Here is a 128,678-nt window from a genome sequence, read left to right on the forward strand (position 1 = left end):
TGAGCAAAAATAAAGCTTAAGAAAGAAAATAAGCTAGATGTGGTGGTACACAGCTGTAGTCCCAGCTACTCAGGAGGCTAAAGCAAGAGGATGACAAGCTCAAGCCCAGTGTAAGCAACTTAGTGAGATCCTTTCTCAAAATGAAATGAAAAGGGCTCAGGGTTCAATCCCTGGTACCCCTATCCCAAAAAAGGAAAACTTGAATGGGATCTATTTAGGTCCCTGACGTTTTTATTTGAGGAATTCACCCTTCCTTATCTACAGTCTTGGCATTGAATTAATACTGATATTTGCTTTTGGGTGCTAATATCATCCAATATTCTGTTAACTGTTATATTGTTAAATGTATACAGTGGTTTGGATGGAAAGAAATGAATTACTTTTAGTTCCATTTTCTTAGAATCATCTTAGAAAATATTATTTTTTTTTTAGTTTTAAAAACAACTATAATCACATTAAAGACTATTTTCTTTAGTTTTAAAAACAACTATAATTAAAGGAGACAACGTGTGGGGGAAGATTATTGTAGAAGCAGTAAAAGTTCATTTAGGGGTGTTTTAGCATATCTTGGTTAATCATCATACATCTTCCATGAGAAAAGGATGCAAGGCACGTTGCAGGTGGTGGAGAGGGATATCCCTTCCAGGAAGTACAAGATGGAGACAGGCACTTTCACTTGAAAAACCATAGACTTCATTTTACCAATTCACATTTCTAACACACCATATAACAGATCCCTCAGGGCGACAAGGATCTTACTTGTTTTACCATGTGTATTAGTAGATTATTTGAATTGCCACAGTAAACATGTATTGGTGATGAAAATTTTTTCCTACCAGGTAATTCTCTAAGACAGTTTATAAGACAAGACCATTTTATCAGTGTACCTTCAAGTACCTTAGAGATAAGTAATTCAACATCTGGATCAAACTGAGCTGAGGACTAGAAGACAAATCCAGTGGCTTATATGAAGTTGCAATTGGGAGCATGAATAGATATTTTAATGGATTGCTGGACTGTCTTTGACAGAGTTACTAACTTTTGGAATTTATGCTTATCAAGGTATATTATATTCATTGACCCAGTTTCTCTAAAAATCAGGATAAGCTGCTACCCTCCAAAGCAGCTGTGTTACATGGTTTGCCATAAGGGGTGGCCAAAAAGGGATGGGTGTTGTAGGACACTTGTCCTCAAATTCTGACCATCCATGCTTCCTTTTCTGAGTACTTACTATATTTAAAGTAGAAGGTTTCTATCAACAGCTCAAATTAAGACATAAGGACACGTATTTTCCTTCACAGGCTCAGCAGGCAAAGACTTGTCCTTTTTAAAGTTTACTATGCTAAAAACGTATAGGATACACTTGAATAGTAGTGTCCTAGACTCTAACTTCATATGATCCCACTGTGCTAAATGCTATAGTAAATGACTAGCAAGAGGATTACAAGTTCAAAAACAAAGTATCTCAGAAACAGACCAGGTCCAGGAATGTACGTGGGTGGGTGGAGATAACATATACACACATTCTGGACCAACTGGCCACTGCATCTGTATTTATGGGTACACAAAAGACTTCTCTTACTCAAGGGATGAGTATCTGACTGAAGGGATAAGTAATAGTCATGATGGTGCCAACATCTGGAAGTCTGGGAGAATTTCAGCCACCTTCCTGCGGAGCTGCTCTCGCCTTTCTTCTTTCCCCCTTTCGTCTTTCATAAATCTTACAGATGTCTTCCATGTCTGAACTGCTTGGCTGAGAATCCTCCTTTAAAAATAAAGTTGGGAGGAAGGGTAAAATATTAAGGAAAAGTTGACTTTCCAACTGATGTACATTTAAACACTATTAAAATAATTATGTGGGGGCTGGGGTTGTGGCTCAGAGGTAGAGCGCTGGCCTAGCATGCCCGAGGTACTGGGTTCGATCCTCAGCACATTAAAAAATTAAAGATATTGTGTCCACCTATTAAAAAATAATTATGTGAATAAAAGGTTACATAAAATGTGTGGAAATCACAACTGGGATTCAGTAAAAGGGGATGAGAGTGGAGAGGGAGATTATTTATTTTGGTAAGATTGCAGGGAAAGCCTTTCTAAGGAGATGACATTTGAGCAGAGGACCCAGTTGGCCTCTGATAATGCAGGGTATAAGACATGTTTCTCAGGTGATCTGATCACTACCTGTTATTTTGTGCCCAAGTCAGGATCAAGAGATTCCAGCAAGGGCACTGACAGCAACAGCACTTAGGGCAAAGATTTTGGAAAACTACATTCAGAATGTGCCACTACTATGGGCACCGGAACTTTAGTGCTTAGTTATATTTTAAAAGCCTGCTGGTTTCTGGGTACAGTGGTGCACACCTATAATCCCAGAGACTCGGGGGAGGATAAGGTAAGAGGATTACAAATTCAAAGCTAACCTGGGCAATTAGCAAAAATTGAAAGGAGGCTGGGGATGTAGTTCCCCTGAGCTAATTCCCAGTACTGCAAAAACAAACAAAAATAAATGCCTTCTGATAACGTCACTTCCAACAAGAATAAAAACAAAAACAGGAAAAAAAGAAAAGTCTGACTCCAGTTGAGAAAAAAACTAACATTAATTGTGGAAGCATGGTTAAGGAGGGCCACTGAAGCTTTGTGTCTATGATCACAGGAAAGCATGCAATGTCCTGCTCCATCTGAACACCAGCCATGTACAGGAGAGCCAGGAAATCTACCCAAGGAGACAGTTAAAGTGAACCGAGAGTTTCAGTATAGTGGGAAGGGACCTCAATGGTGAGAAGGACAGGGGCTGCCCAGTCTGGTGATGAGGAGTGTCCGAGGCTTTTGAAAGACATGATCTCTGAACAGCATTTTAGGGCAAAGGAAAGGCTTTCCCAGAAGAGGGTGCATCTTGAATAAAGGCAAAGAGGCAAGAATAGCCGAGCATGTGTGAGGAATTACAAGAGCAATTATGTTGAAACAGAGGTCAGAGTAGTTTATATTTTCACAACTGGAGGAGGGATTTGTTCTAGCCTCTTAACCACCCAATGAAGCCTGGAATGAGTCTCAATTCTCATTAGTTTTATGGCTGTTGGTTGTCTGTTGTTTTGGATAAGGTTGATTTTTATTGGTAGAAAGTATGAGAGAGAGGGGGGGGGGATAAGGGGGAGTGTGCACATGGAGCTTTGAACTTTTTATCCATCCAGTCCATCTTTTACAGCTTCCTGTACTCATCTCTAGGGCCCTGTGTTAGTCAACTTTTTATCACTTTGAGACAAAAATACCTGACAAGAACAACTTAGAGGAGGAAGAGTTTATTTCAGTTCACAATTTCACAGGTCTCAATCCATGGTTATCTGACTCCATTGCTCTGGCCTCAGGTGAAGCAGAAGGTCATGGCAGAAGATCATGGTAGATGAAAGTAACTCAAATCTTAATAACCAGGAAGCAGAGAGCACAAAAAAAGTGTGTGTGTGGGGGATATATATAATCCCCAAGACACTCCCCCAGTGACCCATTTTCTCTAGAAATGTCCCACCTGCCTGGAGTTATACTCCAGTTATCTGGAGTTCATTTAAATTATTAATCCATCAAGTGAGTTAATCCAATGATTAGGTTACAGCTTCCACTATAGCATTTCACCTTTTACATTAACCCAGGAGTTTTTCAGGGGCATCTTGTATCCAAACCACAACATTCTGTCTTATCCCCAAAAGCTCATGGCCATCTCATAATGTAAAATACATTAGTTCATTTCCAAGAGTCCTTATAATCTTAACAGTTCAAGCATGGCCCAAAATTCCAAGCCCAAAGTCTCATCTGAGACTCAAGGCTAACTGTTGGTTGTAAGTCCTTGTAACAATCAAAAGCAGATTATGTATATCCAATATATATGGCGCAGTGTTATGGTTTAGATGTGAGATATGCCACAGAAGCGCCCCTGTGAGACAATGCAAGAAGTTTAGAGGTGAAATGGACTGTTATGAGAGTCTTAACCTAATCAGTGCATTAATCCACTTGAATAGATAGTAGGGTATGACTGGAGGAGATAGGACACTAAGGGTGTGACTTTGGGGTATATATTTTGTCCTTGGTGATAGGCAATATCTCTCTCTGCTTCCTGATTGTTATGTCCTGAGCTGCTTTTTCATGTCCTTCTGCTCTGATGTTTTGCCTCACCTTGGATCCAGAGCATTGGAAATGGCTGTGTGTGGACTGAGATCTCTGAAAATATGAGTGCCAAATAAACTTTTCTTCATCTAAAATTGTTCTAGTCAGGTCTTTTTGTCACAGCAGTGAAAAAGCTGACAAAAACACACAGAGTGAACATTTTCATTATAAAAGGGAGGAATAGAGGCATAGGAAGAAGGGATGAGACCAAAGTAAGATCTAGCTGGGAAAATAGGTCCTGTAGCTCCACATCCAGCACTGAGGACTCACAGTGGTGAGATGTGATCTCCAAAGGGCTTGGGCAGCCCCACCTCTATGACCTTGCTGGTTGCATCCTACATGGTCTCTCTCTTGGGTTGGCTCTCTCTGAGGCCAGCAGCTTTTCTCAGCTCCCAGTCCCTGTCATTTTCATCTGTTAATTCCTGGGGTCTCCACTACAGCTTCAGCTTCACCTTCACAGCTTCATGCATTGCACTCTCAAGGGCAGCTGATAGGGATTCTAGTCCTGCTATACTTTGCCTGGCCTCCCAAGCCTTCCTTTGAAATCTCAGCAGAAACCTCCATAACCCTTTAACTTCAGCATCCTGTAGTCCTCCAGAATCAGTGCCATGTAGAATGATACCAAAGTCTGCTGCGAGCTCAGGCAGTATCTGGGCCTCTTTGTACCTGGGTGGCTGAACAAAATGAAACAAATTCTGGGGAAATAACTTTGTGGGTTCTGCTAGGTGAGCTGGGTGCCTCCATGATTTCTTTTCACTTCTACACTCTTAAGCCTGCCATGGGTGTGGTCTTGCTGATTCAAGAGATACCCTCAAGGTATCTTTCCTATTGTCTCTGTGCAAAGTACTTAGCTTCTCCTTAGTGGCAGTAATACTTTCAATGACCACACCTTCCTTGTCCCCAATTTTACATGCACTTTTCTGGCTGATTGCAAATTTAAAAAAATCTTTTTTGCTTTTTGTTCCCAATTATCACAGTAAACCTGACTAAAAAAGTTGCCAGCATTAGTCATAACACTGCCTGAAAGCTATGCTGCCTTAAAAATTTCCTCCACCAGATTAATCAGTCCATTACCTTTAAATTCAGCCTTACATAAAGTCTCAGGATGTGGGGAATCTATAGAAAAGTTCTTTGCCAGAATCTAACATGAATGCTCTCTAATCTAATTCCCAAGAGAGTCTTCAATTCTATGAAACCTCATGAATATAATCCTTTACTATCGGCACTCCTGTGAGAATTCTGGTTTTCTGAGATCTTGCCAAAATTGTTCACTAAGTTTACAACATTCTAAGGCTTCTCCAGCCTGAATTATCAAAATGTTCCAAACTCCTTCTGCAAACCAGTTCCAAAGGCTTTTGAACCACATGGTCAGGTTAGTCACAGCACTTTCTGCACTTCTCAGTACCAATTTCAGTCAGTTTTTTGTCACTCTGACCAAAATTCCTGAAAAGAACAACTTAGAGGAGGAAAATTTATTTTGGTTCATAGTTTCAGAGGTTCACTCAATGGTCAGCCTGCTCCATTACTCTGGACCTAAGATGAAGCAAAACCTCATGTTGGAATGGCCTCTTAGAGGAAACCTGTTCATCTCATGACAGCCAGGAAGCACAGAGAGAACATGAGGAGCCAGGGACAAAACACATAATCTCTAAGGCATGATTACAGTAACCATTTTCTCTAGTCAAGCCCACCTGTGTAGAGTTACCATCCAGTTCATCCATTTGAATTATTAATTCATCAATAGATTAATCCATTGATTAAGGTTACAGCTTTCCCAATCTAATCATTTTACCTCCTGCATTAACATAGGAGCTTTTAGGAACACCTCATATCCAAATGATAACAGGCCCTCTTTCACCTGCTATTCACATCTTATCTCTCCTGTCTACACAACCATTTTCTGACTTCCACATTTTAGTTCCTACTGGTCTACCCTACTGAAATGCTCTGCCCTCTGAATGGAAAGAAATAGGGCAAGTAAACAGCTGACAGTGATGAAGGTAGGTTGGTCAGAAAGGTGATATTTGAGCAGATATCTGAATGATGGGAAAGTCCAGGTCCTATGAATTCTCTAAAGCAGAAGTGAGCTTTGTTTGTCCAAAGAATAGAGGCAAGTGGGTCAGGAACACAGTAAACAAGGAGTAAAATGGGAAGAGATGAAGTCACAACAATATTTTCATATCAAGGAGACACTGCTGAAATTTTATTTCTTGTTGATTGCATGGATTCCTACATTGATTTCACAACTTCAAACCCTGAAGAGAAACACTATCTTACAAACTATCTTTTTTTTTATTTTTATTTTTTATTTTTTTAAAGAGAGAGACAGAGAGAGAGAGAGAGAGAGAGAGAGAGAGAGAGAGAGAGAGAGAGAGAGAGAGAGAGAATTTTTTAATATTTATTTTTTAGTTATCGGCGGTCACAACATCTTTGTACGTGGTGCTGAGGATCGAACCCGGGCCGCACGCATGCCAGGCGAGCGCGCTACCGCTTGAGCCACATCCCCAGCCCACAAACTATCTTAACTATACCATATATATCTTAACTATATCATTAACTATATGATATAGTTAAGATATACTTAAGATATCTTAACTATATCATTTGTCATAGTTTACCAATGGCAGTGAATTATGAAAATGGGGAGGAAGACTGAGCCAGGGAGCTGCCATGCATTATCTGTCTGCCTTGAATAATTCATCTACCTGCCTACAGCCTGTTTCCTTGCCTGAAAATGCAAATCATGAAATCTGCTCCCCACCCCTGGGTTACACTGTGATAAGATGGTTTGTTATGAAGCTACAATGAATCTCAGCCTCTATTCAATGGCTGAGAAACAGAAAGAAAGAAAGGCAAAAAGCATTTTAATAAAAATACATTCACAATGACACTAACTAAAAAATATTAGCTATTCTTTTGGACAAACCAGTGCATTACAATGATACCTTGCTTACTTTTCACAACAACCCTATAAAATAGGTTCTTTTGTTATCCTCATTTTAGAAAGGGGAATCAAGGAGGTTTTGAAAGGTTATTTGTCCAAAGTCACAGAGATATTGAGTCCTACCTTTCAGATTCTAAATCTGAAGCATTTTATTCAAAGGCAAACCTCTGAATACTCTCACTTATTGCGTATTTATTTTAATTTATACAAAATCATAATCAACTTGCTTATCTGTTGCCAGACCACTGATTTCCAGTACCTGTAAATTAAACATGGATGAACGATTTTTGCTAGGAGTTGGTATTCTAGTGTACTAAATTATGAAAACTAATAAAAAGAACAGAGATATGCACACACAAGCGCGCGCATGTACACACACACAAACACACACACACACACACACACAAACACACACACACATACTCCTACAAACAAATGAAAGCAACCAAAATAAATCTGAGGGCAGTGACAAAAGAGATATTTCTATACATCAAAACAGTCTTCACATCTCAAAACCCAGAGGCATCCTGAAAGCACCCACCACGTTCACCGATGTTCATAAGGAATGATACCAAATCACCAAAAAGGATAGACTGTTTACTCTCAAAGGGAAGTGCATAATATTCAGAACATTTTTTGTACAAAATGCTTAAAATCAGAAATCAAAGAAAAAAATGTATTTATATAGACTACCTTATTTTCTAAAAATACTGGATTAAATTATTATTTTAAATATTTATATGATATACAGTATGATTCCATGTATAAAAAGTTCTAAACCAGGCCAAAAACAAAAACAAAACAATAGCATAATAGCATTAAAGGCTGCATACTTAGGAGGGAAAAGTATAAAGGAAAGTTAGGAAGGGTTCACTGTAAAAGTCAGGAGAGTAGTTTATCTTTGGGAGGGACTTATGATTGGGAAGGAGCTTGGCGGACTGTGATGTTCTACACTTGACCTCAGTCATGGTGACATGGATGTCTACTTTTTAAAAAAATGTTTTTAGTTGTAGATGGACACAATACCTTTATTTTATTCATTTACTTTTATGTGGTGCTGAGGATCAAACCCAGTGCCTCACACATGCTAGGCAATTGCTCTATTACTGAGCTCCACCCCCAGCCCTGGATGTCTACTTCTAAACAATTCATTAGACTGTATGATTTAGGTACTTTTCTGTATTCGTGTTATATTTCACAACTAATAATGTTAAAAAACTAATTTACTTAGGTGTGTTGTGTGTAATCCGCATATTTGATCTCCTTGCTAGTCTCAGTGAGGTGAAGAGGGCAGGCCTCCTTCTCATTTTAAAGATGGGTTCCCCTAGAATCCCAGGGTGGTCAATGTTTCCCTCTTACCCATATAGTCAGTGGATACGCTGGGACTCCCAACCCTGCCTGGTGTCTGAGGGCTTAGCTCTCCTTGCCTCCACCTCCTATTTCAAGACATATTCCAGTAGAAGAGCATTTGTGAAGTCAGTGAATTTCCTTAAAGATCAAAACCTCACCTGTCACTATGTTCCACTGAGATCTCGTGCTTGTTCTGAGCATCAATCTTCGCCTCTTTGACCACTGTAAACCAGGCTCTGAAAATCCTCTTCTGAAGGAAATGTACACAAAGTTTTCTCACTTGTTCCTCCAGATCAGTCATGTACTGGGGATAAGGACAGGAACAGAAGTGAGACAAATAATATCAATAGACAAAGAATTAGAGCAAATACCTGGACACAGTGGCGCATGCCTGTAATCCCAATGGCTCGGGAGGCTGAGGCAGGAGGATCATGAGTTCAAAACCAGCCTCAGCAATGGTGAGGCACTAAGCAACTCAATGAGACTCTGTCTTTAAATAAAATACAAAAAAGGGCTGAGTATGTGGCCCAGTGGTCGAGTGCCCCTGAGTTCAATCTCCGGTACCAAAAAAGAAAAAAGAAAAAAAAAAGAATTAGAGCAAATAATATAAGAGAGAGAGAGAGAGAACAGAAATATACAAAACAAAGGAACAAAGGATGCTAGAGGGATAAAGAAAAAAGAAGAATATGGAAGCCAAGATAATACCCTCTATAATGTATTATAAAAATAACAGAAACAGATGAGTAGGAACAGGTGTAAGATTGAGGGGTAGGTTTCTAATAAAATCATCTGGGAACTGTGAGAGAAAAAAATAAGAAGTATAAAAATGTATTGATATCATATTACATGTACTTAGAATGTTATACTAACAAAAATTGATCTGACATTTTAAAATTCATTTCAAAGCAATGAATTAGATTCACTACTATATAGTCTTCTTGAAAAAAACGTAATGACCACAGGTGTTCCACAGCCCATTTAATTTTCTTATACAGGACTAAGCAGTGAGATATATTTAAAGTGTCCTTCCCACCAGGCCTGATGGTGCATGCCTATAATTCTAGCTACTCAGGATGGAGAGGCAGGAGGATCACAACTTCAAGGCCAGCCTGGGAAACCTGATGAAGCCTTATCTCAAAAAGATCTGAGGATGTAGCTCATTGATAGAGTGCTTGTGTTGCATGTGCAAGGCCTTGGGTTCAGTTCCCAGGATGGAAAGAAAAGTGTCCTTACCTGTAGCCAGCCCTGAAAGACTCTCCTAAGCAATATGTGGGAATAAAATTGATCTGCCTGGGCCATCTTCCTAGTCAGACTGTCCTGACTACACTGGAACCAGGTCAGCAGGCATTTCCTTTGTAGAGCCAAAGAGTGATGTTCTTCTGCCACCTAGATATATTTTTAAGTGAGAAAAGGAAATTATTCCTTAAATTTTAAATCATTTAAGAAAACTTCAGCTTGTAGTATATGATACTGTATACTGCATTTAAGCAGTTCTTAGGGAAGAAGAACCTTAAGTATAGACAGTCTATGTCCCAGAAGTTTTGACTGCCCTGTTATTTGGAGGATATAGATACACATCATTATGCATGGCCCAATGGTGACTCCCTGAAGACCACTCCCTGACTGGCTGTTATAGAAATGGCATAAACAATCTCCAAAGCTGTCACTTCACTTCCATTGAGTTTTGGAGTGGGTGGATGGAAACATTCTTGGTTTGCTCTCCCGAAACAAGGATAGCAACTCCATAACAAACCTCTCTTTATTATGTACTTAACCACTGTTTAATTGAGAAAATGCCAATACTGTCAATTAGTTGTAATAAACTGTCACAAGCATTAAAATTTAGATATTATCAATAAATCACAAACCATTTGTAGAAAAATAATATGATGAGCATTAACATCCTAGAAACTCATAAGGCAAAGAGTATCATTCTATCAAAAAAATACAACTTGCCGTTTATAGATTTTATAAAGTATTGTTGTTTTCTGTATTGTTTTAGTCTTTCAAGAGACATGAGAAAAAAACCTCTCTCTTAGTTCTCTCCAGGCAATGAAATATTTTCTAAGTCTTTTCTTAGTCTTTCATCCCTGTGAATATGACTGATCCAAGCAAACCTCTTGGTAGTCATATTTATTGGCCAAAATGAACATCACAAGGGTACTCTGTGGTATATACAAGCCTGGAAGCCAACGTTTCATCTATTTTGAACTTCATGATCACACACTTGAATACTCTGTTCCATGCAGTGGATAAATTTATGAGAGAAATTTCAGTGGTATTCAATTTCATAAGTCTCTGTGATAGATCTCTATAACAGAATTATATATATATATAATTTGTAATATGATTTCACAGTGCCTCCAAGTGGAATAGATGGATCTTCTTTTCCCCCCTCAATGACCTTGATTGTGGCTCTATGACTTGCATTGTCCAGTGAAATATTAGTGGGCAGCAGAGGTTTCATATAGGTTTACATAATTTGGCTTGGTCTTTTGTATATCTGACAGCTGCCAGGTGAAAGCATGCTGGAACCAGAATGAGGTATGGGGAGAGACCTAAACTCAACACACAATTAGCCCACAGACATGTGAGTGAGAAATAAATTCTTGTAAGCCACTGATATTAGGCAAAGTTATCACAGTAGAACCTAATACACCTGATAACCTTTTCTGTTTCTTAAATTCTGCTAAAATTACTAGAAGTCTCTGTTCCTCTTACCTTGAAGATCTCTAATAAAAATGTATTCTAATTTTTTCCAACCTGCTAAATTAGAAAGTCTTTAAAAGATTAAATACAAACTCTTATCCCAAACAAATAAATACATACACTTTAATAATTTATGTTTTGGACTTTTAAATAACCAAACTCCTCCTAAAGCCTAGTTTTGATACTTGTGCTATTTGAAGAAGTTGTTTTCTAATTTTGAGGGTTAGGGTAACAGTGGGACACTGCACCTGGGTGTTTTGTTTGCTTTGCATTCTCAATCTCTTCCAAGGTTCTAGACCTTTTTTTCTTAGCAAGAGCTTTTTATAATGTTCTGTGGCTACTGCTTCCAACTCTTGGTTCCTTTTAATTCTCTTCTGTTTCTCTAGTTCTTTCTGCAAAAAATAATGAAGTAAAAATGCCATGATGAAAACACTAAGGAATTTCAACAAGAAGTTAAAGTATTTAATTTGAACATGAAACAGTGTGTTAATCATTATAAGAGAGCTCTGGAATATTTTTCAAAAGAAGAATCAGTTCTGCTTAAAAGGTCAGAAAAAGTTGGTTATAAGCTCTACAAGAATGAGCATTAAGTATATTCTTGGGTTTATATTTAGTACTGTTCACAGAAATGGTTTACCTCTTCCTAAATTACTAAAAAGTAAACATCTAGTCAAGAGACATCAGGAATTTTCCCTCATTTTTATGGAAAACCCAATGTAACTCCCTCATTTATGTTATGAGGTAGAGATTGTGTATAAATAATGCTATTCAAATGTAAAGATACTCCATTAAAAAATTCCAGAAGTATAATCTCATTACTGATCTTTCTTTTTTAAGTGATGAACAATAAGTCCAGAGGCAAGTTAAAAAGTACTTGATTATCATTAAGCAGCCTTCCCTCCTCCTCTGAGGAGAAAGAGAATCCTGGTGATGCAATGAGGGAAAATACCCCACGTTCCGAACAGGAGAAACGCACCAAGTGGTATGCCTGGGAAATGTGACAGACACTGCCAGGTACCGTGGTGTGTGTCTGTAATTGCAGCAGCCTTGGGAGGCTGAGGCAGGAGGATGGCAAATTCAAAGCCCAGCCTTAGCAACTTAGTGAGGCACTAAACAAATTAGTGAGACTTAATCTAAAAATAAAAAATGAAAAGGGGAGCTAGAGAAGGATAGAGGTACTTTGGATTAGATAGAGGGGAGTGAAAGGAGGAGAGGGATTATGGAGGTAGGAAGGACAGTAGAATGAATTGGACATTAATACCCTATGTGCATACATGATTATATGATCAGTATAACTCTACATCATGTACAACCAGAAGAATGAGAAGTTATACTCCATTTATGTGTGATGTATCCAAATGCATTATACTGTCATATATAACTAATTAGAAAAAATTTTAAAAAGTAGGGGCTAGGGCTGTGGCTCAGTGGCATATCACTTGCCTAGCATTCGTGAGGCATTGGGTTTGATCCTTAGCACCACGTTAAAAAAAAAAAAAAACAAACAAACAGACAAAATAAAGTAATGCTGTCCATCTACAACTACAAAAAAATTGAAGAAAAAAAAAGGGGCTGAGGATGTAGTGGTTAAGCATCCATCTCTGGGTTCAATTCTGGTAAGGAAAAAAAGAGAGAGAAAGAGAGAGAGAGAGAGAGAGAGAGAGAGAGAGAGAGAGAGAGAGAGAGAGAGAAAGATAATAGAAACTTAATGCTCTACCCTACAGATATTATTCATCCTTTTCTATTTTGGTACAAATAGTTTATAATAAAAAGTGAGAGAAATGGTAAATGATAGTAAGTAACCTGCTATGAAAGATTCAAGAGTAACTGCAAAGATTGCACACTGCCTTCTTTGCAGCTGTCATCTATGGAGTATAAATATGAAAATATTTCTTTTTCTTTATATAATTTCATGTCAAGAAAAGGGTAGTGGCCAGGTGTGGTGGTTGTGCAGGCCTGTAATCCCAGCAGCTCAGGAGGCTGAGGCAGGAAGATCACGAGTTCAAAGCCAGTCTCAGCAACTTAGCAAGGCCCTAAGCAATCATAGAGACCCTTACTCTAAAAAATTACAAAAAAAGGGCTGGGAATGTGGTTCAGTGGTTAGGTGCCCCTGAATTCAATCTCCAGTACAAAAAAAAAAAAAAAAGAAAAGAAAAGGGGTAGTGGTGAATTGGCTGATTTGACAAGCTTCTTTATGTGCCTGAGACTACTATAAGAAAAAAATTAGAGCACTGGAACATTTCTAATATGGAAAGGAGAATTGCTCTACTCTCCCAATGCAAATGACCCATTTCTGTACAAGTTCCTGAAAATGGAATATCCAGATTTTCTAAAGCATTAGGCCAAAATAACCTTTATAATACCCAGGCACTTGAGATATTTGTTGAATGGAATGGTCAGAAATAAAAATTGCTTACAACAATATTCATATGAATAGTAACAGGAAGCTGAGGGTTAAACGTGAGGAAAACAGAAAAACTGTTTGTACATCCACAGAAATGTCCCTGTGGTATCAAAGCAGCTGCTGCAAGTTTGCAGATAGAAATTTAACCTGGACTATAGCCCTCTGGAGAAGTCCTTGGGCTCAGTGAAAAAAACCTGTTCACACACACACACACACAGAGAAGTGACAGTCCAACTATCCTTTTAGCCTTGTAACTCTATGACTGGTGTTTTAGGCTCCAAAAGGAAAATGGTTTTTAGATAGATTGCTGGGGAAAAAAACAGACTTTAAGAAAAGTCTGTATTTCCAGGCTGGAGTTTGTGTTTCAGTGGTAGAGCACTTGCCTAGCATTCATGAGGCCCTGGAGTTTGATCCTCAGCATCACATAATAAATAAATAAATAAAGTTAATAATAAATCTTTATTTCCACAGAAAAATATATAGAGAAATATTAAATAAGAGTTCTGCTTAAGTTAAAAATTTAATTGAAATGTGTATTTCCTCCACTGGTTATACACATTGATCAACTCCATTAGTATTATATTTTCCATTTCCTTATACATGTCCATAATAGTAGCTGCATCCACAACTGCTTGTGAAGATGATATGATGCTATGTGCTTTGAGATAATTCTTATATTTGGGATCTGGACAGCTAGGGTTTCAAAGAGCTCACTGTTCACTCAGGCTAAAAAGGGCTACTAAATATCAGTTTCTTTTTGACTTAGTGGTTTACATAATTATGACATAAAAAGAAAAAGGCTCATAGCCACGTGCGGTAGCACATGCCTGTAATTGCAGCGGCCTGGTGGTTGAGGCGAGAGGATGGCAAGTTCAAAGCCAGCCTCAGCAACTCAGTGAGGCCCTAAGCAACTTAGTTAGATCTTGTCTCAAAACAAAAAATAAAAAGGGCTGGTGATGTGGCTCAGAGGTTAAGTGCCCTGGATTCAATCCCTGGTACCAAAACCAAACCAAAACCCAAAGACTCATTTAAATGCATATCTATGTCAGCTACTGTCTTGAGAAAAAGACCAGGGTAGCTTATGTACAGAAAAGTACAGGTAAGTGATGCTGCTCCAAAACAAATTTCTTCCTCACTACTGGCTCATTTCTATCACATAAACATGTGCTGGTATTTACCATCTTTAAAATACAAATAAAGCCAAGAAACAATTATCAACAACAACAAAAAAAATCCTCTGGATGTGATGGCTCTCTATATTCACAGGATATGTTCTCCACCATTTTTCTTCAACCCACTAAAATGTGGCTCCTATCCCAGAACACCACTGAAAGCCCTCTTTTCCAGGTCATGAACGATCTCCATGTTCCCAAACCAAAGAGGCATTTGTCTGCTCTCTTCTTAATAGAGCTCAGTAACATTTTCCCAGGTTAACTGCCACCACTCCCCTAACACAAATACTTTTTTCTCTTAGCATTGGGTTTTAAATTTTTCTGGTTTTCCTTCTACCTAACACCTCTTCATCTACTAATATAATATTGGACTCAGTCCTGGACTCTCATCTCTTTTTATTCTTTGTTTTCTTTTCATGGTGCTAGGGGTTGAACCCAGTGCCGTACACATGCTAGGCAAGCACCCTGCCACTGAGCTATATGCCCAGCCCTCAACTCTTCTCTACTCAGACATTCTCCAGGCACTTCCAGAGCATGAAAAACACTGAATTTTTTTTTAAAAAAATATTTATTTTAGATGTAGTTGGACACAAACCTTTATTTTATTTATTTATTTTTATGTGGTTCTGAGGATCAAACCCAGGGCCTCACACATGCTAGGTGAGTGCTCAACCGCTAAGCCACAACCCCAGCCCTGAAATGTTTTTGTGACTAGCAGAGATACTTTACTGTAATTTTGATGTCCAGGCTTATATATCCAATATGAATATCTCATAGGCATCCCCACATGTGACATGTGGACATTGTAAGAGCCTCCACAACATCTAGCTGCTCAAATATCACCTCCTTGGAGAGGTTTCCCCATTTTGCTTCAACCATTATTTCTCTCCCTCCCTATTTTTTAAAATTTTTGAGTTGTTTATTGCCTGTTTTCCCAAATTAGCATAGAAGATTTGTGAAGGAAGGTCTATTGTTGGTCTTATTCACTGCTCTACTCTATCCCAATGGTCTCCTATCTGATTTCATGATTCTTTTTTTTTTTTTTCCTTTCTTTTTCCTCCAGCTTCCACACATGAGAGACAACATACAACACTCCTCAGATTTTCTGAGTCTGGTTTATTTTACTTAATTTGATAGTCTACAGACTATCAATTTTCCTGCAAATTTGCCTGGTCTTTTCTGATAAAATTATTTTTAATCACAAGCTTCAAGTATCCATCAATAAAATGTATATTTATACAGCCACAAAAGTTATTGCCTGACACATATTACTAGAAAGTACTTATCTGATAAAAACAGAGCAAAGGGATGTTATTTTCAGGGAGTTATGGTGTGAGACCTATGAGTGGCCATTATACTGCTGCATCTGACATGTTCTCTTGCCCCAGTCACAGCCATGTCTTGCCTCTTGCATCCCTCTCAATACAGAGGACAAGTTTGTCACAGGCCTGTCCTTGAGGAATTCCTCCAGGTCCTTTGTCCTCAAACTGATGTCACAAAACCCTACACACAGATAATTAAGTTTATCTTACATTTTCTATCCAGAAAAGTATATGTGATTGTCTCAGAGACCTTCTCCATCATATCAATGGCAGGGTTGCCCATCTGTTTAATTAGAAAATATGGCACCTCTGCTGGACAATTTGTTCTAAACTCAGCAGAAATTTTCCCAGTTTCAAGAGGAGAAGCAGTGTTTTATCAGCTTTGCCTCACTGTGACCAAAAGACCTGACAAAAACAACTTAAGAGAAGGAACAGTTAATTCTGGCTCACAGTTTAGAGTTTCAGTTCATGGTCAGTGACTCCATAGCTCTGGGACCAAGGTGAGGCAGAACATTATGGCAGAAGGGTGTGGCAGAGGAAAGCAATTTAGGGCATGGTAATCAGGAAGCAGAGAGAGCTCCACTTGCCAAGGACAAAATATAAATCCTAAAGGTACTCTTACTTTCTCTAGCCACACCCCTATCTGCCTGCCCACAGTTACCACACAGTTAATCTATATCAGTGGATTAGCCCACCAATTAGATTGCACTTCTTATAATCTAATTTCTCTAAAAATTCTTGTATTGTTTCACACGTGAGCTTTTGTGGGGATACCTCATATCTAAACAAGCAGATTTCCATCAAACATATCCAGTCACATAAACTGATTCAGAGAAGTCATTGGTTCAGAAGTGCCATTATCTTTTTGACATCCAGAGGAATAACATTAATATGGTCTTGGAGGTTGTTTACCAGGAACAAATATATATAAAATGTATAAGAAAGTAAGAAATTGCTTGTGTAGGATGTGATGCCTCAAAAGGACTAAGACCACATGATAACCTGGATGGGAAGCACACTGTGTAGATTATCCTTACACAGATGGAAAAGAAGACAATTGCCAAGTATGTTTTAAATCTAAAGCTATTCTTAAAGAAGCCTCAAGCATAGCAAGTCTGCAAATGTGCAGATCTCAATTTAGATAGCTACAATTGACTGACTAAATGGAAACTAGTCTATGTGACAAAATCTTTTTGTCTATTGCTATGGACTGACATTCCTAAAAAAGGGGTTTGGACTTGGGATAATGAGTGAAATAAAACTATCTCTTGGCTGGTACATATTTTTCATTATTCTTGGTCTGTACAAGCAATTTGGTTCCAACAACAACAAAAGCAGGGCAGACATAAAATTAATGTCTTTTTGTGAACTGATCAGATGTGAAGCCATCCCTAAATCTGGAGACAGGGACTCAAAAGTTTTCCTACCTGAGGCAGCAGAATCTACCAGATACCATATGAGTCATGAGATATTTTGGTGAACTGCTGGAGATTAAGAATACACCAGCAGGAGAAGAGTGGAGCTCCTGGGGGGGGGGGTAACAGTCATGGTGGTGTTTCCCACTCTTATGCACGTTTTTTTTCTCTAGAACCTCCACTAGACTTTCACAGAGGAGATCAGGGAGGATTCAGAGAAAATTCCCACCATGGTTCTAGCTGAGAAAGAAGAAGAACAACACCTGCAAATCTACCCAGACCATTCTCTGTCAGGAAACCGGAGGCTCCACCCCACGGCGCCACCTGACCACATTGGTGGAATGCACTCAGCTGGGGGAGGGGCACTCAGGAAACTCTTTCCAGACAAGACTCCCCCTGCTCCCATTTCACCAGGGGAAGGGACTTTAAGGTCACAGATTGAGATAGTGGTGGATACCACTGCATCTAAAGAAGGAAATAGGGGTTCAAAAGAAAATTTTACCCTTATAGTAGGAACAGGAATTCTTGTGAGTGCTCAATGAGGTATACTCCAAAGACAAATGTAGTTGAATAGAGAATGTTTCCTCTTATCCATACCCTACCACTACACTAGTGCAAACCTCCAATAAGATTACTGGATTAAGGGAGAACTATAAGAGACAGAACTTCTCTGGGGAGCAGCACAAAGGGAAAACCCAAAGCCAAAAGAGGAGATAAATAAAAAGTCACTAGAGGAAACTGAAGTCTCTGGTGCCCATGGTGACATCAAACCTCAACAGTGGTAACTATAACAACAATAAACATCAAACACAGCCCAATTCTTGGCTAGATTAATATAAATCTCCATACTAAGGGCCTGTTTACCCTAGTTTCTATTGTTCTTAACAAAATAGCTGACTATTTTGTTAAGAACAAAAGACAAAAAATAAACACAATTTGAAAAGGCAGTGTCTTATCAGAATAAGACATTGACATGACAGAAGAGTTAGAACTATCAGAAGGAGAATTTTAAGTAACTCATGACAATAATATTAGAGGTTCTAATGGAGAAGATAGACATCATTCATTATCAGATAGGAATTTTAGCAGACATGAAAACAATATGCTTCAAAATACAAATGCTAAAAAATAAAAAACACAAGGTACCAGAGATGAAGAGAGCCTTCAATGGGTTTATCACTAGATGAAACACCTGAAGAAAGAATCAGGTAACATGAAAATAGGATAACAGAAATTACACAAACTAAAAAGGAAAAAGAGTGACAAACAAGTTCATCTGTCAGCTGTGGGACAATATGAACCAATTTAACACTGGAATAACAGGAAACTCAAAAGGAGAATAAAAAGAATGGGCTAGGTCAAATATTTGAAGAATTAATTGTTAAATATATTCCCAAATTAGTGACAGAATGTAAGACCATATATCTGAGAAGCTTAAGACTACTGTAAAAGTAAACAAACCAATCAACAAACCAATCATATTTGGATATATCATATTTTAAAAGCTGAAAACCAAAGACAAACACAGAATCTTAAAGGCAGCTTGGGAGGAAAACCCACATTACCTACTGTTATGGAGTAATTAGCAAGCAGGGAGGAAAGTGGCTGCCATTCGGTGGAACCCCACCGGCCAAGCCCGCACTGACCCCCAGGCTGAGTACGGGATTTCAGACGGGGAAGGAAGCGATAAAGTCCCATCCCCCAAAACGGAAACTCCACCAAGGCAATCAGCGGCCACCATCTTGGAGAGCTGAAGTATCCACCGCCACTCTCCGACAGACTGCAACAATAAAACAGGTCTGTGTCACTCAGCCCATCCCCCATTCATCGGGGAATCCGCATAAAACCTCTCCTAGGCTTTCCGGGGGAGGGAGTATCAGAGTGAGCCCGCATAAAGACTAGGGGAAAACTAGAGACACCTGACCTTCAACTCCCCCTCCCATCAGCAGCCAAAACAAAACCTGTCTAGCCAGCGCTGGGGGAGGGGCAAGCAGAAAAAAATCAAAACGATAGAGTGCCAGGGATCCCAATAGCCAATTGTGCGACCCCGGGGATCCGGGCTGACTGATTCACCCTGCCTTCCCCACGGCTACAGAAGGCGGGGTGCCGCAGAGAAGTGATTAATTAGCAAGCAGGGAGAAAAGTGGCTGCAATTCTGTGGAATCCTGCTGGATGAGCCCGCACTGACCCCCGGGCTGAGTACGGGATTTCAGAGGGGCAAGGAAGCGGTACAGTTCTATCCCCCAAAACGGAAACAAAACAATAGAGTGCCGGGGTCCCCAATAGACACCCTCCACACCCAACAAATGGCAGGTCCAGAGTACAGTTTGAACTGCCGAGAACCATCACTCAGGGGAAATCTGGTCTAGCAGGAGAAACCAAGACTAGCAGGAGAAACTAGGGGACTAGAGGCCAGGCCCTCGCGACTGGGCGGCTGGAAACCGCAGGCCCGCCGGCGACAATTCACTCACTGCCCTCGTAACTGGGCGGTAGGAGAACGCCCGCCCGCTGGCTACCGACCGCAGGACGGGGTGCCTAGAGATCGCCCGCCCACCGGCGACAGCCGGCCCGCTGCCCGCGCGACTGGGCGGCTGGAGTCCGCTCCCCCGCTGGCGACCGATCACCCACCCGCTGCCTGAGATACTGGGCGGCTGGAGACTGCCTGCCTGCCTCGACGGGGAGCTGAAACCAAACAGAGACAGTCCAGTCACACAGCCCCATTAGGACACCCCAGCAAGGAGCCTGGGGCCCGTCATAGCAGAGTAGTGACGTAACTGGAGCTCGGCCGTCGGAATTCCTTCCCAGCACAATCCACGTTAGCAGGCACAGTTTAACAACACAAAGAAGAAACAACAGAGTAATACAGAACCAAAACAAATATATAGAAGAGAGCAGAAACACGGCAATGAAATAGAGCTGGAAAGTAATGTGGACAACATGAGAAAACAAGGGAAAAAAGGAGTACAAACAATACAGGACAACTTAATTCTACAGGAGGACATAGAAACATCAGAAGCAGGGATAGGGAAAGAACTCAAGGCCTACCTAACTCGAATGTAAAGGAATATTAGGGAAGACATGAGACAGCAAGTCCAAGCAATAAAAGTATATTTTGAAAATGAATTAAACAAACAAATTCAAATGGCAAAGAACGAGCTCTACCAGAAGATAGAGATCTTAAAAAAAAATCAAACAATAAGCCTAGAATTGCAGGAAAATATAAACCAAATTAAAAACTCAAACGAGAATATTACAAACAGACTTGATCAAGTAGAAGTCAGAACATCAGATAATGAAGACAAGGTTTATCAACTTGAAAAGAATATAGTCAACACAGAAAAGATGCTTAAATCCCATGAGCAATCTATTCAAGAGACATGGGATGTCATAAAAAAAACCAAATCTGAGGGTCATCGGGATAGAAGAAGGCACAGAGACTCAAACCAAAGGAATGGACAGCATATTAAATGAAATAATTCTAGAAAACTTCCCAGAGATGAAAGATGAAATGGATTGCCAAATCCTGGAAGCCTACAGGACCCCAAACATTCAAAACCATAATAGACCAACTCCAAGACATATAATTATGAAGATAGCCAACGTACAGAACAAGGAGAGAATATTAAAAGCTACGAGAGAAAGGAGGCAGATTACATTCAGGGGTAAACCAATTAGGTTAACGACAGATTTCTCATCACAGACTTTGAAAGCGAGAAGATCCTGGAACAATGTATTTCAAATGCTGAAAAATAATGGATTCCAACCAAGAATACTGTATCCAGCAAAACTAAGCTTCAGATTTGACAATGAAATTAAAATCTTTCACGATAAACAAAAGCTAAAAGAATTCGCAGCAAGAAAACCAGCACTGCAAAGCATTTTGAGCAAAATACTACAAGAAGAGGAATTGAAAAATAGTGCCCAAAACTAACAGCAGGAGGTGTCTCAGTAAAGGGGGAGGAAAATAACCAAAAAGTAAAACCAGCCAAACTAAAATAAATAAATAAAGAAGCATGACTGGAAGTACAAATCATATCTCAATTGTAACCTTAAATGTTAATGGCCTAAACTCACCAATCAAGAGACATAGGCTAGTAACCTGGATCAAAAAAACAAATCCAACAATATGCTGCTTTCAAGAGACTCATATGATAGGAAAAGACATACACAGGCTGAAGGTAAAAGGTTGGGAAAAATCATACCACTCACATGGCCCTCGGAAGCAAGCAGGAGTGGCCATACTCATATCGAATAAAATCAACTTTAAACCTAAGTTAATCAAGAAGGATAAAGAAGGACACTATATTCTGTTAAAAGGAACCATCCACCAACAAGACATAACAATTATCAATTTGTATGCACCACACAATGGAGCTGCAACGTTCATAAAACAAACTCTCCTCAAGTTCAAGAGTCAAATAGACCACAACACAATAATTATGAGTGACTTCAACACACCGCTCTCGCCATTAGACAGATCCTCTAGACAAAAACTGAATAAAGAAACTATAGAACTCAACAGCACAATCAATAACCTAGACTTAACCGACATATATAGAATATATCAATCATCATCAAGTGGATACACGTTCTTCTCAGCAGCACATGGATCCTACTCAAAGACAGACCATATATTATGCCATAAGGCAACTCTTAGTAAGTATAAAGGCGTATCTGATCACAATGGAATGAAATTGGAAATCAATGATAAAAGAAGGAAGGAAAAATCCTACATCACATGGAAAATGAACAATACATTACTGAATGATCAATGGGTTACAGAAGACATAAAGGAGGAGATGAAAAAATTATTAGAGACAAATGATAATACAGACACAACATACCGGAATCTATGGGACACAATGAAAGCAGTTTTAAGAGGAAAATTCATTTCTTGGAGTTCTTTCCTCAAAAAAAGAAATAACCAACAAATAAATGAACTCACACTACACCTCAAAAACCTAGAAAAGGAAGAGCAAAACAACAGCAAATGTAGTAGAAGACAAGAAATAATTAAAATTAGAGCAGAAATCAATGAAATTGAAACAAAAAAAACCATTGAAAAAATTGATAAAACTAAAAGTTGGTTCTTTGAAAAAATAAATAAGACAGACAGGCCCTTACCCATGCTAACGAAGAGAAGAAGAGAGAGAACTCAAATTACCAACATATGGGATGAAAAAAGGCAATATCACAACAGACACTACAGAAATACAGAAGATAATTAGAAAGTATTTTGAAACCCTATATTCCAATAAAATAGAAGATAGTGAAGATATCGATAAATTTCTTAAGGCATATGATCTGCCCAGATTGAGACAGGAAGACACACACAATTTAAACAGACCAATAACAAAGGAAGAAATAGAAGAAGCCATCAAAAGACTACCAAAGAAAAGCCCTGGACCGGATGGGTATACAGCGGAGTTCTACAAAACCTTCAAAGAAGAATTAATACCAATACTTTTCAAGCTATTTCAAGAAATAGAAAAAGAAGGAGCTCTTCCAAATTCATTCTATGAGGCCAACATCACTCTGATTCCAAAACCAGACAAAGACACTTCAAAGAAAGAAAACTACAGACCAATATCTCTAATGAACCTAGATGCAAAAATCCTCAATAAAATTCTGGCGAATCGGATTCAAAATCATATCAAAAAAATTATACACCATGATCAAGTAGGATTCATCCCTGGGATGCAAGGCTGGTTCAATATACGGAAATCAATAAATGCTATTCACCACATCAACAGACTTAAAGACAAGAACCATATGATCATCTCGATAGATGCAGAAAAAGCATTTGACAAAGTACAGCATCCCTTTATGTTCAAAACACTAGAAAAACTAGGGATAACAGGAATTTACCTCAACATTGTAAAAGCTATATATGCTAAACCTCAGGCTAGCATCATCCTAAACGGAGAAAAACTGAAGGCATTCCCTCCAAAATCAGGAACAAGACAGGGATGCCCTCTATCACCACTTCTATTCAATTTAGTTCTCGAAGTACTAGCCAGAGCAATTAGACAGACAAAAGAAATTAAAGGCATAAAAATAGGAAAAGAAGAAATTAAATTATCGCTATTTGCGGATGACATGATAATATACTTAACAGATCCAAAAGGGTCTACAAAGAAGCTGCTAGAGTTAATAAATGAATTCAGCAAAGTAGCAGGTTATAAAATCAACACGCATAAATCAAAGGCATTCCTGTATATCAGCAACAAAACCTCTGAAATGGAAATAAGGAAAACCACTCCATTCACAATATCCTCAAAGAAAATAAGACACTTGGGAATCAACCTAACAGAAGAGGTGAAAGATCTATACAATGAAAACTACAGAACCCTAAAGAGAGAGATAGAAGAAGATCTCAGAAGATGGAAAAAAGTACCCTGTTCATGGATAGGCAGAACTAACATCATGAAAATGGCGATATTACCCAAAGTTCTCTACAGGTTTAATGCGATGCCAATCAAAATCCCAACGGCATTTCTTGTTGAAACAGATAAAGCAATCATGAAATTCATATGGAAAAACAAAAGACCCAGAATAGCAAAAGCAATTCTAAGCAGGAAGAGTGAATCTGGAGGTATAGCGATACCAGAGTTCAAACTGTACTACAAAGCAATAGTAACAAAAACAGCATGGTACTGGTACCAAAACAGGCAGGTGGACCAATGGTACAGAATAGAGGACACAGAGACTAATCCACAAAGTTACAACTATCTTATATTTGATAAAGGGGCTAAAAACATGCAATGGAGGAAGGATAGCATCTTCAAAAAATGGTGCTGGGAAAATTGGAAATCCATATGCAACAAAATGAAATTGAATCCCTTTCTCTCGCCATCCACAAAAGTTAACTCAAAATGGATCAAGGAGCTAGATATCAAATCAGAGACGTTGCATCTGATAGAAGAAAAAGTTGGCTCCAATCTACATATAGTGGGGTCGGGCTCCAAATTCCTTAATAGGATGCCCATAGCCCAAGAGTTAATAACAAGAATAAACAAATGGGACTTACTTAAACTAAAAAGTTTTTTCTCAGCAAGAGAAACAATAAAAGAGGTAAATAGAGAGCCTACATCCTGGGAACAAATTTTTACCCCTCACACCTCAGATAGAGCCCTAATATCCAGAATGTACAAAGAACTCAAAAAATTAAACAAGATAACAAACAACCCAATCAACAAATGGGCCAAGGACCTGAACAGACACTTCTCAGAGGAGGACATACAATCAATCAACAAGTACATGAAAAAATGCTCACCATCTCTAGCAATCAGAGAAATGCAAATCAAAACCACCCTAAGATACCATCTCACTCCAGTAAGATTGGCAGCCATTATGAAGTCAAACAACAATAAGTGTTGGCGGGGATGTGGGGAAAAGGGTACACTTGTGCACTGCTGGTGGGACTGCAAAATGGTGAGGCCAATTTGGAAAGCAGTATGGAGATTCCTGGGAGAATCTTTTCTCCAGTATGGAGAAAGCTGGGAATGGATCCACCATTTGACCCAGCTATCGCCCTTCTGGAACTATTCCCTGAGGACCTTAAAAGAGCGCACTATAGGGATACGGCCACATCAATGATTATAGCGGCACAATTCACAATAGCTAGACTGTGGAACCAACTTAGATGCCCTTCAATAGATGAATGGATAAAAAAAAATGTGGCATCTATACACAATGGAGTATTATGCAGCACTAAGAAATGACAAAATCATAGAATTTGCAGGGAAATTGATGGCATTAGAGCAGATTATGCTAAGTGAAGCTAGCCAAGCCCTAAAAAACAAATGCCAAATGTCTTCTTTGATATAAAGAGAGCAACTAAGAACAGAACAGGAAGGAAGAGCATGAGGAAAAGACTAACAGTAAACAAAGACGAATGGGGGAGAGAAAGGGAGAGAGAAGGGAAAGCATATGGAAATGGTAGGAGACCTTCAATGATACACAAAATTATAAGAGGTTATGAGGGGCAAGGGGGAGGGGGGGAAAAAGGGGAGAGAATTGAACAACAGCAGAGGAGGTAGAGAGGGAAGATGGGAGGGGAGGGGAGGGGAGGGGGGATAGTAGGTGATAGGAAAGGTAGCAGAATACAACAGTCACTAATATGCCATTATGTAATAATGTGAGTATGTAACAGTTGTGATTCTGCAACCTGTATTTGGGGTAAAAATGGGAGTTCAAAACCCAACTGAGTCTAATGTATGAAAGATGATATATCATGAGCTCTGTAATGTTTTGAACAATCAAAAAAAATAAAAGATATTACAGATAGTTAATTCTTAGTCCTGAACTCAGAGATGCTTTTCCATTTTCTTTGTATTTCTCAAATTTGTTACAATGAACAGATATGAGAGGGAAACTTTTTTGTATTTTATATTTTGAAAATTATGTCAATCATTTACAATGGTATGACCCCAAGTTGATCCATGGTGTGTTACTGGGTGCTTTATAAAAAAATCGTCTGTAGTCAGATACATGTGACTACCTGGCATACTGTGTCCCTCTTCTGAGATTCAAAATGTCTGATAACTTGTAAAAGGCTTTGAGAAGTTGACTGATAAAGAAACTTGTTTAACTATATCTTATTTTTTTCTGGTGTATTTTGCTCCAAATGTGAAATTATTCATTCATTTGTTCATTCATCATGCATTTTCTGAGTGCCTACTACATTTCAGGTACACTGTCAGCCAATACAATAGTGAACAACACCAGGCTTCTCCCTTTACCGTTATGAAGATTACAGTTTAGTTGGGGACAGAGAAATGAATAAAAGCCACAAATCTGATATATAATTATTAGCATCAATAATGCTCTGAAGGACACTTCAGAAGAATTCACAAAGAAGTATCTAACCTAACATTGGGTGGAAGAAGAGCAGCTGGAGCAAGAAAAGCTCATCTGGAAAAAGTCATGCTTGAGCTAAAACCTGAACAATGGTAGTTTTCACTAAATAAGATGGAGAAAAAGGGGTATGGGTAAGAAAAGAATACTAGTGGACAGGACTACGAGATCACACACAATAGACCTCAATAGATAGGTAACCTAACAAAGACATTACTGACCATTTTCTTCAGTCTTTTCTCTTCTCGTTTTCTCTCAAGCTGAGCCTCCTTTTCATCTGCCTCCCTCTTCTGACGTTCTTCCTCTTGGGCCTTTAACTGGGCCTGATTGAGATTAGAATGCAGAAAAATCAGAACCTTCAATCTGCATAGGAATAAGATTTTTCATGTTGGGTAAGTCAAGTATCCACCAAAGTGCTGCACAATAAATACATGAAAAAAATGTTCAACATCATTAGCAATTAGGGAAATGCAAATCAAGACCACCCTGAGATTTCATTTCTCATCAGAATGGCAGATATCAAGAATATAAACAATAATATATGCTAGAGAGGATATGGAGAAAAAGGAACACTTTTACACTGTTGGTGGGAAAGTAAATTAGTATAACCACTATCAAAATATTATGGAGGTCCCTCAAAGGAAAAGGAATGGAAACACCATGTGATCCCACCACACTACTCCTATGTATTTATCCTAAAGAAGTAAAGTCACCACATTATAGTGATACATGCAGACTCATGTTTATAGCCACACTACAGAAGCAGCCTAGGTATCTATTGACAGATAAAGAAAATGTGGTATACATACACAATGGAGTTTTAGTCAACCATAAATAAAAATAAAATTATATCATTTGCATGAAAATTGATGGACCTTATGTTATGGTTTGGATATGGGTGTCCCCCAAAGCTCAGGCAATGTGAAGTATCCCCCCAAAGTGAGACAATGCAAGAAGGTTCAGAGGAGAAATGATTGGGTTGTAAAAGAGTCTTAACCCAATCAGTGAATTAATCCCATTATAGGGATTAACGGAGTAGTTACAGAAGTGGTAGGATATGGCTGGAGGAGGTGGGAATTGGGAGCATGGCTTTGGGATATATATTTATATCTGGCAAGTGGAGACCTCTCTCTCTGCTATCTGATCATGTGAGCTGCTTCCCTCTGCCACACTCTTCTGGCCATGATGTCCTGCCTTACTTTGAGCCCTAATGTCTATGGATTGAGACCTCTGAAACCATGAGCCCCTAAATAAACCTTTCCTCCTTTATAGTTGTTCTGGTTGGGTCTTTTAGTCACAACAATAAAAAAGCTGACCAAAACACCTTGAGAACTTTATGTTAAGTGAAAAAGTCAAACTCAGAAGGTCAGGGGTTGCATGTTTTCTCTCATATGTGGAATGTAGAGAGGAAAAAGGAAAAGAAAGTGATGGGTAGAGGAGTGGAATGTCTCATGAAAATTAAAGGGAGATAAGTAAAGAAACAGGGTGGGAGGGGAAAAATGGGGAATGATACTGGCCAAATTATATTGTTATATTGTGTGCATGTATGAATATGTAACAACAAATTCCACCATTGTATGTAAGTATAATGTACCAATAAAAATATGGAAAAAACAGTTTTTTTAAAATGCCTTCTTTATCTCTGGAATAAGTCTGCACTTTGTGATAAAAGTAGAAAACCCAAACAACATGTGATCCGTTGTATAACTTAAAAAGTTTCTCCAAAAGGATTCTTTTCAACTTGGGAAGATGAGTCTGAGCATGAATAAGACCATTAATTTTTAATCATAAAATGAAAATTTTTTCTTAACTTCACCTGTGAAATACTAAGTCCAGTATGGGGGAAAGATTTTTTTTCCTTTCATTTCCCCAATACACTCTCCAACAAAAACTATCAGAACAGTTAATGTATTCCTAGTAGGTACAAAATTTACTTCTGACAGTCTAGGTCAAATTTTCAGAAGATAAAAACTATTCTCCTTTGCAAATTCATAAAGTTGGACATCTATCTATAACACTCTAATAATATTGGTTATGTGTGAATCTTCCAAATTGCTAGCTCTCAATAACTTTATTATATAGTTTCCTTCCTGCTAGGCTAATGATGTTGATGTTTTTCTCCTTCATTTTCTTAAAATGGTTACAGAACTCAGGGAGTAGAACATAAGCCATTTCCAAAGTTGGTCTAACTTTACTGTTTCAGGCTTGAACAAGCAAGGTTTCATTATTTAAGAAACATCTAGACAAATCCTTTATCTTGCCTCAGTTTGCATTCTGTATTTATTACCAATTTCTCTTCTTCTAGTTTTTTCTTCCTCTCTGCCAAGATCTGCCTACGTTCAGCTCGTTGAATTGCTCTTTCTTCCATGGCTAAAAAATAGTAACAGAATTCCAATATAAAAATATGAGAAACACTGAAAAAGAAATACCTCCATTTAAATGTAATATTTAAGGTTAATTTTAAGATTTTTATTGTAAATTAAATATTCACATTCTCAGAGAAAAATTAGATATAACGACTTATACATGCTGTATAAGTTAAAGGCCTACAATCTAATCCTCAGCAATGATGACTAATTTGTAGGTAATTATGTTTTTATTCATATTTTTATTTGAATAACTCTTTGTGAGCCAAGCATAGCAGGGCATACTTGTAATCCCAGTGACTCCAAAGGCGGAGACAGGAGGATCACAAATCTGAGGCCAGTCTCAGAAACTTATAAAGGCCCTAAGCAACTTGGTGAGGTCCTGTCTCAAAATAAAATGTAAAAAAAGGGCTAGGGATGTACTCAGTGGTTAAGTGCCCCTGGGTTCAATCCCTAGTACCAAAATCAAAACAAAAACAACAACACAAAAAACAAATACAAAACAAAAAAACAAAATAAAACAAAACAAAAAAGAGAAACTCTTTACTGGTTTAGGACTGGGGATATAACTCAGTGGTAAAGTGCTTGCCTAGCATGCACAATTTCCTGAGTTCAATTCCCAATACTGGAAAATAACAATAATAATAACAATAACAACTCTTCACTGGTTTAAATAAGATAATGTGCCTGATTGATAGACATTTAGTATATGAAATGCAGAAGCCAGAATTTTAATTTAGTTATAACTTGATAAACAAAAATACAACTACATCTAACAAATACTTTGAGAATAGAAGCATTCCGTAAATCCCATTTTAAGTGAACCTGCTAATTTTTCTTAAGTCACTGTATATGCATCTGTATATGCAGGAACAACAAACAAATTGTAAAGTTTGGGGCCATGATGAATACATTTTAAGTCTAGTCTTAAGACCTGGATATCCAGATGGGCAGGAAATGGAACTGTACCAAGCATTTGGAGAACTGGCATCCAAACGAATTTGAGTGTCAGACTCCTGTTCTTGACAGTCTATTAAGTATCGATCCAAAAGAAACAAATGTGCAAGATGGTCTGATAATATGACTCTGTAAAAGGAGGGGTGTGGGTAGGAGGAAGTATCAAGTTCTGCTCACCTAAACCATCTCGGAGTTGCTTTGGGCCATGTTACAGAGAAGATTTAAGACCAAGTTTTAAGAATTAATAAACAAAAACTCACCAAGCTATTTCTTACAGATATTAAGTGTCTGTTTTGCTACAAAAGAATAGTGGTGATGCCACAGATAGCAGGAGTGAGATTGTCCTTAAGAAGACAGAAATAGACTAAAGGATTAAAGTGAGAGAGCTCTGAGAAGTAGAATTTCTGGTAATATGCCCTTTCCTCATCTTTTCTAGATGGAGTCATTAAAGTCTGCTTGAAAAGTAGACTGGGATTCTAAAATAGCTAACGCCTTGATCAAATAATAATTTTAAAAAACTTATTGCACTGAACTGGCATTTCTGATCAGGCTTAGTGGTGGGCAAAGATAGCATAAACTGTTGCCCTGGCAGATAGTTGATGCAAAGACTGCCTATTTCCAATTAATAGGAATTGAGAACAGTATTTCAGATGTCACCCCTTCTTGTTAGGGTAGCAAGTTTGCCAGAGGTAAAAAGTCAAAAGTCACAATATAATTGTCATCCGTATAAGATGTGACAACATATAACATACTCATTGTATAAACATATACAGTGTGTGACTAAGTATATAATAAAAGCAATTAGCAAATTTACTAGGTGGATTCTGAGGAATGCTCCTGTTCTTAATGTCCTATGTAGTTTTTAAATAAGAGTTTCTATGTGCTTAAAAAATATTATCAAATGAAAATATCTGGTTTATAGCTTTCATTACTAAAACACTACTATCCTCATCACAAAATGACATAATGACTTGGATTGCTATAAACTGACCAGAATTTTAGCATTCATGAATTACAGTGACAGATGATCTTTACAAATAATTAGCCTTAGTAGTTACTCAGAGTTTTCTCATTTGTGTAATTTTCCCATTCTTTTATCACAGCCTGGATCTGAAATTACAGAACAATCACATACCTTTCAACATTGTGTGTGTGTGTGTGTGTGTGTGAGAGAGAGAGAGAGAGAGAGAGAGAGAGAGAGAGAGAGAGAGAGAGCGAGCCAGGAAAGCCAAAAAGGATTCCAAAACAGGCAGGAAAAAAGTAGTGAAGCTCCCTGATACATTCCATTCCTCTCCTGTCTACCCATCTTAGATTCTGACCAAGTTCTGCCAAATTTCAAAACCTGAGCTGCCATACTTCAGACCCAGGCATATTATACACTAGGAGAGAAGATGAACAACTTGCCTTTCAGTATGGGATGGGGTGCCTTCAGCTGCTTTGGATTTCTTTTGGGTCCAGAAAGAGAATTTTGGGAGTCACTTCTGCCTTCAGTCCTAGGGGAAATAACAGATGAATTGGGAGGAAAAAAAAGAAAGAAAAAACAATGGAGAAAGATTTCAGACCAACATTCAGCTTCCTTTAATACATTTTCACCTGAGGAGTTCAAAGCATTTTACAAATTTTAATTAATCCTTCCTCTCTGAGATAACTGTGTTATTATTATATCCAGCCTACACACTGGTGTATTAAGGTACAGAAAGACTGCATGGCTAACCTGAACCTACAATGAGAGTCAGGCATTCTGACACCCATTCTAGTGCTTCAAGTCAAGGGTTTCATCTCTTCTTACCATTTATTGCATGTAGTGAGTCTCAAGCACATGTGAAAATATCTTAGAAGACTTTGAGAAATTTGGACTCTTACTCCAGACTTGAAGATATTTAGTTTTATCCTAAGCAACTAAAAATTTAATCTAAGTAATTAGCGAGCCCAGGGGATGCACCATGTGTACCTAATGTTGCTTAAGCTGACTTTTTAGCCTTAAATATAATCAGAAACTTAGAAATCTAGTTAGAGAAAGTTAAGCATTTTTCTTTCATTGGATAGTTGGAGAGCTCCTCAGACAAAGGCAGCCATGACCCAAATGCTAACTGTAAAATTGGAACCTTATAGGCAACCACTTGCCTGAAATATCTGTTTATAACTGTCATGTATGAGTCACAACATGTGAAGATTCTTTGCTTTGAGAGTGCACAATGAAAGAAAAGATCAGGGAGTTTAGAAAAAGTGCAAAACAGTTTAGGAACATCTCTATCTCAAAGTGAAGAGTGTTTGATACAACAGACATACTTCAGAAGCATCTGGCAGGTTCCTTTTGGTTCCTCTGCCCCTTGGGATTTTAACAGGAGGCGATTGTGTGCATCTGTGACTACAGCAGCATGCTTAGCTGCCCACTGAGCCTCTGCCAGCCGCTGTTTTTCCTTCAAATCGAGAATGGTTTTCTGCTGTTCCTGAAGTTTCTTCTTTTGCTTCTCAATCAGCTGTTGCTGGAAGACATGGCGGTTGCAGAAATGCCTCACACAAGCTGGTTCTGCTTTGTGGCTGGTGGTTCTGAGCTTGTCCTCACTGCCTGGCTGTTCAGAGAGCTCAGCATCCAAGGTCTTGGGCTTACTGTCAGGTATGTTCTGAGAGACATTCTGAAGGGGACACTGCAAGTTACTCATTGTGGTCTTTCCTGGGGGAGGAATGAGCATACAGCCATTGGTCTCTAAGGATGAGTTTTCTGATAAAGAGGGCACAGCAGTCACCTAAGAGAGAAAGAACATGTTAGAGCTCAACTATTTAAAGAACTCTGTCCATCAGCACTGTTTTGTTTAAGGCACAATGGTCTCACACCCCAGGCAGAACTGCCCTATGCTCTTGGTCTAGTTATCTCAAAGGCCACCAGCCTTGGCTCTGTGAGCCTGTTAGAATGTGCAAAGTTGCTCACCATGAAGAGTGGGTGGAGAAGTGGCTATAGCTGTAAGAACCACTACAAGGGGCCAAGACTCTGGCAACAGGAAAAAAATGTTCTCTTATTAATTAATTTGGTTAATTCACTTGTAAATTAGGCAATTACTTCAGATAAATATATGGGAATTTTATGTAAGAATTGACTTTAAATTTTGCAGAAATTTGAAAATTTTGTAGATATATTCTTTCTTAAGAATGTTTAAAAACTAAAGAATATAAATTAATACTAGCTCTATTCTTTTGATGCCTCTCTTGCCACTGGTAAATTAATCCTTTGCCTCAGTGCAATATATTTATTTGCTGCAGCATCAGGCCTAGCTGAAAGCCTAGTCTCCAGCTATTTGTGAGAAGTATTTGGAAGCCCAGGATTACCAGGCAAATATCTGTATAGCATAAGAGTAATATTACTTAACTACTTTGTATTAGCATATGACTTAATCGGTTTCAAAGCTTTATCATGTAAATTTCATTTTTAAAAATATTTATATTTTTTAGTTTTAGGTGGACACAATATCTTTTTTTTTTTTTTATGTGGTGTTGAGGATCGAACCCAGTGCCTCACGCATGCCAGGCAGGCATGCTACCACTTGAGCCACAACCCCAGCCCATGTAAATTTCATTTAATAGACTGAGCTATCACATGCAATTACAAGTTCTATACAGAAGGGAAGAAAACAAACATTCATAATCAGCAAAACTTATCCAGGCCAAAATAATGTCAAGTTAAAATGTCTCTTTTGAATGGTTTTGAGTTCATGATCTATGGTCTGATCTGCTATTGATTATGCCATCTTTGGTGGCATAAAGAGAAAAATACTATGAACTATCTAATATCAGAAGCTTTTAAGTCTAACAGGGTGCCATCTCAGGTACTCAAAACTATTTTTCATGATGATGGGAAAGTGTTCCATAGGCTTAATTCAAGTGAAAATTTTAATATATGGAAACTCTGACATGTTAAAAGACTTTTAAAAATAACCTTTTATTTCAGAAATGTCAGTGGACATTTACTCATGAGAATACGTGCTTATGTAATATAGCATCAAGCAGGGTATATGTTTTAAGCTCTTTTAAACTTTGTGGTAATGACATGTTATTAACCCAGCAAGACTAAAAGCCTTGAGTAGAGCAACAAGATTTCTTTTAGATCATGGTAACTTTTTAGGTTAAAAAATGAGTGAATGGAAGAAAAGCTTAATGGTACACATTGTACTAATAGTTTTGAAAGATTTTGAGGTGGAAGATGTGTGTTCTTGGTATATGAATACCTTGTCTGTATAATTAATGAACATCTAACTACAGAGTTTATGTTTTCATTTGTTTGTTTTACTCTAAACTCTGGAAAAGACTTAATTTTGTAACCGGCAGAATCTATTACAGCCTTCAATTTTCATTTGTTCTATTTTTAAAATGTCATCTCTTCTTGATAAAATCTTATTCTTGATTTTAGAGGTTTGGAAGCATTTTTCAGTATGCTCAGCCATTTTCATTGTTTTTTCTATTGCTAATGTGTGTGCTTTGTGTTCTGTACAGGTAAAAAATATTTTCTGGACCTGGGGTTGTGGCTCAGTGGTAGGGTGCTTCCATGACTAGTATGTGTGAGGTCCTGGGTTTGATTCTCAGCACCACATTAAAAAAAATAAATAAAGATCTAGTGTCTATCTACAGGTTAAAAAAAGAATTCTGCTGACTTTTTTTTTTCAATTAAAGATAAGGGCAGTGGAACTTTGTAAGGAAAAAGGTTCCATACATCTACTTCTTAAGTACAAGTCTCTCTTGGATCTCAATGGAGATAGTGTTATCTAATTGACATAAAGGTAGATAATTGACTAGGGGAAGGGACCAAAATGTTACATAAGTCCCAATAAGTATCCTCAGGATCCCCCTTCACTGAGAGACTAACTAAGCTTAAATTAAAAGCAGCCTACTTTACTAGCAGTAATCAGGGTCAAAATAAGGCTGGGGACCTCAGTGCCCAATTTAATTTCACATGTCTGTGAGTTAAGTACTTAACAGCATTATGAGGAGGGAGGAGGTGACCAGGTAGAGGACCTTCTCCAAAGAGCTCTCTAAACCAGAGAAATGAGGAAAGAAAAAACTGACATAAATGACTTTATAAAAAATTAACAACTGGACACTGTACCAAACACCATAACTAAACCAGAAGACAAATGGAAAAAATGTTTGCAACCTATGTAATAAAAAAGCATCCATAGTCTTAAAAATATAAAGAGCTTCTATAACTAAAAAAATGTACTCAAATAGAAAAATAGACAAGTTACTTTATATCTATATCTTTCTATATTCATATATATCTATATATCCAATATAAAGATGTTTTAACCTCACTAGATATCAAAGAAATGCAAATGATGAAACAATAATCAGATGAAAAGAGAACATGCACTCTAAATTTAATTATTTATACTAAGTAAAGCATCATGGGTATATGCAAAGATTTAGCTACTAGGATGTTCACTGAAGCACAATTTAAAATAGTAGCAAACAGGAAACAACTTAAATTCCAGCAGCAGATGAGTTAAACAGATACTAGCTTATGGTCCATTACAGAATGTCATTAGTTATCACAAAACAATGGCATGGGATAATAGTCCTTATCCAGTGGTACATATCAAATTTACCTGTAGAACTTTAAAAAAAACCACAGGTGTCCCACATCCAGAAGATCTGATTTGTAGGTCTCATTTTGAAGTATATTTTCAGTTAGAACTGTTTGTTGCTAATGTAATAGCATAAGAAATTCTCGTGTTATATTTTAAAAATGCAAAAATAATTTTTTAGAAAAAATAATTACATTTGTAAATAAAAGAAAAGATCATAAGTTCCTTTTCCTGAATTATGGCAGAGATTTCCTCAATGACCTGACAGAAGGAAATTTAAAAGCTAAATAAAATATTATCGAAGACAATTTGCATATGCTTGAGTAGAAAGTCTAGATGGCTATACTTCCATGTTATTAGTTACCTCCAAATGATGGAATTATAAATTACTTTCTTTTTTTCTCTGTGATTTTCTTCTATCAAATTACTATAATTGGCACATATATACTTTATTATATGTACTATTATAATAATTAGAAAAATAAAAATATTTAGATTCCTCTCTTATAAGTCACAAGTTCATTTAGAAAGGAAATATATGAAGACCAAAGAAGAAAATAAGAGGAATAGAGAAGCTGTAAATAGTGCTTGATCTGTTTCTTCCTAAAGCAGTCTTTCACTTAGTTGTTATAAATTCCCTCTCTATAATATGTACTTACCAACTTTCAACTACTCTAAAGTTGTTATGTGTTTATAGAAAGACAATTTACTTCAAGAAAATAAACACTGCCTGGAAGGTAACCTTTGTGCACTGTAGCTGCCCTAACCATTGGATGGCCTAAGACAAGGCAACCTGATCAGGGCTGATGTACCCCAGGCTGTAAAAGTGCAAAGCTCAAATGCAAGTGTTTAATGAGCAGAAGACCAATCAAAGAAAAAACAATGTACCTCCATGTTTCTTACTAGTGAGTCCACCGTGGCTGTTGCCTCCTCAGGTACACTGATGCCTGATGACCACCCACTTGTACTGAGTTTCCCTAGAGATGCTGCCTTCAGCAGCTCATCCATTTTCTTCCTAGTTTCCTCCTTTGCTCGAGCCAGCTCTCTCTTTAGGACCTCTGCACTACACCAATGATGCCATTCTGCAAAGCAGTGTTGAAGAACTTGTTTCCGGCTATACTCAGTGGCCAGTTGTTGTTTTCTAAGCAACAAAGCACTTTCATTAAAATAAAGAAGGCATTTGTACTTCATTAGTTGATAAAATAAATGAAACACAAGTCCAAGGGAGTCCCAGAAATGCTCTAGCCTATCCTTTTAGATTAAGCTAAATGAAATGGCTTTAACATTCCCCAGTGCACAGGGTCTCCACATGGAAGGCATAAGCACCTCAAGACAGTACCTTCAAGAAAAAAGATGAATATTCTGTTCTATCATGTCACAAAAGAATATTAATTTTTTACATGTAAGTGTGTATTTTCTTCATTTCGATATAGATTTTTTAGATAATTATAATTAGTTTAATTTTCACATGCTTTTACCATCTATATATTCTAGTATTTTGATAGCTATAATAAAGTTTAAGTGACAATGATTTAAAAAATAATGACATATATTATTTGCTTTTATTCTGAAGGAATACAAAATTAATAGAAAAGGTTAAGTCCCAACCTAGACGCAGAATTAATCAATTTTATGAACTGTAAGCTTTAAAAAATAGAACTTTAATAGTGATGAACCTTTGCATCTCTACCATCCTCAATGTCCATGTGTTAATATTCCTAATTTCTATTTCTTAGAGGAGTTACAATACTAGACTATACAATGTACTAGGCTCATATTTTAATAAGTTTTATTTTGTTTAAAAAAAAGAATGTTAAATTTTTTATAGCCATAAAATAGTTTCTGACCATAAAATAGGGGAAGGAGCAAAAAGAATAGGTATGTAAATAACTTTTAAAAAAAGGAATGCATGAGAGAGAAAGATTCAACTGGGAAGCTAAGGAAGGCAGGCTTGGGAGAAAGGAAAAGGAACAAATTGTCAGTAATTATAAAACTTATAAAAGTAAAATGAAACTATGAGAGTGGATATTATAAATGAAAGGCTTGGTAGGAGAATGATCTTTAAAGGGAAGGATTCATTTAAAACCCTTGAACTGAATGAATGACAACATTGTGAACATGTTTGCTAATATTACATACATCCATGAAAGGTAACGGCCAGGCACTTGCTCTCATGAAACTCATTATCTAGCTCTTCCTGAGGAAGATCTTCTTTCATTCCCCAAAATTTCATAAATGTCAGAAGAAGTGAGTGGAATCTTTATCAGAAGACACTTTGGTGATAGCCAGTCAAGAATTCAAGTGGAGGTCTCTGACGTCTACCTACAGGTGGATGGTTATTCCTGGAGAAGTGAGCTTGGAACCTATTATGTGGCATTAGGGATCAATCTGGGGGTTTAAAATCTATATTTAGATGAATACTTGATTTTATCTTGTAAAGGTGGCTAGTCTAAGTTCTCTATAACACTGCACATAAATTTCTGTTACATATATATATAATGCTTAATTCTCATGGACTCTTTGGGGTCATATCAAGAACATCATAAAGTTCTAAAATCAATGAGTCAGGAAAACATTTCTTAAGTTCTTAATGCTTGCATGACTTTTAAAACTCTTGAATGCTACCTACAGCAAAGAAAAAAAAAGTTACGCTGTACCTCAATATATAAGTTTGTGTGTATATGAAACAAAAATATATATAACTGAAACAAAAAATTCATCAAATAATATTTACCCTTATACCAGAGAAACACTGATATTTCTGTTCTAATCTTGTTTTTATTTCAGTAATTATAAAACTGAAATATAAGCAACTCTGCTGCTTATGGTTTGACTGTACCTTCTAAAATTCATGCTGAAATTTAATCACTACTGTAACCAGTATAAAGAAGTAGGACCTTTAAAAGGTAATTACACAATATAGGGCTGTACCCTCCCAAATAGATAAATGCCCTTATCACAGGGGGTGGAGAAGGTAGGAGGGCTGGTTAGTTATCTGGAAGGTGGGTTCATGATAAAAAGGATGAGTGACCTCATTTCCTGTCTCTGTGATGTGCATGCTTGTTTGTCCTTCCACCATATTGGGGAAAAGCACAAAAGCCCTGGCAAGATGCAAGTACCATGCATCTTGAAAATCTTGATTTTTTAGCCCCCAGAACCACGAATATAATAAACTTCTAGTGTTTAAAAATTATTCAGTCTGTGGTATTCTATTGTAGCAACAGAAAACCGGCTAAGACATCTGCTAACAGCATATTTCATTATATCTAATTGATCTTCATGACAGGTACTCAAAAAGTACTTTGTGATTGGTGGGTTTTATAATAAAAGTATATTGTAGGTTATAATAAACATTTGTATATAATATTTTACTTTAATGAAAATAATGTATCTGAGACAGAATAACATTGAATTAAAAATTGTAGAAGAAATAAAAACAATAAATTAGATAATAATGCAGGTAAGAACAAAGCTCTAAAAATACCATTGTATAAATAGGGAAACAAACAAAACACCCTATAATATTTTCTTCAAGTGGGTAAAAATCATCAATTTCCACAGGATAGAAGAATGTTGCTCTGATTAATGTGAAATTCAATTTACATCAATCTGCTCAAGAAGGAGGAGTGTGAAATGTACCTGATGTGCTAATTTCTTGTTTTTATAGCATAAACAGCCAAAATCAGCACTGGGGTTTTGACTGTTAGGGAAGACTTATTTGGACACTATTAAATGGCAAAGAGAAGGCCATTTCTGTAACTAAAATGAGACTAAAAATGTAAAAAAAAAAAAAAAAGAGTAGAAAAAAATGCATGTTTACTATAGAGTTTAGATCCCATTGTATAATGGTTATGTAGGAGATTCGAAAATGCAGTTAAGATGTCTATATTTGTGGGTTCAGATGGATGAACAGAAGCAAAGAAGCTAGAGATCCAGAGACAAAGTGATCCCACTTCTGCTGCCTTGCAGTTCATTTCAGTAGAGTAATGATGTTCCATATAAGCCAGTTTCTATACTTCTTAAAAGATGACACTAAAATCATTAATATTTCTAAAAGTAAAAAAAAAAAAAAAACACCCAAACTTCCTAAAACCTTAGTCATATGCAATTTACTTGTGTAACTTCACCTAAAGAAATGGCTTCAGACATAGTTCCCAGATAATTATAAAATGAAGGACAGAGTTCTCTTATGGAAAACAGAAAACAGACTGTCCCAATATGCTTGCAAGCTAAAATCAGAAAATTTCTAGTGAGAGTATATAAATTGATCATCACAATTATATAACTGCATGCAGAGAAAGGCTGTCTCTGTAGACCTAAGAACATAAAATATAAAAGGTTTAAAAAGGAATGTGTGAACCATGCTACCCAGAATCTACACCTCAAATGATACTTAGTGAGAAGTGCATAATTTAGAACCTAGAAGTCAGAAGAACACTAACCAGATCTGGGACACAGGAAAGCATCTAAAAATTTCTAAGCTATAGATTCATCCTCAGAAATGGTGTCAATAAGCCCTGCATTGCTTAACCTAAAAGAACTTTATTTTCAAAATATAATTCAATAAGAAAAGAATCTGAAAATATAATACAAAATTCACATGTAAGGTAAAATGCTGAGGGCAAGACTATCAGATGTCTAAAAAATGTCTTGAATTTTTAAAAAAGGGAATAGAAAATAATGAAAAAAAACACATATTAGTGATGTGATTGAGTATTGAAATCTGGTGTAGAACATAAAAACAGCAGTGACACGAACAGCTGCATTTGGGATGAGCAGGTTTAGCAAGAATAGGAATGAGCAAGCTAATGCATTCAATAATGCACTAGGCAGCCCCCAGGGGAAAAGTGGAAGATAGGGCAATTCTGTTGTAAAGAATTTTTAAAGTAAGCTGGCAGCACAAGTCTGGTCCTCCTGCCTCTCTGATAGATATATCAGGAAGTTTATTAGCTACAGATGCCACATGGCTTCTGGCCACTCACCTGGGTACCCAGGTGAGCAGAGAGGAAAGGACAATTGAACATGATTAACAGAGACACTCCATAAATGATTGCCCCAAAGAAGGCTGAAATTAGGAGTGCTGGAAATGAAGAATGCCTGACAACTGAGGATTATAGTGACAACTGAGGATTACAGTAACAACCAGTAAGGGGCTTGAGGGACAGAGACAGAAAGCATGCTCCAGGCAAGTCCCAGGATACCACCTGTGCAAGAAAGGGCAAGACCAAAGAGGTTGTGGAGGTTAATACAGAGAAGGGCAAAGATATTTGCAAAGAATTGAGAAACGTAGGAAGCAGGCCTCAAAAAGGGTTGGCAGAGAATGTTAAAAACAAATCCTGCTTCTTCCTAGTTTTGTCTAGAGCTGGCTGTAAAATCAGAGAGGAAGGGAAAGAGGAGGAATAGAAGATCTGGAACCAATTTGCAAAGCATGCTAATGAAACTGAAAGTACAGTTCAAATTTCAATATTACCATGTCAAAGGTTTGTAAATACTAGAATTTTGTCTCATTACCTAGATAAATTCATCCTTGGGGTTTAGAAATATTTGTTAATGTTGAAATTGTGTTATGATTTTTTATTGAAATTTTATGATACCATTAGTTACAATACCTAAAGAGATAGATAAAAATAAAGTGTCCATAATTCCCATTAGGGAAAGCAAGATGCATTTTTAGAAGAAAAAAATGGATAAACCCTTGGAGTTTAGGTGAGACTCTGAGCACAGTGTCAATAAGAAAAGATGGCTGCTAAATTATGAATAAGAAGAGAGGGATTTTTGTTGTTTTAGAGAGAAAGTGTGAAGAACAGAAAAAAAAAAAAAAGCCTGCAAGGTTAAGCCCTGCATAAGGGACAAGGCCAGTGAGAGCAAACCTCAGGGGAGTAACCCAAGTGGGTGCAGGAGATGGAGGATGAGGACTCAGCTAAGATCTGAATAATAGATAAAACAATGATTTCAAGGACACCCAGGGGATGGGCCCCCAAGTCAGTGTGTTTTGTCGATGTGATAAGAATTAAGTTTCTATAATGATGAACTCATTATAATAAATGTTCTCTCCTCTCCCTTGAGCTCACAATTGAGAAAAAATGCTTTAAGGGCTTGGGTTGTGGCTCAGAGGTAGAGCACTCGCCTAGCATGCGTGAGGCAATGGGTTTGATCCTCAGCACCACATTAAAATATTGTGTCCACCTATAACTAAAAAAATTAATATTAAAAAAATGCTTGAAAACTCTACCAATGTGCAGAGAGCCGGGGATTTAGAGGAAAGTGGCACGAAGGAAAGTCTGGGTAGAATGGCTCCTTTTTTCTCATATGTTTCTAGGATGACCTGTCACTTAATAATTTACCAATCTTAGTTTTTATCTGCTATAATCCAAATTTCAGAACAGTTGAAAAAGATGGATGTATCAGGGAATCACAGCCTAGACACTATTTATTTTAACAGTGTGGTATAGGAAAAAGCATCTGACTCACAATCAAAACGATAGGACTCTAGTCCTGGACTAGTTACCCTTAGCTTTGGATTAACAGAGTCACTTATTCTCTCCGAGCCTTCCTTTTATCAACTGTAAAATGAGAGGCTAGATCAGACAATTCTTGAGGTGCCTTCCTGATCTAGGATATTTTTTGTTCTAAAGCTTTGTAGTAAAAAATTATTATAAGTTAAATATTTTCTAACTCTGGCAGTTATGGAAAAAGATTGGTACCCATTCTGAACATTTAAAAATAGACACCTGAAAATAATTCACAGATATGAGACGCAAAGTTCTGAGAAGATCTTTTTTAAAAAAAAATTTGGCACGTCATGCTATTATGAAATCCCCATTTAGTGCTTTTATATTTAAACAGTTTAATTGGAATGGAATCCTAAATTCTCCAGATTTTTCTTCTACAAGTTTCTTCTAGTATGTAAATCTCAGTCTGCTTTTAACTTTGCCATCTCAGTTTCTATTCACTTTATGCCCTCACTCACATTGCTTCCACATTATAACACTTCCAGTTTGCCTACTTTGTCCAACAAATCCTGACATCATTCATTTTTCAGTAAGCAACTTCCCAATTCTTTATATCAAGCACTAAGCCTTGAGATTCTGGAAACAAATTATAGGTGAGATTTCTACATGGACCCCCACCCATCCCTACTCTGAAGATTTCACCCAGAATACTGCAGAAAGGGAAAGTGACTACCTTTTCACTTAAAAAAAATCTTCAAGAATTCACCTTTATTACTAAAGAAGATCTACCTTGTTCTGGTATTTAAAGACATTCAGAAACTGATGGACTTGACAGCTACATACTGAAAGATCTCCATCCAATCCAGGTGGCTATGCTTCATGACACCACCCAGTTTCCCAAACCCACCCAGAAACATACTGTTTACCACACAGAACCCAGATCAAATCCCATCTTCTAGACAGAGTTTTTCCTGGCACTCTTAAGGAGTTTCCTTGGCCACAGCAGTGTTTCTCTGTGCCACATTCTTAGCAGCAAAAGGGGATGTATTCCTCTGTTTGCAATAGTGCTCAATACCTGTACTGTCTCTAGATCTTGTTTCCTCCATACAACTATGTAGGAATATGTGCCAGTCTTCTCTGTACTTCCCTAGTGCCTGATGTTGTTATGTGGTTGCAAAGCTCCAGGGGGCATCATGCCCTTCTAAGTAACAATACTTCCATATTTCATTCTGAATGAATGTCAGAGTTGCCAGGAGAAAATGGTTACACATAAGAACATGAAGCCCCCAAATAAACAGATAGTTCCTTCTATATCTATGATATTGATTCTAGAATATAAAGTTGATGAAGGGGGTGGGGCTATGAGGTATAACTCAGTGGTAGAGCATGTGGAATGTGCTTAGTATGTGTGGGTTCAATACCTAGCACTATCTAACAAACAAACAAAAAACAGAATGCAAAGATGAACTTGGAAATAAGAAGAAAAGGTATTTAATTTATCATGGAATAAAGAAAGCTTCATTTAAGGATAAATTTTGTTTCTTGTGCTTGTTATAAGAGAGAACCAATATAAAAGCATCAAAAACCTCTAAATAAGGTGTGGAACAAAAGACAGTAGAGTGGGAGGAATCACTCTTGGCAGGTTGGCCCTCCCAGATGGATGTTCCCTGTGTCCTTAATTAACATTCTATGTGCAGACAGTGATTTCTATCAATGAGGATTATTGGCATATAAATCAAACTCCCTCTTTGAAGCATACGATGGTCCAAAGTGCAATGTGGCGACATTAGCATTAGGGAAAAGTCTAATACTTGCTTCCTTTAAAGAAAGAAAATTAGGTACATTAGTTTTTAATCAGATAATTTTGTTTGCTTGGAATTTTCACTTAAATTTTTCTAGTTGAAATGTAACATAGAAAAACTAATTACCAAATTTTATAAGTAGTTAAGATAATTCTAGTGAGCAGCATTTTTAGAATTTATTTCTAGATTCTTCAGGAGGAAAAGATGCCCTAGTTAAACCCACTAGAAGGATTTTTATGATAAGTAATGGTACCTGTTTTCTTCCCGAAGATCATTTTCCAAGGCTTGAGTCTCCCTCTCCAACTTCTGGGATCTTGTGTAGTCTCTCCAGGCTCTTAGGACCTTCAGTTGGAGTTTCCAGTCAGATAAGGTCCCAGCTTTCCCCAGCTTAATCCTATGATCAAGAATCAGCTTGTGCCAGGCAGAGAAATACCGTTTTTGACACTGCAGTAAAAATATTGGAAAATCACCACTAATGTGTGCTAGTGTTTCTAATATTTAGCACTGAGAGTCCTTTCCTCAGATTTTCCCCTCACACTTTTTCTAATAAATCTAGAAACTTTGATCTTGATGGAAGAGAACAAAGAAAAATTCCTTTACATTTATAGTGATGAGAATTATCCAAGTCATGCAACTGAGGTGTTCTCAGTCTCACAGTTTAAACCAAAATTCCAAATTTCCATTGTGAGGCACCAGTCTCATGGGAAGCTGGAGACACAAGTCATATCTAAAACATGAACTAAGACACTTGAGAGCCTTGAAAGACCTGCTTCCAACATGATTTGCACTGCCAGGCTGTCTTGGAGCTTAAAATGTCAACCATTTAATTCATTCCTGTTCCTGGCACCACTGATATCCCTGAGGACACGACAGCGAAAAGCAACAATTTTAGCTGGGCTACTGATGACCATGTTAGACTTTAGTGAGGAGGTTTAGAGAGACCAACTTAGTTAGATAAGGTCTACCAACCCAAAGGATGTCCTCAGTGTTACTTGTGATCTTAGTCTAAGAAAATCACTGCAACCTAGTCCTTGTCTATCTATTCTATCTTTACTACAAAATTTATGTTCCTTCCTTTCAGCTCTTGGCTTTAATACCAACCATACTATTTCACTATCTATGTTCATGCTAACTTTTCTGTCTTTCTTTTTAGTCCTCTTTCTGCCTGACTACTTTAGGAGTCATCTCTCTCAGAAAATCTTCTATTACCAACCCTCTTCCCAAATGTAACTGCCCACCTACTGTGTTCTCAAGGCCATCTATGCTGTCTTCAATCAAAACACTCTTCACACTGTGTCATAATCACCAGTTTACTGATTTCCACTATACTGTGAGCCTCCTGAGAGAAGAAAATAGGTTCTTAAATGGGAATGGCAAATCTGAGTGTGGGGAGACTAAAACAGGAGGTAAACTCTGGGGAAGTGACTTTATTGGAAATACAAGTGATGCATGATACCAGCTTCAAAGACTTCAGCAGGGCCAGCCTATTTACTGCTTCCTTCTTTATAAAAATATATGATATGCTTTATTATACTTTCTCATTGGGAGAAACCATGGATGGTAAGCTTAAAAAAAATTGTTCCCTTGTCATTATGTCAAATGAGGGCATATTTTCTAGACCTTCACCTTAGATCTTAGAAAGGAGGGGAGAAAGGAAAGGAGGGAGGGAGGAAGGGAAGAAGGAAAGTAGATTTGCTGAATATGGGATATGTCTTTAATCATAACAAAGAGAAGACAGACAGCTGCCAGGTTGAGGGGATATGCTTTTTTCCACTATTTCTTATCTCACAAAATACAGCATAAAATGATGTTAGCATGTGACACTGTCAAAAGAAAATAACCTATGTCTATCCAGATAAAAAGATTCCTATTGAGTGACTAGGTAAAATATTGTATGCATAGCTGTCTCTAATTTTAACTCTTGGATTATTTCTAATGATGGAGTATTACAAACATAATCTACCTAGACAATAACACTATTAGTAGTGTCTTTGGATTTCTACAGTACTCTTGTCTATAAAGCTTAAGTAATTTCCATGTATTATTTTTTTTGCTTTGGAGTTTTCAAACTCAGGGCCTTGTGCATGCTAGGCAAGTAATCTACCATTAAACTATATCCCCAGCCCTTTATCTTTTATACATGTGTAATTTTATTAATTCTTAGATCATGAAAAAATGGAAATTGAAAATAATCTTATGATTTACCTCAGCAAGTTAAAACTTCAAGTGGAGAAAGGGTTAATGACTAAATTCACAAGATAAAGAGTTAGTGGTATACCTGAGTTAGCTAGGAAAGAGAGGAATAGAAAGTGGATATCTGAGACTAAAATTAAAACATTGTATTATCCTGATTAATCTATTTGGTAATTAACCAATCCTAAAAATGAAGGGCAAATTCTTTGTGGCTTTTGTAATGAAAGAAAACTCTTTATGTAAATTAACATGGTAGAAGGGCACTGGTTAGAAACTTATCTGAACTTAGGAGGGAAAAACTGGAGTTTATAAATTCTTTAGTTAACATATTTCTTTAAAATACCTAGTAGGAGACTTTGAGAGCAAAATCAGTTTTAAAGGTCTATTATTCAGTTTCATGACACAGAAATTAACAGCAACAAAGTGACAGACTTACAGAGCAATTGTTTTCTTGAAATTGACTTGCTATTGGTTTTTTTCCTGCCTGCTCAAAAGCTTTTCAATTTCAAAAATTTAAATTTAAATAAAAAGAAATTAAGTACAAATCAGAAAGCTGCTTAGTTATTCTTGATTCACAGCAAACATTATTCAGGTAAACCTGAGTCCCATGAATGTACTTGGGAAAGAAATCCATTCTCAGCCCTTCTGTTTTCATTTCGAAGGAAAAGCAGAATTGGCATACTTTACTGACATGATCTACTTATTCTCTCTATTCCTCCTCCCCCACCTAATTCTGCTGCTTCCAGGTCTGCCACTCTTTTTCAGCTCTCCATTCTAGTACTATTGTAGTGTTGTATGTCTTTGCTCTTTGAAACAGAACTATTATTTAACACCATAACTGGGTTGAAAGAGGAATGTGTTCCATTTAAACCAAGAGACCTTAAAATTTTAACCAGCTCAGTAGTTAGTCTGATTGCTTTCCATTTCTTTCCTACTTTCTTTCTGAATAAGATTAAAAAAATATTTCAATACATTTTCAAATATATTATGTATTCATTTCCTAACTTCTACCATCTGTTTATCAGAAGCTCTGGTAACTAAGACTTGAGATAGGTAAAAGTACCAAAAATCACTGTGGGGATGAGCTATTCCTAAGTACATATCTATAATGATTTTTTTAAAAAAGAATACTACAATGCGAAATTTAGAAAGTTTTAAGTAAAATGCTTTCCTTCCCTCAAAATCTTCCACAAGACATCATTTGGTTGTTAAGGATTCTACTCAAGAGAAGAAATGACAGCTCGCCCTGCTAAATTTATTACCTGCACTGGAGTTGCCCTCATTCTGTTGGCAAGAAAAGCTCTTCCCTGAAGTGTAATCACACTGCTGTCACTGCAAATGATTGACGTTAGGTGGAACAGCAATTTGCTATCTAATCTTCATTGTAATTCTAACCTTGTCACTAGAGATGCTTGTTCTGATTAATGAAGTGGATAACTCATCAAAATTCCTCAGCTATTTCCCTTTTGTCAGAAAGCTCAGTGATAATTGCATCAAAATTCTCTGTCATGGAAAAATAAACAATGAATTGTAAAGAGGACAAAAATGTCAACAAGTTTACAATTTATTTTCACTGAATGGAACTAACGGTGGTGCAACTAGTGGTCTAGGGGAGCTGGCCAAGGCTCAAATGCCAGGAAGAAAGCCACACCACTCCTTGCCTCCAAATAACTCCTGTTGCTCCTGTTCCCAAAAGACAGACATTCTATTGCTACAAAAGGACGCACTCCCTAACTTCTCTTCTTCCTTTTGAGGACCACTGTAGCTAGGCAAGAGACCTCACAGACGTTACAAATAGGCTGGGGTTTGGATAGAGAGGGATATTTCCCATGGCAAGATAAATTTCCAGTGGGAAGGACCAGCCCTGAATCTGGCAAGAAAAGAAGTACCCTGTGATCAATCCTATTCCTGGTTTCCATAATTTTGCCCCAAAGAATAGAGAAGAAATCATGGCATCACTCCACCCACAACCATATACATTCCTATAGCTAATTACAGTAGAGGAAATAATTGAGTTCCCAGAACACAGTGTTAAGATTTGGACTGGCTGTTGGGTTCCAAGGAAAAGCCTAGAGACTCAAACTTTAACAATCGCTGCTGTGTGAAACTTCTGTATTTAAATTTTTATCCTTCTTCTTTTAAACTTCTTTTAAAAAAAGCCCTTATTACATAAATTTAACAAACATATCCAAAAGTAGAACAAAAGAATAAATCTTCACTCCGCTTCAAAAATTATCAACATTTTGTCAATCATGTTCCGTCTGTCTCCCACCACCTTTTTTTCCCTTGAGTATTTAAAAATAAATCCCAGACATCAGACATTATATCATTTTACTCATAAATGTGTCAATATGTACCAGTAACATAAGGACGTTTTGTAAATTCTTCTTAATTCTGCTAAGAAGTTTCAATCAACAATATTGCTGTATTTATCTAATACTCTGTCTCACTCTAGAAGTAGTACAGTTTCAGGCAGCAATTCCTTAGTCTCACTATATAGTAAATGCTTAACCAATAGATGGCTCTAGCCTCTTTTAAAGAAGAATGACCTTAATACAACCCAAAACCTAACTATTATTAGGATAGGGCTCCTTTCCCCACATAGCCTGGACCAGTTCTCATGACACATTGTCTTTACAGAAGGCCAACCTACAGCTCCCCATTGTCTTCTCTTTCCCTTCAAGAATTTCTTTCCCACCCATCCCTAGAACCTGCCCACCCTTCTCCACCACGGCCACACACAAACTATTCCAAGAACACAGCTTACCTCAAAATATATCAGACAAGTGCTTGGTTCACTCTCAGGGTAGTCTGACAGTAAGACAATGACATGAAGTCATTTGTTCCTCACCCACTCAAGATCCTTATGAATATTCACCTCAAGTGTCTAGTGTTTAGGGAAAAAGATATTCTACTCTGTAAAACTTTAGAGAACAGACTTCATTTATGCCAAAGGCTCTTTTTTTCAAGTTTTAAAAGTAAATTTTAATCAGTGCTTTTTCCAAAAGATAAAAAAGTATATATAACCCACGTTTAAGAATAGGAACCTCTGGGAGATCTGGGTTCCTCATAGGATGAGGAAAGGCAGACAACAGCAAATAAACAAGCAACCTTCTTGCCCCAACAGATAACTGTAAGTGAAGAATTTCTAGAGTTGGCTAAAGTAATATATAACAATGCTTCAAATGCCTCCCGAAATGCATGCCACACATTGTCCTTTTCAATGAACCTGGAGGGGAGAGTTTCATGAATCCCCATGTTGGCATTTCTTTGTTTTTTCAGTTTATTTGCAAAGGTATTCCCTTTACTTCTCTCCTCAAATATAGATACTGTTGAGAGGATGGTTGCTACGTGTCAGTTCAGAAATGGTTTTGCTTCAGTGGTGTGTAGGAAGTTCTGATAAAAGTAACATCTTTGAAAAGGAATCATGCTATATGAATGAGTTACTTAACTACAGTTTTCATCATCCTGTCAGGAAAAAAATGCAAGTTTCTTTTCCATTCATCTCTATGCTTCATTGGTTGAATTTGGGGTGGGCTTTTGGATAGTGCTATGCCATAGTAAACTATCAACAATGATTTCTTTGAGTCATTATCATCTTACTTTCTAATAGAAAAAATCTAGCCAAATCAGCAAATCAAAATCTCCCTCCACCCAGAAAATAAGATTTAGGTCCATGTCACCCTATCTTTCATTATTCTAACTTTCATAAGCAAGAAAGTTTATAGAGTTTCTAATCTTATTGTTTAAAAAAACAAAAATGCATTATAGAATAGAGTGAGAATTAAGAAGCCCATCTTCCAAATACTGTAAGAATTTCAAAGTTAATCCCTTGTTGTCTCTGCTAATTAGCAGTGACACGTGGGTTGCTGAATCTCCCTAAGAGATTTCACCACAAGATCAAAGAGAAACTAGGATAGGATGGAAGTAGAACATTTCTACATAAAAACAGAAGTTTCCGATATAACAAAAAGACCTGTCAATGAAATGGGTAGGAGAGATGCATGAAGAGTGCTGCATCTAAACTTGTATTTTGATAAGAAAGCATTCACTGTTTCTGAGACTCTCTCATTAAATAATATGACCCAAATGAGATATAAGATTTCCATTGGGAGAACATAAAATCCAGAGTCAAAGCACAAAGAATTACAGGAATTAAAGGAAACTTGAACCAGAGCAACTACTAGAAACACATTCTTTTAAAGTCAGCCTCCAAATACTGTATCCAGCTATGTTTGTTGGGTCTGTACCAGTGAAGCATTTTGAGGGTGCTGATAAGAGTTACCCAGTTATCTGGGTGCTCAGTGTAAGTTACCCAGTTCTTATTGTGCATCCATTTGTAGATTGCTGAGTATCTAGGTTTCATTACCTAAGGGCAGCTTCAGTATCCTTTAGAACCAGGCTAGGAATCTGGACTGGGATCAACATAGTGATTCCAGAGGGCCTACCTACTCCACTGGCATTTACCAGGACTGTCCAGCCAAGTCTACATAAAAGTGTGAGGTGTCTAGTAAGTAGACTTTCACCACGTCTCAGTTATACCTATATATTAGGGAAGTCTAAATTAGAGGTTCACTACTCATTATAAATGAATAGCATTATCACACTGCAAGACAAGGCAAAGAAAAGAACTAACCTAAGTAACTTTGGAAAATAATATTCTGACTAAATACTATAGGCTAAAAACAAAAATAACTGTACAGATATTATACATTATATGTTAGTACATTTGCTTCCATAGTGGTATATGTTATTAATTCTGAAACTAGATTTATAGTATACTAGTACTAGACAAATAAATAGACTGTGCATAATGAGAACTGGGTGTCTCATTACAAAACAGCAAGAGGGAAAGGCTATACTGAACCGGGGTGCTAGATTAGCATTGAAAATATCATTATGACAAGTACCACTATTATGTACAACTATTATGCACCAATAAAAAATATGAAGAAAATATCATTATAAATTCACAATTACTTAATATATAGTCAGGTAGAACTGAAGTAAGTTACAAATAATAAAAGGGAAAACAAAAACATGACTCCCTGTGTTGTAAAGGTTTCAGAAGAAGCTCTTGGATTTCAACATGTAATACAGATATACAGACACAAATCAATAGAATGTGCATGTGGGCATGGGTTAGTGTACCTACAAACATACATTTCCTAGCCCTATCTGCTGAGAGGGCCTAGAAACAATGACATCCCAGCACCAGTGAGCACATGGATCTTGGTTTATAAAAGACCCTTCTTCAATAAAAGGTTCTGTGTAGAAGTAGATAATTCCAGGAGTTATGCCAGGAAAATAGAAGCTAGACCTGGAATACCTTGTGGTGCCATAAAGAAAGGAAGCACTCAGAAAAGGATGGAAGCATGTTGAAAGGTCAAAGAAGCCAGCTGTAAGATTTTCCAATGGCCAAAGTTGGAACAACTTGATATTAGAGTTAACAATATTAGGTTATAACTCATAGAATAAAATAAATATGGGTCAGTCCATACTAAATAAAATGAATAAATGCATAAGCAAATAAATGGGAGAGATGGCATAGTTCCTTCTAGAAGAATTTTAATTAATAAATCTAGAATAAATGAGGGAAACACAAAGTCACCATTGACAAATACCATATTAATAATGATTGCAGGCAGGATCTATCACTGGATGCTATAATCAATGGATGAGCATTTTAAGGAGGAACAAGGTATTTACATAGCTTTACAATATCTCCTACAAGACATTTATTAATTATGAAAGAGAAAATAGTAACTTTACAATGGAGAAACCCAGGAGACACAATCAACCAAGAGATCAAGGAAACATCAATAATTATGTACTCCTTGACATGATATACTGAGAAAGGCACGGTATCACTTATAAGTAATTACATGAAAAATGTTTAATCTCATTCTAAGCAGGAGACAACATCATAAAACACAAAGTGAGAGACTTTCTACAAAAATACCTGACCAATTCTCTTTAAAAATGTCACGGTCTTAAATGACAGGGTAAGAGTCAGTGCAGAGATACATATCCAGTGTCTCAGGAAGCTGATGCAGGAGGATCACGGTTTGAGGCTAGCCTGGGAAACTTAGTGAGACTCTGTCTCAAAATAAAATAAAAAAGGGCTGCAGATGTAGCTCAGAGGTAGAACACCCCTGGGTGTTCAATTACCAGTACTGGGTGGGGGGGCGGATAGACGGTAAGAGAGAAACTGTCATGACACACTGGAGGAAACTAAGGAATAATAATTAAATGCAATATGGATTCATGGTTTGAGTACTGGAGCAGTAAAAGGACATCAGTGGAAAAACTGGTGATATTTTCATTGGGTCAATTGTTTAATTAATGGTATCAAAATGGTATTACAACAGTGTTAATTTCCCAGTTTTGATAATTACACTATGCTTATGTAAGATTTTAACATTGAGAAAAGCTGGGTGAAGGGTATTCAAGAACTCTCTGTACTATTTTTAAAACTTTTCTGTATGCCAAAAATTATCTCAAAATAAAATCTTAAAAATAATAAAGTATAGGAAAAAATCAAGCAAAATCTCTTGCAAAGTGGAGATAATTTATTCATGACTTGTCTTTTTTCCCTTTCAAATATATTGACACATCCTTTTAAAACCAAGTAGTCTGTCTGAGATGGATCACTAATTCTGTAAAACTATCTATGTGCTTAACATTCACATATAGCAGTTCCATCTAAAACATATATGACTTCTCATTTCAATACAATTTTAAAATTAATTTTTTAGGGAACACATGTCGTATTCATCCCTCATTGGTTGTGTAACATATCATGGCACTTTTTCCTTCTGGCTTCTCAACATGGTCCCCTGAATATTCATTTCTCTCTCGAATTGCCCTTAGAAATCTTATCTATTATTATAGTAGGTCACATAACTCCATCTGCTCACTAAGATCCAGAAGTCAAGAGTTTTTAAAAATCTTTTTAAAAATATTAACCCCAACTTTTAAGATTTCCTCCCATCATATTTTCCTATTTCTTTTTTTTAAAAGAGAGAGTGAGAGAGGGGGGAGAGAGAGAGAGAGAGAGAGAGAGAGAGAGAGAGAGAGAGAGAGAGAGAATTTTTTTTTTAATATTTATTTTTTAGTTCTCCGCGGACACAACATCTTTGTTGGTATGTGGTGCTGAGGATCGAACCCGGGCCGCACGCATGCCAGGCGAGCGCGCTACCACTTGAGCCACATCCCCCGCCCATATTTTCCTATTTCTGAAAGCAAAACTGATCAAATTTTTGTTGTTCAATATCTAAATAATATGGCTTCCTACCCATCATTCCAAAATGCTGCCATTAAATATGTCTATCTTTTAAAAAAAAATCACTTATGCTACTTTATTTTTTTTCCTCATACCTTCTTTGCCCATATTATATTCAAATTCCTGTTATTGATTCCTGGGGCCCTTATAAGTCTATCTCTATATTTATCAAGATTCCTCAAAATCTTTCTACCATTATCTCTCTCTCTTTTTTTTCATTAAATCTGCTCATTCATGCATTGATTTTATTAACTTTCACTGCATTTCAGCAATACCTAAGGCCCTGGGTGGGTGTTGTAGAAGATAGGAAAAATTTTATACACACACATATATATTTTTCTCATCCAACCATCCCATTTGCAAATCTGTCAAGTAATTTGTTTCATGTGAAGTGTAATAAGTCCCAAATTCCTACTTTTATCAGAGCCCAAAGGAGGTTACTCAATTGTCAATGTCAAAATGGCAGTTATTTTTACAAAAAGAGAAAGCAAAAAGAAGAAAGGTAAAACGAAATGTAGACCATTAGAGAGAGAAAAACAAACATAAATGTATCATTACTTTGAGATCGGACCTAGCAAAGGGCATGTAACTTGTTCTTTTACCTTCTAAATAACCCAGTCATAATGATGCTTGAGAATATCAAGGTAGAAGTGAAACTTAAAAATTTCCAGAGAGCTGTCTATGTAGTTAAATGATATTTTGAAAAGGGTGATTGAGGAGAGTCCTAAATTTATCTGCCAGTTTCCTAGGATCTCACCTAGGCTCTTTATAGTACAAAAAGAATAGCTCCAGAAAGGGAGACCAACATACAGCTCCAGTCTCAGGTCAGCCGGACAACAGAGAATAAATAGTGTGGGCAATTTTGGTATTTAGGATGAGTCTTTCATGGGCTTAGCATTTACTTTATCCCATCTCTGATGCACCTTCTTGTCATTTATACTACAAAAAACTGAATAAAGAGACACTATAATTCCTACCTGGTGATTTTCCTTGAAAGTTTGGATTAATAACTCTTTGAGTTTCCTTTTCCTTTCTTTTGCCACTTTTTCTTCATTCAAAAGAATGTGAGCACTTGGAAACATGTCTTTCTCTGGATTCTTTTGAGAATTTTCTTCTTGCCTTTTCTTCTCTCTATTAATAACAATTTTAAAATACATACATGTATAATAGAATAACAATGAGTTATTACAACTTACTGTAGTGGAATGAACACTGATAATACATATTTTTAGATTTGGCTCTAAAGTTACATAGTATGGTGATTTTTCTGAGTCTTAGTTCTTTATAAAATGTAGATCAAATGAAATAAAAATTATTATAAATTATCTTAACAAATAGAAAGTTCTATGGATTATGGGCTGGGGTTGTGGCTCAGAGGTAGAGCGCTCGCCCAGCATGCGTGAGGCACTGAGTTCAATCCTCAGCACCACATAAAATAAAATAAAGAAATTATGTCCACCTATAATTAAAAAATAAATATTAAAAAAGAAAGTTCTATGGATTATTTTAGTAAAATATTTTTATTCAGTTTATCATCAAACCATACTCTGATGAAAATTTGAGGGTAAACAACTACTAAGTATTCTCTAATGTGGATACGCATTCTCACTCTTCATGTTAGGAGGGTAAAAAGAATCCACAAGTAAGAAAACCACTAGGCTTTTATAAGGTTTCTAGGAAGAAAAATAATAAAAGAACCAAGTGTTATTGAGTAAGGAAAGAATGGAGTCTATAGTAGTTCTAAAATAGCTGACCAGAGAAAAATGTAGAAAAATTCAATGATAAGGAAAGGCCTTTAGGTAAGTTCTAAATAACTTTGTTACTCATTCTCATTTTCCTCTTATTCAGATATTCTTTTTCTTTATTAGTGATAATAAGGCAATGGTGACTTTCTGTATGTTTATCAGAAGGGAAGGTGGTAACACAATTCACAGTAGGACAATAAACAATGATAACTTGTCATTCCTGCTTCATTGTGTAATAATAATTTAATCATTTCTCTAATAATTATTAATGTCTGTCATTATAAGTAACATTATCTTAATTATCTTCATAAACAAATCTTTGGACCTTAGATTATTTTTTGTACTATAATTTCCAGGTCAAGGGATAATACCATTTTTATGGCATACTGTTTATTGCCAAATTGCTTTCTGGAAAGTTTAAATCAGTTCATCCACCTAGAAGTAAAGGACATTATCTTTCTTACTGTAATGATGGGTAAGTTTTTAACTTTTGTAAGAAATTACTGGTCAACGAATATTTGTGGAGCACCCATTGTGAACAAAGCATCCTGCTATCATCAAGTGTTACTTGTTTTCACAGTTTATTTTAGGTCAGCCTAGTTTTTCCAGGGCTTGGGTACAATCTGAAAGCAGAGTTGACCTTAGAAAGAACTCACTAAAACACTGGTGATTGCTTTCTGAAAGGAACGGCATCTGGAGGAGGCCTGAGTCTGGCACTTGAAGGAGTGAAGCGCACATCCACTACTGAGCTGTTTTAAATTGGGTAGAAGGAGAGCAATCAAGAACACAGGGGGGAAAGCTGTGTAGGCTGATGGGCGGAAGGATTATCTAATAGGTCTTTCTGGCCTCTCACTTTGAGTAGGCAGGCACTTTAGTCACATTGTTCCAAGACTTCAGCAGTTCATGCATCAGTGTTATTTCTCAGAATAAATACGTTCATTATTTCACTTACTGAAGCTCATTTTCTGCATGAGGATGGATAATAGTACTATATCCTGTGAGGATTATTTTCATTTTCCTCTTATTCAGATATTCTTTTTCTTTATCAGTGGTAGTAAGGCAATGGTGACTTTCTGTATGTTTATCAGAAAGTAAGGTGGTAACACAATGCACAGTAGGACAAGGTGTAATTACCAAATATGCATATGGAATAAAGAAACATGTTCAACCTTAAAGGTATTATGCAACCAAGAAATGCAAACTAACCCAACACCTACTGAAAGTATGAAAGTATTGAAAGTGAGATACTCCCCAGTACTGAGAAGTGTGATAAACTGCCCCACTGCCAGTAAATGAGTAAGTACAACCCATTTGAAAGCAATTTGGCAATGTTTCAAGAGCCATAAAAATATCTATACCTTTTACCTCACTAATGACATTCTTAAGACTGTAATTCAAAAGAATAAAAAAATCTTTAGGCTAAGGATGCTCATTGCAATATTATATTGATGAAAAATCTAAATAGCCAACATGCTTAGCAGTACCTGGAGGAGGTCATTGGGCAGGAGGTCATTATATAAAGGATGGTATAGGACCTCAATGGAATAATACACAACCATCAGAACTCCAGACTGTTTTAATTACATCAGGATAACAAATTAAATGTACTTTATGGTTGGAATAAAGTATGCAACATGGCCAAGACCAGGAGGAAACATAGAAAAATAAAATCAGTTAATTTGTTAAGAAGATATAATAGATTATATAATGGGATGTCTGTCTGTCTGTCTGTCTGTCTGTCTCTCTCTCTCTCTCTCTCTCTCCCTCTCTCTCTTGGCAGTACTGGGTAATGAACCCAGGTCTTCATTCATGCTAGGTCCCCAGCCCATGGGATTTTTCTTTTTTGTTAAGTTATTGCAACGTCTATACATTTTACAATCACTCCCTTAGACAGAAAGCCTCCATACTGCTTATCAGACTGGCTTACATTTTCCATGCTTCCTCCACGGTGCGTCTCCTCTCAAGTATCTCCCTCCGGAGCTTCACCATCTCCCTTTGGATGTCCTCCTTTTCTTTCTTGGCCTCCAGAGCCTTCCTTCTCTTCTCTTCTTGCACCAGATACTGAGCCTCCAGGAAGGCTGCTTTTTTCAGGGCCTTTTCAGTTTTCTGGTATTCTAGTTCTTTCTCACGTCTTAAACGATTTTCTTTTACCTTAGAACACAAGAAGGGTAAAATGCAGCCCTTTCAAGTAGAGGGGAACTGCAAAATTCAGAATACATTTTGAAGTTCAGAATACAACTGATTTGAAATATTCTGGCTCAGAGCCCTGCTGCTTATTGGTAGAATCAGAGAAATTGATTTGTTTACTGGGAAAAGTTTTACATGAAATCAGATTAAGAAGACTCTCAAACCATTGATCCTGCAGCATGGAAAACCTGGGTTTACTGGGTCAGATTCCAAGTTCTGTATTCTTATTAAAAAATGATCTCCCACCCATAGAATTATTCAAGGTGAACATGTCTGCTTTTTATTGAGGTTCTGTCTGCATTCTAATTATAATTCAAGAAAGAACAGGAGTATTCTTTGGAATATTGTGAAAGTTAGAACAGTGATTTATTGTGTTAGGTAACACTACAACTCTTTGTTAATTTCGATTATTATTTAAATAAACCAGTGATTCTGGACCAAAAACATGAACTTTGCACATATTCTGAATAATTATATTCACTTTTTTCAGACCTATCACTTCTTTGGGTGATTGACTGGTCCTTTCCACCCTGCTTCACTTATCTTACTCTCCAGTTGTGATAAGACTTCTAGACAATGGCCATATAGCTTACTGAACCTTCTTTCCTCCTTTTTGTCACACATCCAAACCAGGATTGTATTTGGACCCCTGTTTCTCCAACACCACCAGTGCTAATTAGGCATAACTTACTGGTTTAAACCATTGTTTTTCAAATTTGGCAACCAGAAATTCAGTATTATAAAAAGATTGCACACACATATATAAATTCCAGTTCAGCCTTAGTCCTGCACAAATGACAAAGACTTGGTCATTCTGATTCTCCGAAGCTTCTTCATAAAGTGTTGAGATAGTCTTTTCCCCTATTACCTACTATTGACTTTGAAAAAAGGAAAGTTCCCACATGCCTTTCTAATTCAAAACAGCTGAGCTAGATTTAATTCCGATCTGTCCTCCTTTTCAAATTATAATCACAAAATGAGTGAATTTCAGTTGTCTAGAAAAGAATTATCTTTATAATATTCACCAGAATATTCATGATAATATATTAATGTCACTTCAAAAATCAAATTAAAGCAAATGCAATCTACATATTTATAATAGGAAATACCATGCTCAAACTAATAAAGTTTAGTTCAACACTCTTTTGGTCAAAATCAATTATTCTAACTTAGGTTATTTCTTAAATAAATTGTTTCCTACCCTCAGTTTATGAGAATTATTTTTCTTCTGAAGTTCTTATATTTTATTTTTATTCTTTCTAACCAAACCACAGATGGCACCCTTTTTCATAATAAAGCCTAAATCTTTATTTAAGCTTATTAAATGTGTTACACAAAGACTGCTTCCTGTTATCCATTTTAATTTTGTTTTTCCCTCCCACCTGCTTATGTCTCATCTCCATGGTAAGACGAGGATCCTTCTGCTGCTGCTTGTCTTGGTTTTCCTTCATTCCAAGATCTTCCAGCATCCCAGAATCCACCACTTCTCTATGGAGCAGATGGTCTATAAATTTTTGAACAGTGGTACTTTCCTCCTCTTCCTCCAAATAACCATATAAATCTAGGGAAAACAGAACAACAAAAATTTTTAAAAATTAATTTATATTCATAATTATATAAAGAATCCTGAAAACATACAAAGCCCTAGTGTTCAATAAAGAGTAATTGATAATGCCAATTGGATGAATAAAGCCCTCAGCAATTATTACCTCCAATTCAAGTTAAGAGGAAATAGCTCCACTTATCAGAAATTACCCTCACCCAAGTCACTAAATACTTCTTCACAGCCAAATCTACAAGATACTTCAATTTAAATAACCTTGAGAACTCCACACCTAAAGAAGTAAAAAGCTTTATAAAGGTGGTATAATTGACATACAATATATAAGAAATATCTAAAGTCTCCAATAAATTTTGACATATGTATTTATCAATAAAACCATCACCATAATCAAGATAATGAATGTGCTCATTACCCACAAAATGTTCTCTAATCTGAAATCTTTTTCTCTCCTTCCTATGCCCTCTGTCCTGCTTCAAGTAAGCACAGAACTGCTTTCTGTCAAAAAAAAGTTCACACTATCTAAAATTTTATTTAGGTTAGGCCATACACTATGCACTCTCTTTTGGGTCTGGTTTCTTTCACTCAGCACAATTATTTAGGAGATTTATCCATTTGGTGTGCATCAAATGGATTAGTTTTTATTGCTGAGTAATACAATATTCCACTGTATAGATATACAACAAATTGGTCATCATTCCTCTATTGATGGATATTTGGACTGTTTCCAGATTTGGACTATTAGAAATAAAGCTGTTAGGAGCATTTGTATACTAGCTTTTGTATGAACAGAGTCTTTCTTCTACTAGGAAAATGCCTAGGACTCTGATGGGTGGATTACATGGTATGTATATGCTTAACTTTTCAAGAAAACATCAAACCATTGTTCAAGCAGTTTTTCATTCCCACCAGCAAAATGGAAGTGTTCTAGTTCCTCTGCATTCTTACGTGGCACGGCCTGTCTTTTAACTTTAAAACATTTTAATAGATATGTAGTGGTAACGGATTATACTTTTTTTCTTGTACCATTAATATTTATTGAATAACTTTTAAAATGCCTTTTTGCTAATGATTAATAATACTACATCTTCCTTGTTAATTTTTGTTGTTATTGTTATATACTTTATTGAGAGTGGGGGTATAGAAGTCTCCACCTATTATTGCTGAATTTTCTCTTCTTCCTTCAGTTTTGCTTTATCCATTGTGGGACTCTTCTCTCAGGTATATATATTTGTAATTGCGTTTCCTTGGTGGATTGGTCTTTTATCATTACAAAATGTACTCTGCCTTTAGGAACAACTTCTTGTTTTAAAGTCTATTTCCTGTCCTACCCCCATATTAGTATAGCCACTCCAGTTCTCTTTTGGTTACTATTTGCATAGTATATCTTTTTTCATTCTTCTATTTCAACTTATCTGGGTCTTGAGTCTAAAGCACGTCTCTTGTAGAGAGAATATATTATGTCATGTATTTTTAATCCATCCTGCCAATCTCTGTCTTTGGAGTGGAGTGTTTAAATCCACTTATATTTAATGTATTTCTGATAAACTGGGTTTACATTTATTCTTTTGGCCCTTGTTTTCTGTATTATGTAAGTGTTCTTTATCAATTTTGAGAATTTTCCTTTTATTACTAGTGTGCTGAAAGTTTTAATCAAGAATGAATGTAGATTTGTCAAGTGCCTTTTCTGTATCTATAGCTATAATTACAAGTTAATTAGTACTTTTGGTAAATATCCTTTTTAATGGTTACACAGTATTTTGTTCAATATGTTGAGGGGAAAAAAAAAAAAAACCCTCTCCCAGAATAAGATAATTGAGGCTTAGTGTGATACTCAATGATAACAGACAATCTGAGTAAAGGGATATAAGTAGATCTATTAGCATAACATCAAAGGAAGCAACAATTTCACTATATTACATGACTCTGATCCCCTAGCTGGAGATTGTAGAGTTCTAAACAAGGCAAATACTGCCAGGTACTTCTCCAAGGGTGTTTGCTTCATGCACAGGAAGCTGCCCTAGCATCACCATGCCTAACCCTATACTCAGGGAAGAAAACCTTAGACCCTTGAGTACATTTGAGGAATCCTCATGAATTGGCTAAGTGACTTGTTTAACATTAGCTTTGCACAAAATAGTAAGGAAAGAAAAAGACCTAGAAAAGTGATAACTAATATACAAAGAATTCTGTAGCCAGGTGTGGTAGTACATGTATGTAATCCCAGAGATTCAGGAGACTGAGGCAGGAGGATCACAAGTTTGAGGCCAGCTTCAGCAACTTAGTGAGGCCCTCAGAAACTTTAGTGAGACCCTGTTTCCAAAATAACGAACAAACAAAAACAATGAGCTGGGTTGTGGCTTAGTGGTAAAGTGCTCCTGGTTTCAATCCCTGGTACCAAGAGAGAGAGAGAGAGAAAAAAAAAGAAGAATTTTGTGACTAAAATAATACATGAATGCTTAAACACAGTCTCCACTGAAGTAAATAGTCACGACATAGGAGTAAGAGATACTTTTAATTGCTATTATAATAATAATCAAAATGATAAATAATGGAATATTTTGTTTTGTTTTGTTTTACAGAACAGGGGATAGAACCTGGGGTACTCTATCACTGAGTGATATATTCCCAGCCCTTTTTGGTTTTCATTTTGAGACAGGGTCTTACTAAGTTATCTAGGCTGGACTTGAAATTGCAATCCTCTTAACTCGGCTCCCAAGTAGCTGGGATTATAGGAATACACCACCATGCCCAGCAAATAACAGAATATTTTAAATTTAAAAAACACCATGAATTTACTTAGGATATAGCATGAGGACTTTATATTCAATCAAGAAAAATTAAAGCTAATAATAAAACCAAACAAAACAGAAAAGTAGAATGACATTGTTTATTATTCAAAATAGTTTAAGATTTCTTAGACAATTGATTAACATTAAAGCTTAGAACAATTAGATAAGGTCTTACCATCAAACTTGTCATATTTCAAATGGCCACTGGCTTCTGGCATAGCAGTGCTACTTGTGACAGTGTTTTCAGAATCACCTTCTCCATCACTTGCTAATTCTTGCTTAAGTTTGGTGTCTAACCAGTCATTGACCAGCTCCTGAGCTATCAACAAAATAAAACATCTTTTAAATATTTCAGTTACTTCAGAGACTTTCTTTACTCACTATTTTTATTTATTCAATAAATATCACATATCTATCATGTAGCAAGTACTGTTCTAGATGCTGAGAATATAGCAATGAACAAAACTGGGAAAATAAATCTTACCACTATGAAGCTTATCTTCCAATCGGGAAGATGATGGGTAGAGGAGAGTAAAGAGAAAGAAAAATGAAACAAAGCAGGGCAGGAAATAGAGGATGGTGTTATAGTTTTAAATTGGGTGGTCAAAGAAGGCCTCACTGTGAAATAGATCTTTGAGCAAAGAAGAGAAGGAAGTGAGGAGAGAGCCATGTGGATGTACAAGAGAAGATTATACTATACAGAGGGAAAGCAAAGGTCTTAACAGCACGAATGTCTGAGAAACAACAAGGAGGCTATTGTGGCTGAACGAGAGTGAGTGAGTGAGAGAACAGTAGGAGATGAGACAGAAGAGGAAATGTGTGGATCAGGCTGGAGTAATGGTTATCAACTGGGGAAGATCTCTGCCCAGCCCTCCCCCTGTCCCCACCATGGAGACATGGCAATGTCTAGAGTCATTTTGGGTTGTAACAATAAGGGGAAGTGACACTAACATCTAGTGAGCAGAGATCAGGGATGCTGCTAAACATCCTATAAGTCAGGGGATAACCCCCAACAACAAAATGTCTCTAACCCAAAATGTCAATGGTCTGGAGGCTGAATCCCTTTGCTTAGAGTCTTCACATTTCTAGATTTCTTGGCTCCTATTCTTAGTGTACTGAGGAGCCACAGGAGGGTTGTGAGCAAAGAGGTGACAAATTTTAAGAGGATCACTTTGACTACTTTGTTTATTAAAAAATAGACTAGAGGGGACAAGCACAGAAGGAGGGATACCAACTGGGATGAATGCAAAAATCCAGGAGAAAGGTTATGAAGGCCTTGACTTGTAGTGAAGGAATTACAAATGGTCAGATTCTACAAAAATGTTGTAAGGAAGAGTTGCCATGACTTGCTGAGGGTCTGAACAGGAGATGTGAGAAAAAGAAAACCACAGGTTTTTTGGCTTTAGCAATTGAAAGATGGAGATGCTATTTACTGAGATGGGGAAGGACAAGGGATCAGCAAGTTTGGGGGAAAGATTCAGCCTTTGACATGTTATTTTCAAATGCTTATGAGAGGGGTTAGGAATGTAGCTCAGTAGTAGAGCACTTACTTGCCTAGCATGTGTGAGGCCCTGGGTTCAATCCCCAGGACTTGCGAAAAGAAAAAGTTGAGCAGACGCTTATGAGACTAGTCTAAATAGGAATGTCAAATACGTATTGGTAATTGGATTTAAAAAGAGAGGTCCAAGACGGCATTTAAAGCCACAGAAAATACCAAAGGAAGAAGTTAGAGCAGCTTCAAGAAGCCAGCCCTGGGAAAGTCCACCACTTAGGGCTTGAAGGGAAAAGATGAAGCAGGAAAGCTGAATAGGAAGGAGAGGCCATTGAGGTAGGATGAAAATCAAGAGTGTGATATACTAAACACCAACTTCCATTTGAACTTGTTTCTTAATGATATTGAGAAGATCTTCTTAAAATACATAGGTATTGGAGTGAAATGTATTCCTTGGCATTGCTTTCATCATTTTTATCAGTATCAAACAGCTCATTTGTGCAGGGAATGAAGATTTTAAAAAAGAAAAGCTTTTGTATTACCTTCATTGCTATTATTATCCTTATCTCATAGCTCTTGGGGAATGGGGTATTTCTCTATTAATGTCAAAAGCATTTAATATAGATATAATAGGAAAAAAATCAGAGTTCAACAGCATCCCTCCTCCATCTTATCAGGAGTTTCATTTTCTATAGTTTTAGTTTCTTGTGCTCAACGATGGCCCAAAAATATTAAATGGACAATTCCAGAAATAATTGATAAGTTTTAAATGAACAGTGTTCTGAGCAGCATAATAAAGTCTTGTGCCATCCTGCTCCATCCCACCTAGGATGTAACTCATCCTTGTCCAGCATATCCACACTGGGTACACCACCTGCTTTTTAGTCACTTAGTTGCAATTTCACTTATCAGATTGCCTATCATGATACACAGTACTTGTGTTCAAGTAACTCCCAGGCAGTAGTCTAATGCTATGTCACAATGCCTATGTCATTCACCTTGCTTCACCTCATCACGTGGGCACGGTATCATCTCACCTTTTAAGAAGAGTGATTACTAGATAAGGTATTTTAAGAGATGGAGATCACATTCACACAACCTTCATTACAGTATAGCTATAATTGTTCTATTTTATTATTATTATTATTATTATTATTATTAATATATTACTGTCCCTAATTTATAAATTAAATATTATCATAAGTAGCATGCATAAGGTTCAGTACAATCTCCAGTTTCAGGCATACACTGGGGGGGAATCTTGGAATGTATCCCTTATGGATACAGAGGTAAGTAGGGGAGACTACCGTAGTAGAAACTAAGTGTAACAAAAATACTAGCAACAAAAACTGTTGGCTTTCAGAGGAAGGTAGAGAAAGGAGCAGATATTTATTGGGTAACTCTTGGGTATAATAAATTCAGGCATTTATGTGTATAATAGTTTATATATAAAAATAATTTGGATGTATCAAGGGCCATTCACTGGAAATTAAGGATTTACTATTAAGTACCCCTAAAAGAACAAAGAAAGGAAACTTCTCTTGGAGGATTAAGCTATAGAAACCCCCCATATTGAATCAGACACGGGGCTGGGAGGTTACTTGTAAGCAATTTCTCAAATGATGCTCCTCACAACACTAGTTCTTGTACAACACATTGTTGTAAAATATTTAGTTGATAGGAGGAGAAAAAATGAGTAAATCTTTGAACACCATGTTCTGTCCATAAACTACTACAGTGAATCACTAGTTTCTTAGGATATTAATAGCTAGTTCAGGATTAAAGGAGGTTTATGGGCTAGACAGTTTTTAACCATTGGACTTTGGGGAACCCTTAATAGGCTCACATATATTTTATATTCCTATTGGCAGAATGGGAGGCAGGTGGACAAGACACAGTCCTGCCAACTTCACAATCTCCTTTTTCTATGTCCAGTACTACTGTAACCACCTGAGAACAATCACTACTGTTGCTCACTCCAGACCACTGCAAAAGCCTTCCACTGATTACTTTTCTCCCTTGTTCATTCCATTCTTCATACATTTAAAAAACTATCCTAAAAGATCTTTGCCCCATTAAATCATACTCAATGAGATCTAAATTCTTTTCTGAGGCCTATAATGTCCTATGTGATTTGTATCTGCTCACTCCTTCAAGTTCATATCTGCTGGGAGGCTCCAGCCACACATGTCTTGCTTCAGTTCCTCACCTACACCAAGCCTGTCTGTACTTTAAGCTCCCAATGTGACCTTTCCCTCTGCCAGGGAAGCACTTTTTTTGCCATCGTGGCTCCTTGTTATTCAGGTCCAAACTTGACTGACTTTTCCCTTCCTAATGATTTGTTTGTCATTTTCTTTATTCTCACATTAGAATGTACACGCCATTACTTCCAGTGCCTAAAATCTTAGAGTAAGAATCATGTATATAGGTGTTGAGTAAATGAAGAAATAAACTAAACAGTTGAAGACATATACAATCCAAATGAAAAGCTGGCTTGTAGGGCATCATACTTGGACTTCCCACCTACCTCAGCAGTTTCTCCTTCACAGTAGCCTTCGCTAGTTCCTCCTGATCCCTCAGTCAGGAAGAACCAGTAAAGTACTTCCTCGGAGCATTATAAATTAGGATACCAAATTCCAAATGAAGGGAGCTTTGGGGGACTTTTGAGAGGTAGAGAAGTTAGGTTGGTTTTAGATCTCTTCATAAGGCACAAAATTGGTTTTATTACCTAGTGGCTGAATTATCAACAGAAGGCCACATCAGTGCCATAGGACGAATACAACATTTACCAGTTAACTATTAAAAATGCCTCTGAATGTGGCTATTTCTATTTCAGGAAACAAAATGGACTTTAAATATGCCCTTACATATAGTGATAGGGTTAATTTCAGAGTAAAATAGCTTCAAGGAAATAGAAAGAAACAAAAATTAGGAGCAAGAGTAAGAAAAGCTTTCAGTCTTTGACATGTATTATAGGATATGCTTGAAAACTGTTAACATCACAGCAAAAAATACATTCTCTCACCTTCTGTGTAGACTTCATCATGATCCACTGTTTGCTCAGATGTTTCCAAATCTATCATTTGGTCCTGAATCCTTCCAGGTAAATGCGAATTTCTGGCTGAAAATGCATTCAAAACTGCAAATTCTGAGGCTTTCTCCACTCTCTTCAGCATAACAGAAAACAGTCTATTAAGATGATAGTAACCTTGTTTGGGGTTAGACAACTTCTCTCTTACTCAACTGATTTTTCTACTCATTTCTCAGATTCTTTCATTTTTAAATTTTTGACAAAATTCTGAGGTTTATACATCTACACCAAATAATTTTTACTTTCATGTGTGACATTGAATTAATTGCAGCATTTTATCAAGATATGACAGATGGTCACAATGTTTATATAAAAAGTTATTTAAGCTTTAGATAACTTTTTTTAGGGCCTTAGTAATGAGATCCTGAGACCTGGATATTTTATTTTAAATAAAACATAATATTTTATTAGTTTTCCTACCACTGAGACTTGTGTATGAATATGGACCAGAGACAGAGTAACTACAATATCCTCAAATTATTGCTCCTGAAAGGAACCTACTATCATATATTAGGCAAATCACAGGTTCAATAAAATTGAGATAAATAGTATGAAGTCGTAGTCATCCAGAATATTTAACTAAACTGTGAGAGTTTAGTAAAAATAGGACCAAATTCATGGGTTTGGGGAAGGAAATGGTGGGTGGGCAAACTACCTTGGCATCTGGACTTATCTGCATAGTACAAAATAAGTTATTTTATAACTAACTCAAGACTTTCCCTCTTCCCAAGAACCTGCTTCCCCTATGCTTACTGTGCTCATAGTCTTCCAACTCAGGGAGTGATAACTTCTTTCTTTTAGTTCTTAAGGAGGAAAACTTAAGAGTCTTCCTTAAACCAAGCCCTACCCTCCTCCTCCTCTTCCTTCTTCTCTCTCTCTCTCTCCTTCCCTCCCGCTCTGTACCTCTCCTTTTCTCCTCCCTTCCCATCCTCAGACAATATGTCAAGAAAACTGTGGGCTTTATTTTCAAAATGTATTCACAATCTGACCCCTCCCCATTACCTGGGTCCAAGACACAACTCTCTGACAGATTTTCTAGAATAGCCTCTGACCACAGCAGTGAGTGATCATTTAAACTGAAAGCCATATCATGCCATAACACCACTCAAACCCCATCAATGGTTCCCTATCTCAATCAGAATAAAGTCAAATCCTTACAATGTGCTTCAATGTCCAGGGCCCTTTGGAAGCTCTCCAACCTCCCCCACCTACTCACTCTGCTTCACCCACACCAAGTGTGTTACCAGCTCAAGGCTTCTGTACTTAATCCCCTCTGCATGCACAACTCTCCCACACACATCCCTATGACTCCTTTGCTCAAACATCACCTTCTCAGTAAAGGCCCTCTCTACCCACCATATGTGAAATTGTAACCACCTTCCTCTTGCTCCCCTTCTTTATAGAGCTTTTTACTTTACACATATTTTCTCATGTATTGTCTCCTCCAAGTAGCATGCTGGCAGAGATCGTTTTCTCTTCCACATGTGTACCCCTAGCAACCAGAATAATGCTTGGCACTTAACAGGTGCCCAATAAATGTTTGCTGAAGGAATGAATTGACGAAAGATTAATTTTTAAAAGATGCACTTTCCCCTATTATATTTTCACCTGGCCTATTTTGAAAATAGCTTTTCCCCTTGCCCTGGGTGATGAAACTAGGAGTGCCTCTACAAAAACTTGCCAGGGGTTTAACTGTCTCATTCTCATGTTTCATGTATTAGGTTTAAATTAGAAGTCAAGGAATAAAATTTAAAAGTTGAGGGCAATTTGAAAAAAATGTGGAAAATAGAACTGTAGGAAAACCTATAAACCAGAAGAAAATGTGATTTCATCAGAGTTAAAGTTAAGGAAATATCATTCACTCCTTATAAGATCACTCTGTAGAGACCTGTTTGCCCCCATTATTTCTTTTACCAATTTATGTTGGTGGTATATGTACTTTATTGAATTTATAGTTGGTATAGTATTCCCCTTTAGGTTATTAAGACAGCAAGATAAATTTTACATATACTATATGTTTGTATATACATGTATATGCAAACATTGTACAAATAAATTAATCAACTTCAGTTTTTTTAAACTGATACCCACAAAAAATGAATGACAAAAACAGAGTTTTAGATCTGACTTAGTTCTTAAGGCTATGAATAAAATAAATAACTACATTTGATGTGACTTTTCATCTGGGTTGGAATTTGTGCACACTCTTAACAGAGGAAGGTAAAGAGCTTGGGAGATAAGGGAAGAAAGACTGTTCTTGGTACTAAAGAAAGTCTGGTAAAGGGAGTAAAGATAAATGTTTACTTGGCTTTAAGAAAGCAAATGCTTGGGATATCACTTAAAGATTTGTGTCATTGCCTACTAGATGATACTAAGGATTAGAAAAAAATCTGGTTTTTGTCTTAAAATATTACTTTTTTTTTTCAAAATAAATGTGCAAGAGTTAGGAGAGATCTATCCTATACTCCAATAAAACACACTGTGTCAAAGTAATATCTTATTCTTTCAGCAAGTCCAGATTGAAGACTAGCTCTGTTCCCAGTAGTATAATGGGTATTAAGGGGGAAATGAACATAGGTTTCTGTACTTTAAAAAGTTCATGTTTTTATTTTTGGTTCCATATGCCATGTGCACAATAAACAACAGTTCCAAAGCAAGACAGAGTGATTTAAAAGAGCCAAATACCTTCAAAAGTTTATTATTCAGTAGCTATGTTACATGTAAGCATGTGATCTGTAGAGGAACTGTCTCAGTTGTTCCTGCAATCTTATATGTGCATCTTGTGTCTGATGGATCATTATGGAAGAAAGAAATAGTAGCTTACATGTGGTCCTTCATTTCCTCAAGACTGGGTGGTACAAACACAAGTTTTCTAATATACCCCTATGTGTACATAGCATGCTCATTCAGAACAGTTTTGTACGTAATATATTTTTAAAGCACCCAATTCTCTTTTAATCCCCTTGTATAAAATCAAATCCTTGATACTGTATCAATAATTGTGAATACAAATGCCAAAAAATTTCTAAGGAAAAAAGTATTAAAGAATGGCATTATGTGGTTGAGATGAGTGAGGGGGTTTTGTTCACTAAGAGGGACATCTCAAGCTGAGCTGTAAGGGAATAATCAGGACTACCTCTCAGAGAGGACATACTCCAGGCTGAGCGATCAGCATGAGTCAAAGCAAAAGGAACCCCTACTTGATGGAGGGAAAGAAGAATGGCCTGACAGGAGCAGGAGTCACACAGAGTATCAGTACAGGGGCTGTTTCAGGTAAATGGATATTATAAGTTGATTGACAGACAGCCTTAAATGCCCATCTGGAATTTAGTTTCATATGATGGTACAAAAAGTCACTAAAGGCTCTAGAGTAGAAAATTGACCTGGTGAAAATGTTTAGAATGTTTAATCAGGTAGGAGAATGCACTGGAGTAAGATGAGTCAGTCTATCAACTTGAGATGAAGATAATTGTAAATCATGGCCTGTTGTATTTTGGGTGAGCTGCCATAGGATTCAGTACTAACCAAGCATCTTCTGGAATCTAAGTGATTTCAAGACTTCCCTGAGGATGACTCACTACTATCACAGCCTCAAGGTTTTCTAGGTCTTCTGCATTCCAACAGCCTTCCCTTTTATTCCACTTTAGCAACTCTCAGACAGTCACTCTGAACCATGTTGCACATTATTTTTCATTTCTTGATCCAAACTCTTGATAACCCCTCTCCAACAACAACCTCCAAACCAATTCCCTGCTTCACTCCCTGTACTCCCATGACATTGATAAGGACCTGATCAGTTGTTCCAAACTCCCTATTCCCCCTAATCTATGAATCTTCCCTTACTACTCAGCATGGCTATTCAGCTAATATCCTACAATATTCTCAAATCTCTGTTCCTTTGTATTTGCAACGAAAACCTCCAAGCCTGGATAATCTGATCTATCAATTTTGGGTACCATGAAAAATTATGGTTACTTTCTTCAGTCATGTCCATATTGCTGCTGAGAAATCTTCCTTTTCCTCTGAAGAGAGGCCTGTCTCAATCTTCTTGATCCTTCACACCCTTTCCATATATACCCCCTCCATCTGTGGAACAAAATCTCTGCTAATTTTAAAAGGGTAGTCCCCTCAAGTGGATTTGGAAGTCTTAGTTCCAGAGGTTAGAACTACTTGGGTTACACCCAGAGTTGGGATATATAGGGGGAAAAAATCAGAAAAGAAGAAACTGGACAGAGAGGTAGTAGGAGAAGCAGGATAAAACAGTGCTACAGAAAAGATAAAGTAAGAAAAAAGTCATAACTACCAAATGAAATTTGTAAAAATTTGAGGTCTATCAAGAGACTGCTGAATTTGGTCAGGAAGTAATTTATAATAACAGTTTTTGTGTAATGGAAACTGAACTAAGAAATGGAAACTGAAAGAAAATAATTGTGGACATGAGAGAAAAATACAAAGGCAAGGAGTCCAGACTATACATCTAAAGACATTAGATAAGAAAATAAAATCACTCAGCGATCAGAATGGACTGCAGGGTCAAGTAAGGACTTATTGATTTTTTTTCAGGATGGGAGATTTGAGGACATAATGGAAAAAAAGTCATTGCCGAAGTGATAGAGGAATGATACAAATCGGAGTCAAGCTGGCTGACAATTGTATGAAAGAGGAAAATGATATTGACAAGAGTAGCATTTTATCCTCCCAATTTAGTTAAATCTTTCTCTCTAGAAGAGAAGGTTACTAGCTGGTGACCAAGCCAGGCAGGGGCGTGGCACTGGGCCTGTCAACAGTGACACACAAGTTAGACTTACTAGATGTTAAATGGTCTTCTCAGAGGCCAAGTAGCCTTCATGATGGTGGAACTATTGTAGTTGTCTTCTGAGTCAGGCCTTCTGAAGTACTGAGGAAGTCTTCCCTAGTCCCATCTATATTAATGCCTCCCACCACATGCTTCCATTACATCTTTAACTTTCTACTCATCTTTAGGAAGGTTGTTTGTGTCCCAATGAACTATAAACTCTGCGTGGCCAAGGACTATACTTGCCCTGTATCCTGTTTCAGCTTCAGCATCAAACTCAGTGGACTAGTACTTAGTGGGCATTTAATAAATACCAGTCAAATAACTGAATGGATAAAATTATTACATCTGGCCTAGGTTCCATCTGCCCTGGTGCTCACAAGGCATGCCGATTTATATAAGTACTAACTCTTCAAAGTACTATTAAGCAGAAGGATATTTTCCCAGGAAAACAATGCATGATTTTGAACTATGAAGTACACAAATGAACTGATTAACAAGTTGACAACCCAACACTTAGAGACATGCACTTGATGTGGTTTAAAGGAACTTTCAACATACATGGTATCTAGATTCAAAAAAATACATCTCAGGACTAGAAGAGATCTCCCAGGATTTCTAAACCATGCTATCTCAGTAAATATTCAAACATATTCTTTAGTAGCCTAATAGTAAATGACCTTTCTGGGTCATTTAGGATCACTAAATTTTCGGATCCAAAACTAGACATTAGCAAATTCTTGTGATACTTAGCTTTCACCCACAAGTTCCCTGTGTTAATATAACTACAGTACAGTCTTGGCAGCATCTGAGGAAGATACAAGGCTTCTCCTCCCCTGCTCTTTTAATCTCCTTCATATGATACTCATGGCATTTGAAAGGGCATATCTATACATCTGTTTTCTAATTTTCATACTTCAATGCTTTCATGAGAAGCAACAGAGTAACAAAAAAAATACTAAAAAGTATAAAATTAAGGCAACATATATAACTACACAGAATAAAAATAGTCAAGCATGTACAAAGTATTTCTTTTCCATCTAATTATGCCTGAATCTCAATTCTCTTTCCATCCTAAGTTTGAAATATCCTTACCTTAATCCAGTGCTCCACATTGTCAGGGTCAAAAGCAGGCTGCAGGAAATATATATAGAATATTAATGCACTGCAATATCTTTATTAACTTGTTCATTTTATCTGTTTTTCTGACTAAAGCATGTGGAAATGTATCCTTTACTCTTTTTCCCCAAAGTATTTCATTGGAAAGTTCAGCACTGATTGACAATAAAAGAACAGAAATAACAGCACAGGAAGAGGTTTGAAGCCTTCTCTGGGACATTGTCTATTTTTTTATTTCTTGTCTATCCTACCTTGAGATTTGGATTTAATTTTTCTGGGTAAGGCCCAGATATCAGTATTTTTTTAAAGGTACCAGAGTTATGAGTCAAGATGTAAAAATGCTACATATAATATGTGCATAAGATCCAAACAAGTACTAATTAATTAGTCAGGCTGTCCGAGTAATTATCTGCTGGGAGAAGGGCATGATACTCTCCTTCCTCTTTTCAGGAATGGCCTGGAGACAGAGGCTTTCCTGACTTACTTATATCAGAGATATTGTTTGTCAATAAGAACTGGGGAATTGGGGTGAGCATTAATCATCTGACTTCTACTGTTCTACCAAGCAGAAAATAAGATGGAAAATAAATTAATTTCTACTCAGATCAGTCAGATATTAATCTAAAATTAGTAATCAGAACATAAGGATACCTCCTTTCTTTATTTTCTGTAACTCTCAGAAAGTTGCAAAAATCCCTGTGCTAGTCACTTAATAAGCATACATATTTGCTTTGCTAAAAATTCAGGTAGGTTTTAAAAATAAGGCTATATCTCCAATGTGATGCAATACTATTCAAAATATCAATGACATTCTTCACAGAACTAGAAAAAAACAGTCCTAAATTCATAGGGAAGAATAAAAGACCCAGAATGGTCAAAGCAATTTAGAGCAATAAGAGCAATTCTGAAGGCATCACAACACTTGATCTCAAATTATATTACAGAGTTATAGTAACAAAAACAGCATGGTACTGGCATAGAAACAGACATGTATACAAATGGAATAAAATAAAAGACACAGGGACAAGCAAACACAGATACAAACCCACATCTGATCCTTGACAAAGATGCCAAAAACATATATTAGAGAACAGACAGGCTTTTTAAAAAAATTTATTGAGAGAGAGAGAGAATTTTTTAATATTTTATTTTTTAATTTTTGGTGGAGACAACATCTTTATTTTATTTTATTTTTTATGGAGTGCTGAGGATCGAACCCAGCGCCCCACGCATGCCAGGCAAGCACATTACCGTTTGAGCCACATCCCCAGCCCCAGACAGCCTTTTTAAACAAATGCTGGGAAAACTAGATTTTCTTATGTAGAAGAATGAAACTTGACCCCTACTTCTCACCCTGCACAAAAGTCAACTCAAAGTGGATCAAAGACCTAGGAATTAGACAGAAACTGCAACTGCTAGAAGAAAACATAGGGTCAACACTCCAATATATAGGAACAGGTATCAACTTCCTTAATTGTACTATTGTTAAAGCTCAGAAAATAAATCATGAATTAATAAACAGAGTAGCATCAAATTAAAAGGCTTCTGCACAGGAAAAGAAACATGAAGAGAAAGCCCACATAATGGGAGAAAATCTTTGCCAACTAAGATTAATATCCAGAATTAGTAGCCAGAATATATAAAGAACTCAAAAAACTTAACACCAAAACAAACAAACAAGAACAACTTAAATAACCCAATCAATAAATGGATAAATGAACTAAACAGGTATTTCTCAAAAGAAGAAATACAAATGGCTAAAAATATATGAAACATGTTTAACACATTTAGCAATAAAGGAAATACAAATCAAAAGTACATTCAGATTTTATCTCAGAACAGTTAGAATGGCAATAATTTAACCCAGTGGCAGAGTGCTTGCCTCAAACATGTGAGGAACTGAGTTTGATTATCAGCACCACATGAAAATAAATAAACAAATATAGACATATGTCCATCAATAACTAAAAAAAAATTAAAGCTATATTTTAAAAAAATCTCAAGTTGATTCCAAGATTTATAAGCAAGAGACTTATAATACTAAAACCACATTTGTTACATATTTGAAAATTAAAAAAAAAGAAAAAGTCTGTATATATCATTTTGGAGTACCTATTTTCCAAGAGGGGATGAACTATTGGAGCTATTATAGAAAGAAAATCTCTGATGTTAAAACAATTTTAGCCCAAGAAAACTGTACAACAGAGAAACACATGTGGACTAAAAAGAATGCTGGAAAAATATTTGTTCCTTGTAGACAAGACTAGCAACAGACTGGGGGTAAAGTCACCATTTCAGTATATGCTAAAAATTCACTATCAGAACTGAGTCATATAGAAGCAAATAGTATATTGTTAAATGTACATATCATATTTAAAAGAGAGAAGGAATTTCATTCAAATGTGAAATTATGGAGTGTGATGGATATAAAGCAAAGCAACATACTGTGTCTACTATAAAGATTGAGATCACCATGAGCAAAGTTGAAACTATGCAGTGGGCAAGCACTGAACTGCCTATAACCAAAAAGGAAGAAAAAACAAAAGAACAAAAAGAAGATATTACCCATTGAATGGGGGTGGGGTGGGGTGGGTCTATTGCCTGTTTCAGAATTCCTAATGAACTGGTGAAATAATAGCTTAATGTTGTTGAATCAGAAATTTCAGTGTCATACTAGGTTTTTGTTATTAAAAGTCAAAGCCAAAAAAAAAAAAGAATACGGATAATGATAAATGATGGCAAGGATGTGAGGAAAGAGGAACACTCCTACAAGATTGTTCCTTGTAGAGATTGTAAATTAGTACATTCATTATGAAAATCAGATGGAGGTTCCTTAAAAGCCACCATTTGATCCAGCTAATACCATTCTTCTGGATTTATCCTAAAGTCAGCATACTATAGTGATACATGCATGGCCATATTTATAGCAGCACAATTCACAATATACAAGTTATGGAACCAACCTAGGTGTCCATCATGGATGAATGGCTAAAGAAAATGTGGTTATATACACAACAATGTTTTCACACAGTCATACAGAAGAATAAAATTGTCATTTGCAGGAAAATGGAAGGAACTGGAGAACATTACACTGGGAAAAATAAGCCAGACTCAAAGTCAAGGGTTATATGCTTTTTCTCATATGTGGAAGCTAGAGAGAAAAAAAGAGGTGGGAAGGATCTCATAAAAATAGAAGGAAGACCAGTAGAAGATGGGGATTAGTGGGAGGGAGGAGAGGAGAGAAAGGGGAAGTACAAGGAATGAAATAGACCAAATTATGCTATGTGCAGTTATGAATATATCACAATGAAGCCTACTATTATGTATAATTATAATTCACCAATAAAATATTAAAATAAATAATAACATTGCATAAAGAAAAAATAAGGATATATCTAAACTAGCATTCTGACTCATGGAAGTGGGAAAGGCATAACTTTCTTTCACTTATCTACACTTTACCTTATATCAAATTAATTAATGCAGTTTCATTGCTGAATTATTTTGTCACTGGAAGAGCTAATCCTATTAAAACCAAACTTCAAGGCACTCTTGTGTTTTTTTTTTTTAAATTTTTATCTTCTAGGCAGTAACAATAAGTGCTATCAGCAAAAGTTCCTCCCTATGGAGTCCTAAGAAATTGTCCCAAATTTTTACCTTTCATCATCAAGTCTATATTCATAAACTATTTTTGGATCCAATCTATTATGCAACTGATACATTGCAGTAGCAGCAGCCTCAGTTTCCAAGTCTCCCTAATGCTCCAGTCTATGCCCTCCAGTATCTGGAGCAAGATTTTCAACAAGTGAAATATGTCCAGTGCATTTAGTTGGTATATTTAGAATAAACCACAAGAACAAATGCCTGAGGCCCTCCCTCACAGAAGGCCACAAACTTGCAGGTTTTTTGCTTTTTTAAAGGAAAGTATAACTGAAGGGTGAAAATGCTCTGGAGCTGAAAGCTAAGAAGCCTCTCCATTTTAGTGGTCTCATTTACATTGAAGGATTTATTTTTGTGACTGTTAAAAGGTACCCTAAAAGGTATACACTGTGTGACTTTGTACATGTCACTTCTTTGTTTCAAGTTTGAAATGGGGTTATCATTTTTTGTTTGTGTCTTCAGGATCTAGTGCATCAAAAGAGAAGCAAGATGTAAAAGGATCTATTTTTGAATGGTGGTTGAATTTGGAAATTACCATGTGAATCAAGTATTGATGTAATTTAATAATGACTTGGACAACTTTGTTCATTTTAGATACTGTATGTAGGACGGAAAGCAGGGAGAGAAATAGACAAAAGCATTTAAACTTATGATCTCTCCCTTTCAATAAAGATCAGTTATTGCAGATTTGCACACAAAAAAAAATTTTAAAGAAAGAAAGACAAGAAAAGGAAGGAAATATGCAGGAAGGTTCCTGAAATTGGTGGCAGGGGAGGGGTGGGTGCCAAGGTCGCGAATTCTCTTCACCCTGATGCGCAGTAGCAGACCTCTCGGGTTTGAGAACATTAGATGGGAACAATTGTTCCCTGACGCTGTCCACCCAGATCCTAAAGTTCCTATACCCATTTCACTCAGACAGTGTGGATTCCAAGACAGTCAAGGCCAGGTAAGGCTGCCCCTGGGGGAAGTCGGAGGAAGCACAGGAAGGGTAGCGGCTGTTTCGGGACAGGGTAGCGGCGGTAGCGGCTATTTCGGGATTGGGCAGCATTTTGGGCGATCCCTGTCCCCCCACAAAGCTCCCGACTGGGATCACCTTGGGATTCGGCTTCCTTGTGAACTGTTTCCAGCGATTCACCCCCATCCTCTTCTTTGAGGTGGACTTTTCCTGGGTCGCCAGCAGCATTTTCCAGGTTCGGTCCCGGACCTCGGCCAAAGGTCCAACAACCACTCCTCAGTCCAAGCAGCTTCCGGGTCGCACTGGGAGTTGTAGTTCCTTCCGCTTTCAAAGACAGCAAGTGTGAACGCCGCCGAACTACCACTCCCAAGAGGCTCTGCGCAGGCGGAGCGCGTTCTCTCAGTTACCATGGCAACAGCGACTGTCCACGGGGATGGCTTTGATAGGACTTTTATTTCTTTCTGGCGCCTGGTGATGACTCAATGTTCCTTGATTGGCTCTGCATCGGAGGCGGACGTTTAGGGGGACGAGAATTCTGCAAGCCGGACACGTGGTAGCGAACTGTGGAGATTTGAGTGTTCTGAAGGCCAAAAGAGTTGGGGTATTTTTGGGGGTAAGCGTCCCCTCTCCCTCCTGGTGTGTGATTGCTAGGGATTAATGAGTCTGGTCGGGCCCAGACGCTTTCTGATTCTGTTGCAGTAATGGTAACTACTCCCGCCATCTCTCTTCTTCCTTTTCCTGGGTCACCAGGTAGAACTAGGCTTCTCTGAATTCGATTTCTCACTAATCGTGTGAACGTGCTGACATCTCTGAGAGCAGAGGGACTCCTTTTGACCGCCTCAGGGTCAAGTTCCCCGACGCAGTTTTTCTCCATAACCCAGGGTATTTAGGAGCGTGAGGTGTTCTCGAATCTGAGCTAGGTGCTTGGCGAGGCCTGGGCCCCTGGAGGAGACCTGTGGGACCAAGATAAGTACAACTTTCTTGGCTGAGCCTAGATGTTGTAGGGGACGGTCCACTTAGTGATAAGTGTAAGCTTGTTAGGCAGAGATTTAGAGCAGGAGCTTGGGATCCAGCTACTTGTGGGTTGTATGACCTCAGGCAACTTAATAACTCTCAGACATAACATTTTCTCGTTGGCAAATGGGGACGATAATACCTAAACCCTTGGAGTGTTGTAGTGATTAAAAATCAATGTGTGAAAAGCATTCTGCCAGGAAATGTAAACAAAAGTTCACTTGAAATTGCTGAAAATGAGGTCAGGAAAGCAGTGCCTTCCGATTTTGCCGCTCTCCCACAACCTGCCCTTTAACTTTAGCGTCCGACAGAAAGGGATGGTTGAATAAATTGTGTTGCATTGAACTATGCAATATCGCGAAGAATTTCTTTTAAAAGAGTTAGTTAGCTCCATCTTTCTTTTTTTGGTGGTGGTGGGGAGATGATCCGTTGTGTATTCCTGAGAGCAAAGCAAATTGCAGAGAAGTGCATATAGTATAGTATGTTTCTATTTTTGTAATAGCAGACCCCCTCCCATATACAAGTATGTCTAAATGTTTGGATGAGTATGGGGAAAGGTTGTAGAGACCGAGAAGTCGGATTAGAGGTAGAGAAGAGAGAAAGGAGAACAACAACAATAATAAGACCAGCAATAGAAAATATGAGTATGAAATTTTATCTTATTATTATAATTAATAATATGTAAACGTTGCATGTGCTTATGGACAAGATGGAACCTCTAAGCAGCTATCAGCCTATTAGTGTGAGTATAGCCTCTAAAGCTAGACGTTCTAATGTCTAGCCCTGTATTTTCTATTTTGATGGGCTTTATTTGGTCTAATGTAAGTAGTAGATCTGCCACTTATCCATGATGACTTTATCAGTCTCATTTTCCCAGTTGGTAAATGCAGACATTAATAGCATCTATTAATGCTTGGTATGAGGATTGATGGAGTTCATATAGAGAACATACATACTAACTACCCAATAGATGTTAGTTGCTACTGTTATTATGCCTTTCAGTGGATGAAATTAGTATAACTCTATTGAACTTCTACCTTACATCTTAATTTGTATTTTCTATTTTTAAAAAATATTTATTTTTTAGTTGTAGTTGGACACAATACCTTTATTTTGTTTTATTTTTATGTGATGCTGAGGATCCAAACCCAGGGTCTCGCACATGCGAGACAAGTGCTCTACTGCCAAGCCACAACCCCAGCCCTGTATTTTCTATTTTGATGGGCTTTATTTGGTCTCTTTTTCTTGGTCTTCATTAGATTAGTCATTTTTTTTTTTTTTATCCTCCTTCATCCATCCCCAGAAGATTTGAAAATTTTGTATTGTCATCAAGTTTGGGGGGAAGGATACCAGGGATTGAATTCAGGGGCACAGGACCATTGAGCCACATCCCCAGCCCTATTTTTTATTTTATTTAAAGACAGAGTCTCACTGAGTTGCTTAGTGCCTGGCTTTTGCTGAGGTTGGCTTTCAACTCACAATCTTCCTATCTTCTCCCGAGCTGCTGGGATTACAGGCTTTTACCTGGCACCATCAATTTTTATTGACTAATTTTAAACTTTTAACACACATGCTTAACAAGTTTGTTAAATTCAGTTTCTTCTTTGCCTACCACATAATGTAAGAATTTTAGAATACTTTCCCTCCAAATAGTCTTCTCATCTTCTGTTACTGTTTTCTAGAATTTTAGCATCTATCATTTCTATTTGATTTTTTTAGTCAGCTCAGTACGCCATATTGCTCAGAAACCCTTCAGACTTTTTTGTATGTATATATACTTACTATAGAATCTGTATGGAGGAAATAGGGGAGAGGTAGTTTTGTACTTATAAATGTTTATTGTTTTCCTTCCACATACACACACACAAAAACTGGCAAATCTTACTGTATGTTAATTGTATCTCAATAAAATTGGCATCAAAAATTGTTTTAAAAAAAAAGATGCAATCACCTATGTTTGCTCTATTCCCTTAGCAAAAATTGGAAATCTTTCCATGACGGTATGTAGAAAATGCATTGAAGAAATAATTTGAAATTACTTCTTTCCTGACACCTGAATGGTAGGGTAGACTAAGGTGTTAGGACAGCTACAAAGTTACCAGAAGTGCTAGAAGTCTTTGTTGGCTCTTGTAAAGATACAGATCCTTGGACGGCCTGTCATTTGTCCTTATGTTCTGATGGTTCTTCCTTAGGACTTCTCCGGGAACTTCATCTGTATAAGTTAAGCAAAGTAGAAAGTACAGCACCAGAAATATAAGAGACTCACAACAAGTGAAAGGGGAAAGATAATAATAAAGGCAAATAAACCTGGTTGATATTTGAAGACCATTGACAAAAAGAAGTGCAACTATAAAAACATTGGCATACATTGAACAGTGAATGAGAAAAGGAAGAGTTTGTTTCACTCTGGACAAAAATCCCATTTTATATTTTTGATTGTTGATTTCTAGTTGAAGTGCATTCTCTGATGCTGTCCTCAGATTTCTTTTTCTTTTTCTCTTTTTTGTTCTTGCATTGCTGAGGATTGAACCCAGGGCCTTGTGCATGCTAGTCAAGCACTCTACTCTAATGTGACCCCAGCTTTGTCACATTTCTTAATGTTCACATTCCTCCTCACAAAATGGAGTCATTGACAATAGCAGTTTATCCATTACAACACTTTTTCTTAAACCCATTCTTCTGCTTTCCCTTGCTAATCTTTTCCTTCAGCAACACGTTGAATTACCATGATTAGGGAGGTACTTTTAAGAAGCCTCAAACAGCAGAATGTGAGTACACAGCATCAAAGTCTAGCACTATAGAAAGAACCACATGTGTTTCTCTCTAGCTGACCTACTGGGTTCAGTATGCCAAGCTAAGAATTTTGAATTTGATCTTTAAAGTTATGGGGGTTAAACTTCTGAGATGCAAGCATTGTATTACATGAGAGCCCATCTCTGCATTAAAGAATTATGGGTGATGCCCACTAGAGCTGCCAAGGACCTGTAATGACAGACTGTGGGTTAAGAATCAAAGAAGCTATGTCTTCAATTGAGGAAAGAGTGGGAAAGAGAAGTGTGAGAAAATGTCTTCAGGAGTGAGTGGATGATTAATTACCCTTGAGATTCTTCTGTTAAATGATGGAGCCTTCTAGAACATGTTCATTCTTCCTCAGACAAGGAAAGAACTAAAAGGTCCCCAAGAGAAAGGTAAGTCTTGGAAGCTACCAGTCTGGGCTTTCAGGTCTCGTTGTCTCTACACTTTTGGAGAGACCCATGCCCAACCTTAAAGAATCTGATTGGATATATTAAGAGAAACTGGGTTTCCTTTTAGTTGCCATTATGTATGTAGTTGTTACTTATGCTTCTTATTCTGATGCTCTGTGCACACAGTGTTATTTTGGGTTCCCAAATGGCATTCTGTAGGGCAAGAATGTACTGACTGACCCACTTTCCTTTCCAGAGTAAATAATCTGATTTTGTTGTTTAGTCTCGGGTTGGTTTGTTTGAGCCAGTCCCTAAATGACAGATCTGTGCTGTGAGTATAGACAAGATGAGACTCAGAGCTTGCCAGGCAGAAGGTCAGATCCCTGACCAGTGGCCAGCTTACTGAGCAGGGCAAGCCTGTGAGGACTTTGAGGAAACAGCAGGCAGCCATTCTTTGATCATATGTGCCATTCTGTTGGCACAGATCAGAGCTTGAGAGCTACTTTCTCTTTATGACTTTACAGTATATTCTTGGGGTGGAAAGATGTTTCACAGATTTCAAGTGCAGTTTTGAAAAATCATCTTTTTCTTTGAGTGGCTATGGTATGGCTGCAGGATGTCTTTTTTTTTTTTTTTAATCAGACTGCATCTCTTAGCATGTTAGATTTACTCTTACTCAAAAGTCATAATGTGAAGAGCACATACCTCTTATGATTAAGACTTGGGTTCCAGACTAGTTCTCTAAGTAATCTTGCTGAGCCTTAGATTCCTTATCATAAGATGACAGAAGGAATGATGATGGTTATGAGGTGTCCCAGCTTGGGGGTGAAGGTATGGTAGCAATGATGGAACTCCATTCAATATTTACGTTTTTTTGTTTTGTTTTGTTTTGTTTTGGTGGTGGTGCTAGGCATTGAACTCAGAGCTTGAACTGAGAGCTTTGTATATTTTAGGCAAGTATTCTACCACTGAGTTGCACCCTCACCCTTTTTGTCTTTTGTTTTGAGACAGGGTCTTGTGAAATTGCCCAGGCTAGCCTGGAACTTCCAATCTTCCTGCCTCAGCTTCCCAAGTCATGCCTCCATGCCTGCTGAAATGTATTTCTTTCTTCCTTCCTTCCTTCCTTCCTCCTTTCTTTTCCTTCCTTTTCTTTTTTTGTACCAGGGATTGAATCCAGGGACACTCAACCTATGAACCATATCCCCAGCCCTTTTTTTGTATTTTATTTAGAGACAGGGTCTTACTGAGTTGCCTAGGGCCTTGCTATGTTGCTGAGGCTGACCTGTCATCCTGCCTCAGCCTCCTAAGCTGCTGGGATGAAGTGCATTTCACCTGACTTTGTGTTTTCCTCTGCTTGAATTTTCCACAGCTTATTTAGGTTGCAAAATACTGTCTTTAATTTTGCTACAGAATGGCTTCAGGGTTCTGTTAGTTTAAAATATATATACATTAATACATAAGATGAGTATTATCTGATAAGTAAGGAATGTGATTCTGGTACTATGTTTTCTATATTGTGTTCTTATTAGCCTTAATTATATTTTTATAATTCTGGGGGATAAATTTTCCTTATCAGATTTAATGTATATCAATTTTTTGTGGGCTGGGGTGTATAATAGCCTTTTCCAGGCATGGTAGCACACACCTGTAATCTTGGCTACTGGGGAGGAACAAGTTTGAGGCCAGCCTCAGCAACTTAGTGAAACCCTCTCTCAAAATGAAAACTAAAAAGGGCTGATGATGTAGCTTAGTGGTAGAATGCTCAGGGCTCAATTCCCTGGTCCCACAAAAACTAAACAAAACAAAAGCAAAAAACAAACTATTCTCTTGTTAAAACTTTTTGTTTCTTTTTAGTTGCAGATGGACACAATATCTTTATTTATTTATTTTTATGTGGTACTGAGGATTGAACCCAGTGCCTCATGCATGCAAGGCAAGTGCTCTACCATTGAGCTACAACCCCAGCCCTTAACTTTTTCTTTTTAACAGTCTCCATTTCTATGGGCTCCAATAATAGTAATTTTTATGTCTTTACTTTTGTGGTAACTTGAAATAATGATGTTACAGTCAGAGAAAATCAACCAGACTTTCTTCAAATATCTTATGTTTAACATGACATTTCTTTTTGGATCATACAGAAAGTAATTTTTCTCATGTCTAATAGCTTAATCTTGATAGTTATTGTCATATTTAAATTTTAAGAATTTGCCTCCTAAAAAAGTAATGTTTCCTTAATAATAAGTAATGCTTGTTTGTTTTATAGCATCTTAAATAATGGGTGACATCCAGAACAATTTTTTAAGAGTACAGGATCTGAGGTTGGAGTTTCTAGATAGCTGTAATAATTTGTCTACTAATAAAACTTGACCTAGTCTAGTTGGAAAGAATTCCAGAGGGTACAGTAAGATTACAGTATTTGGCTGTAGTGATGTACTAAAGCATTTGTAAAATGTTGATATGTCCAATGACATTTTGCAAATGATCCACCACACCTGCTTATCCAATTCTGAAGTGCATTTTAAAAGTAGAACCCAGGGGCTGGGGATGTGGCTCAAGCAGTAGCGCGCTGGCCTGGCATGCGCGGGGTGCTGGGTTTGATCCTCAGCCCCACATAAAAATAAAATAAAGATGTTGTGTCCACCAAAAACTAAAAAATAAATATTGAAAAATTCTCTCTCTTTCTCTCTCTCTCTCTCTCTCTCTCTCTCTCTCTCTCTCTCTCTTAAAAAAAAAAAAAAAAGTAGAACCCAGGATTTTACCACAACAAATACTAATTGTTTAGCAATTTCCAGTAAATAATTGGTGTTCTTTTCTTCTCTGTTATATCTATAGAAATTAGATATCTATGTTTTTCTTTCCCAGTCACAAAAGGAATGAAAAATTGCTTATGAAATATATATATACTCCATGTATTTTCTCACCTGTGTTTAGATACTATCTGAGAACAAATTGGAATATAATCCCATCTTAGATATAATCTTTGTTGATTTTGGTATACATTCTTTGATGTGTATTCATATCAGAATGCTGTCTTGAAATATGCTTTTGTTACTATACAACATTATTAGGGAAAATTGCTATGTTGTTTAGTATTCTCTCAAATTAGAGAAAGGAAAAAACGGTTCATATCAGCAGTCAGTATTGCCTAAGCATTGGGACCCTTCTTTATATACATTTTCAAAGCTAAGAATGAACCTTGACTTATTGGCATTCTTTTCATGATTATTCTTTTCACTTCCATCCTCCGTTTGTTTGGTTTTCATCAACTTTGACTAAAATTCCATGACTAAATTTAAAAGTAGTTGATGTCATTATATTGCTCTGGGACCTTGGAGAAGGGATCTGTGACACTCTGTGTCTTTTTTCATTCTTCTATTCCTAATATCCCCGCTCCCACCAAAAAATCATAGACTAGATTGCTATTTTTCATTTTTATGCAGGTTGTTTTCTTTACAAAATGCATAGCCTTTAGATGTTGCCAAGCTTCTAAATTTAGTGCTTTTTTTCTTACAGGAAGTGGACTAATCCTTAAGGATGAAGCTGAATCTTACCAAGGTAGTTAATGGCTGTCGCTTGGGAAAAATACAAAACTTAGGCAAAACAGGGGACCACATCATAGACATTCCAGGCTGCCTTTTGTACACCAAGACTGGCTCTGCCCCACACCTCACTCATCAAACACTGCATAATATCCATGGGATTCCTGCAATGGCTCAGCTTACTCTGTCATCCCTGTAAGTATTGGACCCCATCATTCAAGAATTGACTCTGGCAGCAGTTTAGTTACCTTAGTTAGGTGTAAGAAAGAGAAAAATGTCTTTTACTCATATGTATTTATAGATTTTCATATTAAAATCAGAAGAGAGGTATCAGTATACATCATTTGGCTCAGACCTAGAACCACAGATGAATCCTGAGTATTAGTGCTATGCTGCTTTTTCTACAAACTTGCAATCCTTCTCTGCCCTCACTGCTACTGCTTCCTGTAGGAATGGGGCAAGAAATGCTCTCTAAGAGCTAAACTTGGAATTCAGGGGCTGTCATCATGCACCAGCCTCATAGTTATTCTGCTTCAATAATTTTTCTGCCTTAGCACTTGAACTTGCTAGTACTACTTTATGAAAATGGAACTGCTGGAGTTAAATGACTTGTGTAATATATAAACCAACTTTGTACTTATTTGAAGAGCCTACTGTATGATCAACTTATTCTGTAGTATTGTGATATCAGTTGTGACTTTGAAGGGGCAAGAGAAACAAGAAAATCCAAATATTCTGAAGCAGCTGATCTGTGCCAATTTCTCTTCTCCCAGAACCATTTACAAATTTAAGGCTTTGATTTTGAGTAATGAACTTAGTCTAGTTAGTAAGGTCTCTTGAATAATGAAGTACATTGTTGTACAAGACTGCATTTAAGACTACGTAGCTTATTTGAGTGAGAAGAAGAAGGCTTCAGTTGTTATGCAGTATCCATAGAATGATTCATTATTATGTATTTTTCTGTTTTATTTACAGGGCAGAACATCATGAAGTTTTGGCAGAATATAAGAAGGGAGTTGGAAACTTTATAGGTAAAAATTAAATCATTTGTGTCTTAAATGAATTTGGAGTTTGGAGATGCTATTGACTTATTGATAGTTTATTCATGCATTTATTTATTCATTATTCTAATAGAAATCTTTTGGACCAAGAATCAGCCATTGGGTATTCACAGTTGTATAGGAAACAGTTGTTGCTCTCATGGAACTCAGATCCTAGCTGAGATAAACAGGTAATTCTAGTAAGAATATAGTGACTGCTTTGTAGGATTAAGAATATGTATGTATATCATGATAGCCCCAGAGGGAGGAGCACATACCTGCTCTGAGGATATGTGGAAGGTGATCAGAATAAAGAAAGAATTCTTGAGAGAGTAGATAAGGGGGCATCTTAGATGGCTCAAAGGAGATCATTTATTAGCCAGGTCAGTAGTGGGAATGCAGTGGTGGAAGACAGTTACAAGGCAGGTACAGGCACTGAGCAAAGGACAGAGGGGACATACTCAAGATCCCTTGAGCCACACTCATAAAACGGCAGATGAAGACTTTATATACATCTATATTCTGGTATATTGATATTATCTTCTGTTCCAAAAGTAGGATTTTTTTTTTTATTTTTTATTTTTTAAAGAGAGGGTGAGAGAGGAGAGAGAGAGAGAATTTTTAATATTTATTTTTTAGTTCTCGGCGGACACAACATCTCCGCTGGCATGTGGTGCTGAGGATCGAACCCGGGCCGCACACATGCCAGGCGAGCGCGCTACCGCCTGAGCCACATCCCCAGCCCCAAAAAGTAGGATTTTTTTGGTACAGATTTATGTATTCATTTATTTAGAAGAAAAGCTTAATGGTGACAGGTACAGAACCAGTTCTTCTGTGGACCACTTTTTTCTGAAGATTTTCCCCAATACCTGGGACTCGCTTAAGTGAAGACAGATCCTGTTTCCATTGGTTAGTGAGTCTTCTGCTTCTGTTGGTTCATCAGAGGAGTTGATGTGGCATCATTCTCCTAGATCTGAGGCCAGGTGTAGTTTCCAGTTTTAAAGTGTACAGGCATGTAATTAAGTCAAAATAGCTATTGTAAGCTTTCTAGAAATAATCATAATAATTGAAATTGTGGAAAATTGAGGTGAACTGCAGAGGTTTGTAACTCACTTTGTTTATCTCTTTTTGAATGGAATCCCCCCCCCCTTTTTTTTAACGGGAAATTTGAGTAGTATATGAAATTTAACTACTAATGGTTTACTAATTGGTGTTTTAGATTTATTTTTTTTTAAAGTGGCTGTCTTTTAGACTAAAGAACCTAAGAAGCTGTCATCTTGAGTCAATAAAACAAAACATACTGAGAATGAGATCCATTTGTAGTATCCCACAGCATCACTATAATTCTGTCCCTAGGGACCCATGATTATTATTAATGAGATTTGTGGTTAATGAGATTTCCTTTTGATTATATCTCTTTATCTTTCTAGTACCAGTTCCTTTTGGATGGTTCCTAGAATGAGCATACTTAATGTTAAATTCTTTAAAGGAAATTGGGATCAACATGTCACTAAAAACTTTTCATTGTATCTCATACTCTGAGATACACCTTTTCTTTGTAGCAGCTCACTACATCATTAGACATGAATCATTACATTCCATTCTTTTAGATGAGTAAGTTTCAAAGTAATCTTTTTGCTTATGCTGATAGGTCACTTATAATTCCAAGATAGGTACCAACTGTTTACTGTGGTTAGAGCTGATATATCCACCAATACATATGTGAAGCTGTTCCCTGTTACAGTAGTGTTATTGTTGACATAAGCACTCTCAGTGGTTCTTCTTTGTGTTTGTACAGGCATGCCAGAATCACTCTTATACTGCTCCCTGCAGGATCCAGTCAGCCCCTGTCCAGCTGGTTACGTAACAAATAAGGTGTGTTCTCAGAAGGGCCTCCAAGGCTGCAGCTTTGTTCCAGGAAGTCAGCCTGTTATGTCTCCTCAGAAGTGAGATTCTCTCTGTCTGGGTTGAATTCCTTTATATCTTCTGTTTATTGTGATGATTTTAATGGAATTGGGCTGAAATATAAGAGAGAATATGGCTGCGTAAGGATGAGTTAAGGGGAGGAATATACCCTCAGCATTTTTTGTTACAAAAAAGTGGGGTGTGGAGGAAGGTCAAGCACGTGCCCAAAAAAGAAGTTGCTGGTGAGTGTTATCACATGTGTAACTATATATAGTAGAACCTCAGTGTAATACTGCTTGCTGCTAGAACAGAATTTGAAAAAGCTGGGTCCATAGCCTGAGATCTTAGTTAGTGAAGAGTGGTATCAAAAGGACTTCCTTAAAAGTTTTAATCTAGAGGTGTCCCCGTTGGCAGGATCTCTGAGGACAGTGTTCAGGTGAGACCTCAGCAGGTACTACTGCTTTACGAATGAAATCACTTTCCCTGCACTCACTTTGTTGATCTCAACAATGTTGATTTCTAAGAATACTATTTTCAATTATTCTCCTGTTTTAAGCTTTATTTAAATTTTATAATTTGAATTCAAAGGGCAATATTTGACCTCAGTTATCTTCCCTATTTAACAGGGGAAGACTTCATTTAAACAGTATTCTTATGCCTTTGGTACATACTGGAAAGACCATTTGTGGCTTCTCCATCTGTGTCCGTGGTGATCTCATCTAAGAACAGATCCTGTAGGGGAAAGATTAAACAAAGATGGAATATGATACAGTGATTCTCATGAACTAAAGGGTTGATGTCTTTGCATGTAATTCTGTATCTACCTGAACCTAGTAAACACTTACTAAATGTTAACATGTAGGGCTCCAGAATATGCTTTTGGGATATAGGTATAAAGTGAAATATTCTAGACAGACAAATATAAACTGGTATAATAAGTGTTTTTTTTTTTTTCTGTAAAAGAAAGAAATACAAATTTCTGTAAGAGCTTAGAGGATTAAATAATTCATTACACCCAGGAACAGTTGGGGGAACATGTTAGATGATATTTAAATTCAGTTCTTTGAAGGACACATAGTATTTTTCCAGGCAAAGAAGTAGAAGGACATGTCAGTCAAAAGGAATAGTGCCATCAAAAGCGAAGAACCAAAGTCTGTGGTTTGTTCAGGAATAGCAAGGGTGAGGTTGGGGTGGGAGAGATGTGATTGGGGACAATGGAAGATTGTGTTAGAAAGGTGTGACCGAGGACTCTTTGGGGGGCTAACTCAAAAGTTGGCTTGCATTACCATTGAAGGATTCTTTATGAACTGTCAGATCTCTAGAGCATTTGAAATTTGGAAATTTGCTTTTTCTCTCCATGAGACAGATTTTTACCCACCATGTCTAGATCCTAAATTGATACCATCTCTCCAATTGTAAAGAATTAATGCTTTATTACTTTATTGCTTTCTCTCTTTTTTGTATCTTACTCTTGCTAATTCTTCTTTGTCTTGCTTTATGGCAGTCGGTGTCTGTGTGGGGTGCTGGAGGACGAGTAGAAATGACTGTATCCAAGTTCATGGCAATTCAGCAAGCCCTTCAGCCAGACTGGTTCCAATGCCTCTCAGATGGAGAAGCATCTTGTGAGGAAACAACTTCCACAAAGAGGGCCAGAAAGTCTGTGGACCGATCCCTCCTATTCCTGGATAGCTGCCTGCGGCTACAGGAAAAGTCAGAGGTATGCTGCACCACCACCCCTCTTTTCTCTTGAAACTCCTTCCACTCCGTGATACCTCCTTTTCTGTTTCTCCTTCTACTTCTCTGCTTCTTGGTCTGTTTCACTTGTTTTTATTTTTCTTCCTTGAACTCTGAGAACTAATATTTTCTAGGATTCTATCTTAGGCTCTGTTTTCATCACATTATATGTGTCATATCCAAGCTTTGTTTTAATTGCTGAATAATTCTAAAAATTATATGTACTGTCAAGATTTGTCCATATAACTTCAGTTACATAACTACTGGCCATTGCTTGGTTGTATTACTCAAACTAGTTGCTATTCATCAAACTCAGAGGGAATCAGACTTCTTGTCTTACTTCTTCAAACCTGTTCTTTCTTTCACTCTTCCTTAATACTTTATCTCAGTTCAAGTTCCTTAGTCCAGAAACTTGAGATTTTCAAGATTATTTTGATTGATTGATTGAGTATTGAGCCCAAGGGCACTTTACCATTGAGCCATATCCCCAGCACTTTTTTATTTTTTTATTTTGAGACAGGGTCTTGCTAAGTTGCTTTGAGCCTGCCTAAGTTTCCCAGGCTGGCCTCAAACTTGCAATACTCCTGCCTTAGCCTCCCAAGCTTCTGGGATTACAGGCATGCTCCACCACCCCTGGATTAAGAATCTTTTTCTGCGTGCATATTTAATATCCATTTATTCACTCTCCCTTGATTCTATCTCCCTAATATGTCTAGAATCTGCCTCTTCCTTCCCACCCTTCATATCACCACCTTAAGCTATGACTTCATCATCTCTTATATAGTTACCTTTGAATTATTCTTTCTGTCTCTATTGTCTTTTTTATTTAATCCATCTTCAGCCCTGCTTTCTAAGAGACCTTTGTAATACCCAGGTACAAGCCCATTGCCTACTTTCCTAAAAGAATTTAATGACTCTCCACTTCAACTCTTACCTGGCATGTACACCTGTGACCTGGCCTTCACCTACTTTTCGGCTCATTGTGGTCTTTTCTCCTGTGGCCTGCACTCTGACCTTCCTGAATTATTTACAATTCTTTATGGCATTTGCCTGTTTTATTCTTGGGCCACCTGTGTACAGACTTTGTATATAGACTTTCTTCTGGACTATATCTTTTATTTTTTTAATCTCCAGCCATAATCCCATACTTGCTCCCATTGGCTTACTTCATTCCATTCACCATTCTATGAAACTGGTTCCTGATTTTTTCCAGAAGGTGCTATTCATCCTTTGATATCCCTTTAATTTGTAGTTGTATTATAACCCCAGTTATATTCCAGTGATTTCTTATGCATTTACCTTTATTAAATTGTGGCCTCTTTAAGCTCAATTTCTATGTCGTTTTTGTATTTTCATCATGTAGCAGAAGACCGGCACATGGTAAACCTCAGTAAATGTTTGCTGATGGTGAATGATTATGATGGTGAGGAAGATGAAACTGTAGCAGTATATAAGGGAGCCCAAGAGCAAATTTGGTGAAGTTGGAAGAGAATGCATTTATTAGGAGAGCAGAGGAGGTGAGGGAACAAAAGATAGTGATCAGACAAGAGACTTCCAATATTTAAGATAATTTATGTGGAGTAAATTTTATATATATATTTAATCAGGTCTAATCAGGTATAAGCTCATTTTGAGGAACATGGTTATTTTGATGCTAGCAATAAAAATATAATTTGGCTAATAAGCTTAATGTACATGAAATATTAGAGGAAACTTAGTGGTCATTCTAAATAAAACTCATATTATCTTCAGTAGGAGTCCAGCATAGGGACATTGCTATAGGTCTGGGTAGATAATGTTGGCTTGATAGCATTTATTTTGAATTAGTAATTATCTTTGTTGGACTAGTAACATTTGGATAAATAGAAAGCAGCAGGACAGTGCTGGGTATGGTGGTACATGCCTATAATCTCAGTGACTCTGAGACAGGAGGATTGCAAGTTCAAGGCTAGCCTGGGCAACTTATCAGGACACTGTCACAAAATAAAAAATAAAAAGGGCTGGAGATGTAGCTTAGTGGTAGATGGCCCCTGGGTTCAGTCCCCAGTTCTGAAAGAAAGCAGGCAAGTAAACAAGCAAGCAAGCAGGACAGGGAGTATGATAGGGAGTATAGTTCTTAGAAAGGCCAGATGTGCCTCAGGTTCCTCATTTTTATTATTGCAAGCAGCCTTATCATTTTACATTACTTCCATGCATTCCATTTTAGACAGTAAATTATATGACCATACTTCTTCACATGGTTGTACTAGTCATGTGAAGGGGCAGTCCTGTGTAATTACATGTTTTGTGTATTTGCATGCATCTTTTTCTATTTCTGTGATGTCTTCCCCATCTTATTCACTGGATCCTTTTATTCTGCATGTTCAATATTGAAGCTCCCCAAATCTGTTTTTAGCTTGCTTTTTTTTTTTTTTAAGAGAGAGAGAGAATTTTTTTAATATTTATTTTTTAGTTTTCGGCGGACATAACATCTTTGTATGTGGTGCTGAGGATTGAACCCGGGTCGCACGCATGCCAGGCGAGCGCGCTACCGCTTGAGCCACATCCCCAGCCCAAGCTTGCTTTTTTCTCCATACATTCCCTAGGTCAGGAATGGCAAATGGGTTTCATTCATGGAGCTTACCACCCTGCCCAGTGCCATAGGAAGAGTTGTCTGTTAGCCCTGTCTGCCACAGAAATAGGAGAGGAAAGTGATGTCAGTCAAATGCCTAACATTCTAGTCTGGATGACCTAACTTGTGTCAGATATATTCATATAACTTAAGCTTCATATATTCAGTGATTGAATTGAAATTGCTGTTTGCACATCCCATTAATACCTCAGATTTAGAGTGCACAAAGCAGAATAATCATTGTGCCTCAGCCTCCACTATTTTTCTAAGGTTATTCCCTGTCTTTGCTTTTAGCACCATCTCCCTGAATTTCCAAAACAGGAGCCAGTAGTCTTTCTAGAATTCATCTTCATCCTCTACTAAGAAAAATAATTCACCAGGTTGTATTGATCCTACCTCCTGATGCAGTTTCAAATTTTATTTGTACTCTTTCTTCCTCTGCCTGGGCCTTAGTCCAGATCATCTTGTGTTTCACTTAGGTTAGTTAAATTGTCTCCTACGCGTTCCTTAGCCATACTCATCTTTATTTTTCACACAGCAGCCAAAATAGTCTGATTCTTTCCCTTCTACTTAAATGAAGGGGCGAAATTCCTTCTTTACAGTGTTTCAGACTTCCTCCCCATCCTTTTCTTTTATCAGAGAGCCAGTATTGATTTGTGTAATGTCCTTGCAAGGCTTATTTTTGGAGTTGTATACATGTAATGAATATTAGAATCAGGTGCAGTGGCACCTGTGAATCAGGAGGCTGAGCAGGAGGATCACAAGTCAAGGCCAGCTTCAGCAACTTAGTAAGGCCCTAAGCAATTTAGTGAGACCCTGTCTTAAAATAAAAAATAGAAAGTGGCTCAGTGGTAAAAAGACTCTGGGTCTAATCAGCAGTACCAAAAACAAACCAACCAATCAACTAGCATAGATATGCATGCCTGTATTATGGGCATATGATTTTTTTTTTTCTTTTTTTAAAGAGAGAGGGGAGAGAGAGAGAGAGAGAGAGAATTTTTTTTTTAATATTTATTTTTTAGTTCTTGGCGGACACAACATCTTTGTTGGTATGTGGTGCTGAGGATCGAACCCGGGCCGCATGCATGCCAGGCGAGCGCGCTACCGCTTGAGCCACATCCCCAGCCCCATGGGCATATGATTACATGTTCAACAATTTATTTGGTTTTGGTTAACAAAGTTCTAAAACTCCTGTCCATGCACTTAATTAGTATATCTACTTCATTCTTTTTAAAATAACTCTAGGAAGCCATGTTATGAATGTGTCATAGTTTATGCTTTTGCTCTGCTGATGAATGTTTAGGTTGTTTCCAGTTTTTCATTATTCTAAATATCTTTGTAAATATGTCTTGATGCATATGAATGAATGTATTTATAGGACAGATCATTAGAAGTGTAATTTTAGGATCCAAAGATAAAGATATTGATATTTTAATAGGTGTTATCTACTTGCCCTCCTAAAAAGCTGAACTAATTTTTACTGTTTTTTGGTGAAAGTCTAAGGGAAATGAGATGGTGTTTACATGCCATTTCCCTTATGCTTTTTCCTCCACTCTGTTATTTGTGTTTTAACTTTTTTGTTATTGTAATTGGCAAAAATGGCATCTTATTGTTTCCGCTTTGCATTTCCTTGCTGGTGAAGCTTAGTAGCTTTCCATATGCATATGGGGCATTGAGGTTTTTCTGAATTTTGTTTAGTTTTGTTTTAATCGAAGTTAGGACATGCTGATTCCTGTTGATTGCCCCTGTTTCCTCAGTCTTTTCTTACCTATTTTGTGTTTTGCACAGAGTGTTTCTGGAGATTGTTGGGGAGCATCACCTTCCTTTGATGTTTCATCTGCAGTAATTTTGTTGTGATCTCTTCTGTCCATTGGACCATGTAAGGTTCATGTAAAAAAGTGTCTTACTGAAAATGGTTAAGAGCATCAATCCTTTTCTTACCTCAGGTCCTTCAGAAAAGTATCATCATTGGAGTGATTGAAGGTGGAGACGTAATGGAGGAGAGGTTGAGGTCAGCACGAGAGACAGCCAAGCGGCCTGTCGGAGGCTTCCTTCTGGATGGCTTCTATGGGAATCCAGCAACCCTGGAGACTAGACTGCACTTGCTGTCGTCTGTCACTGCAGAGCTCCCGGAGGACAAACCGAGGCTAGTGTTCAGTTGAGATGCAGGCCAACATCAAGGGATACAAGAAAGGAGTGCTGGCCAGTTGTGTATGATACAGTCTGTGTATGAGTATGCCTTCTGATGTTTTGATTATGTCCTTTCTGTCCTTTTCTCAGCAGACTGTGAGGGAAGTTTTCATCAAGCTTAGCCTGCCCTGATTTCAGAATGTAGAACAGAGGATGATTGCCATGTGAATTACTGTATTGATCCCCATAAGTGAGGGCAAGTGTTATACTGTTTTCTCACATTCTTGTGCCAAGTATAAATATTGTTTTTGTTCATTCTAACTTGTTACTTGAGGACAGGTGTAGAGTCATGCGGAATTCTGGTTTAAATCAAGGAAAGTTGAGGACAGATCTTGGATGCCTAATACATTGAGGCTCTACTAATAAGAAGTTTTAGATTTGAGATAGGTAGTGAGTAGTGTCATGTTTTGAAGTTCAGGGAATTGGCAACATAAGTGGGATTGGTTCTCATGTTTCCATACTTGCAGGATTTGCTATGTACTCATGAGCAGAGATGATCTGCAAGATTCAAAGCTACAAATTGGAAGTTTCTGAAAGCAGCTCATGTCACCTTAGACTTCCTAAATTTTAGCTCTTTCTTTCTTAAAAGAGGAAAACAAACAAAACACCAGGTAAACCTGGAGGTCATTATGTTAAGTGAAATAACCAAAGCGCAGAAAGACCAGTGCTGCACAATTTCACTCATATGTGGAACCTAAAAAAAGTTATGTCACAATATAGAGTAGAATAGTGTTTATAAGTGACTTGGGTGGGTGGGTTAGGAGGATGTTGGTCAAAGGATATATAATTGCACAGGAGGGATAAGTTTAAGGGATGTGTTGTACCTTCTGGTGACCATGTTAATGATGATAAATTGTATTCTTGAAAAAGGCAATGTGAATGGATGTTAAGTGTTCTCACCATAAAAGTGATAATTAGATGAGATAATGCATTCATTAATTAGCTAGATTTAACCATTTCTTATATATATACACACACACACACACACTTCAAAACATGTTGTATATGACAAATACATACAATTTTATCTGTCAGTTAAAAAAAAAGACTTTGTAGTCTTTTATTTCACTTGGTGTGAATAATCATGCTTTTTTCCCTGCATATATATATATATATATATATGTTTGATTATGGGGTGCTGCCTGGTATTCCTTGAGGGCTATTGAATAGTATATAGAATAAGTCATTTTGTTACTTTTTTAAAAATTCAGGTATAACATGCAATAAAATGCACAAATGATTGGATACAGGTCAATGAATTTTTGCACATTTGTGTAAAGACCATGCAGAAAAGGGTTTTCCCACCCAGCTTTTGCCCCAGTGTTTATCCTCATCCTCTTGCATTCATTGCACTCCCTGCCCTTGTTTCATTCTGGTTCAGATAACAACTCAGCACTAGTATTCCTAGTCATTTTCTGGACGTTTTTGTGTTAAGTGCTCACAGATGTCTGTTACTGAATTTGAAAGCTGGGATTGTTTTTCTTTCTATCAGCATGTAGAAATGCCAGCTTCAGTTGGAAAGGAGTTCTAAAACACTACATTATTTGAAGGAAACTGTAGTCAGGAAAACTGGCATATATTTAAGGTTTCTGCTTGTTTAATATTACATAAGCCTTTTTTTGAACTTATTTTAGAAATCAGAGAATATGTAAGCTCTTCTCTTCCAGTTCATGAAAAAGGGGCTATCAGTAGAAAAACAAACATAAAAAATAGTTTCAATCAGCCAGCCTGATCAAATGCATCTCTACCATTTTGTTTTAGTGGCAAAACCTGCCAGAAAATTATTAATACTCTCTGAATGCCTTATCTAGTCCCTCAGAAAACACCATTTCATTCTACGGTGCAGACTTTCTGTTGACAGAGAAAATATAAAGAAAACCAACTAGATTCTTAGATCTTGTGGCCAGAGTTCAAATTCTAAGAGCAAGAGTCGCTGTATAAATGAAGCTATCCTGAATATGGTAGATAAAATATCTTTACTGAACCAATTTTGAAAAATAATTATAAGAAAAATTCAGTTAATAATTTGAAGGAGAAAGAAAGCATATGGCTTTGCACTCTTTAAAAAAAAAATCTCTGTAGTATATATATGAGCTATAAAGTTCACCCAAGACCAGGGAGGCTGTTCAGAAAGGATGAGAAGGGAAAGAAAAACCAACCATTATTGAGTTTCTGTAGAGTCAGGAACTATACTGTATGCTTTTCCAAATATCTTATTAATCCTCACAGTGATTTTGTGGAGGAATATATTATTGCTCTTAACTCAGAGATGTTAAAAACCTGCCCAAAATAACACAGCAGTTAAATAAGCGGTAGAGCTGGGATGTAAGCTCATCTCTCTCTTCCTTCAAAGCCCTAAGCTCTTTCTACCACATGTTGCTATCTGCTGCCAGCCACTCCAACCCTGATTGCTGTCTTTTGTTATTATTGCTTTTAATGCCCTATTCATCAGAAAGACTCTTGATGTCATTCCAGGCATTGTCCTCATGTCACTGTTCTTATTGTCATTTTCACAGGCTCATTTGTGGTATTAGCCGGCCAGATGAAGTGCTCAAGTGTATCGAAAGAGGAGTGGACTTATTTGAGAGTTTTTTCCCTTATATAGTGACAGAGCGAGGATGTGCCCTGGCTTTCAGCTTTGATTACCAGCCGAATCCTGAAGAGACATGTAGGTCTTCTGAAGTTCATCTCTGTCTTAAGGAAGTTTCTTCTATTTCCTATTGATTTTTGGCCTGAGTCACAAGTCAGAAATATGTACTTGTCAAGCCAGTCTTTTATAAAACGCCATCTTTGTGTGTTATCTGTATGCCCTGACATTTTGCCATACAAAACTAGGTACTTAAAACTATACATGTAACTCTTCAATACTGGGTTATTGATATTGTAGTGAGTAAAAACAAGACCTTTTCTGTTAAGCTGAAAAAAGAACATTCAGAGTAAATTGTGATAAAAATCTAAGAAAATTTTGAAAACCTTTGAACTACTTGGTAAAAGTTAATTTGTCCCCGCCCCCGCCCCCACAAAAGAGTTCTTTGCTTTTTGCAAGTCCCATTTTTGTAAACCTAAACCCCATGCAATTAAATTACAGGGAGCCTTACCATCATCTAATCCTGGTGTTGCATTTAGCTTTTTGGAGTTTTTTTACACACTGAGATGAGAAAGCTGTTTTCCTCTGTTAATATTGCTTTGAAGCACTGCCATTTTTCTTTTATTGTTTAGTTATTCAGAAGTCAAGGCAAGCAGTTTTAGATTCTAACACTCACTTGGCAGTGGAAAAGGAACCGGACACAGCCTGTGGCTGGGGGTCTCTTGAAGCAGTTGTGCTGGAGACTATTGTCTGCCCTATCCCCCTCTGGCTTTGGAGATGGTCTTTCCTTTTCATTTTCCTTTCTCTGCTTTCCTCTGAACTCTTCCTTGACCACAGCCAACCTTAACTTTGAGTAGGACCCCAGAATTCTTTAAATGTTCTCTTTATTTCCTACAAGTGATTAAATTTCATTCAGAAGATGTCACACTTTTATAAAGCAACTTCGATATTAATCTAAATCAGATTACTTCTAGATACAAAATAAATTAGGTTGATCAAGTTCTTATATATAGGAGGTCAATTTTACTGTTCTTTTAGACACACCAGAGCATGATATATGTGAATAGGCATACCATTAACACTTTATTCATTTTCATGACTTCATTTACAAACTAAATTACTTCCACCAGGACAGAGATAACTTAGTCTTCCAGTACCATGAATATATGCAAAGCTCTACGAAGAGGCTGACGCTGAGTTCTGTGTCTCCGGAAGGAGCAAGTTCCTTTTTGGCTAGAGAAAGCCACATTCCTTCATGATTAGGAAAACTGAAATAGTTTTATTAATCATATTTGTGTGTAGTGTTTGTGTAAGTATGTTGTACATTAAAGTTTTTGCCAATTAATATTGTATGATCTACTTGAAATATAGACCACTACAAAGCCCTGTTTTTATTTGTGTGTACACTTGAGATGAGGCTAAGGAATAACCCCAGCACATACATACACATTAAATGTTAGTTAAAATCATTCTTTGATAGTAGGGTTATGTTACATACCTAAAACCATAGTTTGCTTAGACATTGTTGAATATCTCAAATTGTTTTGATACGGTAGATAATAGGTCAGTAATCATCTGGGAGTATACTGCTATTTTTCTTTCTTGTGTGATTTCCTTAGGATAAATTTCAAGAGTGGAATTTAGGGTCAAAGGGCATGAAATAATAACTAAAATAAAATTCTTCCAATGGCTACTCTTTATCTGATCTTCATTCAAGACTTTCTGTTGGTTTGTCCTTCAGTATTACAACAGAATGGGACACAGGAAGAAATCAAATCTGTGGATCAAATAGAGAAAATTAAAACAACTGATTGCAACCAAGAAATGACATCATTTGAAATTAATCTGAAGGAAAAAAGGTAAAAATTTTTTGAAGTTTGAATTTTGATTTCTAACTTTTTAATTTTCGTCTGTTTTAAAAGTTTATGTAACTGTTCCTTTTTCAGTTTATGACTTCATAAAATATTTATAGTTGGATATTACTTAGGCCTTCTCAAATTTGGTTCCAGAAAAACTTTTTTCTGCAGATGAATTTGTGTACTTTATCTTGTCAAAAAATTGAGGCTAGATAACAATTGCTTTAGAAAAGCTGTCAAAAGATTAGACCAAATCCATTTGTTTGGTGTCTTTTATTCCTTCCAAGTACTTTAAATAATGATGGAGTGAAATTGGATTTCAAGATAAAACAAAGTTTATAACTTGTAAGGAACTCAAGTTGTCTTGGTTATGTGAAGTTATAAATCTTAAATAAAACATTTGCCTCAATAAAGAATGAACTAAGATACACTGTAACTCCACATTTGATCAAAAGTGATAATCCTCAGTACCAGAGAGGGGTGTTTCTGTGAGTTTGGTGCATTCCCTTCAGGATGGGGATTTGTTGGTTTCTGTGAAGGGACATTCTAGGGATTCTGACTTACTTATGTCAGTCTAGTAATAGTAGAGACTTGGGAATTTATGAAAGAACATGAAAATCTTAGTTTCTCTTTATATTTTGTTGGGGCTTCTTGATGTAGGTCTGAAATAGTAAAATCTAACTCATTTAACTTTGTGTAAAATACCCAAGAAGATTAATTTCTGTTTAAAATATTTTTGTATTTTAAAATATAAATGGTTACAGTACTACTAAAATTTCCTTTTTTGTGTGTGTGTAGATGTAATTGGGAATTATAGTATGCTTATTATCAGTGCTAGACTTGAAGTTTTGGAGACTTGGAGACAAATTCTAGCACTGCTTTTAAATATAAGACATTGGTCAAGTCACTTAGCTTCTCTTTAATATCTGATAAAAGGTATAGTACTGCATAGTACTTAGTATAGTACTGTATAGTACTTAGTATGTGCCCAGCAGAATTCTATACTATACTGTATACTATAGTACAGTACTATATAGTACAGTGTATATAGTTCTATACTGTATACTTAGTATACTTAGTACTGTATAGTACTTAGTATGCGCCTAGCAGAGTTCAAGCCCTTTCAGCTCTCTTAACTCATTTAATCCTCTCAACAACTCAGTGAGGTGGAATACCTTTGGTTCATGGATGAGAAACAAAGGCACAGATAGATGTTAAGTGACTTTCCCAAGTGAGTTGTAGAGCCAGAATTCACTCTGGGTAGGCCCAGAGTCCTGTAAACTCCATAAAAACAGCTATCTCAAAGAGTAGATGCAGATTAAATAAGACAGTGTGTGTGAAAATGCTTTATAAACTACAACAGCTATGGAAGTAGAAAGTTATGCCATGTTTTTCAATGAGAAGTGTCAGACCAGCATTTCCTAACCTTGTGTGCCTTTTCAGTGCTCAACATGAGTGACCATGTGGATTTTTTAGCCACCAGCCTTGAAGATTGCATCCATTAGAGGAAAACTCCTGAGTCTCCGTGATTCATTGCATTCTTTGTTAACTTTTATCCACATTGCCATCTTACGGAGGTGCCTAGCACCAAACATTTGCCAGGCTTGTTATTAATGATTGGTAACTTTACCAGCAAAACAGATAGTCTAGGTTGTGGCTTTCTTATATTCTTCACTTTCTAGAATGTCACTGTGGCTTCCTTTTGCAGGTATCAAGAGGACTTTAACCCACTGGTAAGAGGGTGTTCCTGTTATTCCTGTAAAAATCACACTCGTGCATACATCCACCATCTACTGGTGACCAATGAGCTGCTGGCTGGGGTCCTGCTAATGACGCACAATTTTGAACACTACTTTGGATTTTTCCAATCCATCCGGGAAGCACTAAAAAGTGACAGACTGGCACAGTTGAAAGAACTCATCCACAGGCAAGCATGTTAAGAATTGGCAATACAAATCTGCCTCTGTACTGAGCTTGTATCACTGTTATAACATGGAAAGAAGAAAAGAAGAATCAGTCGTAGCTTGAAGCATTTAAATTTGGAATAAAATCTGTCAAAATAAAGAATGTCTGTCCCAAACTGCCCACATGAGGGTGAAAAGATGTCTTCTAAAGACTTAAATGGCCTAGATTGATCCAAAAGGATTGAACCATCATCTGTAAAATTTCTAGGCCAATTCTATTAGTAGGTAGAGACTCATTTAGTAAAAAACCAGAGGTGAGAAGATACCCTCTTAGAGGAGGATGAGATTCTGGGAACACTGAGATGGAGATGACTATGCATGAGTATCATAACCTCTGTGGACACATGACTGTTAACTGAGGTTTTCTTAATTTTGATCCTCATAGTTGGGGAGCTCTTTTGGATACTTTTACCTTCCATGCTGCCGTGGTAATACAGTCACTCCGAAAGGGCTCTTGTGACTTAACCATGTTTGCCTCTGCCCTGGAACATGGGGTTTAACCAATGCTCCTACGAACTTTGACCCAAGTCATTCTCCTTCATTTGGCCAGTGGGTCTATTTGTCTTCCTAGAACCACTGTTCTTGCCCGTAGGATCCAAAAGTGTACCTAGCTGCTTTCGACTGGTCATACAGATCCACTATACTCCACCCCTCAGGTTCATCAACATCCTATTCATGAAATGACTATAGTCCTGTCACTTGTGGAGATTCATTTCTAGTTTGTCCCCTTGGATGAAGCCTGGTGGGCAATTAGAAGATCAGTTTTAGTCCTACTTAGCTGTGTTGCCTAGGAAAACGAGTTAGGCCTCTGTGCCTGTTACCTCATGAATAAACAGTGACAGGCATAGTGGATATGAGCTTCTAAGATTCTTCTAGCTTTAAAATTTGAGGGACAACCAGGCATGGTAGTGTACAGCTATCTGTTCATACTTCTTGTTCAATGCCAAGCCCATCTATAATCTTAGCTACTCAGAAGACTGAAAGCAGGAAGATTCCAAGTTAGAGACCAGCCTGGGCAACTTAGTAAGACCCTGTTTCAAAATTAAAAGTGAAAAAAAGCTGGGGATACAGTTCAGGGTCAGAACACTTGCATGATGTCCAAGAAAACATTTTTTTTTTCCTTGAGAAACAAAGTTTTAGCTTAAAGTACTAAACATACTTTTCATCCTTGCTTATTCATCACTATTGACCTGATTTAAAAAAAAAAAAATACAGCAGTACCAGGAGACAGGCAATAGAATAGATATTTAGCACTAAAATGAAGTTCTGCCTATCAATTTTGGAGTTGTTGGTGAATTAGCATCAGAGATCCTGGGGGGGGGGGGGGTCCTTCCTTGATCCTCTCTGATTGTATGATTTTGTTCTTATCAGAAGAGGAGTAATATTTTTGTTGATGATATGACTGGTTATTTTTATTTTATTTTGTGCTTTTCTATATTTGTCAATTTTTATAAGGAATACAAATACACGTATATAGTCATTTTTGTAAAATAACAATAACCAAACCAAAAAGACTTTTTTTGGTAACAAATGCATTGTTTTACCCTCTTATGCTTTTCTGGTTTTTAAATTTTAGTGGGCATTATTGAAAGGTGTTTGTAGTTATTATGTGTTTCTTGTATTTTTATGTGTTGGGAACCCATCTATATGTTTTCTTTTTAGTGATGTAACTTCTCGGTGAATGGCAAAGGACACTTATGGACAACAGAGTTTCTGTTCTCAAGGATCTAATTCTCTTGGAATTATTGTATTATACTTATTTATGTGTTCATATTTCTTGTTCAATGCCAAACCCATTGTTGAAGGATTATCAGTAAATATCCCAGAGTCCATATAAAAGTTATGAGTTTTATTTATGTCCAAAATACTGAAAATTCTGTTCAACATTATTCAGTTTCCTGGGTCTTTTTCTTATTAGCACATTTCAAAAAATGTTTCCGTCCTTTAATGTAGTAAATCTATTAAAGGCAATATCTAATAAACATTTTTAATTTAAAAAATTCACTGTGTATTGCTTTCTGTAAGTGGTAGTGAGTCTATTAAGACAAAATATTAAATTTCCATGGCACCAGAAATATTCTAGAGATTTCTCACTGGAAAAATATTTTTTCTCTATTCCATCTGTATCCATTGCTTTAAGAACTTTCATGCTAAATGCAGAATCCAAAGAGGAACTATTATTAAATGATATGTGTTTTGAAGATTTCCTTATCTCTATATTTATATAATCAGAGGCCATAAGACCATGATAGTACATAATTAAAAAAAATAACTATCACAATCTTGGGAGATTTTATTGTACCAAGCACCTTAGTAAATGCATTCCATATGAATCTCACCTTTAAAGCCTCACTGTGAGGTACTGGTATTACTATATTGAGGTTAAAACTTGAGTTTCAGGAAGGTAGAGTAGCCTTCCTGATGATCTACCAGAAATTTTAGGAAAGTTGAGTAATTTGCCTGAAGGCCTGTTACTACTCAGCTCCCAGTTTAGATTGTAGCTCCATCTGAGTAAAACTCAACAGTTGACCATTGCACTAAATAGATTCTTGTTTTGACTTGCTCCTAGGTTGAAGGGTTAGGGTTAGGATTGAATAGAGAGGAATAATCCAATGAGGAATAGCACATACTAGCAAGTGTAGTCCATGTTACTATGCTGGCACCTATAGATGCTCAGTAGGGGTTGCGATGTCATGTCCCCCACTCCTCATCCAAGTTTGGGACTAACTGCACCCTAAAGTGTTTGGGGGCTTTCATTAGTTCAAATGATCTCCAGTAATGGAAGTCTGCGATTTCCCATATATCTTGAAGGAGAAATATTGTATTGCTGGGATTCAGAGGAAATATTTTTCTAAAACAATTTTAAGCCAAATTCTTGTATAATTAGAGCATTTTAATAAAAATTTCCAAGACCATCAGAGGGTCAAGGCTGGAGGGTAAAGCAGTTATCTTATCAGGGATGTTTTTTCTGAGAAGCAGCTTGGAGAAAGCTCACTGAGACACCACAGTTAAATGATTAGCCTGTACCTTTCTGATTAGGAATAGCCTGCTCTCTGCAGTTTGATTAGTCTTGCTTGTAGCTAAGGGCTTACAGCTTATTAAAACTGACAGTGCTGTGTAGGGCAGGAAGCCTGGAAGGTCAAACTTACATGCTGAGCCAGCCCCCAGGAAGGTTTGGTGTAATGGGGATTCATTTTAATATTCTTTTAAATATCTGCTTGTTTTTCAACCTTTGTGTTGTTCCTCATTTTACACGCTTTCCTTCCTTGTGAGATTCCCAGTTGTGACCCCCAAATCCCAAATAGCAATGAGCAACAACAGTGTAAACAAATTGACAAGGTAATCATATATCCTCATTGCTCAACAACGCTGGTTTATGCCTGTGGTCCAGGTATAATCACTAATGGCGTCCCCACATCCCTTTTCTCTCAAAAGTGCACAGTTTGGACAAGTTATATGGTCACCCTAATGTGAGTGGTAGAGATGATCAAACCAGAGAGCAGGTGTCGCCATCTAAACAGGACAGCTGCTACCCACTTCTAGCTAATTGCTGCTGTGGGTCTGCTACAGTCAAAAACTCCAGCCTTTCCAAGAGAAGCCAAAAATCTGGGTTCTCACAATTTTCAAATGCTGCATCAATTTTTAAAAATACTCTATTAGCCAAACAAACATGGGGGTGCTTAGTTTTTAACTTCTGGCTTAAAATCTGGAGGAAAGGCTTTGTTATCTTTAGCAGTTAAAATTTTCTCAACTGATCACAACATGCAGAAAATATACTGATAATTCCTAGCCCATGTAACTGTACAGATTCTCACATTAAGAGATCTCTATGTTGTCTCATTTCTACTTCATGATCCCCAGGTAACTCCTGGAACCATTCTAACTTTGCCAGAAGGAAGGTATGCTTCATCCTGTTCACTTTCTATTTTATGGATGAGAAATTTTAGGCTTAAAGAAAAAAGGACTAGTAATTAGTTGTGTCCTTCCTCTTTGGGAAGGGTCTTAGTTTGCTTAGGATGCTATAACAAAATACTGCAGATGGGGTCTTACAAGCAACAAATTTATTAATTATAGCTCTGGAGTCTGGAAGTCTTAAGATCAGAGTACCAACATGGTTAGGTCCTGATGAGCTTGCAAACTGCCGTGTTCTTGGATATCCTCATATGGTAAAAAGAGGGCTGGAACATTCCCAAAGTTTCTTTTATAATAGAACTAATCCCATCCATGAGGGCTTTACTCTCAAGAACTCAAATTTATTTCAAATCTTATACCTTTTAATATTATGAAATTAGGGGTTAGGATTTCAACATGAATTTGGGGGTGATGCAGTTAATTCATAACAAGGAGTTGAAACATACACACATTCCTTTTTAGTTATTGTGTTGGTTCTCCTACTTCTCACTCCTATTTTCTGTTGGGCCTATGTTCTTCCAGGGTCAGTATCAAATTCCCAGATTCACTTTCCACTGATCCTCTCTAGTCTCATAAAACCAGCTGGTCCAAGGACAGAGGGCTCCTAATACACCATCCAGCATTCATCCTGGCTGGCACAGCGAGATCTCAATGACTATCAAGTGAATAAATATCCTCAGGGTAGTTGAGGCATTATCTTCAGATTTTAGCCAGCTGAGCACTGGTTGGCAGTGACTTGCACAGCAGTATATGGTAGACCCAGGATGACTGTCTTGTCAGTGGTGGTTTTATCTCACTTTTGCTAGGCAAGCTCCCAGTGACTTGACATGTTATTTATTTATTTATTTTTTTTTTTCTGTTACTCACTTCCACTTTCCACCATCTTTTAGTGCTGACCTCAAAATAATTTCTCCTGCTCTAACAAGAGGAACTCAGGGTGATCTTTTCTTTTGTTCGCATTCCTCACAATCCACTCTGAGATCAGGCTGAAGTTGCCAAGGAGTTCAAACAGCCTGTGCTCCCCCAGTGTGATTCAGAGAGATTAGCCATCCTCTCTGCACTCTCTTCCTAGCGTTAGCCTCTCTCCCTCAACTCTTCTCCCCTGCTGTCTGTGCCTTTATCTGTGAGACACATTTTCTCGTATTATCACCTAGTTCCCTGCCTGCTCTGGATAGCTTCAGCTTGTCTCTTAACAAAATCAAGATGTTGCTATAATGGTCTCTTTCTTAACAGCTTAGAGTCACTTCCTTTTATTTAGTTCTTTTCTCCTTTCCTCCCAAACCACATAATCATCTCTGCTTCAAATAAAAGTTTTATAGACATTTCATAACAACTGCTTTATAGTTGCTATCAAAAAAAGCACGAGAGGAAGAGATAAAACAAGGGGAGAGAAACCAGAAGGTGAGGGGTTGAGGGATACCCCAATAAATGAGAAACAGGGTAAGCATCTTCAGGACACTTCTGTGAAGAAATTTAAGAAAGGTTAGCCCTTACAACTGAGTGTTGCAAGCTCGGTCGTCTGTGAGGTTTTCCTTTAATTTTTATGGACAGATGGAAAGGTGGTCTCCCCTCTGAGGATCTGTTTTCCTTCCAAATAGTTAAAATCTTGCCTTAGAAGTCTCCCAGCGTCATTTATGTTGGTCATAAATCCTTTCACAGAATCTAATCACATGATAGATACAAGTTTTTCAAATCACATCCCCCCAAAGCTAAAATATTTACTCATATTTTCCATTCCCTCCTCATTTATTTTTATTTTAGTTCAACAAACTTAAATAACATTTCCATCACAATTCCATTTATTTCTTCTCCATAATGCCAACTAAAGAAAACACAAACAATGCAAATATGCTCAGTTTTCACATAGTAATTACACATCAAAAGAGAAGAGAGTGACAGTATGTTTAGTTTCTTTCTTTTTTATCCTGTATCTGATTTTGGTTAGACTCTCCATTTCCATGTTGTTTTTTGTAGAAAATCCCTTCCAGTCACACAGAAAAATCAGTTCTACTTTACTTTTCCACGTGAACATTCAGTCATTACCACTAACCCAATATGTCAAAAATCAAATTTACCATCTTTCTTCAATCAAACTAGCTCTCCACTTCAACTTGGCCTGTGTCAGTGGCGCCTCTCTTCCAGTCAAATGCAGCTGGAAGTTATTCTGTGGATGAATACTATCATACATAGAAGGACTGGATGCAAGATATTGAAAGAAAAGATCACTAAGACTTGGTGACTGGTTCAGAGGAAGCAGTTAAAGCATGATTTGCGGAAGATTACTACCCGTCCTGCCCTCATATCCTTATCTTCTCTAACTCCATTCTCTTCCTCTTGTACTATTCACTGTAACTAGGCTAAGCTTTCACAAGTTCCCTTACTAAAAACCTTCAATGGCTCCCTAATGCCATCCAGACAAAGAACAGCTGAGAGCCTGAATTTCTTGGCCTGCCATCATCTGACCCCATTCAGTTGCTGTGGGCTTTTCTCCTTTTTCACAGCAGTTGTATCCTAATCCTACCCATCCTTCAACAACCAGCCCAAGAACCAAATCTTTATAAAGACTTGCTTTTCTAGAAGTCTAGACTCTTAGGACTAGTCTCTTTTAATTCTCCTGTTCACAAAGGCATTAGCAACCAAGGCTCTGGTCATTTGGTTTGCTCATGGCTTCAATTCTGTGTGCCTTATTCCCCAAGCAGACTATCAAAGTGGGAGGAAAAACTATTCAATATTTTTCATGCCAGCTCCCTACCTCCAATATTCTCCCAACTTCAGTATACTTGTCCAATGAAATAAAGGAAGAATATGTAACTAGGCCTATAATATGCTCCTTCATTTTTTTTTAAGAATTTTAATATTTATTTTTTGGTTATCGGCGGACACAACATCTTTGTATGTGGTGCTGAGGATCGAACCCGGGCCGCACGCATGCCAGGCAAGCGTGCTACCGCTTGAGCCACATCCCAGCCCGCTCCTTCATTTTTAACACATAGCTTGTCCTATTAACTATTTTCATTATAATTTCTTCTATACTTTCTTGTGCTTTAGCCTATTACCTACTTAATTGCTCAAGACAACCCTCTGAGGTTAATATCATCTTCTCCAATTTACAGAAGAGAAACTGAGGCTCCAGGAGGTTCAATGACTTACCTAAGAAAACAGGATCCAGAATTTGAACTCAGTATTTTGACTCAAAAGCCCAGAATTTTACCATTTCATTCCCTGACTTCCCTAAATTGTGTTTTTCTAATGCAGAACATCTGTTCTCCTTAAAGAGTAAAGGACAGAGTAGGTGGAGGCCTACGCCAAGTGGTGCATGCTTTTCTGTGTGATCATCTGTTCTTGTTCTAAGGTTGTGCTTTGGCCACCCCATGATGGCCCTGGTACCATAAGACTAGTAGGTCAGGATGGCTTAGAAACTGTTTCCTTTTCTCTTTTAAGTTTCAGAAATCCACATTGCATTTTAATGATGAGAGGGCTTATGAATGACCCAGAAATGGTGATTTTGTTTTGATTAAGGCACATGCATTTACAAATAAAACATGAAAAGGACATTTAAATTATAGAAAGGGGGAAATAACCTAGTAACAGAAATGGGCTCTTTTGGTGACACAGAAAATATGAGTTTAGAGCTGGAAGGATGGTTACTAAACATCTAACCAACCCCATCATCGTTCTAGGTGGAACTTGGCCCAAACAGAGTGTGACTAACTTAAGGTCCAAGGGGAAAGGAGAGGCAAGGCCAGCTTCCTTTTCCACCTCAGCCTTCTGCATGTCTGACTCTTATTCTGCCTTTATGCAGCCCGGGTACCTCAATGTAGCTCCTATGTCACATACCAGGTGCTTTACAAACGTGATTATTGTTACTTTGGGATTCACATAACTTCTCCGCCTGCTGGGGTGATAGTGATTCTTGAATACAGAGGCCATTCTGCCTATAGATACATTTTAGGTGATTTCATTTGCCTCATTTTTATGAATTCATGGGATTTGGCAAAAGATGACTCAAGTCAGGCATGGCGGTGGATGCCTGTAATTCAGTGATTTGGGGGGCTGAGGCAGTAGGATCCCAAGTTCAAGGCTAGGCTCAGTGATATAGTGAGGTGCTAAGAAACAGTGAAACCCTGTCTTAAAATTTAAAAAATAAACAAATAAAAAGCGCTGGGGATGTGGCTCAGTGGTAAAATGCCCCTGGGTTAATCCCCAGTATCTCCCCCAAATGTCTCAGACTAAGATCATATCGAACAAAACTTTTCCATGTATTATGCCATTTATAAACTCCTCCCTAGCATATACTCTTCCCATATATACCTCTAGATAATTTTTATGTTTCTGGTTTTTATCAGGAAAAGGGAGGAGTGAGCATTGGTGTTCATCTTCCAAAGCTCCATCTAATAATTATATTTTTTTTATAGGTCCTTGATGGTCTTGAACATCTTCCAGCCAATCAGCATGTCAAAATCAACATCTTGAACAGGGACTTTTTCATATCTTGGCCACAGGGATATTGCTGTTATTGCTGCTATATGCATCTTCCTCATCCTGATGCTCTCTGATAAATGGCATTTGTTCATTCACCCAGTTGAAAAATTTATCCATTTCCAACTAAGGGTTGGTTGCTCTCTAGACACTTGGAGTTGAATGACAAATGCCTTGTAGGGAGCACCTACCTTCTCAGAATTTACAGACCAGGAGCAAACTCTAAAGTTACATATATATTTTACACAGGGTAGAATTTTCAACTGTTGCTCCCAAATTTTGCTCAAGTAATCTACCGAATCATATCTCAACCACAAAATAACTTGTCCTGAGAGATGAGAGAAAGTGGAAAACCACCAGATGACAATATCTGTAGATAAAGAAATTTAAAAATAAGTGTGAGTGTTTACTATTCATTATCTATTTGTTACTAAGGAATAGAACTGCAGCCAGATTAATGAGTGTGAGTTTACTTCTTGGCTGGCTTGCAGATCAGCTCACACTAATTCTGTTGTAGTGTTTTTCATTTTAAAGTTTGAAACAGATCTATAGCCCTCCCAAAAGTTTACATTCTGTAATTGAGGAAATAGGGTTAGAACAAACAACTGTTTATTCTTAATTTGATGTCAGGAATATCTGGTTCCAGAGGCTGTACTCTAATTTCTGTCCTCAACTTCCTCTTATTCACTGCTACTTGGCACCAGGGCAAGTCACTGTGATGGATAGAAAAACAGTACAACCTACCTACTCTTATCATGTGTTTTCAAAGTCAAGTCACTGATTTTAAAAAAAAAAAACAATTTTGAAGAAGGTGATTTAATCTTGATATCTAGGAAGATAGTTATGGGGATACAGATCTTTTCTGATGATACTACTTTACTCAAAACATTTTTGGAGCAACTTTTGAAAATAAATTTCAGGAAAAGAGTTCCAACTGGGACAGGTATAGCACACATGCCTGTAATCACAGCAATTTGGGAATCTGGGGAAAAATGATTACAAGTTCAAGGGCAGTCTCAGCAACTTAGACAGACCCTGTCTCAAAAATAAAAAGGACTCAGAATGGAGTGGAATGGTCAAGCACCTCTGGGTTTAATTCCTAGCACCAAAAAAAAAAAAAAAAAAAAGTCAGACTGGGTAGAACATTCAGCTGAATATTCATGAGAGCATTGTCTGTATGCTTTAAATTTCAGAAAACAGAAAAAAGTCATTTAAATCCACATCTGAGGCTGGGGGTTGTGGCTGAGAATGTATACTTTGTATGTGAGAGGCCCTGGGTTTAATCTCAGCACCAAAATCAAAACCAAACAAAAATAAATCCATGTCTCATTAGGAGGTCAAACTAAGTAATTCTGGTTATAAACTTTCATTTCTATGGGTTAAGAGTGACTGTAAAGTAAGTTATTGGGTTGGGGGAGGGTTTGTGTGATTTTGAAGTCAATGACAAGATATCAGCTAAGAAGCTGCATTTTGAATATTCATTTGGTGGTCAAAGGACTTAAAAGAGTTTCCATTTCGTACTGTTAATCTTCTTAATAATATTTGTTGAGTGGATGACTCTTCATTCCACAAACATTCATTGCTTTGTACTATGTGACACATATTTTGAATGGAGGAAACTTAGTAGTAAAGTGCTTACCCAAAATCACTGGGGGGGGGGGGAGAGAGAGAGAGAGAGAGAGAGAGAGAGAGAGAGAGAGAGAGAGAGAGAGAAGAAAAGAAAATGTCAGGGTCCTTGCATTGCTTTTGAAATCACAGCTTGGTGGAAGTAATAAACATTTCACTGAAAAATAGCACGGTAATGACTTTGCTAATGGGATATACAAAGTAACATGGAAAGTCTTTCTCGACATGTTTTTTGATCTAAATAAGAGCATGCAGGTTGATGAATAAGAATCTTCTTATGGGGAGAAGAGTGAAAAGAGTTGACTTGCTAATTTAATAAAAGATGTGCAGAGTTTTTTATTTCAGGCCAGTAATAAAATGGCCTGAGAATTCATCCCAGATTTTGACTGTGCTCTTTCCACAATGCCATGTTGCCTCTGACTAGCCTTCTGTCATTTGTTCTGTTATTCACAATTTGCTGGCTGACTGGTATGCGAATGATACAAAACAAAGGAACAATATCTGTTTGATGAAACAAAACCTGGACCTCCAAGTTTAGAACCAGAAAAAAAAAATTGCACAAGCGAATAGTTAACTGACCCTAATAGCTCCAGTCTTCCCATTCTGGTTTTAACCTCTTTGGAAGTCTCATATTTGGGCTAGTACTTCTCCAGCAAGCTAGCTTCTGCAGAAATACTCTGACTCAATTTGGTTTGGAAACATTTTTGCCTTCCCTGAGAGCAGCTGAACCTTCTTTATTATTATGTTTTCCCACATATCTGAGCAGATTTTAATCCACCATCTTTTTTTTTTTTTTTTCTTCATCAGTGGGAGTAATGTCGGGTGGCAGAGACATTGCCCAGAGCTGCGAGTTTGCTTCAAAGGCAGGGAAGGCATTCTGACCTACCATGGAGCCAGAAGGGACTGACAGTAGTAATAGCTAATCCTAATTCCATTATCTCATTTGCAGTGGGTTCAATGAAAAAGACCCTCTCTGTTTTTTACTGTAACATGAACCAGCAAGCAGGTGCCATTTTCTTAGTGTCAACCCATCAATCAGCTCATAGCCAGTCTTATATCTTCAAGATTCTCATCCACTCTCCTACTGCTACCACTGGATTTCTCTGAAGCAAATACCAAACACTTTATAATTTAATTCATAAATATTACAACAAGTATCTCTGAAGGATAAGGGCTCCTTTTACAAAAAACTTAAACGTAACACTTTATTCCACTTAAAAATGAAAAATGAGACCTTAGTATAACCAAATACCTAGATAGTATTTATATTTCCTTTATTATCTCACAAGTTTTTTTCCTATTGTTTATTTGAATCAGCATCTGGTCAATGCTTGAAGTATGGCTAGTCTGAATTGTGATATGCCAAAAATGTAAAATATATAGCATATTTTAAACTCTCACTACAAAAGATGAAAAACATTGTTTTTACTTTGATTACATGTTTCAATGATAATCCCAATGATTTTTATATATTAGGCTACATAAAATGTTATTAAAATTATTTTGTCTGTTTATCTTTCCTTCTTAATGTGGCTAGTAGAAAATCTAAAATTACATGTGTGGTTTGCTTTGTATTTCTGTTAGATAGTGATGATCTAAAGGATTGATCAGGTTTAGGTTTGATTTTTTTTTTTTTTTGGCAAAACTATTTCATACGTGGAGGCACAAAATGGTTGGCTCCTATTTTGTGCTGATTAATCCGTGGTCCAATTATTCATCCTGATTCATGCAGGTCAGGTATCCTGGCGCCTCCTCCTTCTCCTTCTCCTCCTCCTCCTTCTTCTCTTTAAGAGTACTGTGATTGAACCCAGGGCTTCACACATGCTAGACAAGTGTTCAACCACTGAACTAACCCCCTATCCTCCAAAAGTTTTTCAGCTAACAGTTTTAGCAGCCATTAATGATTATTTCCCATGTCCTCTACTTCATTAAGGCATGCTATGTACTGAATGTTCTTGCCCTCCTCCTCTCAACCATGGGAGAATACAGCAAGCAGGTGACTGTCAGCATGCAGGGAAGAGGGTGTCACCAGACACTGAATTTGCACTCTCCTTGATTTTGGACTTCCTTGCCTTCAGAACCAAGTGATATATATATATATTCACTCAGTGAAATATGTATATATGTTGGAAAAGCCACTAAATCCTTGGTATTCTGTTACAGCAGCCTGAAATGACTAGGTGATGGTATATCATACTTTCTGCATTTATTAATAGGAATGTTTCCTGTAAAGAAAACCTTTCCATCATTAATTATTTGCTTATACAGAGATTCAAATTATACAGAATAAATGCTTGATTCTTTACTTGTATTCACCAGTTCTCCTACAAAAGTAAACAAGGATTTTTTTTGAAATATATTTTAAGTATTATAATGAATTTAAGCATTTTAAGTTGTTTTTTGTGTTTCCAAAACCATTCCAGTTATCCTGCTGACTTTCAAATTCTTTTGATGCCATCCTTTGTCTTTCTTTCTTTCTATTTCTTTCTCTTTTTTCCCTTTCTTTCTGGAATAATTAGATGTTCCAAGATCACATTTTACATTTCCTATCTCTAATAGGGAATTAACCATTTTCCTAAGAAATTCCAATCCCCTTTATTGGGAAATGCTTTTTAGAAGTCATAATCTGGTTTGCTAAACTTATGGTCATTGCTTCCAAGTTTTTTCAATAAACAGAGCAAAGAAAAACATACTTTTCAAAAAGAAAATACATGGGTTGGCGATATAGCTTCAGTGGTAGAAAGCTTGCTTAGCATCCATGAAGCCTGGGTTTCAATTCTCAAAATAAATTCAAAATCAAATTTAGATTTAAGTGTTTTGCTTCATCCATACCCACATACATATGTCACTGAATTCAAACAACAAGGTCAATATTATGAGTAACAGTGCAATGTCTTATAATACTTGAAAGGTTTATTATTCTTTCTTTTTCTTGGAGATGTGCACATCTTAGAGATCTACAAATTACTGTGTTTTAATATCACTTGAGATGATTTTTCTCTGTGATGTAGCCATCAACTCTGATCACATTCTTTGATATCATTTTACTTTTGATTTTGGGGGGTTGCTTATTAACCATAAATATTTAATTAGGATAAGGGTGAGTGTTTTTCTTTTGACACTTTAAATGTTTCACTTTACTCTATTTAAAAAAAAAATTATAGGAGGACACAATATCTTTATTTTACTTTATGTGGTGTTGAGAATCAAACCCAATGCCTCATACATGCTAGGTGAGCACTCTACCTCTGAGCCACAACCCCAGCCCCTCACTTTTACTCTTTTTATTTGCTTAATTTCTGAAGAGGTATTTGTTCTAATTCTTATCCTCATTCCCAATAGGTAAGGTGGGTTTTTTTTTTTTTTTTTACCCTGTGGCTCCTTTCAAGATTTTTACTCCTCTTAGTCTTTGGTTTTCTTCTGTTTAAATATAGTATGCCTAAATTTAGATTTTTTGATATTTATATAGATAACCAGATAGATATAGATATTTGTACTTCTTTGTGTTCTCTGAATGTCTTCAATCTCTCATTTGACTTCTATTACTAATTTTGGAAAATTCTTAGCAATTATCATTTCAAATATTTCTGCTCTTTTTTTTTTTCAGTTTCTCTTGCTTCTGGTACTCCAGTGACTTATAGCTACACCTTTGAAATTGTTGCATAGCTCTTGACTATTGTGTTTTCTTTTCTTCTTGTGTTATAGTTTGGAATTCCTATTGCATATATCTAATCGCACTGATTCTTTCCTTGCTATATCCAGTCTACTGATAAGCCTATCAAATGCATTCTTTATTTATGTTATGGTGCTTTTGATTTTTAGCCTTTACTTTTCATTCTATAAATTTCCAGTTCTCTGCTTACATTACTCATCTGTTCTTGCATCCTGTCCCTTGCTTCTATTAAAACTTATAACATTTATCATAGTTATTTTAAATTCTCCTTCTGGTAATTCCAAAAGCAAGTGCTTGATAGTCTGTAGAGTTTTCTTGCAATAGAGTATGCTTTGTAACTTTTTGTTGAAGGCTGGACATGATATATCAGGTAATAAGAACAATAAGCCTTTAGTGTGTGTTTGTATGCTAATCTGGCTAGGAGCTGGGCTGAGTTTAATGTTGGTGATAACTATAGCTGTTGAAGACTGCCAGTTCCTCTAAGTGTCTTTGTATTTTCTCCCTCTATTGTTTTGGGCTTTCTTTAGATTTCCATCTTAAGTAGAATCTGCACCTTGCAGCTCTTCCAGCTACAATCCATAATAATTATATCAGAGCCTTGCTGATGTGGTGGCTCAGTGTGTGGGAGGTGAAGTATTCTATAAGGTGATCATTGAATCTCAGTCTTTCAGTGTGACTATGTTCCTGAACTGTGCCTTCACAAGTGTTTCTTGGTTTTTTAACATTTTACCCCCACACCGTCTTGCATGAGGCAAGAAGGCTAGAGATGATTGGATTTGGCTAATGGTCCTTTCCCTAAGGTGATACAAGATTCTGATAAAAGTCTTTCTCCTTGCAATGTAGACCTTTGCTTTGAAGAATACTTGGTATATTTCAAAATGATTGTATTTCCTCTCCCCAGAGGGTAATTTTTCTGACTCTTCCCTATGATGAGCTGGTTTTGGGGCCCTCCCAATACCAAGACTCCTAAGAGTTTCTCATTTTTATATTAATTCATGCATAGCCTCCAGCAATTTGTTAAAAGTACCACTTAAAAGTTCCCACAAGTTTATGGCTCCAACAATGTTTGCCCTTAGTAAGCTGATAACAACTTTGACTTTTCTGTATTTCCCCATATCACCAGATTTCTAGGAGATGGTATGTCCAGAAACCTCAATTCTCTGATAGGTATGAGAGAAATTGATTTTTCAGTTTGCTCAGATTTTTTTTCTTATTGTCTGTAATGGAATAAAGTCATCCAAGCTCTTTACATGTTGAGGCTAAAATCATAAGTCTCTGCACATTAATTTTTTTTAATATATTTGAAATTATTCTATTTCCTGGTTGATATAGTCTTATTTTACAAATCTTTCATGTATGTACAAATCTTTTATGAAAATTCCATATAAGCATTATTTTAAGTATCTCTGCATATGTTCTGGCCCTGCTGTTTAATAGAACTTTCTGGGATGGTGGAAATATATTCTATGTATGTGTTATCCAATACAGTAGCCACAAATGGTTGGTGAGCACTTGAAACATATCTAGAGCAATTGAGGAATTAGATTTTAATTTTATTAATTTCTGTTAATTAAATTTAGATTTAAACAGTTGTATGTGGTCAATGGCTATAGTACTGGACAACTGCTGTGGACTCATCAGCCCTCTTCAGATTTTCATTCAGAGCTTGAACTCACACTCTTTTTTTCTTCTGCTTGGGACTTTCATGCATGTTCTTTGCTTGCATGGAACAATCCCTAGACTCATTTCAAGGAGAACTCATTGCTATCCTTGAGGTCTCTTTTATTTTCTCAAGGGGTCTTTTATTTTTCTTTCTTTTCTTTTTTTTTTTTGAAATCTCCGTTGTTTTTTAAAAAAATTAATTACTAATTAAGTATATATGAGAGGAGAAGGCATTTTGATTCGTTGTACACAATTGCAGCACAACTTTTCACGTCTCTGGTTGTACATGATGTAGTGTCGCACCATATGTGCAGTCATGCATATACCTTGGGTAATGATGTCCATCTCATTCCACCATCTTTCCTGCCCCCATGTCTCCTTCCCACCCCTCCTCCCCTTTGCACAATCACAGTTCCTCCATTTTTCCCAATCCTCCCTAAGCCCCTGTTATGGATCAGCATCCACTTAATCAGAGAGAACATTTGGTGGTTTGGGGGATTAACTTACTTCATTTAGCATGATATTCTCCAGCTTCAGAGAGTCCTTTCTGGTTGGCCTCCCCTAATATTTTGCTCATAAAAACCTTTTTGTGCTTTTGATCATTATTCTAATTTATAATTATAGACCCATGAGTGAATATTTATATAACATCTCCCTTTCTCTTTCCCACAAAACTGTAAGCTCCATGAGAAAAAAGACCATACTTGTACCATTCATCATTATATTTCTGGGGCCTAGAACAATGTCTGAAAAATATTAAAATTTTTCATTAAGAAATGGCAAAATAGTGAGGGGAACTGACGCCACAGATCTGTGCTCTGGGCCTGGGAGCAGATAGTGATATCTGAGAGTTCCTATGCTCTAGATAAAGAAAATAAAATGGCTTGGCAGGTGGCTCATGCCTATGGTCCCAGTGACTGGGAGGCTGAAATGGGAGGATCACAAGTTCAAGACCAGCCTCAGCAACTTAGCGAGTTCCTAAACAACTTAGTGAAACCCTGTCTCAAACTAAGCAACAGGAATCTGATTCAACTTGACGAGAACCTGGCTTAGTGGTAAAGAGCCCTTGGGTTCAAACCCTGGTACCAAAATAAGTAAATAAAATAAAAAATATTCTGAGAAAGACAGGGAACCAGAGCCAGGGCCTAGATTTATTTAAGGCAATTTTGTTTGGAAAATGGCTTTAATTATCTCCTAGGGCAGGAGTGGTGGAAATAATAGGCCAAATCCAGATATTTTTCTGTTTTTGCTTTTGTTTTTGTTTTTGTGGTGCTGCAGAATAGAACTCAGGGTATTGAGCATGCTATGTAAGAGTTTTACTACTGAGCTACACCCCCAGCTTCTTTGCCTGTGTTTATAAATAAAGTTTTATTGGAACCTAGCTATATTCATTCTTTTACATATTGTCTTCTTTTAAATTGTAATTTTTTTGTCTGCTTTTGTACTACAAAGAAGAATAGTTGTGAAACACATAGTATGGTTGGCAAAATCCAAAATATTTACTTAGTATCTAGCTCTTTAAAAAGAAAATGTTTTTAGCCAGGTGTGGTGGCCCATGACTGTAATCCTAGAGACTCAGGAGGCTGAGGCAGGAGATTCACAAGTTTGAGGTCAGTCTCAGTAACATAGGCCCTAAGCAACTTAACAAGACCCTGTATCAAATAACAGATAAAAAGGACTACGGCTATAGCTCAGTGGTAAAGCAAATCCCCAATACACACACACATACACAAGAAAGTTTCTTGACCTCTCTTAGGGCTCAAGTATAAACAGCAGCTGTCGAAGTACTAAGAGGACAGATCGTCTCATAATGAGGAATCAAATCAAGCCTCCACTGGTTTGGTGTATAGGTTTTGGGGAAAAAAAATCTCTATATTATCATTGGTCTGGAATTATAAGACCCAGAGCCTGGCTAGAAGTAAATGAAGTCTGCCAGACACAATGGGAACAAAACAAAAGTATGCTACCTAAAATGTGCCTGCAAATCAAAATTTTAAATCACACAAAGAAATAAAATCAATAAGAAGTCAATGAAAATCACTATTTATAACATGAGTTAATTCTAAATGAAAGTCATTTTATAGAACATCCTGCAAAGTCTCTAAAATACATGTATTTTGAAGGCTCAAAGAAAAAACAAAGAACTAATCCCATTGAAAAACTCAAGAAATTATGAAACAGAATAAGGAAAAGAAAAATAAGAACATATAGATATGAGAAAGAACCAGTTAGAAATCTTGGAAATAAAAAAAAAATATATCATTGAAGACAAACAAGACACAACAGGTAATAATGTTGATTTGCCTGGGCTACTATGACAAAGTACAACAAACTGGGGGGCTTAACCAATAGAAAGTTATTGTTTCACAGCTCTGGAGACTAGACATCTACAATCAAGACATCAGCAGGATTGATTTCTCCTGAGGGCTGTGGGGAAAATCTATTCTATGCCTCTCTCTCTTAGCTGCTGCTGGTGCTTGGCTGACCATCTTGACCTCCACTGGTGTGCAGGCATATCATTCTGATCACTGTCTTTGACTTCACATGGCATTTTCCCTGTGTGTGTCTATTCCCAAACTTCCCATTTTTATAAGGATACTAGTCAGACTAGATTAGCGCCCACTCTGGGGATCTCTGGTTACTTCAAAATGAGGTAACATTCTGTCTAGAAAGTAGTGCTTCAACTTATCTTTTGTTTATGGAGGGGGAATACACTGTACTTTATCAAATCGAAGAAAGAAAAACCCTAATCTGTAGAAAAATTGAAGACTGAATTAGTAAATTGAAGATAGTATTGTGAAATTCATTCAAAATATAACCCAGAGAGACAAAAATGTGTGTGTATTTATTCAGAATATATACATGTGTGGATTTGTTTGTTGATCTATTTCAGTTAAGAGACATGAGGGATAGATTGAAAGGGTCCAACATCCCAGCATATCTAATACTGTAGAAAGCATTGCTGCCTGCCTGTTCAAACACCGTTGCCTTTTTTCCATCCTTAATAGCATAATCTTGATTCTCCCTGAAGGGAGGCAATGTGCTAAGCTAAAAATGCTTGACTCCTTAGCTTCCCTTGCAACTGAGGTAGTCATGTGAGCACTTCCAGGCAGTGAGATACCAGCAGAAGTCTCCAGATAGGCCATTCCTGTCTTAGTACAAAGTCAGAACCCCATTAGGAGAAACTGTTTCACTCCATAGCATTTCTCCCAGGGCCCTCACCCTAGGACACAAGTCCCAGTTGATTGTTTTCTCTTTAACAGAGTAATTAAACAAATCTTCAACCTATAATCCCTATCTTTTGAAAAATAGTGAGGAAAAGCTATTCATTTTATGAACTTATTATATCCTTGATGATAAAGCCATTTAAGAAAAAAAAGATCAGCCTCACTTATGAACATAGATGGATGTTTAAAACATCCTAAATAAATCTCAGTCTCTCTCTTCCCCTGCCACTTTGCTTCTAGCCAAGATGAATTGACCCCCAGAACGCAAATGACTTCATATCAGAAAATCTATGAATCTATACAAACACGATTAAAAGGGGAAAATACAATCAACTTAGATACAGAGAAAAGCAAGCACATTTGGTAAACATTCCTGCATTCTCATATTCATTCAATTGAGGAAAAGAGACTTTCAGAGTAGGTGTTGGGAGAATTGCTGCTGTATATATACAGTATGTCTTTTGTAGGTGACATTTGAGTATAGCAGGGTAAGGAAATGAGGAAGCCAGCCATGCTGATACTTTAGGGAATAATGGATAAAAACTTCGAGATGGGAGTGTGTGCAGTGGATTTTTAGTTCACAAAGAAAACAAACAACTGAACTGTTATTAGCTATGGATAGGAGGAAAAAATGCTAATTGTCAAAAGATATCTATCAAAAACCTTGCAGAATGTAAATGATGAAACTTCCTTAAACTATATTGACACTTCTGCTCTACATTCTACTGGAAATCCTAGACAGTGCAATAAATGGGAAAAAGAATAGAAGGTACAAAAATTACATGAGGTACCCGCACAGATCTTATTTGTAGTTAAGCTATTTGACTATATGGAAAATCAGAGAATCTATAAACTACAAGAGTTACTCACTGATGGCTTGTGGATATAAGATCAACATAAAAATTCAATTAAACTTTTATATACCAGGAATAGGCATTCGAAACTGCAAACCATAATGATACTAACAATCTCAATAAAACTATGAAGTGTCTAGAAATCATACCCATTATATTAGTGAGTTAAATACAGATGCTTCTCAACTTATGATCAGTTACATCCCAATCAATAAGTTTAAAAATATTTTAAGTAAACAATGCATTCAACACACTTAACCTAACAAATGGCTTAACAACACAGTACATTGTAGAATATTGGTTGTTCACCTTTATGATCAGAAATGACTGGAGGCACGGCTTGCTCCCGCTGCCCAGCTCTCAAATGAGTATTACACTGCATATTGTATATTGCTAGGCCAGGAAAGGATCAAAATTCAAATTTTAAAGTATGATTTCTACTGAATGCATATCACTTTTGCATGACTGTGACACTAATAGGTCACAAGTTGAATCACTGTAATTTAGGGACTGTCTGTATTTAACTTAAAAAATTAAAAACAATGTGGATAAATAGAAACTTTCATATACTAGAGATAGGAAACTTAGTTAATACAACTTCTTTGGAGAGCAGTTTGTTAATATCTACTGAGGTAGGAGATGTGCAAGTAGTTCTACCTGGGATGTCTCTTATTGGCTTATATTCTACAGAAAATTCAGCACACACACCCAAGGATATATGTACAAAGGTATTCATTGTAGCTTTTCTTTCTTTTTCTTTTGTGGGTGCTCGGTTACTGAGCAACATTCTCAGCCATTTTTTAATTTTGAAATAGTCTCACTGAGTTGCTGGCCTGGAATTTGTAATTCTCCTGCCTCAGACTCCCATTGCTGGGATTCTAGGCATGGTGACAAAATATCAATGTTTAATAAGACCATTAGGTATAGGTATTATTCTTTAAAATATTTTAAGTCTTTGATATATTTCATAATATTTTCAAAAGTAAAATAAGAGAATTTAGTGTTTCTGCCAGTTGGACATTCCAGCTCATCTCTTAGCTCTCTGCCTCTCTTTGGGAATTGGAATGAGGTCATATCTGTGTAATCACCAGAGCAGTAACCAAAACAACTGCTGTGTTTGTTTGTACCCTCCCCCTTTTTATTCTGACGGGAATTGAAACTCATGCTTTGATTTCCACCCCTACAGGGTTGCTCATCAATCAATATAATGAAATGAATAATCCAAGAACTTTGAAACACCTCCTATATTTTCTCAGGGAAATTGATAAAGGCCTGGTGAAGGTTTGAAGGTTGTAATGGTGGGTGCAAATGGAAAGATGGGTGGGATGGAGTTCCAGGGAAGATTTTATCTTCTTCTTGACTGAAAGGATTTCTTCTTCTTCTTTCTAACTGAATTTTTGCTTTCTCATTAACAGCATCTCTCTCTTTTTCTGGAGCAGAATTTAATTGATTTCCTTTGAGAAAACTTTTTTCCATCTTTTTTTCTACTCTATGAAAACCAGCTTCACTTACCTCATGGAAACTTCTCCCTCACTTTAGCTCCCTTGGCCTCTTAAGCAAGCCCTGCCTTTATTTCCACTCTCCTCCTTCTAGACAACCTTGGATTTACAACATTTTCAAAGGTGAATAAACCGGGTAAGAGGACAGTACCATTGTTCTCTCACCAAGCACTCCTACTTCCTTGGCCTTTCCTTCCTCCCCATGTGGGCGAGGAGGCCAATTCTTGATTTACAAAGCTCAATATTCCTAGCTCAAAATCCTTCCTAAGGACAATTCATTTCTGCCTAGTGTCACACTCAAAAATCTTGTCCTTGATATTTTCAGGCAACGTATCTATGATTAAGGACAAGTAATGTATACTCTTTTATCTATGAATCATGCTTTTCAATTTATATTTTCTTACCTATCTTCCCCCAACAACTCTGTAAGGTAGGCAGCACAAAGATCACTGTTCTCATTTTATTGCTGAGGAACCTGTTGTATGGAGAGATTTACCCCTTAAAGTTTGTTGACCACAGAAGGTGGATTTAACCAAACTTGATAAAAGCAGAATAGTTAAGAAATGGAAATCTTCAGTTATCAGGGCTTACAGATACAGCCAATTTCCTCCACTCAAGGATTTTATTTTATTTTTTTCTGGAAGCAGGAGGTAGGTGGCTTTGCCTGGTACAAAAAAAAGGTTTGCTCCAATACATGAAGAGAAAGTATTTCAGTTCAATAAAAGCAGAGTCTAGGAGAGAAACCCAGGGGGTTTACACCAATTCTGGAAGGAGGCAGGAGACAACTAGAGGTGAAAAGGACAGAAGGAAAATGGGAGGGGGAAGGAGAATAAGTGACAGAGAAGGAAAAGGTGTGAAATAATTTGCCCCCAATTTATCTTTATGAAAATTTGATATGTGAGAATTCTTACTTGAAAATGAGATAAATAAAGAAGTAATTATTTGCATTACAAATTAATTCTTCACTTCAAAAGAGTATTTACCACAGGTGTGATTCTGTGATGTGAGACTTTAGAAAAGAATATGACTTGGGAGAGGTGGGAGATTTAAACAATAAAATCCTGGTTATAATATAATAGGAAATAATTCCAGTGTATAAAGGGGGGGTAGATTTTATAAAAGAGAGAGAGGTGGTTGAACAGGGAGCTCTGCAGAACTCAGGCTTTGAAAAGGACATGAACAAAAGGCAGAGGGAGGGGAATATAGATAAGCTTGAACACAAAAGACTCATGAACCTTCAAGACAGAATAAAGGAGGATGAAGTAGGGATGAGCTGAGCTCTACAAAAACTGCTAACAGCTGCTTACTTAGAGTAGGGAGAAGCACAAACACGGAACAATTTGCTTTGGGGGTAAGTATGGCAATGTTAAGAGAAGTTGAGTAATTCTTATCTCTCTGTTCATTTTGCTTCTGTTTTTCCCCAAGGTACAAAAAGTAGTTTTGACAAGATTAAGAAAATGGTATTTCTCTTAGAGAGGTAGCATGTTTGAGGGGAAGGTATACACTGATGTTAGCCCTGTTGGGAAGGGGATGGAGATCCCCAGATGCCGTAGTCTGGCTGGGCACAAAATCACGAGCCACTCACACCTTGTAGATTCAAGCAGCAACTCTTTATTCTCGAACTGTCACCGGCACTCTACACACAGATTCTGGGAAAAACCCACGTTCTGGGCAAAATTCACGTACTCCACCAGGCTCTGAATCCCAAATACTTTCTGAATCCCACGAGAACTCAACGGGAACTCAAGGAGCGGGCCGGTGCTTGAGGCAGCAGGATACGCCCTATTCCCAGCAGGGTACACCTTAAACCTGGAACCGCCCTAAACCCAAGGAGTGGGATACTCCCTAATCCCAGCAGGATACACCCTAAACCTGGATCCACCCTGGTCCTTGAGCAAGGTCACCTTACTCAAGCATATTTGCAATGTCACTGCAAATGACCTGGGTCCAAAGGCAAGCCCATTTCCACAATGGAGAGTCCTTCCTCTAAGCAACATGGAGTAGGCTGACAAAGAAATTGCCATGCGTCATTCCTACTTGGCAATGGCTCTCAGCACCCAGAGTCTGGGCATCAAGCAAAGATTTAGGAGCCCTGAGGACAAATTTGAGGAAAAGGTGATGATAAGCAGACACAAGAGAGAGAAAATCAGGAATCACGTGATCTGCAACCCCGACACCTCCCACTATGCTCAATCTTAGAAAATTCCACTAAAATTCATTGATTGCTTAGTGTGAACAGATTTCTTATGGAAATGGAAGATGGAACTCAGCTTGATTCCCTTAGAGGAACTGGGGAAAATAAAAGCCAACTTCCACATTCAGGAGCCAGAGGAAAGGGACACAAGGCTAGACCGTTGAAAGGAAGGTGCAGTGAGAATTGAAGTCCCACGCAGGTGAGAAGGCAAGAAAATATGCAACCCTTGGAAATGGATGTAAGCTTCTAGGACTAGAAGAACTGAATGTCTACAACATCAGAAGCACTCTTCCTCCCACTGAGTTTCTTTTCCTGATAGCCCCAGCAGACTTCCCTCTTGTTTTACTAACCAGGATTAAATCGCAATAGCAATCGAACCTGACACATGACTGGTTGAGGCTTAAATTAGCCTTTTGCAGTAGAATGGATGTCAGGGCTTGCTTACTGATCTCTAGTGTCTAGAATCTAATTTGTTCCCTTTTGAAAAAAGTCATCGGCCTTCAGCCACCTCTCTTATTTGCTAATAATCCCAACAGATTATTGATAAAGGCTCTGAGAGCCCCTCTGCACTATACATGATTACAAGTCCATAGCACTGAATTCTTCTAGCTCTAGAAATTTTAATCCACTTCCCAAGGATATGTGCTTTCTTGCTTTCTCACCTGTGTGGGACTTCAGTTCTCTCTTCAGCTTCCTTTCAAAATCAAAGGGGTATAGACTGGTGTCCCTTTCCTCTGACTCCTGCATCTGGAAGTTGGCTTTCATTTTCCCCAGGTCACCTAAGGAAGTCAAGCTGAGTTCCATCTTCTAGTTCCATAAGAAATCTGCTCATACCAAGCAATTAATAAATTTTAGTGGAATTATCTAAGATTTGAACAGAATGGGAGTTGAAGAAGGGTTGCAGAATTAATATATTTCTGGTTTTATTTATCTCTTGCAACTGCCCCCATCAAACCCTTGTACCCATGGAGTTGGGGGGCAGTGGGAAACCAGCTTGAGAGCAAAGTAATCCTCTGAGGCTAACAGACAGGAGGAATGATGAAAAGAGTATGAATTCACAACTACATTGCTAAACTTCTACTAAAACTACCAGTCTGAAGCTCATTCCATCTTCAGACTTCTTCATTAACAGTAATAAACATTCTCACTGTTTAAGACAATTCAAGTCACGATTTTTTTTTTTAATTTGGGGCAAAGACAGTCTAACTGATACAATCATATATTTTAATTCAATAAAACATTTTATGAATTTTTTTCATATTGTCCTTAATGTGAAGGTAACTAGTGGAACAGATAATAATAATAATAATAATAATAATCTAAAGTGCATTTGTGGGTGGCTGGGAGAGCAGTGATAGTGTGTGCGTGTCCTGCAAATATCATACAATTGTGACTGTGAGGATCCTGGCCTCAGTGTTTTATTAGTACATGACAACATTTCCTTTAATGTCTTCTTTCCTTTGAAGATAATTCAAATCTTGAGGGAAATATAAGACAATAGATATCAGAATTAAAATTTGAAGGGACTTAGCAGGCTAGAATGTTAGAATAAAACCAACAAGTTGAATAGCTATCAAAATAAGATGCAGCATTGGCTCAAAAATCTATTGTAAAACTTCAAGATAAGCAAGGCATGATTTAGCAGAACAGCTGAGAATTTTAGTTGTGCTATGCAGTGGATATCATGGTCTACTGCCTAGAGTCTCCCTTTAAGACCAAAGCAGTTGTTTCTCCAGTGGCAGGGAGTATTGTGGCCAGTGACCAAAGGTTCTCTGCTGAGTCCCTCTCTAGGACTGAACTTCAGCTGAAGAGAGCTATCACCATTAGTTTGCACCATCTCCTTAGAGATCACTGCTTTCTAGAATTGATCAATATGGGCATAGAAAAGCCTGGTTTAAATGCTTAAGGCATGGACAAGTCTGAAGGGCCATCTCAGATGTAGAGGCCCCTCTGGGACCTACTGAAGCCTTTATTATAACTGAAGGGCCATCTCAGATGTAGAGGCCCCTCTGGGACCTACTGAAGCCTTTATTATAACAGAGTTCCACTTTTTTTTTCTCTTTCAGAATTCTATTTCTTATCTGCCCAATCTTCCTTTATCCTACATAGGTGTTAATCCTGTTGATCCTAAAGTTCTAGTAAACTGTCTACATGGGAATTTCCAGCTCAGAGATTGTATTTGTTAGGGACAAAGTGTCATCATGGTCCCACTGTTATATTGGGCTCATACAGAAGCCAGGTAGTAAATGTAATACTGGTCTAATAATGACTCACAGTGGGTTGATTCATTCGTTCCCAAATATTATACATTCTAATTTATAATTGGAATGGACATATGTGGTAGTTGGTAAAATCTCCACTGTTTGCTTGGCTTATGGATCAAGAACTAGTATAGTGAGGAGGCCAAGTAAAAGCTCTCATCCAATAACTGGCTGTGGCCATAAATGCCCTAGTCACACCCCTTCCCCCAGCTCCTTAGTGATTGTTTGAGGTTTTGGTGTGACTCCCATCACAGTTCAACTGCTGACTCCTACTTCCTTCTCTGTCCTATAGGTGTTGATCCCTAAGTCATATCCATTAAACTTCTCCATTCTGTAGGCAAATCCTTTCTTCAGAGTTTCTATATTAGCCCTAAAAAGTCAAGCAAGTGGAGTTGGGTCATTAAAAATTGATTATTCTAATCATGGGGAATAATGAATCCTAAACCGGTTGAACAGCATTTAGAGAATTAAATTCTATTTGGGGTCTTTAAGAGAAACTCACAAATGAGGAAAGCAACCAAGATGAATAGTGTAAGAAAATTTTACTTGAAAGTAGAGAGAAAGGAATTAAAACTTTGAGAACTGTCTTTAATCCCACAAAGGCCGTCATGGGGAAGATGGAAAGGTTTCTGTGTTGGAGGGGAGAATGGGAACAAAGGATAGATTCTATAAGGAGGCAGATTTTAGATTAAGTAAGGGGGAGGAATTTCTAAAGGGCAACCTGTCACATGTCTTGGGAAGAATGAGCGAGTGTCTCAATACAGTTAGATGATCATAAGTCAAAAGTGTTCGAGGGAATTTCTTCTATGACTTGGGGACTAGTTTCAAGTCCTTTTCATCTCTTAGATCCTGTGATTATAGGTTGTGATAAATTACAAGCCTTTTAAGGGTCCTTAGTATGGAGAATTATGTAATCTGCTCAAGCATAATGTAAGACTCAATTATATTAGTTTTTCTTAAAGGGAAAAAACCCTCGGTCACCTTCAGTCAGTCTGGAGTGTTGTACATGGAGTAGGATACATAGGTGATATTTCCATTTAGCTTTCCCCATCCTCAGTGAGCTTATAATTGAATTCCTTGTGTGAAATGCAGAAAAGAAAAAGACTTGTTTTTGAGCAGCTTTGACTTTTATTGATAACCATGTTTACAGGGTTTTAGGGCTTTGAAGATAATTTATATCCTTCTGGAATTATTTTTAGCCTGTCAGCATAGCCTTAGGAATGCAGACTTAACACTTTCACTGATAAGGAAGTTAAGCTCCAGGAAGTTTATAGACCCAGACCACTAAAGGAACTATGTGCCAAGGCTGGAATCTGGCCTCTTGCCTTCCGAATGATATAACTTTTGAATATTTTTCTAAGTTCTCCAAATTCCAAATCCTCTTGTGTTCCAGACCACTCTCACCATATTTTTATGGGTTGAATTTTGTCCCCCAAAAGATAAGTTAGTACTAAACTGCAGAACTTATAAATGTAATCCTATTGTCAGAATAGTCTTTAGAGATAGAATTAAGATAAGTTCATGTTGGATCAGGGTGGGTCCCAGTGTGAAAACGAGGCAGAGATTGGAGTTGGGCTGCCACAAACCAAGGGACAATAAGACAACAAGAGTTGCCAACCATCACCAGAAGCTGAAAGATGCAAGGGAAAGTCCTTCCCAAGAGCCTCAGAGGAAGCATGGCCTCTGAAACTTCTAGCCTCCAGAAATGAGAAAGGAATTCCTGTTGTTTTAAGTCTCCTGGTTTGGGGAAGCTTGTTATGGCAGCCCTAGGAAACTAACACACCATATCCAAGATCATTCCCCCAGGCAGGAAGAGGTGAAGTGAGAGGAAGGGTTGTCAGGTTCAGACATCATAAGGGACAAAGAGATGTCTTGCAAAACAGAGGACACAAGTAGCCTTCAGCAGGCAAGTGTCTGCCATTGTCAACCTGGGTGTTAGATCATAACATACTAGGGCACGTGACATGTAAACAGGAAAGGGTGTCCTCTTAGGTGCTATTCCTCTGTCTAGCAATTAACTTACAAAGTTGAAGTATCCTGGGTGCATTTAGGGAATAAAAGACAAGAGAAAAATCTGATTTCACAAGGTGCGGGGGGGGGGGGGGCGCAAAAAGATTGTGTCAAATAACTTAAGAGGTTCTGAGTAGACTGAACCAGATAGGTGTGACAATAGCTGCTTAGGGGGAAAAAATAATAGCAACGATAATAATAATCTCATGCATTTGTTAGGACTTTACAGTTGACAAAGCACTTCCATTATGGTTTGAATGCTTGTGTCCCCTGCAAAATTCACATTGAAAGTTAATCCCCAGTGCAGCATATTAAGAGGGGAAACCTTGAGGAGATAGATTAGGTCATGAGGGCTCTGCCCTCATGTATGGGATTAGTGCCTTATAAAAGGATCAGAGGAAAACTGGCTAGGTCTACTTTTACCCTAGGCATTTTGTCTACAAATGCCACAGCATTTGCCCGTCTGGAGGATGCAGTCATAAGATACTCTCAGAAGAAGAGACCTGGCTCTTGCCAGACATCAACCTTCTGGTGCTTTGATTTTGGACTTTCTAGCCTCCAGAACTCTGAGTAAATACATTTCTGTTACTGATAAATTACCCAATCTGTGGTATTTTGTCAACAACAGGAAGAAATGGAAGCAATGTGAATTTGTGATTTTATCTAATCTTCAGTCTAGTAAGAAAGGCCAGGTCTTTGGATCCCCATTTTCCTCGTGGGGAAAATGGCTCAGAGAGGTTGGAAACACTTACTCAAGGTCACTTATCTGTACTAGCACCAGAACTTCAGCCTTTGATTGTCTGCCAATCATTTTTCACATAAGGTGTCAGAGCCACCTTGGGCTCAGCCCAGCTCCATGTCTGGGGAACAGTCACCTTCAGACGCTGTCAGCATCTCCTCCCTATACCCAGAAGATTATACAAAGCAGGGACTCAATGCACAGTCACAGGGGTGGGGTGATTAATTGAGGTTGGGGGAAGCAAGAGATCCCAGGCCTTGTGTTTTTCATGGACTGTCTCTGCCAGTGTGCTGCAGAGCAGAGCTGACACTGGCATCACCTGCAGTGAGTCTTTGTGTCAGGAGGTAGTCATGGAAACTCACTCCCTTCCTAAGCTGATGAGTAGACAATTAGGTAGAATGGAGGAATCAAGTTAATTGCCTGTCATGCCCTCTCTGCTCTCTGTGTATTGATTCAAATTAAGCTTTTTCAGTTTTCTAATGTCAGCAGATACCAAACGATTGGAGCACATAGCTGGGAGTTAGGACATCCAGGAAACGACCAGTTCTGAGTGAATCTCTTAACCTTT

The 128,678-nt window shown here is 37.3% G+C and overlaps 2 protein-coding genes across 6 annotated transcripts; one reads left to right on the plus strand and one right to left on the minus strand.

Moving 5' to 3' along the window:
• Nucleotides 1-427: 427 nt before the first annotated feature.
• CCDC191 (coiled-coil domain containing 191) lies at nucleotides 428-76,623 on the minus strand. Of its 5 annotated transcripts, none has more exons than XM_081302220.1 (17): nucleotides 76,488-76,623; nucleotides 71,711-71,749; nucleotides 65,755-65,896; nucleotides 61,413-61,556; nucleotides 58,267-58,445; nucleotides 56,625-56,848; nucleotides 53,930-54,083; nucleotides 43,728-43,918; nucleotides 36,109-36,361; nucleotides 31,937-32,394; nucleotides 31,052-31,140; nucleotides 28,612-28,694; nucleotides 26,546-26,647; nucleotides 11,401-11,544; nucleotides 9,677-9,829; nucleotides 8,602-8,747; nucleotides 428-1,765 (listed from the first exon to the last, which is right to left on the minus strand). In XM_081302220.1, the coding sequence occupies exons 1-17, from the start codon at nucleotides 76,575-76,577 to the stop codon at nucleotides 1,621-1,623; spliced, it is 2,736 nt and encodes a 911-aa protein (XP_081158346.1). In that variant the 5' UTR covers nucleotides 76,578-76,623; the 3' UTR covers nucleotides 428-1,620. The 5 variants fall into 5 exon arrangements, with proteins under 5 accessions (XP_081158346.1, XP_081158348.1, XP_081158347.1 ...); XM_081302222.1 differs by having other exon boundaries at nucleotides 65,755-65,850; nucleotides 76,488-76,582; XM_081302221.1 differs by lacking the exon at nucleotides 11,401-11,544.
• A 218-nt stretch (nucleotides 76,624-76,841) lies between these two features.
• QTRT2 (queuine tRNA-ribosyltransferase accessory subunit 2) lies at nucleotides 76,842-101,953 on the plus strand. The gene is made up of 9 exons (XM_081301259.1): nucleotides 76,842-76,962; nucleotides 84,062-84,282; nucleotides 85,063-85,118; nucleotides 86,926-87,002; nucleotides 88,537-88,749; nucleotides 93,324-93,523; nucleotides 96,084-96,235; nucleotides 97,896-98,013; nucleotides 99,719-101,953. The coding sequence occupies exons 2-9, from the start codon at nucleotides 84,083-84,085 to the stop codon at nucleotides 99,948-99,950; spliced, it is 1,248 nt and encodes a 415-aa protein (XP_081157385.1). The 5' UTR covers nucleotides 76,842-76,962; nucleotides 84,062-84,082; the 3' UTR covers nucleotides 99,951-101,953.
• Nucleotides 101,954-128,678: the final 26,725 nt, after the last annotated feature.

Source organism: Spermophilus citellus (assembly GCF_964194105.1).
Source record: "Spermophilus citellus genome assembly, chromosome: 7".
NCBI classification, from domain to species: Eukaryota; Metazoa; Chordata; class Mammalia; order Rodentia; family Sciuridae; genus Spermophilus; species Spermophilus citellus.

Coding starts and splice junctions, on each gene's coding strand:
- CCDC191 (XM_081302220.1), bottom strand. CDS start 76,577: ATGCTGCTGGCGACCCAGGAAAAGTCCACCTCAAAGAAGAGGATGGGG. Junction 31,141..31,936: donor ACCTGCCAGATGCTTCTGAA/GTATGTCTGTTG, acceptor TATTTCCCCTAG/GACTGAAGGCAGAAGTGACT. Junction 26,648..28,611: donor AACTAGAAGAAGAGAAATTG/GTAATAAATACA, acceptor AATCTCAATCAG/GCCCAGTTAAAGGCCCAAGA.
- QTRT2 (XM_081301259.1), top strand. CDS start 84,083: ATGAAGCTGAATCTTACCAAGGTAGTTAATGGCTGTCGCTTGGGAAAA. Junction 84,283..85,062: donor CAGCTTACTCTGTCATCCCT/GTAAGTATTGGA, acceptor TTTTATTTACAG/GGCAGAACATCATGAAGTTT. Junction 87,003..88,536: donor CTGGTTACGTAACAAATAAG/GTGTGTTCTCAG, acceptor GCTTTATGGCAG/TCGGTGTCTGTGTGGGGTGC.